This window comes from Diplotaxodon limnothrissa, linkage group LG10 (genome assembly GCF_057381915.1).
Source record: "Diplotaxodon limnothrissa isolate DT_005_m linkage group LG10, D_limnothrissa_male_GT1.1, whole genome shotgun sequence".
In the NCBI taxonomy this organism is placed as follows: Eukaryota; Metazoa; Chordata; class Actinopteri; order Cichliformes; family Cichlidae; genus Diplotaxodon; species Diplotaxodon limnothrissa.
In genome coordinates, this window is record NC_140605.1 from 21651952 (window position 1) to 21796130 (window position 144179).

Genomic DNA, 144179 nt, shown 5'->3' on the forward strand with positions numbered 1-144179 from the left:
CAGACACTATAATACAAAAACAAATAAGATTAATTTATAACATTTTAATCGTGACACGAGACAAATAAAATAAGGAACACATCTGCGGCTCTACAGAGGCGATTTTCAGGATTTTCCTTCATTTTTTCAGGGATTTTTCTTTTGCTTCCTGACATCTCAAAGGTTAAATTTTAAGACATTCTACGTTTTGCTTTACTGACTTACTGGTTACTGCCCCTTGGCTGAGGAGGTGAATGTAAGAATTGAAGCGTTTTAAGTATGTTCTTCCCTGTTTTTTTGTAGTAACATTATGGCATTCTAGGTCCACATCACCCCAGGCTATAATTACAGATGACATCTGTATATTAAATAAGTGATTTTCTGTTCAGTTCAGAATCAAATTCATTTTCAGCTTTCTGTTTGAGGCAATTGCCAAAAGTGATGTCACAACTGCTGGAGCACTCTTTTAGTGTCATTTCAGCTTGTCATACACTTGTCGATTTTTGTACCCAAGGGAGGGGATGGGAGCAGGTTGAAGATATGAGTGAGAGATTCCCAGACGAAGAGAAGAATGAGCTTGAAAAGATGAGACTTTCCAGAGAAAACCTATCCGGTCGTTAAGTGATGACATGACGAATCCTACTTCCGGGCCTAAAGTAGTCTGCATTTAATATGGCTTTTGTGTTGTTAACATGTTTAATGTTATGTATTTTCTTCTATTTAATCTCAAAAAGCTCCTAAAACAGTCAGTGATCACTGTTCATCTCCCTCGGCTTTTATTACCGCTAATCATTTATTTAAGCTCAGTTTTTAAAACCTTAGGATGTAACTACAGCCCAGCCCATGCAGCAGTATATGAATGACTAACCTCGTATTGTGGATGGATTATCTCAGTTGTTCTCCTGGCTGAAGTTTGGTCCTTTTACAGCATCCTGCCATGCGATTACATTTGTTCCTGACCACCCAGAACACTCACGTTAACTTTTATCGAGTGGGAAAAAAAGTTAGCTTGTTTATATTATGCTAACATAGCTGTGTCGCTAGCGGTCACGTATCACATCATTATATACCAGCTAGCCAAACTTCAGTAACCCTACAAACGTCACTGCTGTTTAGTTTTCTGTCTTCATTTATGTTGGAAGTGATAACAGAGCTGTACGTTTTAATTTGTTTCCAAAACTCCATAGTCAGGACATGCTATATTGTATTTAGATAGAAGCTAGCGAGCTAACTTCCTGCTAACTTCTGACTCCGTTAAATGTCATAAATTCCGTTTTCATGGATGCCTGGATGTTAAACTCGGTTGTTACACCTGGTAGAGCAGAACACTGATCATTTTATTAAAGATAAAAGACTTTAGACAATTTTTCAACTCTCAGTAATGCCATAGTGATCGTTTGATATATGGACCTGCAGCGGAGTTTAGGCCCAGACACGGCTAGTGACGTCAGACCAGTGTTGCCAACTCCTCAGTAAGGAAAATCGCTATTGGTTGTCCTAAAAGTCGCTAGAAGTCGCTAAATGACATCATCGCCTAATTTGCATATATGGTCATGCTAATCTAATTGTAACCTATGTTGTTGGAGAGAGAAATAACATCGTGGAAGAGACATAAAGTGAGTAAAAAACGTCCTAAATGCATTTAGAGTTTATTTAGAACTACAAATTAAATTTCTTTTAGCAATTATTGTTTTTTCTTAATGTCACAATTCCAACCCTGCTCCTTTACCCGGGCTTGGACCGGCAAGTGACCGGAAATAGGCACTCTGGTGGAGTTACTTTGTGTGTGTGTGTTTATAAGTAGTTTTAAACCTTGTGATCCACAAAACAGCATAAGAGTAAAAGAGTAAAAGAAGAACTGACTGCATTACAGCACCCGCTGCTTGTTCAGAGTAAAAGAGATACGCGCTTTCACGTCTTTTTTAAGGGGTCTGAAAACTCGCTAAATATAGCAATAAAGTCGCTAAGTTGGCAACACTGCGTCAGACTTAACGACTGGATACCTACGTCATGGCTTTTTGCAAATGGCGGGACCTATCATTCAGGACGAGCACCAATATAAACAGTGACTGGGCCGTTGTGACATCACATTTGACATGTTACACAACCAGTGCAGGGACCATAAAGCATAAACCTGGCTTAAAGATGTGCTTGTGTGTTAAGCACAGACAGATAACTTAAAATGGCATTTTCATTTTTTATGATGTGTGACAAGAAACATCATATTAATAATTGTGGCGTAAGACTGTTTAAGCATAAATGTCTCAAAAAGGGCTTTGGCAAAAATAACATATTTTAAGACTTCAAGACTGTAAAAAACACACACACTGCAGCTAGTTTTTACACAGCGGGCATTTAAGACATGTTGCTGGCTATTTGTTCTGCGCTGCAAAAAATGCCATTTTTTTATACCTCAGGTCACAAATAGTGCAAAATACTGAACCGATGAGTCATCTGAATGAAACATAAACATCAGAATTACAATATGACGTCCCTATCAGGATTACACAATATATCAGGTTTTTTTTTAAATGATGTAACAAAACTATGAATTACAGGTTAGTGATGTCGGCGATCCTTTCATTCTCTATATGTGCATGCACAACTTTTTAATCATTAGTTATTGTTAATTTCTTGCTCTCCTGTGTGTTTTGTCCTCTCCTCCTTCCCTCACCACTAACATATTGCAGCAGTCGGCTGCCACTCCTTAAGCATGGTTCGGCTGGAGGTTTCTTCCTGTTAAAGGGAGTTTTTCCTTCTCACTGTCGCCAAGTGCTTATACATAGGGGGCTGTCTTATAGTTGAGGTTTCTTTACGATCTAAAGCCCCTTGAAGCGAATACTGCTGTGATTTGATGCTATATAAATAAAAATAAAAAACTGAATTAAAGTAACGATTAAGCACAAATACAACTTGGTTCAGGTGGAATGAAGAGCATTTCTTTGTTAGTATTGCATGTTTTCTTGACCTATCCTAGAATCACACTTGTATTACTGCAGTCACTACAAAAACGTAAGCTTTCTTCATTTGAGCGCAGCTGCTGAAAGGTCTAATGTTGCTGTTCTTCTTGCAAGGACTCGTTGGCATTTGTTTTCACAAACACTTTTTGAAAAAAACGATTGTTCTTAATCCTCAGTTGCAATGTTTTGAACTTGACATTTGTTGCAGCGCAGCACTTTTCCCACTCAAGTTTCAAATCAAACTAGATGAGAAAGCAGGCAAGGAAAAAAGAAGCACAATCTGATTGGCCGGCTGATAAAAAAACAAAAAACAAAATAACAAACACAGCAAACCAAAAAAACCAAAGAAATATTTTTCAATTATGACAAAACTCAAGAAAACAAATCTCACACATCTAAATAAAAGTCTAAATTGCAGCAGTCTTTTAAGACATGTCCTCCCTCTCATAGAGGTCTCTGCGGCTGTATGCGTCTCAACCAGTTGCTGTAACAGGGATAATTGAGGGTAGGGGTCAAATCCTGAGCAGTGAAGCTGCTATTGGCACACAAAAATAATGTACTACTGTGTGGGAAAGGATCTGTGATCATTTGTTTCCTTTTTACATGCATCTACTGTCAAATCTATCTTCTACTACAAGTGAAGCAAGTCTGGTGGCTGAAAGACTGAAGATGCAGGACAGATGTATGTAGAGGAGGCTCAAAGTAAACTTCTTAAATGGCTAAAACTGGAGCATCAGATGCGGATAAGAAGCTTCCTCTTTTTTCCTCTTGGCGTGGCAAGGATTTGGCAAAGAGAAGTGAAAGCGTGTGTGAGTGTGTGTCTGGTTTGGCTTGTCTGTGTTGGCTGGATTTGACCCTGTGACTTCATCATCATTTTGACTCATCATCACTTCATCATTATCAGGTATGCTTCACATTTTACTCCTTCATTAAAGACAAAACTTCTTAAATAGAAACCACCTCGTGTAGGTTACAGTTAGAAGATGATTATCACACATAAACTGTTGCGTGAAAAGAAAAAAAAAGTCAACAAACACTCATGGGAGGAAGTGGATTCTCTCCAAAATAAATACACTTCCTGTGTCCTTGGAGAGTTGTAAGAGGCGTGGCCGTTCTCCTATAAAAAGCATCAAGGTGTACAAAGTCTAAACAACTTATTTTCTTGCAAACAGTTTGTTTTTTGTTCTTCTTCTTTTTCTCTCGAAGTTGTTTTGTTGTGTTAGAAAGGGCCTGAGTTGGGTTTGTTCCTTCAAATCGGGACAACTCCTTCCATCGCCGACCAGAGTCAGACTCACACTGAAGCCTCCACCACGATCAGTGAGAGTGTGCTTGGTTCAACTCTCTCTCTCTCACTCACACACGCACACACAAAATCATGCACACACACTTTTACATGGGTGGGACGATCATTCCCGGGATTGCTGCTGGGTGGGAGAAAGAGAAAAAAAAGAGAAAAGAGGGAGAGGAAGGAGGGGAAGAGAAGGAAAAATTAACTGTTAAAAACACAGCCAAATATTTCATCATCATAAAAAATCCCCCCTTTAAATACATCAATATGTTTTCCCATCTGCGCAGCTGTGTGACCGAAGCGACATTTAAAACATCAATAGACAAATAAATCAGTAAAGTGGTGCGGGGACGCATCTTTTAAGCTCACACACATTTAATTATGCGCAGCAACAGTTGGCATATTTTAACTGTACGTTTGTACGTGTGCCTGACAGATTGCATCATGGCATGTGCTGCCTTTAAACCCGAGGGATGGGTGTCAACATGTGAGAAGCAGAGCTCAGCCCAAAAGTGACACACACATACATGTCGCACACACAGAGCCGCGTTTACATCACTTCAGAGGACATTACTTTGGACATTATGTTCACTTCCTGGAGAATTACCCCAACCGTAACCACAACTACTGCTTGCCTGACCCCTACCTTTGCCCTGCACATTATCCTTGGTGGGCCCCTGTTGCTTTGAATACAGAGGTATGTTCCCATGAAATGTGCACAGCAAACTGGAGAAATTATTAAGTGAACAGTTTTTTATTTCACAGTGAGTGAAAACTATCAAGAAAAAAAGGATTAATTTATTTTAGTACCAGCATGACAAAATTGTTTCAGTAAAACCTCCAGTTTTTTCCTTTCAGTCACACACACACACACACACACACACACACACACACACACACACACACACACACACACACACACACACACACACACACACACCATGGAGCAGGTAGACTGACTGTAAAAACTGTCAAGAGAGTCGAACAGCTGTCATTGTTGATCGCTCCCTAGTAAGCTGCTAGTGTGTGATCACCCAGTGTCTGTGACAGAGGAAAGTGTGTGTGTGTGTGTGTGTGTGTGTGGAGCTGTAAGTGGGATGTGTTTATTTCAGCTGTGCTTTGAGGCTACGCTTTGAGTTCCCACACCCCCGCACATGCTCACTCTACACACACGCTGACATACAGCTACACAAAGCCAGTGATGTTGAGCAATAAATTTTCCACTCCAAATGTCTTTTTTGGGTGGGGGTCTTTGTAAATATCTAACTTCCCATCTTTCTTCCCAGCCAATAGGAAGACAGGGAGGAGTTACCCAGCAAAACAAATTTCTTGATCTGTACACGAGAAGAATGAAGAGTTGGCGATGAGGCGGGAGAGAGGGAAAGAAAAGCTGTACAAGGGTGAAAAAGCAGGAAAGTGTTTGAGCAATCGTTCAGTGGAAGATGTGAAACACGGCAATGGTTGCTTCAGTGAAATTAGTTGAGTAAATGTTCCAATGTAATGAGTTAACAGAGCTGAAGGAAGAATCAGTAGAGGAACATACTTCAGGTGAAGGCCAGGCCTTGTAGAGAGCTGGCTGTTGAGTACTTGCTAGAGTCCACAAATGTTTGATCTGGTAGAGAGAGGAAGGGAGAAATGATAAGGGAAGGGTGGCAGTTCAGAGGAATAATAAAGAGGGGAGGTTAGAAGTAAAAAGAAAAGACAGGAAAAAGAACTGAAAATGTTTTAATCCAAACTATTAAGCAAAACAAAAATAAAACTTAGATACAATAGTTTAAAGTTTAAAAAAAAAAGCTATTTAAATAGTTTAAACGTGGCGTTCTCAAAGTTTTGGTCACTGCTTGCCAATTTACTCTTAGTTACACAGGCCTAGAGACAGCCTGTTGGCAACCATGGCGCTGCTCCCAAAGAGGTATTAAGGTTTCCAGATGTGACAAATGCGCACTTTGTCTGCCATATTGGACATGATACATTCTTCAAATGGCTAGCAGTGGTTGCTGGAGGTTGGTGACTCTCACAAATCACCAAAGTTATTGTTGCTGTCGGTAGTTTTTCATGTTTGTCTGCAAATACTTGCTAACTACTTGCCGAGTGGGAGTACAACGTGAAAAAGTGCAACACAAAATGGTAAAAGAAGGTTTGCCTTCAAAGTAAAGGTTATACCTGTAACCAATATGGTTCAAAACACGTGACATTTACTTTAAAGTCAAACAATCGCCATTTCCAGTTTGCGTTACACTTTTCACAGTTTTGCTACAGTTTGGAAAGTAGCTGGACGGTGTTTGTAGACAAGACCGTCTACAGCAGGGGTAGGCAACTCCAGGCCTCAAGTGCTGGTGTCCTGCAGGTTTTAGATCCCACCCTGGGTTAACACACCTGAATCAAATGATTAGTTCATTACAAGGCCTCTGGAGAACTTCAAGACATGTTGAGGAGGTAATTTAGCCATTTAAGTCAGCTGTGTTGAATCAAGGACACGTCTAGTTCATGAAATCAGTCTATGTGACTGATTTCAACTAGGAACAGGCAGCAACCTCCAGAAACGTTAAACCAGCTGGTTAGGTAGCACATACCTTTCCATAGCAATGGCAAGCTGGCATCAGTTTGCCAACTAGTCTCTAGGCCTGTATGGCTGAGGCCTTGGGGAACCAAAAATATTCTGAGGGCTGCAAATGTTAACATCCAACACAGTTATTTAGCGTTTGTCTGATTTAGGGGAAGGTGGCTGTCATCTTTGTGGTTGTTTATGGCGTTTTAACCTTTATAGAGACTGCAACATTTCTTAATAGCAGCTGTATTTGTAAGTGTTGGATAATGTTTAGTCTGCTATGAAACAGAAGAGAAATGTTGCCTTGGTCTCATTCTGAGCTGCTATATAGCACAATGTGACATGAGCTAGGACTGAAAGAAATACAGCATTGGATTATTTTCTTGTTGCACTTGCAGCTTCATAAAATGCTGCCACTGACCCATTAACTGCACTTTTATAACACTGAATTAAAGTTCCGCGTTTACATTTTCCTTCCTTTTCCAGTCATAAACTTATGTTGGTGTATAAGGGCTATTCTAAGTGGCAAGGGACGAGAACTTTCCAGATTCAACTTAAAGCTTTGGAAGGGATATTTTTATTATTCAAAAGTGGCAAAGTTAAGAGAGGAGAATTAGTTTAGCATTTTTTAAGTTGGATAAGCCTCATTACACCACAGATATTGTTGCCTGTAGTGTTTCAGGCCTGTAGCGCAGAAAAGAGAAAATTAATACTAATGAGTGAAAGTCATTTTAGCCCAGAATCACCTTATTACCATAAGCATGCAGACTCTCGAGACTCTGACTTTGAATTGAATCTATTTGGAATAGCATTGTACCCATTTTCATTACAATCCAGTCAATAGCTCTTCTGTTATTTCACTAATAAACAGGAACGCCACAGGGGATGTTGGGACCAGTTTGGACCAAAGAAACTCATTAATCTAAAATATTTAACCCTAAAACAGTGTGTGCATGTGCTCACAATGCAGTAAGGATCTGAGAGGAGTTAGAGGATGATGTGACAGACTAGTTGAAAAAACAGGAACGAAATCATCCTAAACTCATGTGCTGGGGAAAATCCTACCTCGAAGCACCATATGATAGACTAACATGCTAAATTACCTTGAAGCCCGTTGCCGTTGGCACTGGTGCAGGAGGGTGGAGGGGACGACGAGGGCCTGACTACCGGAGCAAAGGCGGACTTTTGTTTAACTGCTGCTGACACCATGTTGGCTGGAGAGAAGGAGAAGACACCAGAAGAGGAGGAGCAGTTGGAGGGAAGAGAGGTGGAGGAGGCCATAGTAGGACTGGATGGAACAACTGGAGAGACAGGAGAGAGCAGACAGAAATTAAAATAAAAATGATTAAAGCTTCAGAAACTAATAGTTGATTCTCTTTTGAATGAAATGGGAGCACCTTCTTCCCTATTTGAGATATAAAGTGTGCTCATGGTGTGCAAATACAGGCAAAATTTGCTTTTCATTGTAAACAAATCAGGTTCCAGAGTTGTCAGATGTCCATCTATTGCATGTGGCTTAAAATGAACTTCATGGGAAGTGTCACCAGATGGTTCCAGTCTTCCAGTTTACTCTTCTCAAACAAAAAAATCTCGCTTCTCTCTACGTGGCTCCACTCTTCCCTCCCTCTCTGCTTTTTTTTTTTGGTCTTTCCTTTCTGCTAAATGGAAATGGGATGCAATTAACCAACAGAGGGAGAAGAGGTGTGGCTGTCAGATAAAAGGCACTCTGGGAAGGAGGGAAGAGATGGACGGAGGACAAAATGGAGCGATGAGCCGTGAGTTGGTGATTGTTTTTGAAGACGCTGTGACAGAAAGCCCCATGGGGGAATCTCCACACAGCACATCTGAGACTTTCACTTTCTGTCCACAGGCATTTTGCGCGTGCGCGGTTCAGTATGCGTTTGTATGTGAGTGCATGGTGCTGCTTTCATCTGTGAGTCTGAAGGTACTGATGGTGTATGTGGGCAGTGTGGAGGACCTGAAATTAAATGGCAGCGGTGCAAACACATTGTAAAGGTGCACAGATCCACTCACTAGCATAAGGCGAGTTGGCTGCAGAGCCATTGAGGAAAGTGGGCGAGCCTCCCAGGTTGGTCATGCCGGTGTTGTTGGCGTAGCCATTCATGGTGCTGGTGACTGAGGTGTAACTGGTCTGCTGAGGTGTGGAGCTGGGCACATAACCGTGGGGTGACACACTACTGCTGCTGCGCACAAAACCTGCTGGAAATACGGAAAAAGGACTGAAGTGATGCTAATTAAAATAATTTATAATACACATCTCCACACACGGGAAGTTTCAATTTAGCATTTCCCTGGTTGCAGAACAGAACTCCACAGAAAGTGGAACAGTGGAAGCATGGAGTGTGTGGACATTGAAGATTTCCAGGGCTTCCAGTGTAGCCAAAGAACAGACTTCCCGTTCCATGTATTGTTCTTTTTTTATAAATTAAAATTTAAAATAGTGAATAAACAAAACTAAATTGGCAATGGGCCTGAGGTAGAATTTCAGAAAATGAAACCCCTCTTTTGCTTTGCACAGTGATTTTTTGTCCTTGCCAAGAGGAAGATTGACATGGTTTGGACATGTGCAGAGGAGGGAAAGTGGATATAATGGACATAGGATGTTGAATATAGAGTTGCCAGGCAGGAAGAAAAGAGGAAGACCTCAGAGGAGGTTTGTGGATGTAGTGACATGCAGAGGTTTGGTGTGACAGAGGAGGATGCTTGGGATGATCCACTGTGGTGACCTCTATATGGAGCAGCCTAAAGAGGAAGAAGATGTAGCTGAAGCCTGTTTAAACATGATTGGTCAGTAGGTCAGGTAGCTCCAAACAGAGACCAGAGATTTTGAGTCTTGCCTTCAGATTCTGTATATAAATATATATAATAAATATATATGTTTATAGAGATTAAATACTATGGGATGGCTGATAAAGAAACAAATATCCTGCCTTTGATTTAAAACCAAAAATTACAAAGTTCCCTTTAAACCGATTTTAAACATGTTCCTGCAAATATGTAATAAAATGAGCTCATATGGTGTTTTTAGGCTGCGCTGTAGCGATGTTAAGTATTTAATGGCAATTACTAAACAGCATGATGACAAATTCTTACCCTGATTGGCTTGTGAGGGTTCGGATACGTTGACGGACAGCTGCCCGGTGAAAGAGTTGACTCCCATCATGCCACTGTGAGTTGAACTGGAAAGCTGGGTGTGACCTCGAGGAACGCTGTAAAGAGCTTCTGCGATGTCTGCTGCACGTTTGAGGATGATCTCCTGCAGGAAGAAGAAAGCGCTTTAGAATAAACACAATGGCAAAGTACTGATTTCCCTCTTTCCATGCGGTGTGTGTATGTGTACCTGGTTATTATGAGGCAAACCATAGAGGGCTTCCACCAGGTCTGCTGCTCTCTTCAGAATGACCTCCTGACACAAAGAGAGAGAAAAGTTGAAGACAGCAGCACGTATTACAGTTAATCACCTGTAACTGTCTCCTTCTTTCTACTTACATTTCCTTAAGAGACGGGAAGTATGAAAAACCTTGAATCCATAAAGTAAAATTGAGCTTCACACACATGAAGGCACACCCATAATTTCCACTTATAATAGTTGCTAAATGATACACATGTGCATTCCCTTTCCCCTTACTTCACATCCATTTTACCATCTACTCACGATAAACAAATTGCTCCTCAGTCCTTTTAAAGGCAGATTACCTGCTGTCAAGTCAAGTGCTTTTATGTGCCTGTGCATCTTAATGACATCTTAAGGTGACAGGTATTTAAAATATACTCTGAAGTCAATCTAAAGTGCTGCAGGCTCTTCTGCTGTGCATCTCTGTTCAAAATAGACCACAGTGTGAGTAGTTTTGGTCTCGTGCTGCTCTATTTGTTTAACAGGCCAGGTGACCAATAAAGCCAGATTAAGCTAGTTTTCATTCACATTTTCTGGATCTTGTGATGGAAAGTGCAATCAGTTATTTAAGGATTTGATGCCTTCCCCTCCCCCACTTGTTCATGTCAGTCCTCCCCACACCCTCCCCTTCCTCTGCTTTCCTGGTCCAGCTTCAAGTGTTTCTCCTCCACTTCCTTTTTGCCATTTTGCACACATGCTGGGAATCGTCTCCTCCGTCTTCCACTCCCTTTTGCTCTTTTGCCAAGCCTCTTTATTGTTTCTCCTTGCTTCCTCACCCGCCCGCCCTCTTGGTTTCTTCCTCTTTCTCTCTGCGCCCACCCCGGGGTCTAAGGTGTCTTGTTTAACAGTTAATGTGTTGTCGTTTCCACAGCGTGAGGCTGCCCGGTGACAGAGAGAAAATTACTCTGTGCTTCACAGTATTAACCTGCACCGTGTGACACGCTCACACACGTACTTACAGTTGGCTGCATGTGTGCTCTCCTGCGAGTTTGTGCCTGGTGGAACATATTGCCTCTCCATCAGTGTGTGTCTGTGTGTGCGTGTGTGAGGTCACAGAGCCAGTCAGCAGTTTTAGTGTGCCTGTCCACGGTGCTAAATTCAATCTCTTACACATTATTATGGTCTGGCTGCCTCTCTGTTAACCTGTCATTATTAGACTGGTGAGCTGAGACACACACACACGCACGCACGCACGCACGCACGCACGCACGCACGCACACACACACACACACACACACACACAGAAATCTGATCCTGACTGTTCGAGTGGTTCCAGTAAGGCCAGTAGCTGATAAACGGGAAGGAAAGATGATCCTCTGGTAACATCATCATTATCAGGTCTGCAGGCTTTGGCTGCTACGTGATTCAAGTGTCTGGAATCGATGCACTCTGAATACTTTGTTCATATTTAGACGCACACATACATCACCTAATTAATCTTTCAGGTTGTGCTTGTCCGTAAATAGGAAAGTATGTTCGTCAGATTACCTCCTGGCTAATACAGATAAGTAACACTTCCAGCTACGTTTAGCTGACGTGAATGAGACTTAACGGGTTGTCAAAAAGCCCAACGATCCAGTTTTGACGTCCTATGGGCCTCGACAGCCTGCAGCCGCTTCAGAAACTAGGTAAAAAGTTCAAATTTGCTTAAAAAGTTGCACATGTCTAAATATTCCAGGTTTCCGTTTAAAAACTGCTCATCTGGTGATTTACATGTAAAAGTTTAGGTACAGAGAGTGGACTTTATTACTTATTTCCATAATCCTGTCCAAGTTTAGATGTTTGCATGGATGTTTTTGACATGCAAATCACCAAATCAAAACTCACTGGGGTGTTTTTGGATCAACCACCTCCTTCGTGTTTCTGCCCATCAACTGCTGTCTCGGCTTACTGCGGATAATGATGAATTATGACAAGTGATGGAAACCATCTCTGAAATGTTTACTTGTTAACCATGAATCCTTTTGTTTACTTTAATTGCTGCAATAAAGTCCAATTTTACAGCTTTTTATCTCTGCTTGATTCTTTCTTGATCATGCCACATTTCATCTATTGTCAGGTATTTATGGAATATATACCTGACAAGCACTCATTTGTCATTTCAATTTTGTGTGTTTGTGTTTTGTCACTTTTCCAACTCAACATTGGATCGAATAAAGGATGCAAGTCCTTGATTGAGTTTATATAACTGCTTCTCCAGACTTTTGTAACCTTTAGCATAATCTATTCCTGTCTGTTTCGGGTAAAAATGCAGACAAACAGTTCGTCTGCCAGACTCACAGAGAGAGAGAGAAAGGCGGGAGGTGAGCTAAAGGGAAGGCAGATCTGCTGGCAAAGAGAAAGAATAACAGGAGGTGTCTAGGTGCTTTTACTGTCTGAGTTATGACCAGCACTAATGCGATAACCATACATTACACACACACGCAGACACACACATGTTGTATGCATTAGGACCAGGAAATGCTGAGCCGAGTCTCTGCGGGGTCAGATGTGTGTGTAACGTGCGTGTGCCAGGCCGGCACAGACACGGCACACACATGACTTATTCCTCCCTAATGCTGGCACATTAGCTGCCCGATCCGCTTCTAATGCGCCATTAGGGATGCCGTACATGCAGGGTCACACCTCGCAGTGAGATGATGTCATACTTTACATGTGGACTCACGGGAGATATCAGGTCCGATCACACACAGATACAGAGGTACTGACGTGTTCACTCATACACACGTCCTTTAGGGAGCGTTTCTTCTCTTGCTAAAAACGCTGCCAGATAGTGTTAGTACTTGAGGCTTCAGATTTTATTTCTTCTCATGGGTGGTGAGGTGGTGTCAACAAAGATATGTGTGACACACACACGGATTTAGAGTAGTTTCAAATATGTGTGTTCATGCATCACCACAATTACTCATAATGGTGATGCTGATGACATGACCTCAGTTATGTACGACATCATCAAAAGGAGTTGCATAGCAATGTCAGCTGAGTGAGTCACCAGAGGAAGTCACCACTCTTACAAGGGTGACACATACTGGTCAACCTTTAAAACCATGAACACCCAAAACCTGAACTTAAGGAAAAGAGAGAGACGTGTCTGTGTCGAATGATCCAACAAAAGGAAAATATGCTTCCCAAATAACCGTTTACCAAGAAAAGAAATGTGTGAACTGCACCAATTCACTTCCATTACGACACTGAAGCATCACCTGTTCATGTCTCTACCTTATAACATATACCACCATCATTGAGGTGACTGTTGTTGTGATTTGGCTCTAAGTAAGACTGAATTGAAGTGAATTTGTGGACTTTACTTTTGAAGCCTCGAGTTGAGCGTCGCGTCACACCATGAGGGAGGAAGAGGCAGAAACACTGCATTCTCGGGTCCACCCTAAAGCAAACCCAGACTTATCATCTTTTTTACTCTAGCAGGGAGGATAATTTTCAAAATGAACTTAATGAAACTTAATAGAAAAGTTTTTACTGAGGTAAAACATCGAGTGAGGACTGAGCAATCACTCACACAGATGACGAGCAGTGGGTGGGTGATGTGCACATGCAAAATTTGGCCCTTGATTTTACAAAATGTATCTTTACCCCAGATAAGAAGCAAGATTATTATCTGAACAAATATAACCTTAAAATGGCGATCTGATGGGGAATTCTCATAACTATTCTTCAGGTTTTATGAATTAAAACCAGGTTAATGTTAAAAACGATGGAAACCACTATAGAAAAGTCGCTGACTTTTCAAAATAAAATGACACTCGTGATGTTGAAAACACAGCCTACTGTATGTGTCTTCAGGCGTAACGGTCCATATGTGCGTCGCTGTGTACAGAAAGTGTACGTGCACGTACATATGGCTGGATGTTGAAGAGATCACAGTGACACAAACTGGCAGCTGAATATTGCTGTGTGTTTGTGTGTGTGTGTGTGTTTGTGTGTGTGTAGCCAACAAAATCCCCTGAATGTTCACTGAACAATTATCGAATCGGCTGTCCACTGGTAATCCTCTCACACACTCCACTGCCCCGCCTGTTTGTCTGTCCGTCTGTCCGTCTGTCTTCTTTTTAGGCCTGGAAACAAACTCCTATAACTTCGATAAATGGGCTGATCGATTCTCAGGATGAGCAGCCAAGACTGTGGTGTGTGTACACGTGTGTGTGTCTGCATGTGTGTGGCTCTGGCGCCAACCGAAACACCCCCACTATATTCCATCGCCCAAACTTATTTCGCTCACCTGCTCACATGCACATACTCGCCATCATTATAACCATTTTCATATTGTTCTCTTATGTATCCAGCATCGCACTAACAGATAAGACAAATCCCCATGCAGTCCCTCCCTCTCTCTCTCTCTCCCTCTCTCTTTGGTGAGCAGCAATAATGAAGTCTCAGTTTGATCGACCACACGGCTACAAAATGATGAATTACCCAGCGACGGCCACACACATGCATCACACGCACAAAGACACACTCACACACAGAAGCAGATACAAGCATGTGCGATGAACCTTGATCTAAAGTGGGAGCACTGACGGTATAACACAGTTAATAACAAAGAAAGTACAGACTGTATTCAAATAAAGTCTGGCTTTAAAAGCTTTCTGTCATCAGAATGATCTCTTTCTTTTTTTTGTAAATTGGCTCCACAGTGCTGTAAGCCTCAGAGAAATGCATGAACAGAGGTGAGGGGGAGATGGGATTGTACACTTGTTTTTCTCAGACTTTTGTCAATCATTGTCTAATTTCAAAAGTGATCTGAACTCATTTGCCATGTTTTTCACCCTTTACCCTGTGCCTGAAGAAACTGTGACATGTCCCTTGGTGAACAGACGCTTATTATCTTAAACCTCACTTCTCATGCTCCCGAAGAACTTCATCTTGATCTCACCATGACTGAAAATCTCTGGGAGATGCTTCATGTTTGGCTTTGATTAATTCTTTATCATCTGTTGCTTCAGTGTGACACCTGATCAATGCATGGCATTACTTTGGTTGCTCTGATTGTAGCTTTATATAAAAATATTTTCCATGGCTTCAATAATGAGCCTGACCAGTTTTGATGGGAGTAAAAAAATAAAATAAAATGAAATAAAAAAAACAGGCCAAGAAAAAAATACTTTATAGTGCTTTGGGGTCAGATGTGATAATATTTGGTTCTAAAGGTATTTATGGATACATTTATTTGCTCGGCGTGCTCATTTGTTTTTTTTTTAACTGACAAACTTAAGCCAAAAAATGAAAATATGTCAACTAAGGCCGAGATAAGGCAAGATTGTTCAACTCCCCCTTTAAATATTTCACTTTTCATCACTTTTCTCATGAAGAGTTTTTTGGATTAAGGAATGCACACCTGCTATGTGCAAGAAGAAGAAACAGAAGAAAAAACTTAATTAGCATCCAGTGTTGCCAGTTAGTTAAGTGGCAATTTTGTCACATTACCAGCATATTTTGCAGAAAGCTTCAACTCAAACACAGCAGATTTTTCAGTGTGGTCTAAGTTTATTATTCCCCCCCTTTTCGATTTCATGTGAAACACAACAAAACAAGCTGGAAGCATTATGTATTACATGTTAGCAGGGCGTGTCTCTTGCTCACAAATTAAGCAGAAAGTCCGATTATGCTTGAAAAAGTGAGTCAGTCACTTCTCTGACTCAGCCTTTACCAGAAGCTCCTACTAACATCACTTATGGTATTGCACGCTTCAGGTTGCGAACCTCATTTCCTGCACAGATTTTTCTGCAGCACTTATTGCATTTATAGTAAGCTGAAACAGGACAGGCCTGCTCAGAAAAGCTTTTAAAAGAGTTAAATCTTCTCTGATGGGCTGGCTTCATTCCTCATATCCATCCCTGACTGCGATAACTTTTTGCACAATGTATGCTGTATTTATGTTAAGCCTTAAAAATGCAAAACACATTTTCAATCTGCCCAGTGCAACACAACAAACAACAAATGGACCATAGGTAATGAGTTACACTGAACTATCTTAGAATTGCCTGCATACGCAGACCATTAAAGAGGTGCCTGTTTAACCAGTGCAAAAATATACTGAAATTAACTGTTCCTATTCTTGAGAAGTATTGAACCATTGGCGTCATGGACCAGGAGAGTGACTCACAACTCACAACTCACAACTCACAACAGTGAGCTGCATAATATCCCATTGTTTGGGTTGTAAATTGATTTAAATGTATTCTTTAAAGCAGTGACTTGAAAAACTTGTCCAAATAACAATCATACTACTATATCACCCATGATTAAATGGTTAAGACAAAATGTTGATGGTCATACCCCTACAGCTGCGATCCATCCTCAGACAAGACTATGAATATTTGTGCACGGTGAATATAGTATAGGTTTGAGTAGGGAAATAGCATGGTTATGGGATAAAGCGAAGATAGAGTTAGGCGGCAATGTTAAGAACAGATTGTTGCTACCGTAGATTACATGGACAAAAGTACTGGGCTGCACCTCTTAGATCCTACATCTGAATTACATTTAATTTTAGATGTTTTTCGGTCCATTGTCACTGCTGTATAAAATCAAGCATGTTCTAAAGAGCTCACTGAGTTTCAGAGTGGTACTGTAGTAGGATGCCACCAATGCAACAAGTCAGTTTGGGAAGTTTCCACAGAAACTCAGACACAAAGTGACAGACCGGGTAAAGTTACAGAGTGGGGCTGCTGAGTGCTGAGCTCCAGTGCATAAAAACTGCTAACGCTCTGCTGATTCAAAAGCTGATAAGCTACAAACCCCCTTCAGCATTAAAATCAGCACAAATAACGTGGTCTAGGAGCTTCATGACATGGGTTTCCATGTTCGAGCAGCTCCTGGGGGTGTTATCACCAAACTAAAGCAGAACTTTTAGGAGAAAGTCTTTCCACTTGGCAGTCATCTTAAAAAGCCCCTGGGGAGTTATCAGCAACAAGGACAAACTTTTATCTCATTGAAAAAGGAGAAAGCTACAACTTTAATCTTAATGATCAGTTATATCAAAATGCATGTATGGAACTATTGCTGATATCTGAGAAAAGTTACTGACTTTGCCACAAATAAGGTTTTAAAAGTTTTCCCGCCTTAAAGGTCACATTTTGTACTGTACATGTGACCATTTTTTTTTTAAAACTATTTTACACCTTAATTTATGGCGCAGATATTATCTGTGTCTCTGGCTCATCTCAGCAGAGCACTGTAAACCTTAAGAATAAGAAAAAATGATAATTACACTCAGCTACATGTTCACTATGACATCCAGGACCCCATCCAGGGTGGCTGTAGAGCAGGCTGTAGGTAGTAGAGCAGGTCACCTACTATAAAGAAGGTTGATGTTTTGATCCTCATCATCTCATTTCTAAATTTGACCGTACTGTAGGTTTATTAGCTTTTAAGCAACAGTGAGCTCATTACTGTTTACCATAAGTGAAAGCAACAAATCCACCAGTTATGTTTATTGCGTAACGTATTGAACACGTTCCCACGGTGATGGTGGACATTACATCTGATTGATAACACATGTGGTTGATCCAGGGTGTCACCATGACCGTGATGACACAGCTGTATCACCACATCCATCACATCGTGACCAGCGCCCACTCTTTGATGATGTCACAGCAAAGACAGCCAATCATGGACTAGTTCCAGCAGGAATGGCGAACCAATCAACAGCAGCTGTTTACAAGGGCATGACCTCTGCCTTCACAGATACACAATTTCAGACTTGAAACAGGTCGACTTGTGAACACACACACACACACACACACACACACACACACACACACACACACACACTTTGAGAGAAGTCATCCTGCATGTACAGAGCAAGATGACAGAGTTTGGTATCAAAGCGGAGCTCATCGTTTGGTGCTAATTGTTTACATCTGCTGAACCTTTAAACACGCTGCTTGATCTCCAGCTGATAAACAAATAATCAGATATGACTCTCTGATCTGGAAGAGACTCAAGCACTCACCCTGTAAATGTGGAGCTAAGAAACTGACACACAAAGGGTTCACAAAGAGGTAAAAGAACAGCCCACAGGAGATTTAAAAACACATATTCTCGTCAGAAATATAAAAAACAAGCATATACAAAGCAAATAAAATATAAGCACAAAGTTCTTTCATTCACATCTTTGTAAAGCTACAGTTTCTGTCCTTTTTGAAATATCCCTAAACAAAAGACAAGTTCTTGTTTTATTCTAAGTCCAACAAGCTGTGGTACAAATGGGCAAGTTGTGAATGTGAACTGTTTCGGTACCTTTGGCAGCCTCTCAGGGTCACCAGGGTGCCGAGGAATGACCTTCTGTAGCCTCTGGAAGCCGTAGTCGATGGTAGGTTCGTTTAACGCTGGAGAGGACAAAGAGAAACAGAAACAGAGGGAATAAGTAATATGGAAATTTCCTGAGAACAACTGGAAACACTCCATCTCCAGTGTTGACATCATGCTGCACTTGTGGGTGTAGCTGGAAAGTTTTCTGACATAAACCCATAACTCAATAACTGGGAGTTTAAATCTTTCAACTTTGCACCTGCATTGAGTGTTTATTCAGCCAATCAGTGGCTACAGAAACAAGCTGTGGACACAACTCTAAATCACTACCTGTTAAATTCATGCTGCAAGCTTGTCAGCACAAAGTGACACTTTACACATTATATTTGTGTCCATCTAAATCCATCTTTCAGGCTAGACCTCCACCAACTCCTGCTGGATATTACAGGCTCACTCTAATATGTCCATCACTTAGCTGCTAACAGGAGGGGAAAGCACTTTATGGCTCTTTATTACCTTCAAATTTCACGACTGGATCTTACCACTACTGTACGGAGGAGGAGGATGCTTTTTTCAGATTTCAGGTTTTTTTTGGTGCAGGAGTCTCTTTGGAACTGATTCAACCAAGCGACAGCCAACGACCTCCATCAACCCTCACCAACAAGTCAGGGAAAACAGATTTTTATCCCTAGCTACTGGAGGCTAAAAGGGGTGCCCCAACTAGTCTTTAGGCCTTAGACTTGGTTTGCTAAAAATAAAATACTCATCTGGTAAAGGCAGACCTAATTCATTTTAGCCCTCAGATAGATATTGTGGGTCTCTGTAGCTACTTGCTTCTGTATATGTTCCTGAAGGGAGTCTCAGAGACAGGTAGTATTTATCTATTTTACTCTAAATTATGTGATAGACATGCAAGTCATGTAACTCATATCTTAATATAAAAACACAGATTGCATCCTTTAAAAAGCACTTTACCACAATCCCAAAGGCTTCCTGTCACAACAACAACAATATTGTAGCTTCTTTACCACATTTTTTTTTATAGGCTACACATGTATGATAAGATTTTCCATCAGCCTTTCACTTCTTGTTCCACCATCTGCTGTTTCTAGAAATGTCAGCTTTGCTTTTTTCCATGTGCTTTTAACCACTTTTACGGTCTGAAGCAATTTTGCTGATTTGCAGCAAAATCCCACTGGTGTCATATATTGTAAAATGTACAACTAGGGACTGGTCATGAACCTTGAGAGATAAAAACAGAGCTCACTCTCACCTCTTGCTTTAAGTCATCAGGAAGATGACTTTCCTACAAGATTTACATTTAGCAGAATATGTCTGTGTGTTTCTTGGGGGCAAAGTCAGACAATAAACTCATATTTGTGTAAATTAATGGTGATTTACGATAAACCAAAAATTCAAAGGCCTTCCCATTCATCGCCTCAACCTCCTAGTAGTTCAGCGGATAAATGATAAGTCAAAAGATGCTATCCTTTTCTCAAAAACAACAAGTTAGAGTAGCACCTTTAATGCTCTTGTTGCCGGTGCTCAGCCTGAGCGCGCATAAACAGACAGAATCACAACATCTATGGCAATCAGCACGGGGAGATCTCACTAGAGAGGAGAGAGGATGACATCTCATTTTGTGACATTTTGTTCCCAAGGAACATGCTGGTATCAAGAAGCGTTTTTTGGGGGGTTTTTCTGGCAAAACTGGGTTGGAAAATAATGAACCTGCTCAGCATGAGCCAACAGAAGCCTGGAAGTTAGAGATGAGGGCTTGTGACTGAGAGGTCGGCAGTTCAAAATCGGGCTGGGAAACTGTAACTGAGAAAAATACATCTCTCAGCAACTACTGTGGATATTCTCCCGAAGCAGAACGCTGTTAAATGTTGAATGCTTGACTTCAGATTTTAAATTTATAAAACTTGAAGAAAGCCTAGCTGTTAAGAAAACGTGATGAATTAAAGCTGAATTGTGTTTCTTCAGATGCATGTAAGAGAACAAAAACAGGCCAAACAGACCTGTTTCTTTTATGCCTTTATTCTACACTCTGGGCATCACATGGGACTATAACGTCACTGAGTAGCAACATCAAATTCAAGTTTAAGATCACCGGTCACTTTATCAGACACACTAATATCAGGTATGACTCCCTTGTGTCTTCTGAACTGCTTTAAGTCTTCACGGCACAGATTTAACAAGGTGCTGGAAACATTTCTGAGAGATTTTGGTCCATATTGACATGACAGCATCAAACAGTTGCTGCAGTTTCATCCATGATTTCAATCTCCCTGTTCCATCACATCCCAAAGGTGTTTTACTGGATTGAAATCTGTTGACCGTGAATGCCATTTGAGTACAGTCAACTTATTATTATATTCAAGAAAGTAGTTTGAGATGTTTTGAACTTTGCAACATGGCGTGCTATTGTGCAAAGAAAAAGCCATCTGAAGATGGGTACACTGTGGTCATAAAGGGATGGACATGAGGCTGTGACAATGCTCAGTTGTCATAGTGTCCCCTAAGCCTTTACATTACCACAGCTGCCATGAACAGCTAAACTTCAGCAGGTCGTCTTGACCACATCTACAATCCTTAAGGCATTAAGGTGCTTCCATGTGTTTGGCTGATCAGATATTTACTTTAATGAGCAATTGAACATATGTCCCTGATGGCAGTGAGTATATTTCTGCACCACTATTTGAGACATCTACAGTTGCCTTGCATAGTTTTAGCTTTATTTATTAAGGTTTTACCTCTGCAGAGCTACATAAATATAATCTACAATAAATACATACATACCTTAAAACATAAGCATTAACTCTGGGGAGGCGGCCCAGTCTAACTGATATTACACTGCCATTATTAATGGTAGCAGACCTGATAGAGTGCAGGCGGTTAATGCAAATATGTGCAGAGATGGATAAACCTGGTGCAGTCGCTAATGGTGTCAAAAGCACTTGTATGATAATAACACTGCAGGTGTATAATCTAAAGGGTTTTAAAGAGCGTTTAGTGTTCACTTTAATGTCCCAATTACAGCCCTCTGCAGTCTTTACACAATCAATATGTCACTCAAGTAGAGACATGAAAGCTCTGTCAGTCAGGATGACGGCTTTAAAGGATTTTCTGTGTTTATTTATATGTGCTGAACATGTGTCTTCACCCCATTTTTCGACCCATGTATGCTTAAGTTGAGTTAAAGAATAAGTGTAGAAAAAAAGACAAAGACAAATGGACACATGAATGGATGCACAGTAGGTGTGGGCTGCAGAGGGTGTGTCTGCACGTGTGTGATGTCCAAGTGTGCAGCTGCAGTGATATCGGGTACTTTCCACATCCAGCACTATTAAATTAGTTGCAGCTGAATATCTTGTGTTGTTTTCTAGTTTCTGTGTGTGTGTGTGTGTGTTTTAGATATATGTCTGTTTTATTATCACATCACACCCAAGTTTCTGGTTTCTGTTATGTCCTGAACCGCAATTTGTTAGCAAGATAACTTCATAAATTGCAGAGCTATAAAAACACCAGATGTTAAACTGTCATGGACAGTACTTCTCCCTGCTCCAAGGAAAGTTTTTGGACAAATTATGATTTTTAAGATCCACATAGGATAATTATGTGAACATGATGGAGTGGTCTGGAAGGAAGTAGGTCAAGGAGGAGCAGAAGAGCAAGAAGAAATGAAAGCAGAAAAGAATAGAATCAGGTGAGAGGTGGCGAAAGGAGTGAAGAGAGCTTGTGTTCAAGCAATAAAAACAAACAAAGCCGAAAACTAAACTTAGTCATAGTTGAGAAAAACAAAAATTAGAAAAACAGCTGCCTAACAGTCAGCGGGATATCAACTGCCAAAATTAACTGCCAGTGTCAGATCCACGCTCCCTGTACATCTCTAGAGACGATGCCAACTGTAATATCACACACACACACACACACACGCACACACACACATTCATGTACAAATATACAAAAGCATGACTTTGAGCGGTTTCAGTACCTTAGGCCTCAAGTATCTCCAACTGACTCTTTATTAATAGAACTAAATGTTTTTTTAAGGTGGGAATGTTTGCGTATTTATGGATTTGCGTAGTTACATGTACAGTTTGTGTGAATTTTGAAGCAAAAAGTTCAGGTTTCCCAAAAGATTTAGCAGTTTCTTAATGCACAGAAGCAACAACATCAAATCAAATCAAATCACTTTTATTGTCACATCACATGTGCAGGTACATTGGTACAGCACATGTGAGTGAAATTCTTGTGTGCGAGCTTCACAAGCAACAGAGTTGTGCAAAATACAATAATGATCACCCAACAGAACTCACTCCAGTGGTTACACATCAGCTATAAAAGGCATTAGTAGTATCAGATTAGGTTCACTTACCATAGAAATGCTGACAACTACAATCAGTTGGGGGGTCTCCAGATGCCAGTTTTGACATAAGGACATAGAGTACAGTGGTGTGAAAAAGTATTTGCCTCCTTCATGGCTTCTTAGTTTTTTGCATATTTTTCACACTTACTGGGTAACTGGGTAAATGCAAAATGACGTTTTTAAATGATGATTTCACTTATTAAGGGAAAAAAGTTATCCAAGCTTACCTGTCCCTGTGTGAAAACATAACTGCCCCTTAAGGCTATTAATTGGTTGTGCCAACCTTAGCAACAAGAACTGCAATCAAGTGTTTGCAAAAACTGGCAATGAGTGTTTCAAGTTGCTGTGGAGGGGTTTTGGCCCGCTCTTCTTAACAGAATTGTTTTAATTCATCCACACTCAAAGATATCCGAGTAGGAATGACCTGTTTAAGGTCAGACCACAGCACTAGATTTAAGTCCAGGCTTTGACTAAGCCACTGCAGAACCTTTATTTAGTTTTTTGAGGTGTTCAGAGGCGGACTTGCTGGTGGGTATCAGATTATTGTCCTGCTGTGTAATGTAAGTGTGTTTCAGTTTAAGGGCAAGAACTGATGGCCAGACATTCACCTTCAGGGTTTTTTGGTAGAGCAGAATTCATGGTTCCATCTTTTATGGCAAGTCTTCTACACCCTGAAGCAAGTGAGACCTGCAGGTCTTTAGATGTTTTTTTAGGTTCTTTTGTGACCTCCTGGATAAGTTGTTGATGCGCTCTTGGAGTGACTTCGGCAGGCCGGCCACTCCTGGGAAGTTTCATCGTTCCAAGTTTTCTCCATTTGTGGATAATGGCTCTGACTGGAGTCCCAAAGACTTAGAACTCGCTAGTAACCCTTTCCAGACTAATACATGCCACTGACTTTGTTTCTCAGTTGTTTCTTTACATTGTTGCATGATGTGTTGGTCTTTGAGAGGAGATCACCTTTCGGCGCTTTTCCCTTTCTGCTTGGTTTATTATTTGTTTAATGTTCAAATTTGTCAACAATATCTGAAAATGTGATAAATATGCAAAAAGGAATCAGGAAGGGGGCAAATACATTTCATAGCACCGTGTTAATCCAATGATATGAGTTGTGTCAATGATGAGTCTAAAAAAAGATAAACAGCTTCAAGACGGTGGACGATTTGGTGACACTGAAGCTTGAACCTGTTTCATCTCGACAAATCCTGCCACCCTTCTGCCTGTGAAATCATCACTGCATGACTCCCTCCTCTCCCCTCCTCCTACTCTCTTCCGCTTCACCTCCTTCCTTTTTTCTTAACTACACCTTCTGCCACTTTTATCCGTCCATCCATTCTTCCACCGCCCCTCCATCCTCCAGCCTAGTTCTTCCTCCAGAGTCCAGAGCTGCCATCAGATCAATACTCATTGAAGTTTCATGAGGACAGGCCATCCACTCCTGTTTCACAATAAAATGTGAACAGAGGAGGGAGACAGAAGAGAAGACGTGGGGGTGGTGTATGTCTAGGATTTCTCATGTGCATTTATTGTAAAATGGCGATGTTTTTCTAGTTATCTTTGGGTGGTGTTGAAACAAAAGAATGTGCAGAAAGAGGAAAAACAATGGGGTAAAGAGCAGGAGGGGAGGGAAGCGAGTGAAATTGGGTGGGTGAAAGGACAGAGGGGACTGATGTAAAAGGAGAAAAAGAAGAAGAAAAGGAGGAGGAGAAGAGGAGGTGTGGTGATATTGATTCTCTGGCCAGCCAGCAGTTCAATACCACTGAATTATTGCTTCATTCTTCTCCTTATGAGATGAGATCTCTTTCTCCCGAGCTCGTCTTCTCTCTGTGACTTTCCGTGTGTTTGTATATGTGTCTATGTACGATGAGTGTATCTGCATGTGTGTATCAGTATATGTGATCCACTTATGAGCGGATCGATACTTTACAATCTGGTTTTAAAAATCCACCTTTCTTCCTATGCACCCCCCCCCCCCCCCTTTTTATGCATCTCCAGCTTTCTGTTTTTAATCTCTCTATTTCTCACTTCTCCTGTCTCCAAGCGAGGTTGTTTGGAAAAGTGAAGAAAAAAAGTGTAAAATTGTCACCATTTTTCAAATTTCTCTAAAAGTTTCTGAGCTTTCTGAGTTTTTTTTTCTTCAGCTGTTGATAATAAATCAGCTCTTTATACGAGTGTGTGTCCACACATGCGTTCATAATGCCAGCATTTATTGATTGTCACTTTGTACCTTTGTGTGTTTATAGTTTATGGTATGTGATGTCGAGAATGTTAATTTTTCCCATCGGGCAGATGAGGCAGCCATACGGCACCATGTGTGCATGTAGGGTGTGTGTGTGTGTGTTTGTATGTGTGTGCGTGTGTTTGTATGTGTGTGCGTGTGTTTGTATGTGTGTGTGCGTGTGTGTGTGTGTATACATATGTGGTAGACCATCTGTTTACCAGACTAGTCACCATCTTTCCCTCATATCACTCTGATTTACAATTACTTTAAACTCCTGCCCCTGTTTGAAAGTGTGTGTGGTAAGTTGTGTAAGACATGACCCCATGTAAGTGTGGCTTTGCGTGCGTTTTTACGTGTGGTGTGTGCGTGCGCGTTTTTTTGCACATGTGTGCTCGTGAGTATGTTTAATTGCGCAGCCCTTACACCCAGAGGCAACCACAGCTTAAGCGCTGAAAAACCACCACAGCCAATCAGCTTTCACCACCCTGACCTTTCACCAGTGACTTCTAGCAAGGAGTCAACCTCGAGGCGGGATCAGGCAACCGCACTAACGGATCGCGTTTCCTGGGTCACATGTTGAAGCCATTAGCCAATCGCAAGGTCACGAGTGGGTCATCTGCGCCCAATAGGAGCAGCAGTTAGATGCCAGACGGACCAATTACCAGCCGGCTAGCCTCAGGGTCACAAAGATGTTGCGTCTGAAGAACACTGAAGCAAGCTGGAGATCTTTTACAAAGGAACTACCTTTAAAAGAAACTCACATCGCCTGACATTTTACTCCTCAAAATTTTGTACAGCCATCATCTAACAAAATCCTGATTGTGGGTCTGCCATTTAAGCTTATAATTGCTGCTTTTTTTTTGTGGTGATAGCTGCGATTTCACACAGAAGCCCATTTTTCTTAAATTGTACAATCCCGACTGGTTTAAAGCAGTGAAGTGCTTGCATTTGTCCTTCCTTTTTCAGTTACTTCCCTAATACTGTTCTTCCTCTATGACTTTTTGTTGGGCATTATCATGGAATACACATCGAGCTTAATTTAATCAAATAAAGCACGCAAAGCTGAAATGCAGACTTCATCACTTTCTTCTCACCTCTTGAGCAGGAAATATTAGAGATTTTATGTACTTGTCCCCAAGAGTAAAACTCACATTTATTCATTGTAAGTTTTTTTTCCATCTTCATTGATCATGTTTAAATCCTCCTGTAATGTTGGCGTCATTAAATGTCTCAAGACTCCAAGAATTTCTATGGCAGCTACAATTCCCCCCCCCCTGTCTGTGAATCTGTGAATGACGTCATCGTTATGGTGTGATGGAGCCATGTTGAGCGGATCAATACCAGACATCACATCACCTCCATCCATTTCCACATGTATGTGCAAAGTAACACACACACGCATGCTTTCTCTCCTTTTCCTGCACTACTCCGTTTAGCAGGAAAATGCTCACTCAAAGTCAACAATCCGGTCAGAAACGTGTGTGTTTGTGTGTGTGCGTTTAATGTGCGTTAGTAAACTGGGTGTTCTGGATGATTTCACTAATAGTTTCAGTATGGAGGGCTATAAAGAGCAGACTGTTTAATTGTAGCTGGTTTTAACGAGCCTCTGATTATGGCAACATTCTAACGAGTGTGGGTCGTTAATGTTGACTAATCTACAGTCATTAGTTCAACACTGTCTGGCCTGAGAGTGAACTACAACTCATAGATGTTATTCACACACACACACACACGCACATTCAGACACAGTCTCTCTGAAACATGTACAAACACACAAATGCACATACAAAAGCTTATATATGCAAACACACCTTTTCACTAACCTACAATGACAAATTAGACAGTTTTCATATTAGAAGAAGAAAAACATATTTTAATTAAGACAATACAGTAAATTGTATGTGTGTGTAACTGTGTTCTTTGAACCTACCTGTGTATATGAACCTCCCTGGTGTGCCTTTGCAGAACTGTTTAGACTTGTAAGACAGAGTGACCTCTACAACCCCAGGGATGTGTCTGGGAGGCGTCTGCACCCGGATGGCATGTGGTGTAATCAGCTAGAAAAGCAAGGAACAGAGTACCAAGAGTCAAATCACCCGAAGAATCAAGAAGAATGAAGTATTAAACATCGGGACACCACAGCACCTTTAGTTCTTAATGTTGTGCAGCTAGGTTTTCTCTATTCATGAAAAATATCTCCACTGATAAAAAAAAAAAAAAAGATGTTTCCTTTAAATCTAGTAATTCAGTCGCAGATTTAAATAAACCTGCATACTGAAGCTTTGCTCTAAACTTTATTTTAGTTGTTGGGTTGGAGATTGATCGCTTGTTAATGATGTGAAATTGATCTCTAGCTGACCTGGTTTTATATTTGAATTTAATGCATTTTTGCATTAGTCTGAATTTGAAGGTGGCATTTGGAGCAAAACCACTGATTCCTTTTTTCATTATTAGCTAAGATTTAAAATGAGTCATAGAGTCGTCATCAGCAAGTGTGAGCACCTCTATAAAAGCAGAGGTTTTGGCAGGTTTACTGGTCCGGAGCGTTCAGGTGTGTGTTAACACAATGCCACAATCTTGCCAGGAGTGGTCTCAGCAAAGTCACCCCAAGGTCAGACCATGCAATGCTTGGGAAATTGTGAAAGTGCGCCCAAGACTCTACAGCCCTCAGTTAGCATGTTAAATGTTGAAGTTCACAACAACATGATCAGAAAAACACACAGAAAAAGAAATAAAAAGTGTGGCTTGTTTGCCTCTTTCTAAAAGCCTCTGTCTAAAAAGAACATGGCAACATGGCTTAGGTTTACAAAGTTGCATCTGAACAAACCACAAGACTTCTGGAACAATGTCCCTTAGACCGACAAGACCATAATGGAGATGTTTGGCCATAATGCAGAAATACCAACTGTCAAACACAGTAGTGCAGGGGTGATGACTTGGGCTTTTCTTGCAGCCACAGGACCTGGACACCTTACAATCATTGAGTCGACCACGAACTCCTCTGTATACCAAACGTTCTAGAGCAGCGGTCCCCAATCCCCGGGCCTCAGACCGGTACCGGTCCGTGAGTCGCTTGGTACCGGGCCGCGAGAGTTGAGGCTCAGGTGTGAAATGTATAGTTTTCAGGGTTTTTATCAGTTTTCAGCGTTATTTTGTTATCGTTTTTATCGTTAACTCGGTTTTCCTTGGTCTTTTCACGTGTGTTATGAATAAATCTTCTTTTTTCGGTACCGGTACTAGTTTTATTTTGTTGTATTTATCCGCGACACCTTAAAGGCCGGTCCGTGAAAATATTGTCGGGCATAAACCAGTCCGTGGCGCAAAAAAGGTTGGGGACCGCTGTTCTAGAGTAAGATGTGGGGACATTCGTCCAACAGCTAAGTTTTGGCCCAGTTGGGTCATGCAACAGAACAATGATGGGGGTGGCAAAATGGTGCATTAGTTATGTCTGTGAAGGTTCTCAGTCATCCACGTCATCGTAGTCAAAGGAGCTTGCAAAGAAAAGCGTCTGGACTTCTTTAAGTAGCTTGAAGACGTTTCACCTCTCATCCGAGAAGCTTCTTCAGTTCTAAGGTCAAATGGTGGAGAGTCCCAGATATAACCTAGTGGGAGTAACCCCCCACAGAGGGACAAAAGGACCCCCTGATGATCCTCTAATCGCCTGAGCCAAGGTGTGAAACTGGGTGTGGGCCCCAATCAGCCAGAGTTTTGGGTGTGTTCATTGTGAAACCTGGCCCCACCTTATCATGCGAATTCCTGAGGTCAGATGGCCCAGGATGTGAGTGGGCGTTAAGGCGTCTGGGAAGGGATCTCAAAACTGGATTATAGATGGCAGAGAGTTGGTGTCGTAAACCCCCGCCTCTGTTCAAAGATGGTCGCTCACAGTGGACATAGATGGCTTCTTTCACTCCTCTTTCAAACCATCTGTCCTCTCTGTCCAAAATGTGAACATTGGCATCCTCGAAAGAGTGTCCTTTATCCTTAAGATGCAGATGGACTGCTGAGTCTTGTCCTGTGGAGGTGGCTCTTCTGTGTTGTGCCATGCGCTTGTGAAGTGGTGCATTAGTTAGCACCCTCACTTCACAGCAAGAAAGGCTTGGATTTGAATGCACATGATGTGGCCTTTCCATGTGGAGTTTGCATACTCTGGGTTTTCCCACAGTCCAAAGACATGCATGTTACATAAACGGGTGATTCTAAACCAGGGGTGGGCAATTCCAGGCCTCGAAGGCCGGTGTCCTGCAGGTTTTAGATCTCACCTTGGGTGAACACACCTGAATCACATGATTAGTTTGTTACCAGGCCTCTGGAGCACTTCAGGACATGTCGAGGAGCTAATTTAGCCATTTAAATCAGCTGTGTTGGTTCAAGGACACATCTAAAACCTGCAGGGACACCGGCCCTCGAGGCCTGGAGTTGCCCACCCCTGTTCTAAACCGTCCGTAGCTGTGAATGTGAGTGTGATTTATTGCCTGTCTCTTTGTGTATAGCTTGTGGTAGACTGGCGACCTGTCCAAGGTGTAACCCACCTATCGCCCACTGACAGCTGGGATCTGTTCCAGTAGAAGACGATGGACAGAACAACGGTGCTGAAATGGCCCTAGTCAAAGTGCAGACCTCAACTCGGTTCAAATGCTGTGGCGAGACCTTAATGGAGCTGTGACATGAACTAATTGTGGTAAACCTCAATAAATGACGATGACAGAATTGCTCCACAATGATGACAGTATGTTACATGACTTAGTTTGAAATGGACCACAAGTTTAGGGTAAATAAAAAGAAAATAGAAATGAACTAAATCCTGACCTTCCAGCATCTCTGTTTATACCAGGAGGAAGATAAATCATTGTTTTTGAGCCATATTCGAGACACACTTGAACCAGTTATAACATATTTATGGATGATTTTCAAAATATCTGTTAAGGGTTTTGAAAAAAAAGTAGACAGGATGGAGAGATACAGACAAACCCCACTTGGCAAACATGTAATGACTTTCCACCGACGGACCTTTTTCAAACTGTGTTTTCTTGCTTCGAAATCAATAATCAGGTTGAGTGCAAATGAAGCATTTGGTTGGCTAAAATCCATTCGAAGGATGGAATGAGGAACGCCAAGAGAGCTGAGTCAGTTTGAACTGAACTGAGACTCTGTACACATGTTAGTGAGTGTAAGTGTGGCTCTCAACACTGTAAACAAACCCCTCAGCTCTTAACACAGACACACAAACACCCATCCATGTTTGCCAGTGTGTGTGTACACACACACACACACACACACACACACACGCACACACACACACACACACACACACACAGAAACACTGTCGCTGTTGTTGTTGGAAAAGAGCCACGGTCGCTCGGCACACACGGTGAGTGGAGTCAAAAGACAAATAAACATTCAGTCGAGGAGTGGAGCTGGGGAAAAGTATGATAGTGAGCTGTATGTGTGTGTGTGAGAGAGAGGGAGTGTTTTTGTGAGCATTAAGCTGATGGCTATCAAAATCTGCTGATTTGATCAGTATTCCAGAGAGAAAGAGACAGAGGGAGTGTGGGTGAGGAAGGTAGTGAGGGGCGGTGGTCGCTCGTTGGTGGGGACTCATTAGAGAGCCAAACCTCATTTAGACAAACATTAACACACATACACACACACGTACACACAAACATGCACTTGATCACGCACAGTTAAGAGCCTGACCATGACGAAAAGTGTGTTTTCATATTGAATTACTTCCAAAGCTCCGAAGGCAAAAACACACAGTTGAGGGGTTGAAACAACACTGGGGCAGGACGGCTGGTAAACTGACCTCGCTCCAAACCAGCATGGTACCGAAGATTACTTGGAGACCGTCGAAGAAATTGTCTCCTATGATGATGACAGTAGCACCTCCCGTAGTCCAGCCCTCACTGGGACTAATGGCTTTAATGCAGGGCGCTGCTCCTGGAGCATATAGATGAGAGCATGATTAGATCCATGAGTAAAAGGGTGAAAAAAAAGAATTAGGTACTTTTGGTATTTAATATGCATCTACAATAAACTGCAGCTGAAAAAGACATGAAATATTAACTATATTGCTATTGTAAAAAAACACAAATCAGTCTGCAAACTGGAGGGGAAATCTGGCTTGAAGCGTTTTCATCCCTGTTGCATCTGCACCTCATAATTCATCCTGCTGCACCCGCGGATTCTGGCTGTGTTCCAGATCATCACACTTATTCACTGAAAACACTGCAGATTCAAAGACTGAGTCCTTTTTCAATGGGTCCTTGTGCAAAAAAGAAGGGTTTCCCCTTGTAAATAATTCTGCTGAGTAAAATGATAAACACAGGAAACGAGTGCTGAAGTATCAAGTAAAGTCTTTGGGTTCTCTTCACTTCAGTTTCAACCATTATTTATGTTTCTGAGAAGTGTTTGAGTGGGAAAGAATAGACTGTCATAATAATAGAATTTAACCAAAATTTTAAAAGAAATCACTGAAAGCTCTGAACCAACAGCAGTTAGTTTACTATTTACTCCTGGTAAAAAAGAGATTTATTTAAATGACTTGTACAAAAAACCCCAAAAACAGAAGCTCACTTCTTGTTTCACTGTGTAATTTTCCATTATCGTTGATTGAAGGTAGTTTAAAAGCATCATTTGGACGCAATCTGTATTGGTGTGTTTACAGTTTGTTGATCCCAAAGCTTGACTGGCACGAGATTAGGACAGTTCATTTCTGAAACTAATGATCTTACATGGATAAAAGCACACACAGACGGTTTGGTGTACATCACATGACTTCAAACATAATGGATACAGTCAGCTTATGTCACTTCAATATGACAGAGTATTGTGTGTTTAAGCTCATGTGATCTAATCCTATATCATAACAACAAAAACCCGTCTGTCAAAAACCAGCTCTCATCTCAGTGTAAGTGTTTGTGTGTGATTATCAGTATGCAGCTGAATTACAACAACACCCCTTAGTCTGGGTTTGAGTATGAAAAAAAGCATAATGATATTAGACCGATACACACACACTGACACACACAGAAAGCACCACACCATGCAATGTGTGTGTGTAGTGAGTTGGATTAGCCAGATGGAGGGGCAGGAATCACCTGATAGGATTAAACCATCAACCATCTGGTGGCCATGCTGCTTATGCTCTCAGACACACACACACACGTGCTTGCATGCATGCACACACACTCCTTACCGTGTTCTAGGTAAGACGGCGTCCCCTCCACAGGATCGAGCCTGCGGGCCCGTCGACCGTGTTTGGAGTTGTTGTGAACGAACATGTTATCAGAGACCGACAGGACGTGTCCCTCCACGCTCACTGTCGTTGATACGACCACCTGGAGAGAGGTAAGGGGGTGAGTGGCAGAGAGAGTTGGGTGGACAATTGAGAAAATAAGGTGATTAACAAGGAGAGGATTGGGGAACAAGGTGGAAAAGGTGGACATAAAAAATGGGTAGGGGTGGGAAAGGAGGTAGGCAGGGAGGGAGGGAGGGAGCGGGGAAAGAGAAAGAAAAGAAAAAGAAAAAAGAAAAGAAAAAATGAGGAATTATAAAGTCGGGGGTCGAGGGATCATCGCAGGGAGGAGTTAAAAGCATGAAACTGTGAAAAGCTCTTTAAATGTAACCTGTTATCACTGCTATTACCAGCACCCTCAACACACACTAAGTCACTGTACACTCTGTGTGTGTGTGTGTGTGTGTCCTCCTCTGTCCAATAGTTCCTGATGGGTCCGGCCCTTAATTATCTCCCAGGGAAACAGAGCTGTCTTTTCTGGTTCCACTACAATAGAGCTGCACAATTAGAGGCACAGATACCGTCACACACTTGGTGCTGGATGACTCTCTCCATCCCATCTCACTCTCACACACACAAGTCTGTACACAAGAGAGCACGCCACACACACACACACACGCACGCACGCACGCACACACACACGCACGCACGCACGCACGCACGCACACACACACACACTCCCATACTCATGTGCCACGGTAATAAATCTATCAGTATCTCCTGGGCGTCCAGTTTCTCTATTCATGCTCAAGTGGTGTCTTCCTGATTGTGTTGTGGCCTTTAGATAAGGAAATAATACTGAGTGCACTGCCTGAAATCTTATTCACAACCTTCTTTCTTTCTCTCTTGATACAGTGTCACAGGCAATGCATTTGCGTGCTGTGTCTCTGTCACTCGTGGTCCCTCAGGTTTGCAGTATGCCGATGCATACTGGGAATGTTAGACTGATAATAAAAATGGGATTTTTCAGTTGCTTCTTCCATATTCTATTTATACACCCATTTTTCTCACTGCTTACCCAGCTTATGGTCCTGGGCAGCTGGAGCTATCCCAGCTGACACAGGGTGAGAGGTGGGGGACACCCTGGACCCCCATCTCTGTCCCAGCCTCACCTGTCAGACTGCATAATCTCTTTCTTTTTGGTTGCCATGATTTTTTTTTTTAGCATCTTTCTTTTATTTGTGGCCTATCTCTCCCTCTCTCTTACACACACACACTGCTTGGCTCTCTTACCCTCTCCCCTCTATACCCCTGCATTGTGTGTATATTTATGCTCCAACTACTCAGGGTCAGGATCTCATGTTTCCTGTACAGGCGCTGATAGCTTATTTACTTACACAGAAACACACGCATACACACATTCCTGCGTATATGTGTTGCAGCAGCCATGCATTTGTGTCATTATGTGGTATGTCCACAGGAGACAAAGGGAAGGGCGAGAATGAGAGAAAAAAGACAGCGAGGTATAGAGAGAAGCCTCGACAAAAGAAAATGAGGAATGAATTACGAGAGTGAAGAAAATCTTGCGGTTTGTACCTGGAACCTCCTCATGTCTCTCGGGTTTCCTGCATTCTTCAAACAGTTCTGGTTGCACTTGAGGAAAAACTTGAGGAAAAATCTGTGGAGACAAAGAGGATAAGGCCATATTTGAGGTTAACAGCTTGACAATAGACCAGAGTGAAGACTGCTTTCCTCCAGAATGCGAGCTCAGGCCCAGTGCAGACACATCCACATAAACAGAGAGAGAAATTAATATTTCATACTGTGTGAAAGTCAAAATGAATTTCCTTGTGGAATTTGCTTGCAGATGTAAGGAACTTTTTTTGTTCCTAAATCCACAGCAGCTTCTTTGAAAAGTCCACAAAAAGACAGCGGATGAGCACATGAGAAGGGAAGTTTTATAGTATTGTAGCAAAACTGCAGAAACTACGTGACTGTGAGGAAATCATAAGTTTGACCTTAAGTTTTACACTTTTTGTGAATTTCGGCTCTCAAAATTCTAGCTACAGCCTTCCCGCTGTTTCTGTCTTTCCATAAGTCACGAAAAAGCATAAATCCAGTTAGTGTTAAAGATAATAAGCAACTGTATATTTCTGCAAAACTTAAGATTCAGGATCTACTTTCTTAACATTAACCCTGATGTCAAGCCATTAAAAAGTGGAGCTATGTTGACATTAGGTGTTTGAAATGGGACCATATGTCATGAATCTATATTACAGAATAAATCAAACACACAGATGGCCATCAACGGCAAACAAACACATCCAGGTTGTGTTTTGTTGTGAGCCAGCTGGCCAGCCTGGCAGAAGCAACAAGGCACACTTGCACAGAAAAACACAAACACCCACACATGTTCATGTTTGCATGTGTATTTGTGTTACATCTGTGCTCCTCACAGCTCAACAAAAGCAATACCCCATCACACAGCCTCAAACACAAAGAAGACCGCCACTTCCCTTCCTCTGCACTCATGCAAAACCTTTTACTTTGCAAATATATTTTGTGTTAATAAACAGCAGATGATTGTCTTCAGTTTCACTTTAATCCGGGAGGAATTTCTTTACAGAAACAAAGAAATGAGATCAAACAGCGTTACTAGCCTAGGATGAAAACCTAAAGCACCACATGAAAATTGTAACACAATCCAATACAATATTTTTTACATTAACCATATTTGCCATTTCAAAGGTCTACAGGACTATTTACACAAACTACAGCCCTCCAACACAAGATATTTAAAGATAAGATTGAAAAAGACACCTCTATATCTCAGAAAATTATTGAATATAATACTATACTATCCTATACTATAACTCCATTATAACATTAAGATTGCAGAGCTATTGCATTATGTTAGATTTCATGAAAATATGTCTGTATTATCTCCATTCCCTGGTGGCTGAGCCCGAAGCTCTGCTGTTCAAGAGGTGACAGCCCTTGAATTGGACCACCAGAACAAAGCAGAGGCATGAGTGTGTGTGCGCGCAAACATGTAGTCCACATGTGAGTGTGTGTGTGTGTGTGTGTGACGGGGCAGCACAGCCTAGTGGCAGGTCTGAGTGTAGAACTCTGCATTAACGAGCTCAAGCTTCATTAGAACACCGGCGCTGGGATTCTGCATACCTAATTATCTTGACCCTTAACCTCCGGGTGACAGCCTATCACAGTGGAGGACAGCCACGGTGACCCCTGCTGACCTCCCACTGTCTAGTCCTTCTCACAACACTAGCATAGCGTTAACATGAGCGCCTCAGCTGACCCTGTGCTGTAGATCTCTGCGTAAAGGAGGCGACTGGGAGGCTTACACACTTCCCCGCTCATCTGTCTGATATACTAAAAAAAAAAAAAAAAAACGCAATAATTTACAAGTAAAAGACCTAAATTTCAAAGACTGAAAATAATATGGATTCAAACAAAAAACAAACCCAATGGGAAAGAGAAAAAAATTCATCTTTATAGTGTAAAACTATAAGCATTTTATTAATGTAACTCTTGCAAATGATGCTGTAATTGAAACGTCTGCTTCTGGAAACGGTAATTTAAACATAATTTGCTTCTACAATGTTGTATAACATACATATAAGATAAAAAGTATAATAAAGGACAAAATATTAAAATAAAGACTGTGGAGTTGTTCAAAAGCACTGATCTGATGGAAGAGTATATAACGCAGATCTTACCAAGAATATCATCTCTACACATCTAGTTTTAATGCTGTCTTGGTTTTTAGTCAACACAAATATATAAGTGATATGAATTATTTATAAGTTTTTAAGAGTTTCAGACAATAGAAAAGCAGATACAATGAATTCGGGAGACACAACACAAGGTTGGATTCTCATAATCAAATGCATGTGTCTTACTCTGATAGTTAAAACAAACTGAATGGATTTTACATGCACTGTCACTGTGGTCTCATCTATAACCATAACCACAAACAACATTGTTTAAATTGCTTTAAATGTAAAAATAAACCTTGCTTTGACCTCAATGTTATCTCTGTGTAAAGTTTAGACACCATGAGTGATTTTCCCACTGCTGGTGTGAAGGGTATTACACTTTGCTACACGTATGCATCCAAGCTGGCAGTGAACTTTACAGTTCTGACTATGTGTCCCATCTCAATCAATGCATTTTCGTGCTCCATGTTTGACTTCCTCTTTTCTTTTTCTCGCTCTTGACATAATCTCTCATTCAAGCTGGCATTAGTCGAGAATAAATAACAAGGCAGGGTCTGTCGAATTAAGTTGATTTTATATATTAAATAAATTTATCGCGGACCTTACAGCCTTCTTTCGTAAGCGTATGTTTTTTCCTTAATGAATAAAACATAAGCAGGCTGTTGGGAACGATCAGAAGACTTCCAAGTATGAATATGGAACCATTTTATAAATGAGCCCTAGAAGTTCACTGAGGAAGGTGTGTATTCCTGGGGGTTTGGGCTTCTAGTCTACTCTTTCACTTTCCCACAGTGTCCAGCTCAATTCTGTCATCATTACTCAAGTTCAGTCATCTTCTTACCCAGCCTCTGTGAGCCAATCAGGCTGTTTCATATACTCTCCTGTCATTCTGCCTTTTAGACTCTTGCATCCTGCCTCCTCCATCTCCACCTCACACTGGTCGGTGAGAGAGCTGCCATCACCAGCAACTAGTCTCCACAGTGTCCTAACATACCTCCTATCATCCTGCCATTGCTGAGACTCTGCTATGTTATATGTCCCAGTTCATTGGTTAGTAAACTGGGACTTAGCTGACTTTTGCAGCTGACTTTTACAACAAGCCGTTGGCGCACTTGTATGTTGCATCGATAAAATGGAAGGCAGAAATAAAACCTCAGCAAGGCACTCCTCTACAGCGCAACAGGACTCCTTTAGGTGCTCTGAGTAAATGAACTTCTTTATTTCTATTTCTGCTCTGCAGCTACTGTAACAATATTTCTGCTGCAGGCTCTTCTTGCTGCTTTCTCTGTTGCTGCTCTACTGAGAAAGATAGGAACGGTTTAAACATCACCTTAATAATCACCACATCAGTATTACAGCAATAATTCCCCCCTCTCAGTGCATTCCTTCTATCACTGGCTCAGCTTATTGGTGATCTCATTATTTTTCATATTTCCATCTTCCACTCGACTCTGTCCTTTTCCGGTGTGAGTGTTTTCTCTCATTGACTGTCAAAAGTACATATTCTACATTTTAATGCAGTATGGGAGCGATCCTCTCTCCCCTTCACTTGACCCCATCTGGCCTAATCAACTGTGCTACAAAGAGACCCTGCAGCAACACGCACACACACACGCACAGAGACACCTTGTGTGAATTGATTGGCTGGTCCAGTCGCTGGTCGTTAAGAGGCCTCCAATTAAAATGGGCAATTATAAGGGTCTGAGTGATTGTGGGGGAGGGGAGAGCGCTCCCCTTTCCTCCGCTACTGCTCTCCCTCTTTGAGGCCCGATCATGTTCAAGTGATAACGGCGCTGTTGACCTTTGCTGCTATATTGTGAGTACCACACTCACAGAGTTGACCTGACACCAGTCCTGCCTGCTACACACACACACACACACACACACACACACACACACACACACACACACACACATGCACACACATGCACACACAGCTCTTCAGTGTTGGAGTCAGGGGGAGCAGTAATTTAAACTAATAAAAGAAGAAAGACAAAAACATTAACATGCAAAAGTAATACTGTCTTATACACTTGTGATTTTTCATTATAGAGTCAGAGTGTGGATGAAGACATAGGTGCAAAAGACTACAATATCCAGTGTATACAGGATAATCTCTGTGTTTCTCATCTTCAGTATTCAGGGAGAGCTTGCAGCTGAATGCTAGCTTTACTAAGGTATTCTTAACCATGCAAGACTCTGCAACAGGAGAGCACTTTTTTTAGTGTGTTTGTTTTATAAACTTAAATATAAAAGATGTTGCTGGGTTGTTAGCATGCTATATTGTTAATACTGATGCTACTAAAACAAAGTGCTAGGCAACCGTAAAATATAATCAGCCAGATTATATAAACAATCAACTATCTCTATTTTTGCCAGCTTAAATTACCCTTGTAAGAATTATTTTCAATATTATGAGACGTCAAAGTGTGAATAATGGGTAGAATATGGTTCTCCTTTGGCAGTGCATTGGCAGGGTGCTATAGACAGCCCGTCTACCTGCAGAGAACGTCTGCTGCCTGTTGGAGGCAGTTTCCAATGTATGTGGTGCGACCTGTCTGTGGGCTGCTCTAGCTTGTGCTGTTGTTGTTCTGTCAGCCAGCTGCAGAAAAGAATGAAGTTATAACATACAAAATGAAAAGCTGAAGCTCTCTTCTCTTTTGCGGTCCACTGATCAGCGTTGGAACAACACACAGTCGAGCTGTTGCTGCTGGGTTTTTGAAGGACTGCACAGGAACCTAACGTCCAAACGGACACATAAAACGAGCACAAGCAGGCAGATGGTCTCATTTTCAGTTGTTTTTTTTTCTTTCACTTCCTGTTTGGTTAGCAAAAAACTGTTAAGTTAGGGTTAAAATACACCCTTTTAGACTGTTAAAAAAAACGAATCATTTAATGCGAAAAAGTAACTACAGCTGCTCGTACCAGCACTGTTGGGAAGTTATCTGAGGGTGGACAGGTTTATCACTACTGCACTGTACTGCGTTGGTTGTAGTAATATAGCAAACAACAGTTGGATGCTGTTATTTTTTGTTAGCTATAGTGTAGTGGTGAACAGCACAGCAGCATCCATTATTCAGGGGCTGAGATGGCAATTATGGCTCAGAGCACAACTGACATTAATATTTAATATGTAGGGCTAACACAGACCTGAACAGAGAGACAGGAAGTGACAGAGAGAGGGGATGGAGAGATGGCTGAATGCAGAGAGAGAGAGAGAAACAGTGATGATGAGGAGGAAGAGGAGGAGGAGGAGGGGAGGAGTGTGTGAAGGGGAAACAAATGGAAAAGAGAATCGGGAAAGAGGATTATGGGAGTTTGTTTCGACCACTCTCCCATCATTTAAATAGTTACAATACCAACGGGGCAAGGGTGACATCTGGGGGAATTCCAGCTTTGTGTGTATGTGTGAAGAAGATCGTGAGCGTCTAAGACTGAATCTCTGTGTCCGTTTTATTCCCAGAAGACCTGGTGTGCTACCGAGCCAAGAATAACGATGCTGCCTTGGAAGAGAAAGAAAACAGACACACACACAGACACACACACGGTATTCTGAGTTGTTGCTGACAGGTGGAGAAATTGCAGTGAGTCAGTTTGTGCAGACAAACTGAACAACAGATCAGTGCTTTAGCTTCTCCTGCCTCCTGTGTCTCTTCTCTGTCTCACTGCTTTCTTTAGATATCTTGTTTTACCTAGCTGCCAAGTTTCCTGGCAAAGCTTTCTGACAGAATGATATTCACTTTCTCCGTCTGCGTGTGTGTGCGAAGCAACTCGTAAATGTATGTGTACCGATCGTAACAGCCAAATAATTGATCATTTTCTGCACAAAGTGAGGGACCAGTTGCAAAAAATACAAAAAAATGAAGCACAAGTTCATGCTATCGCTATATGCGGCGCATTAGTGACCGGCCTTTAAATGTGCTTTATTCTCATTTGTCAGTAGCTAATCTGCAGCTAATATGAGTAGTGAGAGTTTCCCTCTCAGTCTGTTGATCTTTCACAGAGATCAACTTCCTGTTTCCTGTTTACATTGTGAGTTTGTTATTGTTTAATGTGATGACATCAGATAGCACTGCTGGGCCCCGTGCCTGCTATCTGAGTATTCGGTAGGAAAAACAAGGACATAAAATCCTATTAGGCAATCTGTTCGGCTGTTACTGCAGTCATAATGTGATAATATATTGCTTCCTGTTGGAGGAATGCTTGTTTTACTTTGCTGTGGTTTTATCTTGCTCAGGGGCACTTCAGCAGATTAAACAGGTGCTGATACAGGGCTCAGTGCTATAATCCACAGATTTCAGTTCAAATCTCTTTAAATGTTTACATCCACTTTGACTTACAGGTCGGAGGAGTGGTAATTAAAGGCAGTTAGTATTTTAAATGCTGATAAGTTGTCTTAAATGGATTAGAGAGACTAATATGATGCAGAAATGTAAGGAAATCAGAAGGATCTGAGTTGGAGGGAAGATGTATTTTGGTTGGTTCACTAATATGTGAGTTTTGTGAAGTCTTGCCTAACACAAAGCTGATAATCTTCATATTGTGCTTTCTACATGCAGTTACAAAATCTAACAAGCAAAGTTTAATAATTTGTCCACGAAGTGCAAAGAGCGTTTCTGCTGATTTTCACACAAACTGAAGACATCTCTTATTGAAGATAACGAAACAGGAACCTGGTTGAAAATGAACAACAGAGGGCTAATGTGTGTTTCCATTTGCTTTGCAACAACGCACTGTGCATCTCTCTATACACGTCAGGCACATTTACCGTATTAAGTAACTTTTGTAGCTAAGATGTCCAAATGCAAAACACTCAGGGCCATGGGTGAGCGGTGCTGAACGTAACTCGAGTGTGAGAGTGGAGGAAAAAGAGCAGAGCGGCTGAGCAACATTCAAAACGTGTGGGGCGGGTGCAGGGGTGGGTGGGAGAAGAGCAAAATGGAGTGCGGAAGAAAGAAAAAAGGCAGCGGAGGAGGGAGCGAGGGGGCTGGGGAGGAGGGAGGAAATGCATGGGAGAGGGAAAGAGAGTTATGCGAGGGAACAAGACTTAAGAGAGCCGAGCGAAGCAGAGTTATTTTACATAATGATGGTTGATATGCACAGAGGTAATTGATAGCTGAGCTGCAGCCCAAAAAACACCCAGCTAGCTGTCAATCACGGCTCATCTCCCTGGAGATATGCTAATGATGATGATGATGAGGGCTTAGCTTCATATTGCTATCATTACTATTAATGCTGTCATTGTTGTCATCTCTGCATATTTAAATGACAGCGCAGGCCAGAGTGGTGATAGCCAGTGTGCATGATGTCTGTGAGAAAGGGCTCGTAATGTCTGCAGGGCTGAGATAGACTGAGAATTAATAACTTGCACGGCGTACTTACTTTGCACTCATTCAGACCTGTATAAGTGTCATTACATCATTGTTGCATGTAAGGGTGACACTGATGTCATCAGTTTATGACAAGGCAGCGCAGAGCGATGCACAGCCCAGTAATGCATTACAAATGCTGCGATACGTCGATCCAGCGCCGGTTTACTGGAGGTTAACGGTCAAAATTATACAGAGGTTTAGGAGAACCTCCAGTGTGTTTGTGTCTCTGAGTCAGTGAACGACTGAGAAGAGAAGACGACTCATAAACTGCAAATCCTGTTCAGACAAATGGCAGAAGATGAGACATTCATGACCGGTCAGCCAGACAAGTTGTAAACAGGCCAACTGATAAGCTACATGAAAGTGAAACTGCTTCATTTGGAGTCTAACAACGGAAAGTGGTCACGATCAGATCTAAGGTCCATGCAAGCATGTTCTCTCCATGTCTCTCTGTCTTAGTCCAAAACTGCCATCCTGCCTAGGGTGCACTCCACTTCTTGGCCTTTGACAGTTAAGATAGAGTCCAGCTGACCCTGAATCAGATAGGTGGAAGGAAAAATGATGTCATGTGTTTCAAACACACACAGGATCTGCTCTCAGTCAGGAAACCTGTTGGTGATGATACTGCATTCTGTATGATGAACCTGTATGACGCTACTTAGATGACAACAGTTTATTATCACTGGAGAGATATTTAATAAGAATATGAATTCGATACCAAAATTAGGCAAACATATTGAAATTATCAGGGTTTATGCTTCAAAGTCAGCAATTTGTCTTGTTTTTCTATGTGTGTGTTGACTATGGCCCCATAAGAGTGTGAGATTAGTACTACATAAACACAGTCTGAGGAGCTACATAAATACAATATACTCTGCCGCATAAAAAAACAAGCTGTGCTGTGTGAAAAAATCTTTAACATTTCAGCATCTTAAGATTTCTTTAACGACTGAGGCCGCGGCCGTTTTGAAAACCTCACTGATATAAAAATGATCCCAGACATTCATTGCCGGGGTTACTTGTATGCACTTGAAGAGATTAGTGGCTTTTGGTGTTATTAACTTTGTTAAATACTTGAACAAAAACGACGCTACTGGCTCTCTGATGCTGCTCTACAGTTAGAGGCCATGATAAGATTAAATTACAACATCATTACAAATGCCGTCAGAGGTCCGACTCACCAGAGGGAGAGAAAAGAGGGGAGAAACAAGGGAGAACAGCAAAGAGGTAAAGGCAAAGATGAGGGGCTAGACAGACAGAGGGAGGAGGTTACTGTGGTGTATATTTTAAAGGCTGAAGGCAAACTGTTGAATTATAGATGAGTGAGATTGATTTGTGAGAGGCAGAGGAGGAGGGGGGAAAAAAAGGAGAGAAAAAGGTGGAAGGAGGGACAGAGGAGAAGGGGGGAGGCAAGAGTTGTGGGGAGCAAGCAGCTAAAGGATCGCTCGCTCTGGGCCAAACATGTACAGTATGCACACACAAACACACACATGCGTGCGCGGGAGCGCAGGCACAGACAGCTTACCTCAAATCGAACTGAAGCTCAGGCTCTCTGTGCTTTTTACTCTTTTTACTCTTTTTTCTCTCACACAGACACACACACATAAAGTTTATCAGCACCACCAAAGAAAAACACACACGTAGATACACCCTCCGTTCGGTGATTACCTACTAACAAGACAACAGCGCCAGTGTGCCGCGGGGGTTTCAGCAGATGAACTAAACTTGTCGGGCTGTTTTTGAGTGAGCGTCTGTTCCTTTGTCATTGCTCTTAGAAATAATTCATGGATTGTGTCGGAGGGGGGCTGGGATTGTGGGTGGGGGGTACGAAAAGGAACAGAGGGCAGGAAGAGAGCGATGAAGGAAGTGATATTGACAGGAACCTCTTCTTCCTCTCTCCTCCTGTCTCCTCCTCTCTCCATCAGTCAGTCACTCAAACACACACACAGCTTCACTGTCAGTAAAAATGCATCTCTTGCCTACTTAGAGATTTCTGAGATATGATGGTAATGATTGAGGGGACGTTGATAAGTTTCTTCTCCACGCAGATGTATGATGCATGCATGTGTTGCTCCAAGCTGGACTTGCTTGGTCCGTCTTCAATAAATTCAACATTTATGTTTCATGACCTCTTGTTTTCACACAAATGGGAACTCAGCAAGGTAAAGTGTTACAAAGTTGCCATAGTTTAAACTCAAACCTTTCATGTACAGTAGATAAAGAACCAGAAAACACTTGCATGAAGTGATTCTTTATTTAATTATTCAATTTGCTCTAATGGATTGAAAGACCTTAAGCCTTCTGTATGTGTTTACCTTTTTTGTGTACAGGTGTGGGCAAACATGAGCACACATTTCATTAAAAACTATGAATTATCATTTGTTTAATATCAGGAGGAATGAGGGTGATAGAGTTAGGTCCATACGTTTTGGGGGAATCACAGTTTTTCTGATCGAGATGTGACTAAAGTGTCGAACCTCAGCTTCAATTCAAGTGGTGTTACAAAAGTACTGCATTAACTTTTATGATTTACACCCATTTAAATGCATAGATCCCCATTTTGAGAGGATCAAAAGTAATCAGACAATTGACTGACATCTATTTGGTAGCACTCAAAATACAAAGTCTTCTCTGCAATTGACAGAGGCCTCACTTCTACTTAGGTTTATTTTGTTTTCGAGCCTATCAGAGACATATAAAAGCAGCCAACATCAACAATTTGGTTCATTCTTTAAAAAAAAAGAATACACTGGCCAGCTTAGCAGCATAAAAAGATCTGAGAGGCCACAGAAGACACATAGAGTGCAGGATGGTAGATCCATTTCCAGGGTTAAGAAACCTTCTAACATTTAACACTCTCAAGGTAGGAGTGTCATTGTACAAGTGTCCAAGTGAGAGATGCCTTCATACATGAAAATACAGAAGGTTTACAACAATGTGCAAACCACTGGTTACACTCAGGAACAAGAAGGCCGGATTAGAGCTTGAACATTTCTGGAAATAATTTTTGGGAAGATGACACCAAGATGAACTTGGACCAGAATAATTAGAGGAAGAAAGTATGGAGAAGGAGCAAAAAAAAAAGGATCTTGATATGAAGTATACCACATCATCTGTCAACCATGGTGGATGCGGTGGAAGCACTGGCATTTATTGATGATGTGACTGCTGATAGTAGTAGGAGGATGAACTGTGAAGCATACAGGGCTGTGCTCTCTCCTCAGATTCAGGAAAATACTGCAAAACATTCCTTCAACTGTATACAACTGTATATAAAAGAAGCATGTTGTATAAGATGTACAGTACTGTAAATAAAATATAAAATAATCTTTAACTCGTTAAGTGCCACTTGGTATATTCTTGTGCCGCTTCAGCACTTATGCACATGTATGTGGTTTTTTTTTTTTTTTTTTTTTTAGATATTTAGTATATTTAAAGGGATGTTTTTTTTTATTTAGTCACAACATCTTGGAATTATTATTTAATTTAAGTTGCTATCTCTCTGGCTGGAGTCTGATCTGAGCACTCACTGTCCACTCGGGCTGCCACTTTAACATTATGTGCTACAAATTGCTTCAGCTTCTGTCTTTGCATCTGGTGTCTCCTTTAATAATGCCTTTGGCTCTAAATATACAGAGAGGCAAGGAAACAAAACAAAAAGTCACAGCTCATTCCAGTCATGCTAATGTTGTGAAAGGGTATATTTAAATCCAAACCACATCTTTTTCTAAACCTAACCAAGCAGTTCTTTTGTGCCTACACCTAACCACGACCAAAAGCGAAAGTAAAAAGCAAGTGAAAATCTATAAAAAAATAACCTCACAAAAAGAACTTCTGGGTGAAAAACACAAGAAAAACACCCGAATTCCCAATATAAGGGTGTTACCACTAATATCGGTGTCCTTCACTTGGTTACTCCTTTCATATAAAGGATTGAGATCATTATTTTTCATGGTATTCACCTAAAGTTTTGACTGTGAGAGCTTTTACTTTGGCGGGACAACAGCCTAAAGATTACTTTGGGACTTTTCTGAGAAAAGTGAGCAGTGAAGGGTGAAAGAAAGGATGCGAGAAAAGATACAGAAGAGAGAAATGAGGACGAGAAAGAAAAAGGAGAAGGTGAGGGAAATGTTTATGGCAAGTTAGAGCATTTAACTCCCGCTACGTTTGTCAAACAAATTAAATACTGTCAAGGTTCCTCACCTGTGCGTGCACCCACCCACACACACACACACACACACACACATATATATAAACTGCCCGTGTGGCACGCATATGGCTCACCCTGGTCCAAATAAGGAAATATGCATACATTACCATAACTGATGTTCGAACCACTCCATTTAATATGCTAATTCACTGAAATATTACTGAGCGCCGTCTGTTGTGAATGAATAAATTTGAATTGCAATTAGAATAATCCTTTATAATTAATGAAAACTGTCAATTTTGGTTCAGAAGTAATTTGATTAACGGGTTGATGGGGCTCCAATTAAGTAGAGGATGAGGAGGAGCAGAGAGGAGGATGAAGAGAAGAAAGGCGACAAGCTCTTCAGATAATCGCTTCCTTTTCATGTGTAATGAGAGATTAAGCCGAAATCTCTCAGCGTTCCTTTAAAGCTACAAAGCGGGAAAACTAACAGGGAACTTCCCTTACCTTTGAGGGAAGGGAGCATTAAAACAAAAAAATGAGAGGCGAAAGAGAGCGGAGGTGGTCAGAGCCACAGTTTTTATCATTATGAATGTTCAGTCAACAAGACGCACTGAAAAGAACCTATATAATTTTTAATTTAATAATGCTCATGTGTTTCATATAGCTGTGTTATTCCTGCCACAGTAATGGTGTCGTTAGCTTTCTAATTCACAAGCACCTCCTAACCACCACTAATTAACCACATCCATGTTGCTGTTATTAGCTAATTACAAGACTGGACACATGCCCAGCTAATTAAAGCTATTAAGTGTGTGTCCCTATGTGTGTGTGTGTGTGTGTGTGTAGAGGAGAGTATGTATATTAAGGCATCTCATGAGTTAATGCTATAATGACAGTCTATAACGGAGACCTGCATTGCAACAAACCATCTGACACGCCCCCCCGCTCTCTCAGTACAAAAACACCGGTGCTCCCTCTACTCCCAAATCAATAGCCAAGGTCATTATGTGCAGCTGAATCATATGTTTCACTAAAGTTGCTGCGTGTTAATAATATTTCAACAGAGTTGCAGGAAAAAGCTTCTAATTTAGCTCGTTTAGTCAACACTGTCATCCATCATGGTGAGAACACAAAAGACGCCCCTGACTCTCTGCTGTTTTTCTTTCTTTTTTGCTTTTTATTCTTATTTTCTTTCCTCCACAGCACCTCTTCTGCTCTATATTCATTTTTACTGATTTTCCTTCCCCCCTTTTCCCCCTCCAATCACTTCATCCTCTTCTCCTGGCTTCGCTGACCCTTTCCTTTCCTCCTCCTTTCCTTCCTTTCCTTTCATTACAGGAACATGTTTTTCTTCATTTGAGCTCTCTAATCCTCTCTTTATACATCTGAATATTCATGAGATTGTTTTGTTTTGAATATTCAAGAACCAATTAACATGCTGTGTATGAATAATTAATACTTATTATTTTCTCCCTTTTAAATCTTTAATAATTAAAATCTATAAATCTGAAAACAAAGAGGCTCATTTTCACCTTCTGTGTGCTTACGTGTGTGTATGTTGGTGTGTGTGTGTGTTGGTGTGTGTGTTTGTGTGTCTGTGCACACGTCATGCTGACAGACTATTTAACAACAGCTCAGGAACTCTTTCTTTTATCTGCCAGCAGTCTATCCTCCTGCCACACAACCAGAGTGTGTGTGCACAAGCATGTGTAAGTGTGTGTGTGTGTGTTCACACTCATGAATAAATGAACTTGTTAAAGAGAGATGAAGGGGAAGAAGTAGACAGGTTCTGCTGTCCTGTTTAAAACTACCTGATCTGGCACACTTAGCATGCAGGAACACACACACACACACACACACACACACACACACACACACACACACACACACACACACACACACACACACACACACACACACACACACACCGACATGTTCACAATGAAAACTGGTGCTGCATCACCAACAGTGCAGATATTAACTGGGCAATAAGTATGAGTGTGAACTATAAATAAGTACAAGAGTAATAAAGTCAACCCAGAGAACGAAGGAAGGAGAAAAGGAGACAAAAAGGTGAAGATGATGTGTGAGAGGGATAGAGAAGGAGGGAGGGATGCATCCTTGTCTCCTCCTTTAGTCTTATAAATACGGCTGCCTTCACGACAGGCATCATTCCTTTTAATCAGTGTCGCTGCTGTGATCAAAGAAATACCACCTCCACTGAAAGAGACAGCAAGAGATGGAGTACAATGGGAGACTCCTCACTGTGTGTGTGTGTCTTTGTGTCTGTGTGCGCGTGCAGGAGAGAGAAGTAGGAGAACGAGAACAATGTTGTCTAGTACCTGAACAACAGCAAAGCCATCATGTCTACATGCTGTCACATAAGTGAGGTCTTGCAATACAGTCAGACTTACACCTCCACTCACACACTCACACACACACACACACACACTGCAGTGACAACTGTCAAACACTCACCTCCCGACTGGGGTGTAGGTAATTAACCAGACAAAACAACTCACAACACCTCAAGGATCAAGAACACAGAAGAAGAAATACAAGGTAGACTCACGACAAAAACATGAAAAAGAGACGAGAAGAAAAGAGACGTTCTGACTACAAAACAAGCGCACACTTCTAAACAAGGAGCTCCACTCAGGAGTACAGAGGACTGGGTAATGATGAAAATAGAAACAAATCTGCACTCCTCTACTCATCTACATCACTCATCTCCTTACTATGTTTTCTTTACATTAACAATAACGAGGGAACTTTAAATCCACCATTAAAAGTGTCACACAATCAATAACAAATTATTACATTTACTCTGACTGCTAATAAGATCAACAGCTTCAATAATAGAATCAGATTTTTTAATTAATAAAAGACTCATCTGGCACGATTTAGAGAAAAAGTGACAAAAAGTGTTGTTTCAGGACAACTAGCATCTTGTTTCTCGTGGTTGAAGTTTAGAGCAGACTCAGGAAAAGATCATGGTTTGGCAGTCTGTAAGAAACACAGCACAACTTCTTATTCTACTCCTGAAAAAAGAAAATCCATACGTACTGAAGCTCTTAGCTCAAAGCGTTCTAAACAGAAATGTAAAGAGTCAGCCAATAATTTGCGTTATAACAGCGCAACATGGATAAATATAAGAAAGAAGAGCTCAGCTGACAATCCTGATCCTATGTATGCTCTTGTTATGGTTGTAAACATTGTTTTCCTTGACGTAGCTAGAGAGATGGATCATGTTGGCACTCTAGTTTGGGCAGTTGCCTAAGATGTAATGTTATGAAACTTTGCACATGCATGATAGAAATAAAACCCGAAACCATAACATGTTGAACAAGCTGCTTGGTCTTTCTTCCTTCCATCCATCCATCCATCCATCCATCCATCCATGTCCCTTTGCTTATCCAAGTCTGAGCTGTAGGGGTCTTTGTCCTGTCACAGTCATCATGGTGTGAGATGCAGGATACACCCTGGACAGGTAGCCAATCTGTTGCAACCATTCATGCTCACATTTACACCTTTGCTTAATAAAAATTCTGGGCTTGTTTGTGAACTCGGAGAGAACATGCAAACTCCGCACAAAAAAAGGTCCCAGACTGGATTCAAACCCATGACTTTCTTGCTGTGCTACCAACCGTGCTGCCCGCTTGATGATGTTAACCCAAAATAACTGCCTCAAGGTTTTACCAAGATTCGGAACGAGTGGTGAGACTTTTCACAAGAAAGCCTTTGATGCTTTTTGAGTTTACCACAAACAAATGTCTATAAATTTCCTGAAACCACTGAGTGTAAATGGACTGGTACTTATTTAGCACTTTTCTACTCTATTTGAGCACTCAAGGCACTTTCTTACTGTGAGCTTTATTCTGTGCTTAAGCACTTTTAACCTAATGCTCACACACTTACATGTATCCAGAGGGGGCAACTTGAGCTTATCTTGCTCAAGGACATGGGATTTTAACATGGCGTGGTTGGTTTTATTGTTACTTATTGTAAATGAACAATGACCAAACAAAATACTAAGTCTTTCTTTCTTTCTTTCTTTCTTTCTTTCTTTCTTTCTTTCTTTCTTTCTTTCAACCAATTAAACTACAGACAATTAATAATTAAAAAAACCCACATGAACCAATTTAATTAGACCCTTTGTTCAATTAACAGTTTCCCCCTTTGTTCTCTGTCATGGGTGGAAGACACCATGATGGCATGTGTGTATGTGTTGCACTATACCTGTGTGTGTGTGTCCCTGTGATACAAATCTTTCAATTTTTAGTGTCCAGGAAATTAATGCAAGTCCTGGTGGAAGTCACAGACACACTAACGAGTGCTTGTGTGTGTGTGTGTGTGTGTGTGTGTGTGTGTGTGTGTGCGTTTCCATGTTATAAGTGTCTGCGATACAGCTGACTCTCAGTCTGCTGCCACTGCTTCTCTCTGTTATGCCGAGCCTTGCAGTGTAAAAGAATGACAGAGTGTAAACTACTAATTATCTCTCAGTCAGACAAACCAAGATTGTACAGGCTGTGTGCATACAGGTTTTTTATCCTTCTCTGTTTAATCTCACTGTTGTTTCCTATTTGTTCAGCTCATTATGTGATCAAAGCCATTAACATGTTTATGGAGCGGCTCTTTCATGTTGCAATAAAACACACTGAAGCAACTCATAGGGAGTCATAAGGCGATGAAATATGAATGCAGAGGCTCCAAAGATGAGGAGAAAGTGTGTGTGTGTTTGTGTGTATGCGTGTTTGTGTAAAGATTCATGTGTGTGTGTGTGTGTGTGTGTGTGTGTGTGTCTACGAGACTGAGTGGGAATAAAATTAGTTTAAATCTGACGAAACTCCAAGCTAACAAAAAAGATGAGGAGGACGGGGGGCATCTGAGCCTTTGAGTTTTCCCTGCACACACACACCCACATACGTACACACAAATACGTATATGGAAATACATACACAGAGGCAGTAACTGTTAAATAATTCAGCATACACAAACACACACTGGAGGCAAGGTGAGGGTAAAAAGCGCAGCTAAGCTAACAGGCATAGTGAGTGGCCCGCAGTGTCAACAACCAATCAGGATGGAGCGTGGTGGCCAGAGAGAGAGGCGTGACCCCCGGTGACCCCGGACTCTAATGATTTATAAACACGACTGAGAAATGTGTGCACTATGCGTGCGAGTGTGTGTCCTGCAAACCCCCCGGAGCTATTTAAATGTGGAGATGAATTCTTATTTATTCACACAGAAAAGGAGTGAACGTGAAGACCCCAAGGGTAAGGTTCAAAACAATACAGGAGGAGAGCAAGAGAGGGAGAGAACAAGGGGGGATGAATAAAGATACGAGAGGAAAAGTGAAGTAGAAAGAGAGAAGGAAAGACAGAGAAAGAAAATGAGGAAAATCCTAAGAAAGAAGGAAAAGTGAGAAAAGAGGTAAAACTGCCCTGTGATCGCATAAGGAGAGGAGGTTAGAGGGCTGTAAAAGACCCTCTTTTACTATCCTAAGGGGCTGCACACACGCATATCGCACATATATTCCCTCCCCCTGCACCCAGCTCAGTACGTGTGTGTCCTCATGCAATATTAAATAGTCAGTATGTGTGGGTATAAAGAGTGGTGGGGCTGGGATGCAGTGAATTATATATCACTATTGATTTGCACACACAGAGAAAGACACACGCGTGCACAAACACACACACTTCATTAGATTAAAGCTCACAGCTATGACACAGACAACAGCAGAGGCTAACAGCAGATGCAGGAGAAAGAATCTGTCCGCAAAGACACACACACATGTAATGTAATGAAAGTACACAGAGGCTTTCTACCTTCACTCTGCTGCACCAGCTGTTTTGGCAGAAAGGTGGATGCTCTTTTTTTCCACTCAAGAAACTTTGTTACACCAACTGGTATTTTATATTAGCACCAAATCAGAAGGTCACATGTTCATTGGTCTCAGCAAATCAGCAGAAAAATATAACTCTGAACAATGGTATTCAGCCTTTTTTTAAGCTCATTGTTTCATTTACAGTCCTCTTTAGCCAGTGCAATCATAAACAACATCTAAATATAAACCCACTGTGAGCTCTTCCCAGCACTAAACAGCAGATGGCTAAAGATAGCAACTAGCTGGTGGAGAAAGCCAGGCAGAGGAGCTAAACTTGCAAATATTTTCAGGCGCTGGTAAAGATTAGAGCTGCGTAAACAAGAAGATGGTTGTTACGTGGATTTAGGATCTGATGGTTTCCACACACCTATCCAATTTCTGGACCTCTTACCCCGTTCAGGGTCACTAGAGGGGGCTGGAGCCTATCACAGATGTCATAGAGCATGATGTGGGCTACACCCTGCAGGTTGCCAGGCTAACACAGAGAGAGGGGCAGCTATTCAAACTCACATTTATACCGACAGGCAATACTGAATTACCAGTTAGCCTAGCATGTAAGTCTTTAGACATAGGGAGAACATTCAAACCACAGAGAAAGCTCCTGGTCTTCTGGGGGATTCAAACCATGAACCTTTTTGGAATTTCGATCACATATCTGGCCCAAAACGCTGGATTAGACAATGACCCCAGTTCTATGTTGTTCTGTGGTTACTTCAACACAGCAGCAGCAGTTAGCACCAGAGCTAATGTACCATGGAGGGAGCTAACAGCAGAGAGACAGCAATTTTGGAGGTATTTCACGCTGCAACACAAAAAAACCTTTAACTTAAAGTTTTTTACACTGCACCTACAGGCCTGACTGCTCCTCATTGCCTTTGTTACCTGTTGAATATCAGGGTCTGGCTGCTGGGCTGGACACTTGGCTAGCTTTGTGTTAGCATGTTGTCTGTGTAGATGCTTGCTATACATCTGTCTATGCGAAGATTGCCATTACTTTGTAACGTGTTGCACCCAACACTGTACTTATGGTAGCATAACATGCTTTTGTCAATGTGATTAGATATTATTTCATATCAGCTGCCTCCTGTCAGCTTTTCTTAGATGCTGTAAGCCCCCAACCTCCAGAAATGTCACTTATGAACTGTCTGTAGGCAGAACTAAATGCAATCTGAACAATTAGGTTTCTCCTGCAAAATCAAATCGCTATATCAACTCTATAGTTTAAAAAAAGTGGAATAAACTGAGTAAGCATCCAAGGATGGAGTCAAGTTACTACAATACACTCAAGCTCCTCCTACCACTTTCCCCACCTTATCCATACCCACCTCCTCTCCATGCTCCTGTTATCTAGCATTTTAATGCATCTATAGTCATGCTAATGGTTCTCAGAATTCAAAATAATTTCTTCTTTGTCCTGCTCTGCCACTCAGCACTGATAGAGAAGTGGTATCTCTGTCTCTTCCTCTTCCTTTGCCTTCATTCTCAAAGAATATGACTTTGACAGAGTCCTGTCAGTCTGTCGGTCTATCACACTTATTCTGTGTGTCAGATTAACGGCGGTAAGGAGTCGAGAGTGCTGACAGGACATGTAGGAGAAGAGAAGAGAAAAGAAGAGAAGAGAAGAGAAGAGCATGCGTTTTACATTATGAGTGGTCCCAACCTTTCTATTCATGCTGGTTGACCTTTCCATCAGTAGGTAATCGAGAGGAGAATGTCCTTTACTATAAAGGCTGGATGTTAAGTCACGCTCCTCTCTGGCCCAAAGAGAGAGGAGAGCACCTCATGTCACTCCAACACAGCCCTGGGTGAAGCACAACGGTTGGGGTGAGGGGCAAAATGGATATTACAGAGAGGCAGAAATGTGTGTGTGTGTGTGTGTGTGTGTGTGTGTGTGTGTGTGTGAGAGGGCTGGGATAGGATGGGAGGGGAATAATACCGGTCTGCCAGTTCAGGTCATTGTCGAGAAAACATAAAACATAATCATCCATTAAAATGCAGCTTCACACCCTCCATCACATCCATGGTGGAGCTGCTGCTATAAATGCTGTGTATGTGTGTGTTATTGTGCGTGTGCGTGTGCACACACACATTTACTCAGCTATGTTAGATCTACAGGCATAAAGAGATGGAGGCTGGAGGTTTGTGGTGGGTCACTTTATTGCATACTGTGTGCGTGTGTAAATGGCAAGTGCGGTGTCCCTTTGTTGGAATTGTGTCACATTTTTGTATGAATTTATATTTGATCATCAAGCGTTAGTGTGTGACAGTGAAGAATTGAATGTGACGTGAATGATGCATAAGATTTACCCTGGACAGCCGGGAATGATGCTATAAAGTGAATACACCAGTTAACGATTGCGATAAGAATTCCCCTCTTTTATAGAACATGTGAAATATGTTTCCATAAAACTAATTTTCAGAGCTAAACCTAATAATTTGCTCAATTTTAGACTTCCCACGGGTGAATTTCAACAAAGGTTTCCATGCACTATTCCTCTACGGTCGGCTTCAAACATAATAAAATGGCGTAAAGACCTGATTGATAGCCTTCATGAAAACAAAAGGACAAAAATAAAGACTGACTGCACCTTCCACACTCTGTGTAGTGTCAGTATGGATAGAAGGCCTGAAAACGCAATTCAAACAATAATTAGGATAGTGTCTACTGTAGTGGTTAACACATTTACCTAACATGAGAAAGGTCAATGGTTCATGAGAGGTGTCATGAACCTCAAACGGTATAAAAATCTGCACCAAATCAAGTAAGTGGATCCATCTGCTGTGGTTAGCCCTTGTATATAAGAGAGCAGATGAAAGAAGATGATAGCATATACTTACTAATGGTTAATTATACAAATTACAAGCAAGTAACCACAATTTGATGAATTTACTAGGCTGATTATTTCGAGCTCATGAACTATGCATCCATCTGTCCTCTTGCTCTTGCTTATCCAAATCAGCATTGTGGGAGTGGGGGTGCCAGAGCCTGAGCTGCCAAAGGGCAAGAGATGACCCTGGACAGGTCGCCAGTCTGTCATACATAGACACTCACACCTACAGCCAATTTAGAATCACCAATTAGCCAGACCTCAAGCATGTCTTGCAAGGAAGCTGGTGTACCCAGGGAGACAGCATAGGAGAACATGCAGAAAGGCTCCAGCCTGGATTTGAACCTGATCCAAACTGATGGAAAAGTTATAACTCAACAGGATTTTTGGAATCTTTCTTGCATAAAAACTTGCAGATGACCAGTGAGAGTGTAAATAAGAGTTGGTAACCTGCTTGCTGTGACTAATGTAATTGTGTCATCTTTTACGAGGGGGCTGAACTGAATGAAACTGGGCTCTTGTCTCGGCTCTTTGTCCCCAGAGATGAGAGCGATGAGTTATACCCATCTGCAAATCGAGACTCTAAACAACGCTATCGCTTTTAAACGCCAATCAGCGGGGGCCAAGTCTGTATTTCAAACTTGTAGTCTTAACAGTGTCACACAAAACACAAAGACCAACACACGCACTAAAGTTTCGCTGTGACACACTGCAAATCCCCGCTGATTGAGGGTAAGCGAGCTTCAGACGGCTCTTGTGTATAACTAGCTCCAGCCCAGCAGATCAGAATGGCTGGCAGCAAACTTACATGTTTGTCATCTAAAAACTATTCAGCCTCCACTTAGCCAAGTGCACAACACAAACAATAGACAGCCCGTTAACAATGTACCATTATCTGGAGCATGATGGAAGGAGGGGTACATGTGGAGAGAGCGGAGAAAAAGAAGGAGAGGGCGAGGAGGAGAGGGGCAGCTAAAAAAAAGAGAGAGGATAAAGGCAGAGAGATGAGAAGGAGGATTGCAGAGAGACCAAACTGTTATTTAAACCAGGCGGCCACGAAAACATCACAATAAATAACTCGGCTGTTTAGTCTCCACCTCAGATGCTGGGAGAGCAACGGAGCGCAACACACGACGGAGAGGGAGGGAGGTGAGAGGGTGTGTGTGGAGGGGAGGAGAATTAAAGGGAATTGGGGAGGGGTGAAGTGGTAGAAGAAGGGAAGGAGGGATGGAGAAGGAGATAAAACACATTACAAGATCGCTCTCCGTTGTCAGGCTCAAAGGAGTATCCGGGATCGTCTCTCCTCTCGACTAATGAAAGGAGCAGCTTCACAGTCAAGTACCAGGACGCATGCCTACTTGCAAACACACACGCGTGCATGAATGTGCGCACACTTATACTCTTAGACTTAAAAAAAAAGAAGCAAAAACATAAACACATTTAGCTCACATTCACATGACAGAGAAGATTTTATGCTGTTGTTTGGCATCACAATGCCTGCGCACACTCAGCTCAGACTCACACCTTCCCCTTCACACTCGCACACACACAAATGCACGCGCACACGCGGGAGCCCTTTCGTCGTCCTCAGCAGAAAGAGTGGCACGGCGAGGGCCCCTTTGACTGCACAGAGCGCTGCCTCACCAGCCAAGGCCGTTGATGAGAGGAAAATAGTGCTAATGCAGCAAGGAAGCTGTTCTTTCCCAATTAAGCCAATAAAACACATGCTTCCCTCTTTCCTGTAACTGCCTAATAAGCCATAAACACAGCTGAACATTTATAATTCTAGCTAGTACATAAAAAAAAGAAAACAGCACTTCCCATGTGTGCAGGGGTGAGGTGTGTGTGAAGAGAGTGAAAGCGCTGGTGATTGCAGCGGCCATGGGGAGAAATAGCTTTTTCTACTAAAAGAAATATTTAGTACCTCTCTGAATTAATGTGAGGGAGGTGGTGGGAGAGGAGAGGGAGGATGAGAGGCTTGGAACTGTCGTACTAGACCAAAGCAGATGTATCTATCCTCCCTCCTGTGTTTAGGAGAAGCTGAGGATGCTGAACTCCCTGTTGAGATGAGATGAATACCTTCACTGAGCGCCTACAAGCTCCCATACACATACATGGAGGCAGATATATACAAATTAAAGAAATAAAACTATACAAACCCCGAGCTGTTTGCAAACATGAACTCTGCAGGTTATGGTCCACTTCAGATGTGTTCTCGCTCCATTTGAGCTGAGTGTCCATCTAGTGAGTGGATACTGGAGGCAGGATGTGACATCAACTCCCTCACTGTGGCTTCACTGGACACTCGTTTGTGCACAACTGGCCACCTGAACCTGGCAAGTAAAGACCTCTGTAATGTTTAAAACAGTTCAGCTTTAGACTTTAGTGCGGTGTCGAGCTACCAGGTTCTTCTATGATTTGAGACTGTCTTGACAAGTCTTTGGTGCATGATAAAACAGGTTAAACAGGTGACATTTTACTGGCATGGATTGGACCTGCTTGTCCTCTTATCCTCCTGAGAACTGAGGAAAAAAATATTATTTCACTGTTGCTGGTTTTGTGATTTCCTGCCTCTTTGGAGCTAAAAGTGGCTGACCAAACACATGAGATATCAAATCAAAATATATATATCAGAAACAAATGTCCATTGCATAGGACATACATGAACAGGCTGGGTCTCAGGAGGATATGGCTCAGTCAGTCTAGAGCAAAGAACGGGACGGCAACATCCTTCCAGATAGGAAAAATTGGTGGTCGCCTGTTCCCACCACTAACACATGACCCTACGCTGTGTTCACTGCATCATTCCATGTTTGGCACTGATCACCACCTGCACTCATGTATATATCTATCTACTTAGCACTTTTAATTCTTATTCTTATTTTTATTTTCATGTCTATTTAAGCGTAATTTATGACAGTATGTTTGCACTGAAGCACCGCAGCAATTTCCTAATGTTGTAAACCTGCTCAACATTTGGCAATAAAACCCTTTCTGATTCTGATTCTGATTCTGATTACTTTTTTTTTTTTTGCATTAAGTGATCAGTTGCAAGGGACTGCAACAATCAACTGGGCCCAGAGGTTGAGCATGTGGTACCGACAACCTCTGGGCAATGACTTTTGATTGCACAGGTGCAGTTGCTGTCCGACTTGAAGTGACTGCAGTCATTCTGAGACAGATGGATGAAGGTTTGCAAATAATCTCTTTCTAATTTATAAATGCAGACAGATTGCGAACGTGGAGCAATCTGAGTCAGTTTGCACAGATTAGTGCAACTTGTCTGGGGACTCGACTCAGCTGATTGCTAACCGGTTGTCCAAACACATACTGTATGTCAGTTTGTGGTAAAATTGCTATCCTGCACCACCTATGTCACTTTTTGTGCAGGAATTTCTGTTGCAAATCTATGAAGGACTAACTGGCCTCTGAATGTATGTAGATAATGTGGATTTCTGTTTGATGTGAATTTATGTGTATATACAGGCAGCAAAGGATTTGCAATTTTTGCCGATTTATCACATACAAACAGATTGCATGTAAAGAATGTAACTATTAGCAGGGCGATAAGGAAGCAGAGAACTGCTCCTCCTTTACTTTTCGTGTGAGTTCAGCTGCTTCCTGGATTGTGTTTTTGCCTCCTTGCTGGGTTGGCTCAACTTTTTTCCTCCTGGGCAAGAGGAGTCATAAACACAGCATGGGATCGCTGTTAAGCAGTTCCTAAAAAACACATTTGCACTTTATTGTCTAAGTGCAGGAGCTTGGCTCTGGTGGGAGAGAAACGAAAGGGAGGAGATCAAATCTGCAGATTGTGTACATTTAATCTCTCTGAGATGAATGAATTTAAGGTAGTGCTGACATGAACAGTTTTTTTTTTAAATTTAATAATAACACCCAGATTTCTGTGGAGGTACCCCCCTGCATTTTTACAAATTAGAAATGAATACTGATGATTTCCTCTCGTACTGGTTTAATCTTATTTTTCTTTCTCATTCAAATGTATTTTATTTTGTTCTTAAGGTTTTGTGTGGATTGAAGCAGGTCAGTCTATCTGTTTCATTTACAACTGTCCTGATTTGGCAGCTGATGATTCAACTCTGCAGGATTCGAAATGCTACACCGATTGTTTCACAGAGCCACATTGTTAGCTTTAACAACATATGACTAATGTTTTTCATAAAAAGCTGTGGGAATGATGAGTTTTGTTAGCAACTGGCTCAGAGGTGGTTGTGGGACAGGTTATTTTGATTATATACATGCTTGATGGTTGAATAGTGTCATACTTTGTGTCAAATACATTACAACCTCAACACTGATGTTTACATTTTTCATAGCCTAACAATGCCTAATGCCATCTGCTCCCAGTCCATCATACAGATGCACTATCCTAGTGTACATTTGGTTTCTTTTTGGTGGTTTGTTCCATCATTGTTTACTGCAGTGTTGAAGTGTAATCAAGCTTCTCTGTGGGCATCATTAAAGTTTAATTTGATCTCAGAGAGGGAGAGCCTTTGCTCTTTGACATTCAGAGGCGCTTTTTTTCACTTAAGTGCTTGAGAAACTGCGTATACAGAAGTGAGTGCCGTCATCGGTGTGGGCAAACGGTAAATACGCTGGTATCCTGGCCTATACTGTATTTGCTCACACACACATTAACACACACATACACAGGGTGGAATGTGGTAGAATGCAGACCTGTGTGTGTGTGTGTGTTTGTCTTTCCTGCTATTGTCAGACGGAGATTGATACCGCCTCTTGTTACTGACAGACGATTGTCGAAGCTTCCTGAAATAATTATAAAAGGCAACAACAGTAACTCACACACCCTGTTAGCCCGCCTGTCTGTCTGTCTGTCTTTCTGTACTGTACTGTGTCACCCTGCCAGTGGGACTGACTGTCTGTTTAGCTACGATCAGAAATTTAATGTTTATCAAGTTGTTGAGTCAATACCAGTGGACACAAACTGCTTATACCACAAACAGAAGGAGATGTAGAGAGCAGACTGAACACAATGGAGAGAGGGGCTTAAAGGCAAAAGGTCAGACAGTGAAAAGATGCAAACATCGGTCTGAATCATCACCTCCTATTGTCTGTGTGTCTTAGAATTCAGGAAATGTCATGTCACATTTACACATACACAGACATAAAAGCTTTGGGTGTGATCAGTCATCTCGGTAAGAATGACCGCGCGAGGCGTTTGCGCTCCGCAGATGTGTTTTTGTGTCTGTGTGTGAAACAGTATTCATGTCCTGAATGTTCTGCACAGGAAGTGGCAGCAATCCACTTCCTGTTCAGCTGGAAATCTCATCTGCAGGGCAGGCTGCCCAGGGTGTTACCACACATACGCACTGGAGCCCAAATATATGGAAGAGCAAAACACACACGCACGCACACACAGCACAAACCAACACCCAGTCTATTTCAGTTTGTCATGTATTGTCACCTGAGCCTACAGTAAATACAAACTCTTTGTTCTCGGCCCAGCACTGCTTAGGGGGCTTTTTCTTTGTGTGTGTGCGAGTTTGTGCTCTTCTTATAAGCCGACACCACTATTAATAAATGTTATTTGTAGTCCTGGTAGGAATAAGTGTGTGGTAGGTGTGGTATGTTTTACCAACAAGTTCCACCTATTTATTGTGGAATTATCACAAGATTTTACTAATGTGGGAGCAAATGCGTGTTGGAGCACAGTAGGGTAATAACCCAGGCACACCTTGGAAACCTCAGTTTGCTAGCGACAAAGTGTATTCCCCAACCAGTTGGGGAGTGGTTGCTGTGAAACTGGTTGCTAGGAGATATATGGCGCTGCACCAAAAAGCTCCTTGTGGTTGCTTTGGATCCTACAAGATTGCTGGTGGTTTGCATGGAGTGTTTGCAGACATGTTGGCATCTTCAATGCAAATTCTACAGCCAGCAACCACTCATGAACCAGTAGGGGGAAAACCATTGACTGAAGGTAGTGACTGTGACAAATGATGAGAGAACTACACCAGCCAGCTTTAAACAAGATCTCAGTCTGCTTACTCTAGTAAAACCAAAAATCTGGAGATGACAGTGAGATCAACCACTTGTCAGCTGCAGTAAACATGCATGCATATATGCATTATATAAGTTTTTTTCTGTAAAATCAAATTAATGATTAAAATATGCACATTAGGAACAAGCATTGTTATATTATCATCTACATTAAAAGTGCAAATAAAGACAGTAATGCCAAAAATTATGAAAATAAAGGTCAGGGCACAAGCTTCAGAGTTTTCCTGTGAGACTAATTAAAGACTTTTCACCTATTTGTAATCTGAAGAAAGCTGCTTAAAAACAAACTGTTTGTAAACAGACTAAATTGGCGTAATGAAGAGATGATGACACAGAGTAATCTTTCTGAGCCATAATGTCAAAATAAGCGGCACTTTGGAGGGAAGAAGGTGACTGCATGGAGCTTTGTTGATCTGATTTAGCTCCTGTAATCACCCAGCAGCTGAAATTTATATTATGTAATGTTCAATTTCCATTAAAAGAAACCTTTAGATAAAAACTTGAGAAATCTGTGAAAATTTCAGGGTTTTTTTTTTTCTCAACTTGATGCCAAGCATTTACTCAGTTGCACAGGCCTTTTATTTATGCTTTAAGTGGCCCTAAAACCACACAAAGCCCGTGTGTTTAATGACGTCAGTAACACATTTGAGCAGAATACACGCCGCACATAAATAAACAGCTACAGCACAAAACGCAAGATGTTCAAAGATGAGAATTAGCATAAAATAAAACAAAGAAATTAAACTCCTCGCCATTTATGTGCGGCTGCTTGTTCGCCGAGGCAAACAGACTGATTTAACTAGTAAATAAAGTCACAACACTCTGGCTGAATCTCCGGAGATTTAACCTTAACCCTGGAGAGTGTTGCATAACAGCAACAAACTTGACAGATAAAACACAGGCTGTTAGCACCCTCCCCACACACACACCCACACCCTTACCCCCCTCTCCCCAGTGTTTGACTAGACAGCAGTATCCAAACACAGGGACTCCTCACTACACTGACTTTACAAGGACTAATTACCGGCTGGCACTGAGTGTAGACAGATGGTAGAGAGAGAGAGAGGTGGAGAAGGAGTACACAGGGAGGCAGAGAGAAGATATATTTTGTCGCTCAAGTGTATACGTGAGTGTGTGAGTTGGTGTACATAAGCTAATTTGCGTCAATAATTATCATCCACCCTGCAGCAGACAAAAGGACTGCCTAAACATTACTAACTGATGTCTGATGCCAACTCCATTCGTCTTCTGCAACAATGTCAGAGCAGTAGATTACTCCTTTGTTGTTTCTTTCATGTCTCTGTGAATAGAAAGCTAAACTGTACGCCGTTTCCTCCTCCCCCCTCTGAAAAAACAAAGCATGCAAGCATTTTTTCTCACATCAGCAAGCAACACATGTACCATACTTTTCAGCCATACATTTCAGGTACTTTCTGAAATGTCACCATTTAGTGCCATTGTCTGGAACTAAACAACGACTAGATTAGCAGACTAGCAGGGTTTCCAAGTAGTTTTCGAACACGGTAAAGAATTTAGCAGCTAAAAGCCAGATATCACCATCAGGTGTTGGTGCACACCAAGCTAAGTCATGAGTATTGTGAACTACAGTCATATGAAACTTCACGCTAACTAAAGTTGATAATATGTTGGTGTTTAGGTTGACCGGTTGTCAGAATGCACTAGTTCAAGAAAATGACCTCATAGGCACTATGTGCCAGCTATTGCAGCCCCTAGTGGCTGTGTGAATACGTGCATATATAATGTGTGGCATATATATCTTTATGTCACTATTAGGTTGGAAATTCTGTGCTAAGAAACCAACAAAATAGAGCAACAAATGAGACAAATCATAACTTTTCACTAACCCTAACAAAGTGCTGAAAGCTAGCCAAATAATAAAGTGAACTGAAACTAAACAGAGTTTACAAAATGAAAGGGAAACTTTAACTTTATTTAACTTTCTCCTGGTCAAATGTTCAGAGTGTTCTCCCAGCATTCTACCGTTTTCATACTGTTTCACTCTTTTAAGACTGGAAACACTGTTTCAGAAACACTGAAATTAGTAAGATACACCACCACTAACACTGTGTGTTTGGGAGATGTGTTGGTCATTTCAAGAGTAGGTGGTGTATCCAAACTGGAACTTTATTTTATCAATAAACTGAATACATCTTGCTTAATAAAAATAAAAAAAATCAGTGGGAAGTCTGCTTGTTGTCTATTGATAAATGTGAATAAGTGGTTCTCTTATGGGCAGTACGGTAATGCAGTGGTTAGCACCGGTGCCTCGGGCTGTGAACATGCTCGCTGGCTGGAGCTTTACTGTTTAGTTTGCATGTTTTCCTGCGTCTGCTTGGATTTTCCTTGGGTGCTCCGGTTTCCTCCCACAGTCCAAAGACTTGCCTGTTAGGTTAATTCATTATTCTAAATTGGTTGTATGTGTCATGTCGGTTTCAGTGGTCTTTCTGTTTCACTGCGAAAGACTGGCAACCAGCCCAGTGTATCCCACCTCTCAGTCAAGCTAAGGCTCCAGTCACGCAGGCCTAGAGACAACTTGGCAAACCCCCTGCCATCCACCCTTCACTGGACTAATATATATATATATTCCCCAACCAGTTGCTGATCAGTCACAAAGAAGTATTCGGTTCTCCACCTAAACTTCTTTGCAGTTGCTTTGGTCTCTTGAATATTGGCTCCTGTAGTTTGCATGGAAGATGCTGGCTTGTTTGCAAACACTCACCAACTAGTTTCTAAGCAGTAGTGTGATTGTAAACTATAAAGTTGTGCTATTTGAAATGTGTTGCCGCAGTGAGGCACAACTGTTATTCTGAGGCAATAGTTCTACTTTTCTGGTTTAAGTCACACATTTTCCAAGTGTCACTGCCATTTGGTAATTAGTCAGGGACGGTTTGCTTACAAATCTGCATCTTCCATGCAAACTAGGAGTGACTGTGATAACCTCCCAACCAAAGCAATGCAAGGAGGTTTTTTGTGCCAGTGCCCTCTTTACAACCAATGTCACCTGTCAACTGCCAGAAACTTCCAGCAACAACTCACCAACCAATTGGGAAATACACCTTTTTCTCCAGTGACTGAGGCCTAAACGGTGACCCTGTAACAATAAGCATACAGGGTACAGATAAGCAATAAAGGCGATGAATGGAGACACTTGCTTAGAGCAGAACAATTGTTAATACTTGAATTATTCCTACAAGTCAAGTCAAAATATTTAATGCTGCTGCAGAGGAAAAAAAACCCCTGAAAGAGACAATAAAACACTCAAACTAACTTTTCCTGTATCTAAATGTAACAAAGCGTCTCTTTGGAATAATTAAATCTGTGTGCTGTTTTCAGGCTCTGGTGCCCTCCTTTAGTCTAAACCTCGGCTGTAGTTGAGTTATTTCTCTTACTGTCTGTGCACTTTGCACTTCTCCTCTCCTCCCGCTGAACTCAAGCCTTCGCATTTTTCAGCCCTCTCCCGCTTTTTCAGCATGACTCCCCTTCCTCAACCCTCAGTTATTCCTTCTCTGCATCCCCCCATTTCTCTCTCCTCGCACCCCTCTTGTTAGCCGGGTATAAATCTCCAGAACTAACCCAGTAATTTAACCAATTAGCATCTCAGATATGAAGGTGGCATCTAAATTACGACGGTGCAGAATAGTGATGCATGTGGCCCCGGCTGCTGAATTTACAACCTCTCGTTACATATTCAACCAGCATAAATCAAGCGTTCCCCACTGACACACGGCCTTATGGGTAGGCACGGGCCGAGGTGGAGGGAACAGTCCCGGGGATGCGAGTTAGTTAATCATGTGGAAATAAGAAGCATAACCTAGATTCGCAGACACACATACACACCAATAAAACACATCGTAAACCTTTCTGAATACACACTTTTCCAGATACACACTCACATACACACATGCTTGAAAAAACAATATATTATATAAACAAACACAAACAAAACAAAGTAATCACAAAATTAAAAACAATGCAACACAGAATCTAAGCACAGATGTTTTGTTTTAGGCACCTCCCTCACCTTCCCTCTCTTCCTCTACCTCCTGCCAACACACACACACACACACACACACACACACACACACACACACACTCCTGCCTAAATGAGTGTTTCCGTGTGTTGATGGGCAAGACAAAGAGCCCATGCAGTAACCAATGCGTGTGTGTGTATGTATGTGTGAAGGCTTGTGTGCCTCTGTTGTTATCTCAGCGCGTGGTTTCAGCAGCGGTGCGGGGCGTCTGGTCCTCACAGCGGCGGTGGCGACAGCGAGTGAGTGATAACTGTAGTAAAAGTGTAGTAAACAGTCTGAGTGATGGCGGCTGTCGGCGGGGCCAATTGAGCGTGTGACATCAGCCGTGACACATCAGTGGAGAAGCACAACGGTAATGACAGCATCGCCACGCAGTGCGCTCAGGCTATCTGTTACTGCTTAACAGCCGCCACACACGCACGCACGCAGGCACAGACACCGCACACACACACATATAGTCGTTGATGGGGATAAATCTGACTTTCAGCTGCTGAGAACCTGCAATTGCTCTGAAACTGCTTCCAAGTCATGAGAGAGAATTTGTGTTTTTCCGTATGGGGGAAGGTTAGAGGAAACTCAAAGCAGGGGAATCTTAGGGTTTAGGTGTAGCTGAAGGGTGAAAGGTCATGAGCTCGACTCCCTGGAGAAACACTACAAATACTGCTGCTCCCGCTCTGAGCATCATTATAACCCCCCACATACACAGACACCACATACAACAAATCATTATAACATGTAGTCTTATAATGAGCTGGTCACCTTCTAAACCTTCTAAAAACTAATCCCCTGATGCCTCTTTCTCACACTCTCACCTACCAGCCTCCCATGAGACCCGCCGACTGCAGGGGTCTCATAATTAGACACAGGGACACGGATATGGGAAATACAGACTCATTCAGCACTGAATGAAGACTATGGACCACATTTAGACAATATTTAATGTAAAAAGTTAGGACAGACACTCCTGTGAGTCAACTAAACTATCAGGTAAACAGTTAGGCTATCTATCAGTGTGTTCCATTTGAAGTCAGAAGTCAGAATTTCTCAGATTCCAATCGGAGTTTTCAACTGGAGTATCCCCGGCTTCACAATCCAACATGGCAGCAGTGCATGTAAATAGTAGTAAAACTGTGAATCTTTGCAGCCACTATTGTCTATTTATGACTCGCAAAATAAGCCATGCACAGCGCACTGACCATGAACATGCCACAGCTGTGCTTTGAAATCACAAGCATTGTCCTGTCTTGCTAGTGTTGTTTGAATGGCTCCAAACAAATCCTCTTTTGCCTTACGTTTTCTACTTTACCACTGGAACATTCTCATCTCAGCAATGACGTCACTCCGAACTCTGACTTTTGAGGAAATGAGCATCATGGGAGTTCTTTTCATTAGATTGTCATTGAAGTTCAGTCTAACAAATTCTCGTCCTTTAATCTTTTGATGCATCATGTTGCATCATTAGCAAATGACTAGAGAACAAATACGACTGTAACCTCCAAGTAGCTGGGAAAAATTGCAGGTTACACGCTGAATTTTTTCACACTCAGAACCAGTTGCAAGTAGTTGCGGCAACTGCTTTCGATTGCACAGGTCGCCTCATGGGAGGCAACCTCTCCATACGACTAAGGTCCAACTCAGACTGACTCCAGTCACTCTCAGACAGACTGGCAAAGGTGTGAAATCTGAGTCAGTCTGTGCTGATGAGTGCAACTGCGACGCGTCTCCTGCAGTAGGGGACTCGACTCAGCCATTTGCCACCTGCTTGGTTTCTGGTCATATCCCAGTATTGAAGCAAGGTTGCTGAGCCCCTATGTCACCGTTCTGCAGCTGCACCTTGACAATATTTGTGGAAGAACTTCTGATTTTCTGTTTCACATCTGTGAGGTTCTGGCTGGATTCTGAATGTAAGTAATTAGTGTTAATTTCTGCATGTGTAGACGGCAACAGATTTGTGATTTTCACCAATTTGTTGTAAACTGATTGCACAAAATTGATTTCTTTTATTATTTTGAAGGCAACAACTGGTGCCCATCTTTTAAGCAACCATTTCAAAAGCAACAAGAGCTCAAGTTCATCGCACACGGTCGCAGTAATTTTGGTTGTGCCGTGGTCTCCCTAGTGTGACTGTAGCACAGGACACTATATTTCTAATGAGATGACATCACTCGGGTTTTCAGTTTTTATGGTAAACGTCTGTAAAAAAAATACGTTCAGCAAGAACTGTCAGCAGTGAGGTTTGTGGGTAAGAATTAGTGGTGACTGCTCCCTGCCGAGAAATATCACATGTTGCCAGCTGAAAGTGCTTCCAGGAGGATCTTGTTTCCATAAAGACACGTGACGAAGGCATCAGAACTAACATGGAAGACAGTGAGACATTCACCAGTGCTCTTCTAACATCTCCTTATCCACGACTACATAGTTGATGTTTATTTACTAAAGAACCACACAGGAGATGTCATATTAGTGAGTTATCACCAGGTAATTATGCATTCATAATTAAACAAACCGATTTAACTCAACACTTTCTTCTTCTTCTTGTGTCGTTTGCGATTAAAACTGTAATTGCTCATTAATTACTCATCACTCCATGATAAGGTGCTGTTTTTCTGCTGCCTAGAGGAGGGAAACATCATACATAGTAGTTACTTATGAATCATAAAAAACTATGACTATGATGCCTCACTTTACATAAAAGGGAAAAAGAGGCTGTAATTACCAGTACATCCCTATTTCTGAGTAAATACGTGCTACTGAGTAACTTAGTAATTACTTCCTACTTCCTAGTTCTCAATTACTATGTTACCATGTATTTCTCTGTTATCTCAAAGGAAAGTCATATTATTTTATACCCTCTAGGCTTTTGTTATTAATTAAATGATCAATTTTAATTTTACAGGCAAAAAATTAGAAACAATTTCTCCTTTTTATGTATAAGTATCACAGCGTCATGACAGAAATATGGCGTTTGCAGCATAAAACTCACATAACAGGTGGTATTTTTAGCCAATAAAAAGACTGTGATGCTTAACATAGAAACAAGAATAAAAATGGGTCCATCATAAAAACATTACATGTGGCCATCATTATCTGAATTATAGTTTTGGACATAATTTTGTGGAAGTTAATATGACTAAGGTGTTTGAATGTTATTTTTCTGTCTGTTAACGCAAGGAACCAAGTTTTTGCCACCTTTCGGCTTTAGGGGCAGTTTCTCATAAAAGCCAGCATTATAAATACTATGATAAGACCAGTTAAGTTTATGCCAGACCCACAGGTCACAGAGAAGAAATGCAGATTTAGAGAAAAAAAAAGAAAACTTCTTTCATTTTAAATAAACACCCGGATGATAGAGGCGGATTTGAGACTCAAGCCTGCAAACACCTACGCAGCCTGACCCGAGTTCAAGTGTTTCTATCTCTCTTTCTCTCGCTCCGAGAAAGATACAGACGCAGAGGGAGAGAGAGGGAGAGAGCAGCATTTAACCTCAGAGGGTCAGACTGAAAAAATAAAAAATCAGCTGAAATTCTCTGTGATCAATATGTCCAAGAAATGCACACACCCACACAGTGCTGCCACGGAGGACACCCATGAGCATCAGCACTCAGATACACATGAGCCATCCCTAATAAGCGCACACAAGCTAAAAAAACCTAAACACTTCACTGTAACACACACACACACAGGCACAGTGGAAGAAGAGCTGGCCACAGCTGCGCTCTCCTCATGAGCGCAGCACTAACTGACGGCTAATCGATTAGTGCTTGGTGACCTCTGACCTCACTAGCTTCCTGTCTGACAGATTACACCTCCGCAGTTCCATAGGACTGCATTCGCCTGCCTCGTTTTGTGTGTGTGTGGTTTTGGGTTTTCGTTATTTTTTTTGTCTCCACAATGGAACAAAAATAACAGAAACATCTCTCAAAGCAGGGTGGTCCATCTCATAATCCCCACATGCGTGAACTTGCATGTACAGTAAATGTGTGATTATGTGAGTCAAGGAATTTTCTTTTTTTTTTTTTTCTTGTCAATAGCAGCGCAAAACATAGTGTTTGTTGTTGTTTGGGCGTGTGCTATGTGTTACTGTGGTGACACAGACGGTGCGCAGATCAGGCAGCTCAGACTGGGAGGGGTGATGTGTGTGTGTGTTCATGTGTGTGTGTGTGTGTGTTAGGAGGTAGATAACAATGCCCCTCTCGGCAGGACACTGGTGCTCTCTTCCTGGTTTGCTTTACACGGGAAACACTGCCCCAACACACACACACAGACACACACAGAGGCACACACAGATATTTATACCTGTATGGGTTGCAATGACTTCACCAGCTCGCCCTGCACAGCCAAACAAAGGGAAACAACAGCAAACCAGTGTCCCTTCAAAACACACACACACACAAATAGAGGAGAGTGTAGAGCTTGCAGACTCAGCCGTCCGTTAGATGAGACAAGGTTAGCGTTTTTATTCCGACACGGCTATTAATAATGAAATGATGCATGGCTGGCACATTCGTACTCTCCTCCCCTTTCCTCTCCTCTCTTCTCTTCTACAAATTCCTTCTTACAGTTGTACAAACTCTCATACAGTAGGTAAACACACTCCTGCTCAGCCTCCCAAAACACATCAACCACAAGTTCACTTTGTGGTAAAGGGGGGGAAAAAATTCCACGTCTCATCAGTGTGTCAGTTAACAAGTATATATATGTATGTGTGTGTAATCTGCAGGGAGTTTCCAGATAAACTAAATGTGTTTGCTTTTTAATGACAGAGCTTAAGATATTCACACACACATGCACACACGCCACCGCCAACCACCTATCATGAATGAGCCACTCTGTATGCTTACCTCAATTCCATGTGTGTGTGTGTGTGTGTGTGTGTGTGTGTGTGTGTGTGTGTGTGTGTGTGTGTGTGTGCGTGTGTGGAAGAGAGACTAATCGCTGTCCAGTAATAGGAGCATGCTAAGAGAGATCTCTGTGTAGGAGCCCAGAGGCCTTTAGCCACAGTCTCATCGCCCACCTGGAGGTTATCCACATACCACACCAATGCACGCGCTCACACGACAGCTAGTCTTTTGTTAGCCTGCCAGAGAGCCACAGAAGTCAGTCCATTGGTAGGTTACATAATCACTCTCTGACTTAATTAATCAGTAAGTTTGTTGATCAATCAGCCAAGTTAATTAGTCATTCAGCTAATTTGTCAGTTAACTAAATGAAAAGGCGTGCCTTCTGTTCCACGTCGGGATTTTTTCCCCTTACCTGATGTGATAACACACTATGGCGTCTATACAGTGCACTGTGAGGCTTGAACTAATTTCTGAGACAATGTGTCGACTCTACAGATTCAAAAGTCTTTTACGTGCCTACGTAAAAAAAATTTTTTTAGTAGCTTAAATCCATGCCCTCATCGCCTTTGCAGAGCTGAACATGAATTTGGGTAAAAATTCAATTAAACTCTTCTTTAAATATTTATACGTTTACTATGTCAGAGATTGAAATATTTGAACACTTGGTTTTTTACATCCTCAATGGGCACATTTTTCATTGTGCAGTTTAGTAGTCAAATATTTATTACTGGACAAAAAAAAAAAAAAAATCCAGTGCACCACTCACCCGCTGCTGAAAACAGTTGTAGTTTTTGACAACAAGCAGACACCTAAAGTAATCGAGGCATCACAACAGCTTTGAAAGGAACAGATGGGAAAATCTTTGAGACCCTCGTGTCGTGTTTGTAGCTTTTAGGGTAACGTGATCCCTGCCTAAGGGTGGTTATGTGCACTGGGGTGGGGGGTGGGGAGTACCGGGAGACAGGAGCAGGAAGGGGAGGATGAGAGAGGTGAAAAAGGAGGAAATGGGGAGAAAAGAAAAAGGAAAAAGGTGTATGTGTGTGTGGGGGGGGGTACATATTACACATCTGTGTGGACTCTCTTCAGTTTTGCCCTTTGGCAGTTTTCTTCCTGATACTCCACGCCCGATTCAAATGATACAGAAATGGTAAATGGTAAATGACCTGTATTTGTATAGTGCTTTACTAGTCCCTAAGGACCCCAAAGCGCTTTACACTTCCAGTCATCCACCCATTCACACACACAAGCCTGATGGAGAAACTTGGCTCTTAAAAATAAGTTGGAATTAGAATTATTCCAATTTACAGACAATACAAAGGAAAATGTTCGGGGGGAAAATGAAAAGAAGAAGAAAAAGTAGATAGACAAAGACAACAACACATATCTCCATCTCTGAACCTAAACAAGCTCCTCTGCGTTAGTTTAGACAGTTAGAGGAAATGAAAATGTGTGTGTGTGTGTCTGTGTGTGTGCATGCATGTGTGTGTGTGTGTGTCCATTAAAACAAGCAGTCAAACTAAATCAGCAAGTAATGTGAATGCCGAGCTTCTAAATGCTGGGACAGGTGCAGACTGAGAGGCTAAATGAGAGAAATGAATAAAACATAGTCCTCTCTGCCTCTTTCTCCCTCTCTCTTATACACTGTTAAATACACACACACACAAACACAGACAGAGAGAGAGAAGTGAACAGTGGCATTATGTCAATAGTATGAATAATTCCCAGCACCGATGACCTTTAACACAGGAAGTGATACTGCAGAGCGTGAGCTGAAAAGAAAGAATCAGCCTCAAATAATTAAATAAGTGTGTGTTTATGAAGTGCGAGACATCTTCACAAACCAGCCAAAGAACCTCAATGTCATCCTCCACACTCACGGAAACACCGAGAATAAATGATGAAGAAGTTTATCTGGTTAAATTCATTTACATTATCCTCCCAAAAAAGTGCAATAAACTTTATAACCACCTAAAAATGACTATATTTGTTGATGCAATCTGTATCGGTAAATAATGTCACAAAGAGAACATCTCACAGGACTTATGGCACCAAAAAGGTTAACTTCATGGAAGCGTGTTTACTGAACTGACCATTTCTAATGGCAGTGACAATAAAAATAGAAAAAAATAGGAAATTAAGAAAATTCAAATTAAGTAACCATAACCGAGCCAGTGAAACTGATGGAAGCAGACAAACCTGGCAACCCAAAGGCAAATGATGCCACTTCTCCCCCCAAAAGACGAGACAACACTACATCTTTCGTAAAGATACAAAAAAACAGCAAATTCTTAGAACAAGATGAAAGTAAAATCAAAGAAATTTAACTCTGTCAGACCAAAACAACTCTCGGGATTTATCTCAGAGAAACAGAAGAACTAGAAGAAGTGAAAAACCACCACTTTGAATGTCTTCTTCACCATCGACAGTGTAAAACCATGATACTGCACTGCACTGTCATGTTGGCTTATATATAAAGTTTCTTTAGTCATTTGTGTCTTATTCAGTATATATACAACCAAGCATTGGCGTTTTTCCAGGAAAAAAATCAATAGCTGACATTGGAACCTTTAATTTTTGGATTATGCCTTAAAAATAGCATCTGTGATTTTCAGCTGCCTCTTCAATTTAAAAAAAAAAGAAAAAGAAATCCAATGTGCTGTTAATGCAATTTTCTTACATTGTACAGTTCATTATTGTACCTGTACCTAATTACGCTGATGCCAAGCAAAGCAAATTAGAATTTGAGAGGATGAAGATCTGAAGGAAACCAGGGCAAAGACAGAAAAGAGCGATGAGGACGGGTCAAGAAAGGAGGAGGCATATTCTCTCACAGTCTATTTTAGATGTGTGTGTGTGTGTGTGTGTGTGTGTGTGTGTGTGTGTGTGTGTGTGTGTGTGTGTGTGTGTGTGTGTGTGTGTGTGTGTGTAGGCTACATGTCAGACAGTGACAGTTGAGCGAACAGTGACATACCAGGTTGGCAGAGATATTTTGGTAACTAGGACAAGTGAGAGTGAGAGGGAGAGAGCAATAGTGAGGAAGACAGAGGCGGAAAAGATGAAGAGATCGTTTAGAAGATCCCTCTCACTTTCTGTCGCCTTTCTTCACCTCACCCCTCCATCCGCCCTCCCTCCTCCTCCGCCTCCTCCTCTCTCCTCTTCTATCTGATTGACAGCGCCCCCTCCTCACCCACCCTGTGCTCTTTGATTGACAGGACTCCCCAGACTGAGGCTCTTATCCCCCTGAAACAAACCTGGCTCTGCTCCTCCTCCTTTCTCTCTTCTGTCTGCCTAGACAAGCTCCCACTCTCCCCCCCCTCCCCCCCCCCTTACTCCTCCTTTCTTCCTTCTGCTCCCTCTAAATGCCATCTTATCATCTTCACCTCCTCTTTCTGTCATCCCTCCATCCCTTCCTCTTTCCCATCATCTCTTGCTCAAGCTCTGACCCCTCTTAACCCTATAGATTACACACACACACACACACACACACACACACACACACACACACACACACACACACACACACACAGGGAACCCCTTAAACCCCGAGGCTTATGTGGGCCCCTTTAGACTTTGAGAGGACACACACATTCACACACACTGGTATCCGTAGCACCCCTACACACAGAAAAACACACACTCAAACTGCCTTCCTCGCGCCGCGACACTCGTCTAAGCCCTGAACACACACCACCTGAGACTATAACCCCCTCAAACTGCTCACACACGCACAGTCTGAGCCTATTAAGCCAATTGTAGCAGTCTAAACAGGCACAAAGCTGAGCAGTGAGGTAGGTAACCCCTCAGGGCCACGGAGACGAAAACAGAGTCAAAGAAAGAAAAAAGGAGGTTGGGAGAGGGAGCAAAGCAGAGGGGTGTGGAGAGAGAGGGTGAGGTGAAGCAGAGGCACAGAAAAAAGGGAGGAAAAGGAGGAAGCGAGAAAGGGGGAAGTGGAAGTGATGGAGGAAAGTAAGAGAAAAGGGGATGATGAGGATGCTGAGTGATTAAAAAAAAGACAGTAAGAGTTACAAGTAGAAACTGAATGGCAGTCACACACACATAGACACACACACCCAGAGGAGAAGAGTGGTTGTGGCTCTTTAGGAGTCAAGCAGGCGTATGATAGGATAGCGTTGCATGTCGTTAACCCTATATTAACCCTGAGAGGCAGTGGGATGCTCAGTGTGCTATAACAAGGATTAACTGGGCCACACACACTCACAGATACACTCATACGTACATGGTACGATGGGCTAGCTGTCAGTCACACACATGTGCGCACAAGGACTGAGAGACACGCAATGAGCTGTCAGTCACTCTCTTTAATGGTTCGCACAGACAAATGTTTGAATTTGTTAAAGCATGAGTAATGTGTTTAAATGAGCGTGAGCCTTAACTCTGTTCACATGTCGATGTAACGTTTAAATGGTATGTAAATAAGTGTGCTTATGCATATCTCTTCATCTGCCAGTAACCCACTGCAGACTTGGCTGTAGCAACATTTTGGAGCCTTTTCTCTCTACTGTGCGCTGTATATGCTATAATGTAATATCAGTTTCACTTGGCTGAAACCATCCCTGCAGAAGCGTTGGGCAGCATTTATACCATGCAACAGTATCCAGGTCTTAGGGCAGTGGTTTCTTTTCTTTCTGAGAGCTTTCTTTCCAATTTTATGCTGATATGGGGCTCGTTTTAATGTGAGTGCAGATACTCTTCTTTCCTCCAGCATCTCCACAAAAGCCTTTGCTGTTGTTCTGGGATTCGTTTGCACTGTTCACACATTAGTTTCACGGAAACAGAATGCATCTCCTTCCTAAGTATTACGACTGTTGCCCGATCCCATGGTATTTATACTTACATACTATTGTTTGTACAGATGAACATGGTATCTTTCAGGAAATTGCTCACGAGGATGAACAAGGCTTCTGGAACGTCACAATTTTTTTCCAGTGTCGGGGCAGTTTCCTTTGGTTTTCCCATGATGTCAAGCAAAGGGGCCAAGACACACATCGCACTGACTCTGATGATGCTGATTAGCTCATCACAGGCTTCTAACGCTAGTGAGCAAGGTTTCAAGCTGTTTTAATAGCACACTTACTTAAAGTGCCTGGCAAAGTATGTGGACTGGTGGTCCATACATTCACGTGGAAAAGAAAGTTTCTACAGGACTCTATGTATTCCTTTGAAAAACTAAATTGTCGTATGTCTGTATGACTTTGTCAGCCTTTTGCATTGTGAAGGACTTAATTGTGGAGGAAAATCAGCCCACTCTTCCTTACAGCATTGCTTCAGTTCACTGAGGTTTTTGCACAGCTCGCTTAAGGTCCCACCACAGTATTTCAGTCAGGTTGAGGTTTGGACTTTGACTTGACCATTGCAACACCTTCATTCTTTTCTTTTTCAGCCATTCTACTGTAGATTTTCTGCTCTGTTTGAGATCATTGTCCTGTTGCATGATCCATTTTCAGCAAAGCTTTAGCTGTCAGGCTTGGCCTCACATTTGAGTCTTGGTGCTGTGCATTACAACCAAACATCTCCAATTTGGTCTCATATGTCCAAAGGACATTGTTACAGAGGTTTTGTGGTTTGTTCAGATGCAACTTTGCAAACCCAAGCCGTGAATAAACGCCCCAGACCACCAAACTGCCAAAACGTCTTCTTCTATAGAGGCGCTCACATCTGCTGACGGTCAGTTAAGTGCATTAGCGTCCATCATCCCACATTTTCACATAACTATAAATCCAATGCGGAGCTTGGCACGTGCACATCTGCATGTTGTAGCTTCATACTATCACCAGAGGGCAGTGTAAAAAAAACAGATCACAGACAAGAATGTGGGATACTCTTGTTTATGTTTGTGCTGTTTTTGGTCTTTTAGTTGAGCCGTTAAAAAGAAGGAATTTATCACAGACATCTTTGTAGCGAAGACGCCATTTTTTGTTTCATTTCTTCTTCATCCCGAAACATTGGCATTACCTTTCAGTTCAAGCCAAATTGTCAACCAATCCGGATTGTACCTTTGTAACTATTATAACTAAATGCAGCATACACTTGAGTATGTATAACCACAGATGCAGGGGGATATATCTGCTAAGCCCTTAATGTTTTCATTGTAACTGTTTAAAATAACTATTAAAGTTACATTTTGAATATTTCTTTGGAGTGGGTGAGTTAATTCGAGCTCTACTTCTGTTTATAATCAATGACACTTTAAGCTGTCATTTTGACTTTGCCTCATTCTCTCTCCACATGTTTGCGTCAAACAGCAGAGCTCCAGATGTTACACCAAGAGGCTGTGAACCACTGCAAAGTGGAGGGGGCAACAGGAAGTATCCCACGGTATCCACGGTAACCTTGACATTCCATCTTGACCAAGTTCCCTGACATCTCCCACAATTCACTCCGCTTTTCTCCTCCTGCCGTGGAAAATGAGACGTACACCCCCTGTGTGTGCGCGCACACACACACACACACTTCAATAGTCATCAAGCATCAATGTAACAAACAGTGACACACGTATTATGATTATGCAGCTATTACTTTGTCAGTTTGTGTCTAATATATCAGCTATTCTTTTAGGGGCCAAACCCAAGCCTTAGCCATGAATCCACACACGCAGATTACATACACACTTTCTAGGCAAATATATAAAAGGCTGTAAGCTGAGACGTTTGAGATAGCCGACAAAACAGGAGAATTGGGCGGTGGTGTGGCAATACTTATAATATCCTTCACGAACACACAAATGCACGTATAGCGTATGACACACGCACACGTTTGTGCACTTAATAAGATTTCTCCAAACACAAAGAAAAAGAGGAAAGAGGAGTTTTGCACCGTATAGAGCGAAACCTTGTACATCCCCTCCAAAGTGGCGAGAATAAAGAATCTCATTCATGCCAAATTATCCCTGTAATAACCTTTATGACCTCTGTTTGCGGCGCTGATCACACTGATGTTTGTCTTTATGAACCTTTAGTGAAGAAGCACTGAAGGACAGTCTGTAGATACAAAGCTGAGAGTCTATGGTGTGATTACTGTTCATCAGACGCTCATAAGCCACAATATTTAAACCTCAGTTTCAATTGTGTGGTTCCTCACGCCACACAATGGGGGTATGCTTAGGGTAGGGCATGGGAACACTGTCAGTGGATCGTCTGGGTCCTGTAAGTTGTGGAGTGTTTCCTCCGTATATCTCACTTGGTCTAGCACATCTTACATGCAGTATGATTGGACTGGAATCTGGAAATCTGGATATCCCGAGGCAGGGTCAAAACCCCGAACTCTTTGTCGTGTTTCTTGAGCCAAACCAGAGAAGTCTTTGCAAGAGTACTAGTGCCTCAGGGAGTGTGCTTGGACTGCAACAGTGTCTAGATGCTGTGAAAGTAATATCCACATGAATGCCGGCACCCACTGCACTGCAACAAGAAGATCTGAGGTATTTACCTCATCTGTCAGTGCTTTTAATGTTGCAGATGATCAGCTTATATTATAATTGCCAAAAATCTTTCACAAACTGAAACTTAAACATCTGGTCATGGTGAAGTAAGAAAAAAAAGAAACACTTGGTACAAATCTGCAGGAATATGATATTTTGTACAGTGATTTAAGTTGTGTAACAATGTGGTGACAGGGAGTAGAATATTTCACTCCTCTTCCTATGAATTACTCAAACACATGCAGACAGACCGACAGAACTGCTCGCACAGGGTTAAAACAACTGCCAAGGAGAAATCAGATTAAAATGAGGTTGGATCTTATTTCAGTTTTTCTCTGTCACTTTTTTTTTGTTCTTCTTCGCTCATGACCCACTTTTCTGTGCTGCTGCAGGAGAGACAGAAAGAGGGGTGGGGTGGATGTTAAGGGAGGGATAACTTCAGTCCTCTCCTGTGACAGACAGAAGGGAAGAAAGAGAGCGACAGACAGACAGAGACGAGCGGCAGGAAAACAACAGACGACTCCTGCTAGTGAGCTGCTTTGTGTTTCGCGTGACGTAGAGGAAACACACATTCATCTGAGCACTCAAGTCTGAAAGTGCGCCTTTGGGATGTAACAGAGCAGCTGATGTGTATTTGTGTCCCCTCTGCAAAGATCGATGATTACGTTACTAGAGTGCGCATGTACATGCAGATAAAACCTGTGTGTGTGTGTGTCTGCAAGTGTAATTCCACACTGTCACCACCCACTCATGAGTCCTGCTGTTTGACTTATAAAAGCAAAATTGGTTTCTCAAATGCTTCCCGTGCATCTGAGGCCGCTGATTCTATCGAGGAGTGACAGCAGCTCATCCAAACACACAAACATCCTGTCCCACCGCGCCGTTCAAACGGGTCAGCGCACAAACCCTCGTCCACTGTGTGTCTGTGGGTGTGCGCAAGTGTGTGCGTAAGGAGAGCGAGAGAAGAGGCAAAGTGAGAGACAGTACCTGTCGATGATAACAGGGTCTGAGGGTGTCTCATTACGGTTTCCACAGCTCTTCTTGTCACAGCACCGACTACGGGAAGAGAAAAGAAGACCGTCAGGGAAGAAGACACAGGGCAAAGTGGGGGGAAATTTGGGCATAGGGTACATTTTATGGAATTTCCAGATTAGAGGTTTAAGTGGGAGTGTTGCAGTGCGTGCCTTTCGTCTGCACTGATAAAACAAATTTATTACAACATCTGCAGAATTTGTCCCAATCTGTCGAAAACAGGCCATAGTGAATTTTACTGAAAGTCTTTCAGAGAAATCTGCCCTGAAAGCAAGGATAAAAATAGACCTGCAAGACAAGGAAAGTGACTGTATAGCAGGATCTGAAGGAAATACACTGTGGGATCGCTGCTTTAACAAATACATTAAAAAAGACACTGCCGGATTTATTGTTGGTCGTGGTTTGTCTCACTAGTGGGTAATTTGTTGCTGTGGTCACTGCCTAGCATTTCTTTTTTCCATTTTCTCCACTTTTTACTGCTGAGCTGGTTGATATTCATTACCAGTGTTCCCAGTATAAGGTGCACCTTTAACCACAGTTTGCCCATCTGGCTCAAACAATCAACTATTAAGATAGTAGTTTCATCCGAATCCCAACAACCTCTCAAACATTCAGGTTTTTAGGATTGGGCTCAAATAGATGATTTAATTTTGCACAGCACATTATAAGAACTACGCAGGTAGTAATTTAGCTGAATAGCAAAATAATATAAAGATAAGTTCCAGAGCTCCAGGCACCAAGATCGTGTTTTGGCTTAAAACTGATCTTTTAACAACCTTAACCAGATGTTGCAAAGCTCCATTTTCCATTTTGCAAGATTGCCAGGACTCCTGCCCCTACATTACACACGCATATACTAACATTACATGCTAGGTCACAATTTTACAGCGTTTATTGTAAAACACCATGCTTTGTGCTGTGGAGAGCCACAACACTTTTTCCTATGAAACTAGATTGTAATGGGGCATTACACCTATTTTCATAGCCCATGAAGGTGACTGCATAATATGATTGTAACTCTGGGGTTTTGTAAAGTCTCAGAATAATAACCTCTCCTGGTGTCAATATGATACTGTTGGGGTTATGAAAGGTTAATTAGTTAAAATCCCCTCCACATGTGTTGCAAGAAAATGTTTTCATGAGTACGTAATTAACAAGCTGAGATCATTTAGATGCTTATAGTCAAGTTTTTTCCAAAGGCAACATAACCAACAGCATAATCGTCTGGAAATCGAGCGCGAAAAGTCCATCCTAATTGTACTGATGAACCATCAGGTAAAGTGGAGATGGAAACAAAAAAGAAGCCCGAGGCTCCAAAAACACGTGGGTGGTATACGCACACGCACGCACGCACATATGTGATAAAAAAAACAAAACACCTGACATGGTTACCGAAATTCACACGTGTACTACAAGTGTGTCAAAAAGGCTTTCTTCCATGCATCAATTATGAATAAAGGTGTAAGCAGGAGGGCGGAGGATAAAGATGGCTATGGGTGGGGAGGGGGGGGGGGTAAAGAGTGAGAGGGTGTGCGTGGGATGGAGAGCTAAACGAAGAGGGTGAGAAGGGGAGGGAGGGGAGAGGAGGGGTCTGGGTGGGAAGAAGAGGAAGGGGAGACATCTCGGGTTTCCCGCTGTCACAGATGGCAGAGGTAGACAGAAAGCGACTGATACGTTACACCTTTCTCATTGTCTCCGCTATCTGCCGCTCTTTCTGCTCTCGCTGTCGTTTGCTCTCTGCCGCTCTATGAACTGGGTCATTACACTGTAACTTTGGAGAGCAGAGCGCAGCAACAGAGAGAGGTTAGAGAGAGGAATCAAGCAGGAGATCAGGGACCGGGGCGGGGGGTGAAAAAGGAAAGCTAAACCAGATGAGGGAGAGGTAGAGGGAAGGTTGGGTGATGGCGTGGGAAACAGAGGGGATGGAATAGATGTGAAGGAAACTTAAGGGACAGAAGAGGAAGTGGAGGAAGGAGAAGAGTGTTTTATGCTATGAAAGGAGAAGGACGGGGTGGGATGGGAGTAATGCAGGACCTATATCTGTAGATGCTGGTGAGCTAATCATCTGCTCTAACATGCATCTCCGACCAAACACACATAAGACATGATTTTCACCTGATCTTTGTGCTTTAATCACTGAAACAATGAGTCCAAATCGATGCAATGTCTCTTACTTGCAATTTACATGTGTTGGGAGGGAAAATGCCAAAATAAATTCACAACTTACAAACTTTGTTTTTTGTCTCTGTAAATGAAAAATCTTTGGATATTGACTGTTGGCCAATCAAAGCTAATTAGATAATGGGTGTTTAACTTTAATTTTAATAGTCAGAATGATTAGCAGCTATGTTAACATGTCAGTGATCACATGATATAAATAAAGTCAAGAGATTAGCCTTAGATTTTGATTAGTTTAGCAAACATAATAACTTAAAAACATAAGTGACAGGCTCATCACTAATCCATAATTCTATTCCTGGAGAGATATGTTTCATTCAAATGTCTGTTAAAAAAAAAGATACAAATAATAACAGATAAACGTCTGCTTACACAGAAGCTGAGCAGCCAAGGATTTTCCAAATTCACAGAAATTTGTCTAAAAGTATATTTCATGTCCTGGAGTTTCCAAAGAAATGAAAACTATTATGCTAAAATGTCCACAATAAATTAAACTCACCTTAAAAATAAAAGCAATTTCAACCAGCTATACCGAGGCTGCTCTGTCAGACAGAGTGAAATAAAATATCTACAATGCCATAAAGCTTCTTGATTTGAAAGAGGGCAAATGTTAAAATACACTGAGCACGACCAACATTTGTATTAAGCGCGTTCATTGAAGCATCTATTGTCCAATTTTAGAGTGAAATCACTCACGTATTCGTGCCAGCGCTCCAGCCAATTTTGCAACGCAGGTCTTTGTGGTGGCAGATTGGCTGGGAGCATATGGCTAATAGCACTGCCGTGACAATAAGCCACACTGATTAATGGACGCCCTGAGCTCTTTGTGTGTGTGTGTGCGTGTTGTGTTGTGTGCAAAGCCCCCGCTGCAGAATCAGCATGTGAGAACATGAGGCAACAGCCGTAACTTTGACCTCAGCGGCTGTTGAAGACAAGCGACTGTTTACACTCGCTGCAGAAGCCATACTTTCTGCACTGTTGCTCCCCCAAAGGAAGTATTTAAAACAAAATCCTGCAGGACAGAACGAGCACCTTCTACTGTACGAGAGTCATACCGTACAGGTTACGCAAGCACATTTGATTCAGGTCCGCAATTATCCTCCACTTGATGAACGGCAATAATTTACAATAAAATCTGTTGCCAAATTGTTTATTTATATATTCACTGTAAATCCGAATTTCAATTGGTCTATCATGAGCCTCTCCAGCTGAACTGCCTGAGGAATATTCACCAAGCTATACGATGAAGTATTAGTGGGCCTGATTTCACAACTAAAGTCCCTGTGTGCGCATGTAGATGAACCCCAATTTATATTGGTACAGTTAAAGTTTTTCAGTGACAAGGTCAAGGAAAAAGAACAACGTAATTCATGTGCTAAATCTGAATTTTTATAACTGCGCTGTGCAGGGCTCTGAATACACAAGCATACTTCTTTGTGTCTACGGATCTATGTGTGTGTGCGAGTGTGTGTGTGTGCGCGAGTTCCTGCCTATTTTTTATAGTCAGATTGAAGAGCAAGGCCCATTTGTTAGCCATGAAACAACAGAAGGGTTCAGATTGACTAATGAGTTTCTCTGTGTCCTAATTAACCAGGCGTCAGAGACACATGCGCACACAAAATACACATGTTCTCGCGCGCACGTTTCCTATTGTATAGGATAGGTCGGCAAAACGTCCCTATAAATAGAACTTTCCTCCCAACCTACTTCCAAAGAAATTCATCTTAAGCTTATAATTAAAGCAACAACTATGATAGCCAAAACTCATCTTCCTCAACAGATAGGGCTTCAGGTGTGTGTGCGTATGTGCGTGTCGGGGGGGTTAATGAGGGTGACAAAATAAGAAATGTACATAGCGGTGATTGGTGAGAACTTCACAGGCAAAGTATGCTGGAGGAGAGAGGAGAGATGTGATGCATCTGTTCTCACCTGCACATGATCTCATGTGTCAGTAGCACTCTGCACATCTCTGGGTTCTTGTCCTGGCCTTCGTAAACAATCGGCTGAAAAGAAAGAGGAGAAGAAGAAAGCGGAGAGTTAAACTCGCAGGCTCCAGCGTGCTCATTTCACAGCACACCAAAGCCTCTTACTGTTTTTATTTACGGTGTGTGAGTGGCTCACAGAGATCCATTTAACTGATATGTAATACAACAACAGAGCAATCATCAGAAGTTGGACCGATGAGATTTGTTAATGGGATCAGTGAATTGTTTTTGTGGGAACTTTAAACCTTCATTTTCAAAAAAAAGCTTTGAGGAAATTACTATCTTAATAGTAGATTTATATCATAACGAGCATGAAGCTGCACCTTGACTTGTAGTTTTTCTGTAACGTAACTGCACCGTACACTAAGAATAGCGCCAAAGTGTTATTGAGCTAATAGGTTAGGTCCCACTTCACCTCCATGAACGCATCCTTCATCAGTAGCACCTCTACTTCACATACACTCACACCCATTGTGTCTCACACCCCTCCTTACACACACACACATGCACACATACGCACACACGGAGCTGATTCACACTCATTGTTTTAGAAAATCCTCAAAATAACAACCATCATCTCATTGGCTCCGGAGAATGGTCCTCACATTTTCTGCCTCTGCTGCCGAGGCTTCACCTGCTTCTGTTACACAACACTCCCGCGCTGCTATGGAAGCAGAATAAACCGGCATAAGTCACACACCACTAAGCTACCTATCAATCAATACGCACGCCCTGTCAGTCTTTGGTCTGCAAAAGCTGGTTTGATGTGTCGTACCGAAAACTGCGGCGAGCCTGACTGAGTGACAAGATCGCTTTCCTCATGAGCAGCCAGGAAGTTTCTCTGCCCTTTAAAATCATCTCTGGCTCATGTTTAGACTGCCTGCTGCCATCAAGTGAACAATGATGAATGAATAAAGCTGATTTTAAGACCACTTAACAAGGCCACACTGACACCGCCATACTTGGAAAATGAGACATGTATATTCACATGTTAATGCATACCTATGTTATGTCTAAGTAGCTTTAAAGCTTATGGACTGTCAGATATACTACACATGGCCCAAAACTCAAATGCAAACCCTCTAAGAAGAATAATCAGTGCTTTTATTTCACCTGTGATTCCTTGTCATTCTCCATGAAGTGAAATTAACAGGGGCACACTTTGCTGGTTGCATAAAACAGGATTCAGGGGCACAGTGGAGAGGCTCTGAACCTCCCAGTGGCTTCTTATTGGGGCCTCAAGATGAGCAAAGGGTGTAGGCTGAACCTCTCATTTGTACCAACTATGTGAAACTTAATGGAAAGCAGTGACAGAGGCTGTACTGTCTGAGGGCCCCAGTATTGTAGCCTAAAGCATTTCATACTAATAGCTAGCTGTGTTTTCTGGAATTGGAGCCCCCATGTGTTTCAGGCCCCGAGGCCCTTGTCAGTTACAATTTTCCATGCATGTGCATATTCCATTTGAACCCCTCCTCCCCACGCCTGCAGGAAATCTATCGATATGTGAACCTGGAGACCGAAAAGCTCCTGGTGGTCCAGGATTCCAGGGATGTGCACCCACAGTCGATTCAAGCACGGGGTGAAAATATGAAACAAAAATGAGCTCATGGAGGAATCTGCACCAGGCTAAGCTGACATTCTCCAAGAAAAGCCAATCTGACCAAAAGCTGTCAAAGCGTCTGACGCAAGTTCAAATACGCAGGAAAGAAAATAAGCGTTTGTTCAGATTGTAAATATTTTAAATGACCTCAGACAAAGAAGAAAAAAAACCGCTCCCATTAACACACTACTGAGGTTGATCCGACACCCAACATCTGAAACTCTTTCTGGAAACGCTCACTCATCAACATTTGAACCGTAAAATCCCCCTGATTGCCCTTTAATGAAAGCCAAATCTAAGTGTGGGGAAACGCAGAGAAGGACAGAATTCTGACAGAGCAAATCTGAAGAGGAAACGTGTTTTATAAACCACAGTTGTGTCTGTGATTAGTCCTGCTCCTCGCGCCATGGGAAAAGAGTGGGCCAGGAGAAAGCAATGAGCTTGCTCCCTAACCTCGCCGAGCGCGCATCACCATCATCTCTTCCCTTTTTTTTTTTGCACTTTGCTATTTTCTTGTCTTACGCCCACACGCAAACACACAAGTAAACCATTAAACCTTTGGCTGGGTGAATGCATTGATCTTTCTAAACAGAACAGCCGTGTCGCCCGTGACACGTACCACCACATAACAGCCCACCTCCTTTATTTAAGGCGATCGGGTCAACAGCATAGATGAGCTACAGTCTGGGTCATGCAGCAAAAGTAAAAGTTTGTAACTGTAAAAGACATCCAGTTCTTTCCCACCTGACTGATTGCTGCTCGCCCTGTGCCAACAATCTTTCTTTTTTAAACCAGTTTGGTTTTCGAGAGAGGTCTTGCGTCACGGAAGGTAAAACAAAACATTAGTATTTACAGCAGAACTGCATGAAACTAAGGTCTAAAGTTTCTAATTGGTCTGCCCTCATGGCAGCTGGAGACCTCTGGAGCTCCAAAGAGGAAAAAGTGACAATGCAAAGATACTTCATCCACCCTCTGTGACAGCCTCTTGTGTTAGTGTGTACCTTCCTCTACCGCCACGGCCCACGTTTGCCTCAGATTCTTCATTGCTGTCACTTTGCCTGCTCTGCTCCTCTCTTTCATCTGCTTTTCCCTCCTCTGTCTCCTTCCTCTCTCCACCTCAGCAGGCCTTTCACACAGCATCTTTGCTTCTCTGTTCCCCACCTTTGAAGTGGCGTGATATGTGCGGCATGTAAACAAGGATCCGTTAAGCAGGGGAACACACTTCCTCCTGCGTTAGTGTCAGGTCGACTAGCGAGCTAGTGATCCGACAGGGCCGCAGTGACAGACGCTTTATTCTCCGGGACAGAGTCGTGATCAACGAGCTCCACGCTCTGCTTCTGAAGACTAGGAGGTGCTCTCCTTCTCCGTTTAACACAATCAGTTCTGGCCCTCAGCGCACAAACACAGAACAGGTAGACTTACAGAAATAGAACAGAAACAGGCAGCAGCTTTTAAATGCCAAATGTTGGAGTAGGCTTTTCCTTTACTGGCTGTTAAATCACAGTGAGAAGGGCGGAAAAAAACAGAATAAAAGCCGTTTGCCTCATTATAGTGTGTTGCACATACTCTGAATTACAGAGTCGAATATTTAAGTAAAACTAAAATTAATACTTTACACCGCTGATCAACTACTAAAACTGAGAAATTCATACTTAAAACAAATCTATGTTTCTATGGTTTACTCTGAATAATCTTAGAGAAATGACCCTCTTGCTTTCTTGTTTTTATCGTCTTCTGTTTCTGGGCTTTTAAACAGTGAAATGTGTGAAAGGTATGCTACTACGGCACCAAGAGAGATTAACGAGACTAGAATAAGGCTGGATTTTCGAGCATTTGCATCATGACAAATGTAAATATTGATGATTATTTCCTAAGTTGTAAAACAGAAAGCCTGTTTCATTATCACGGTTACAAACTCAGCAGCTCTTTATTTTGTGTGTTCCTGTCAAAAATGTGTTTGGGCATGCTGGGCTCGGGTCGTGTGTTTTCAATTTTGGTGGATGAAGCCACATCTTGTTAACAACCAGTGAAATAAGAGCGACACCAGTGCAACCTCTGGTCTTCTGTGTGGCTTCTTCTTCTTTTCTTTTTTTCTTTTTTCCCCCGCCTGGCAAGACAACAGTGGGTGCGAACAAATGCCTGTGTGTGCGGTTAGAGACAGCGGCCATGACATCACTGACCAGCTAAGCCAACCTCGCGACTGTTTTGGTTTGACCACCTGTTAAAGTTCCATTCCTCCACTACTGGGAATAACACACACACACACACACACACACACACACACACACACACACACACACACACACACACACACACACACACACACACAAACTGAAGCGAGCATGCTTTACGCCTTCTCCAAAGCACCTTTGCACATTTACTGTATACATACAGCACTAAACACCTGCTCCCCTTCCCCATCCACACAGCCACAGAGCAGCACTCACACAGTGCAAGGAAGGCACCACAGGTGCAGCACACCTGCCTCCATCCTTTTTTCCCCCCCTTTTCAAATATTGAAATTCTAAAAAGCCATTAATTTTTTCAGCATGAAAAAGTGTGCATGTATTTAATTTTTTCAAACTCTACAGGAGAAAGTCCCAACTGTGTGTATGCGTGTGTGTGTGTGTGTGTGTGTGTGTGTGTGTGTGTGTGTGTGTGTGTGTGTGTGTGTGTGTGTGTGTGTGTGTGTAGCTGGTTGTCACCCCACCAAGCCGAACCTAAAGAGTGTTATTAGGAAACAGTGTGGTCTCTTAGGCCTGCCAGCGTGCACACACACACACACACAGTATGTGGTGCAACGTGGCAGCAGTAATGTGAGACTGTCAGAGCCTGGAGTCACATTAGTAAGTATTCAGTGCATGGTGGGCTTCTTGGCTCCTCATACCTTGGCTTTCACAACACACACACACACATTTTGAATTCCATCAGGCAGATAACTCTCACTCGCACTTTCTTCATGAACAAAAACAATCAGTTTTCATCCTGACTTTACCTGCGGGACCAGGAGCGCACAAACTGAAAATGCATCCCTGTCTTCCTGCCTCTCTCCTCAAACTCTACCTGCTCCTCTCTCTGTCTCCCTCCCTCTCTCTCTCTCTCGCTCTCCCTCCCTCTTATAAATGTACACATAAACAAAAACAAGAGCATTACCAGAAAAATTGGATCTGATCGGAATGCTTGATACGCAGCAGACCAAATCCCAGAGGTGCCCTTATATCTTTCCACTTCCTACTGCGAGCAGCAGAATTACGCTCCTGTTCCTCAACACCCGCTCGCTGCCTCCTCACTCTAATCACAGCGAGAGGAGCACAGGCACAGGCCTGGAGCCATGCCGTATGTGTGTGTGTGTGTGTGTGTGTGTGTGTGTGTGTGTGTGTGTGTGTGTGTGTGTGTGTGTGTGTGTGTGTGTGTGTGTGTGTGTGTGTGTGTGTGTGTGCCCCCACCCACATACACTGTGGAAACACCCACCCATTGAATCATACACGCATAAACATTCATTTCTGTGTGAAATAGAGGAGGGCGGCGGAGAACAAGAGGATCAGTGGAGCAGCTCTTTGTCAGAGAGGTAACAGGAGAGGTGACAGACCGCTCTGAGAGTGTGTTAGGGTGTGTGTTTACCTGTTTAGTCATGGAGTCTATGAGTCGAACATAAAAGTCCTGCTCTGTTCTGATGCCTGTTGGGATCCAGAGGAAGGGAGAAATATTGTAAACTTTACACATATTTTAACACACAGTGCAGCACGTTGCAGGGCATTTAAAATACGTGGAATTAGGTTAGCAAAGTGGCAGCAGCGGGAACAAGGAAACGAGATTAACGTCATTTACAGCAATAAGCTCGCAATAAATAAACAAAGGAGCGGTGCAAACGTAATTCTGACTCGCAAATTCTTTCTTCTTAAAGCTTTTATTAATGTTTCCTATTTAGGCCTGAAATATGAGTCAGTGGAGAACAGTCTGAGAGCAGAACGCTTTAAACGCTCACACTTGCGACTTGACAGACAGTGGCTCCTTTTTAACGAGGCAGAAAGGGGTTGTGAAGAAGGTGAGAGGCTTATTAAAGATCAGCCAGCAGCTGCTCATCAGTTCAGTGTGAAAATAAATGTTGTTCAGCTTCTGCATTTCTCTCTGCTGCGATGCAAGCCTTACGCCAAGCCGGCTGTATCCATATAGCTCCCAAATCACACGAAAATCACACGTTTAACTCGGCATAGTTTACACAACACGAGACCTTGGGCGTTCAGCCCCGTGTTAAGGTGGTAAATAGATTCAAACACCTTGTTTGTTGACTTATCTGATAAATTGCTTGTGCCTATTCTGACTCCCAAATATCAACACATGCGAGACACGAATTGTAGCTATTGTTTATTACACAGGAGGCTGGTGCTGTGATGTCCCTGCTTGGGTTAGAGTGCAGCTCACACTGTCAAAAAATTATTTAAAAAAAAAAAGAAAAAGAAAAATAAAGAGCACATAAAACTGGACAAACTAATTTAGGGACAGTGACAGCAATGAAGCCACAAAGCTGGGTCACATCCTGTAACAGCTGCCTTGAAATTTGACTAATAGAAGTCGGTCACGTTACACAATCGTGAATCTCTGCCCTGCGATTTCGTTGACATAAATTCTGGAAGCCTTGATAACCCATTGCAACATTTTTTTTACTACTTTGAGGACAGGACCCCCCCCCCCTCAAGAATCAGCTGCTGCCTGTGTGAATATCATTAAGTGTCTGATAAAATAAGACATGAAGCTGATCTGGCAAAGCTGACTCTAACTATGCATGCATATATATATGTGAGTGTGTGTGTGAGTGTGCCAGTCTGCTCACCATTACTGTAAAGAAGCTGTAGCCTGTAATGAATCCCGTTATTGGTCTTCTCTCCGCTGGTCTCCTTGACACACACACAACAAACACACAGCTGTTTATGGAAAATTTAACACCATTTTTAAAAAATAGCAAGAAATTAATTTTTTCCTCTTTTCACATGTAGGCTAGTGAAGCATACATCCAACTTAATGAATTCTTTACAGCGGTCTTGCATTAAATAAAAGCTGATTTATGCTCAGAGGAGTGCAGCCCTGTAATTTCTCCGTGTGTAATCGTGGTGTTATTGTGGATTTTTAATTCCTGCGTAATTACTAGTTGTGTTCGGAGGGCCAATAAATCCAACACGGAATTCTCCCGATACATTTCATCTAATTTAAGCCAAGTCATAATTGATGAGAAGCCCGGGCTGCAGCGCCGTTGTTTATATAGAACAAGTGGTTGGGTTGAATGGAGCTGTAAATTAAAACAATTTAAACTCCAAAAGGCATTTTTTTTCATTTATCAAATACACACGAGGGTTTAAGGAGGTTTGTGCCTTACAGTAAATTTATAATGCTTATAATATTGTATTTTTAGTTTTTAATAATAATAATAATATAAATAATAAGAATAATAATACAAATAATTAAAGGACAGGTAGTTCATTAAAATGGGACGTTAAAAATTCATTCAATAATGTCAGAAACCAAATTTAATATTCGAGGCCTTCACAAAATCTCAGTAATCTTCCTTCATCTAAAAACTCTTAAGACCAACGTGTATTTCTGAACCGACCTTCTCTTTTTCGATGAAGTCCACGAAGCTCGTCCTCTCGATCTCCACCGGCTGGCCCTGCCGGTCGTACAGAGCTAGGACGAAGTGGAAGAAGTTGGACTTCCGCAGGTTGGGGGGCGGCTGCTTCTCAAAGTGAGCCCGAGCCAGACCCACTCCACTGCAGACACACAGACGGAGGGGGTGTTAGAAGCAGTCAGAGGATGTAAAGTTTTTATGTTGTAAAAATTAGAAAAATTCAAAATTAATATAAGAAGGAAAGCAAATTAAATAGTAATAATTATGTAAAGTTAACCTAAAATAAATAAATAAAAACAAACCTAAAGGGCCTACAAGCACTGAAAGTATAAAATCTAGCTTGTGCTCTTTTTTTTTTTTTTGGCAGATTTTCCTCTTATTTTAAAGATTGTGATTATGAAAGCTGCCTGTTTTATTTAATTATCTCCTGAATCTGTAAACCAACTTGAAGCACAAACTTGCTGTTCGCGTAAAGGGGAGATCGTGATAGATCCACGTTTACTGTGACTGGCTGTGGTTCAGTTGGAGAATTTTATTCCCTTCTAATAAAACAACGAGTAAGTTTGAAAATGGGGGGAAGTACAGGATTTATTTTTCTCTAGCACAGGACTGCATTTATGTATTTGTTCTTTGTTTTAATCCTTAATAAATCGCATCTGAAACATATGCGGAAAAAATAATCTCTAGACCAAGCACATGCTGCTTACAACTGTTTAGTTAATGACAGCTTGTGTGGTAGAATTGTTCTGAATGAGATTATTAATTCTACAGATGATTTTATCAGCAGTTGAATGGACAGATTTTTTTTCGGACTGCTGCACTTCCATTCCCAAAGTCTCAATTCTTGTACAGCTGCAGTATCCTGGAGGAGAACACGCAGGCTGATTCCATCTTTCGGTAAATGAGTGATGGTGGAAGTGCTCCTCACTTAGGCACAGCTCACCTTTGGGCGGCCGTGTTGGCGTCCAGCACGCCGCCCCCCTGCATCCAGCTCCGGACGTTCATTCCTCCCAGCGGCTCCTCTTTCAGGCTGCTGCCGCTTCTCTGGATGCTCTCCTGGATTCCAAACATTAACAAACCTCCTGAGCTCGATGCAAGTCCCTCCGTTTGCCTCTCTCCTCCCGGCTTTGCACTTGTTCTCTGGCGGATCCCTTTCAGTGACTCGAGCGGAGGAACCTTGAGACGCACTCTTGCTGCTGGTGCTGCGTGCGCTTAGAAAGACCTCAATCCAGCGTGCACCCTTTATTCCACTTTCTCTTGTCCTGAGGAGGGAGTTGGTGCTAAAACGGTAGGCGAATCATAATAAGTCATAAAATCCAGAACATCCAAGCACTTAAAAAAAGGGTTAAAAATCGCACGCCCTGTGCGTAAAATATGTGTGTAGGGTGGAAAAAGTCACTCCTGGTGCGCGTGGAAACCCACCGCTTTGGGCTGTCACAGAGAAAAAAACAGAGAGATCAGCTAGTACCCGGATCAGATGTCATCATTTTCTGACACTTCTTTCTTCCTCTTTTTTTTGCTCTCGCTCTCGTCTCTGCCTCAGCTCAGTGGTCCGGGACGCGCTGGCGTCGGTGATGTCCAGAGCTGCGCTGCTTCCCGCGGAAGACTCCCGAGCTCTCGCCACTCCGCTCTCTCTTTCTCGCTCGCTCTCCCTCTCTCTCAGAGGAAACCGCTTTGTGACTCTTCCCAAAGGACCCTCTCTGAACCAAACACGGCTTCTCCCGCCCCGGGGGGAGAGAGAGAGAGAGAGCTGGGATGGAAAGGGAATGAGGGGAGGGGACAGCACGGGAAGAGAAGCGAGGAGACGCCCCCAAACAAAGAATAGAGAGGAGTTAGGTCTGCCCCGCGTGCAGTGGCCACGGAACTCCTTCTCCCGCTGTCCTCCTCCGGTCCGCTTTCTCCTCGTTTTTTGAGGGGAGGATTTCTAATAAACGTTTAGAAGGTTTTCTGTAAATGTGGAGATGAAGTCCTGCGCGAATCCGTGCTGAAAGTTCAGATAGAGGAGCTGAAAAAGGGGGGGGGGGGGGGGGGGGGGGGGCAACGGCACTTCAGCAGAGTGGACATCACAGGGCAATCTCAGACATTTAACCAGCGTGGGCAGTTTCGTTCTAGTCTATCTAAGAACAGAACAAACGCCCCAAAACACGATTTTAATCTTTCTGTCTCCATGACTCAAACCTTAGTCGCAGATTTAGTTTTTGTTTAAAATCATAGTAATTAAATAATGTAGCGACCCCACACCCCCACGAAGAAAAGAAGAAGAAAAATAAGGTATGTTCGACCATAGTCCCGAGTCCACATCCTATTAGTCTATTTCTCGAGGCAGACCCGCAGCCTCTACATTTAGATCAAAGTTTTATTTACACCAGCTGGTTAGGCTCAATTATAAAAGCCACATTTCCTCGTCACAACATATCCCTGTTCCCCCCATTGTCTTCCTCGGGCCTGCTTATTGCAGCCTAGCGCCGCAAGACACACAAACAAAAGTGACAATAACAATAATTAGCTCAAAATAACAATGAACATAATTGAGGATAATTGCTACCAGATTTCCCCGCTTTGTTTCTCCCTTTAGCACCATCTGTTATTTGAAACAATTTATCACGCCGCCGAGGGGGGATTTAAACTAAATACAAATATTAATAGATAATTCGGTGGACTATTTTTTTAATAGAATAAACTGCGGCGTATTGATCTGTTTAGGTGCAAAAGGTCAACAACTTTAGCGGTGTTCGGCTGGCTGTGAAAATGACTGGCAGGGCGCACTGGCGCCGTTCCAGGCTTTTATTCCCAAAGGTTATTGAAAAACGCTCTTGACCTTGATTATGGAGAATAAGAGTCTTTTATGCTTCAGTTTTCTTGCTTATAGAGGAAGAAGGAGACGGTGGCGGATGAACCCGTGTGGGATATAAAGAATTTCATAGCTGAGGAGAAAATAATAATAATATAATGGAATGAATCAAAAATTGAGAGGTGTGAGAGGTGTTTGGATCGATCGGGAAGAAATCAAACACGTGTAACAGGAACAGATTATCCAAAAATAATAACGAACATATTTATCACCGCGTGTCAGCTCATGTAGGCCCACAGCTAAACTGTGGAGGAAATAAATGCTTGTGAATGTAATCAAACAGTGTTGGTTAGTCACTTTTTCAATTTTCAAAATATCAGATATGATTGGTGAGGTTTCAGGAAGAAATATCGATTTAAAAAAAGGACTCTTTAAATTTCAGGTCATTAAAGTCAGGTTTGGTATATTTGCTCTCGAGGGACTATAAAGGAAATACGGTATCAAAAGGCCACGGAGGTGTAATTGGGCATCACAGGTGGGGCTTTTAATACGGAAGTGTTAAAGTATTTAAGATTTCTGAGGCAAAATTCGGTGTTTAATAAAACGCATTCAGAGATAGACATTTTTGAGTTAATGCAGGAATGTTCATGAGCACTGCGGGAGATGTCAGATTAAAGAAAAACGCTCAGATAAAACACCGGTACTAACTTAGTGCGCGCAGTGATTCCCAACAGTGCGGGGACACAAGTAGCCCAAGGAATGTGTGTGTGTGTGTGTGTGTGTGTGTGTGTGTGTGTGTGTGTGTGTGTGTGTGTGTGTGTGTGTGTGCGCGCGCGCGTCCAGCAGCGCTGTGGCCTTAGATTAGAGCCCAGCCAATCTAAAAACTAACACAACTGCGCCATCATGTGTTCACATCGTGCAATTGCAGAAATAACCCAAAAGTTGTAACGTCAAAATTAAACGGATGTAGTGCAACCTGTGATTATGGTGCAACATCTCCTTAAGCCGACATCACAATCACTAAATTCTTTGAGCCGTCAGTTTGTTTTCACTTTAACAGTCTTTTTACTCTATTTAGTCTGTTAAAGTAGAAATACTCAGTGTCCTGTGTAAGAACGCTAATGCACAAAGTACAATTAAATGTTAACATTATTTTACTAGCAAGAATGACCCTGCCTTCACAAAAGTACAAAACTGCTTTACATACACTCACCAGCCATTTTATTAGGTACACCTGTCTTGCGACAGATTGGTGACGTGTTCAGGCTTTGTGCCGCCTCTCATCCTACGCTCAAAACAACATCCCGGCAGCCACCTTTGTCAGCCCTCAGCCTCCTACTAGATGCACGTGTGGTACAAATGTGAAAATCCTAGGTGACTTCCTTCTTGAGTTATCGCAGTCATAAACTTGGGTGTCCCCTGACCATACCTTTCCAGGCTTTCGTGGCTGAGGGGTAAAATGATTCTTGAACATGAAGGAGTAATTTTGAGTAAGAATTTGGTGACCGTGTGTGAATTGTAGCCTCAGTTTCCAGGTCTTAGCTGACAGCAGTGGCACCCAGTGTGGTCTTCTGCTTCAAGGTTTGATGTGTGGTTTGTTCAGAGATGCTCTTCTGCATTACTTGGTTGTAATAACACTGTAAAAAAAATGTAGACTTTATGGTAAATTACTGGCAGATGTGGTTGCCAGAATTTCAACCTGAAAAATCAATTGTAAATGTAGAACACGAAACGGTATACTATTCTGGTAACCTTGAATTTCACAGTAAAGAGTTTTATATTTTTTTTTGTATTTTTTATTTTTTACAGTAAATAACTATGAATTTAAAAATAAATTATAAAATTCTTTATGGGTAATTCATGTAAAAACAACATACACTCCATTAACCTGATTACAGTCTTACATTGTTAAATACAGTGAAACTGTATAAAATAAATATTAAAAAGTTCAATATTACAGTAAATTACTGGCAGCCGTTGTTTACCTGAATGTTACTGTGGAAAATATAGTGCAGAATACATAATGGTATACTTTGTTGATAAATGTAAAATTCACAGTGAACTGTTGTTTTTTGTACAACAATTACATTGAAATAAAAAAGTAATATGATGTAAATCTGTTGTCAATATACACGTTTAATAAGCTTGATTACAGTCTCCTATTGAAAAAGTACAGAAGTGCTGTATAATACAATACATTTTTTTATTTAAAAGTTCATATTTACATACAATAACTGTTGTAGCCAGAATGTCCCCGAAAAAATTAAGGTCCTACAAATCAGAATCAGAATCAGAATACTTTATTGATCCCTGGGGGAAATTATTTTTTGTTACAGTGCTCCATTATAAACCAACATTAAGACAAGACAGACAATACACTAACTAAGAATAGTACAATATACACATATATATACATACATACATACATACATACAACAACAACAACAACAACAACAACAACAACAACAATCTTTATTTATAGAGCACATTTAAAAGCCTTGGGCATACCAAAGTGCTTTACATAAAACAATAAAAAATAAAACAGTTCACACATTAACATCAAATACATAAAGGTAACGAATTATGTTCACAGATAAAAGCCACCAATAAGAGTAAACTGCAGCACATAGGTTATAGCAAGGTAAGACTGTACCACCATGATAAAAGACACCAATAATGGAAAGATAGCAGAGAATTTAATACAATAGGTCAATAGGTCACTGCAAGCAAGCAGTTTATGAGTGACTTATACATACATAAGTCACTCATAAATAAATAGCTGAAAAAGAAACATGTGTAGTTATAGCAGCAAACAGTGTGTTAAGTGGATGCGTTGTACAGGGAGATGGCCACAGGCAGGAAAGATTTCCTGTGTCGTTCAGTGGTGCTTTTCGGTAATCTCAGTCTCTCACTGAACGTGCTCCTGTGACTGACCAGCATGTCATGGAGTGGGTGGGGGGTGTTATCCAACATTGTCTTTATCTTGGACAGCATCCGCCTCTCCGACACCACCTTGAGGGAGTCCAGCTCAAGTGTTGTTTTCAATAAATTGCATGCAGCAGATGTTTCAAGAAATGTAAGAATAGTTGTGTAAAGATATTTTAAGTGGACCAAGAGGATAAGGCGTTTGTAAACCCTGTTGTGGGAAGTCTATCTAGCAAGATATGTAAAGATATTGGCCATAAAAAAACAGAGGGAAAGATAGGAAGTGAGTTTTTGTGAGGCAATGAGTTGTTGGCACAAGACAAGTGGTCGTTGTGACACCATGACAACAAAGAGGTCCCATAAATGGGGCTGGGCTGTTTGTGTCGCCACATGACGGGCGAAGAGAATGGGGAAAATTCTTCTATTTCAAGTGCACATGCTGTACATCGTGCAAGCAGCCTTTCCAAATTAGCTGGAGACCACGCATTTTTTCACTCAAATACTCAACACATTTCACACATTCACACCTGCTTTTTGCCCTGCACACCTCTTTCTCTAATTATTTATCAACAACCACTCCTTTTTCACCTCTGCTACCTTGCCTTTATTACATCCTCTTAGCTAGCACCAGTGACTGGACAAAACACCTACCCACTGCTTTTCTCATCATTTCTTTTGTCACGGTCAATTCATTCGCCTGGACGCATTAGCTAAACCAACTTTACAAAACAAATTTCCCCGAAGAGCCCGCTTCTCAGCTTAGCTGCCTACATTTCAGGACCTAGCTAAGGACGGTACTTACCCACACAAACACATTTAACTTACCGAAAAAAAGCCACGGGGCTTCCGGTGTTGTGCCAAAAAGTGATTGTCTGCCAAAAACTGATTTCCGGTATTTGCCAAAAACTGATTGCTTGTATTTAAACTGCTATAAGTAACTTGTTGGGCTACACTATGTGAAACATATGTCAAATGCATCCCTTATGGATGACATAAAGTCATCTTGAGCCACAAACAACATTCGTGTAAAAAGGTAGAAGCCGCAATCAGTTTTTGGCAGTGACTTTTATATAACCGTTATTTATGCAGTTTAAAAGAAACTCATTAACATTAAAATGTCTTTTGTAAGAGTAAGTTGGCCAAGAGCACAGCAGAAATGGCAGCAAATATTACAATAGTTCTATAAAAATATTTTAAGTGGGGATAAAGGACCGGATTGGTTATAATGCAAGTACAATAACACAGAGTTATAAAGATACTTGAAAAACGGATAATTTTTTAATTCTCTATATAACCCCTTTGTAAACCCTGTTCACCGAAGTCTATTTACGAACATACGTAAAGATATTACACATAAAAAATACACAGAAACATTGGAAATCACTTTTTGGCACAACACCGGTCTGTCTGTGGGGTAGTCCACTTTACTCAACAACACCTCAGGCTGTCACTATGAAACAGCTGGTCGTGATTTATTTTTTTTGTTTTTGTTTTTTGCGCCTGTCCCGTTTGGCTCTTTTGCCATCAGAATTGTTGTCTAAAGGCAAAGAAAGATGCCCAACGGATTTACTTTACCAAATTGACCATCCCAGCCTTGCCGTAATGGTCCATTTGATTCACCTTTTATTGTTTATTTTATTTTCACTTACTGAATACGGGACAGACTTGACTGGGGGAAAGAAGGGGAGAAAGAAAGAGGGAAAGAGAAACAGCTGAGAAGAGGGACGGGGGAGAAGGGCAAAAGACAAAAACCAACAGAACGGGCAGAAAAAAAATGCATATATCAATCACCTGGATCACCTGCTGAGAAAGAAAAAAGAAAACAAGCAGAAGAGAACAAGAGTAATAGAATAAACAACATCACAATGATATATGGGAATATGACAGTAAATACTAAATATTAAACATTATTGTGCAGCACATAAGATCAACAGAACACAGTGTGCTTTGAGGTAGGAGCCAAAAAGGGTGTAGTTTGTGGGTGTGATCACCCGTGTGTACACCTGTGAGCATGGACGCGCTTGTTTTTTTTAAAAGGTTCCTTCATGTAATGATCTGCTAGAGGGTGTGGGGGGGCCACAGCCCCGTCCTCCAGGGCATGAAGCAGGTATGGAGGAGATCAAAACTCCAGACATCCAGAGGCCCCCAGAACACAAGAGACCAAGGAAGACCAACAGAGGGGCAGCCGCACCACTGTCCCAGAAAGAGCTGAGGAGAGTCCCAGATGAGGGTTCACTCAGCAGCCGCGGAGCAGAAGCCAGGGGGAGTTGCAGTGACGCGCCCGTGAGCTCCGCCGGCAGCCAGCCGTGCCTGAGTGACCGAGCCCCAGGCCGAGAGGCCGGGGGCACCCCACCTCCGAAGTGGCCCGAGCGAGCCCCAGGCTCCAGGCCCCGATAAGCGGCCGCCAAGGAGTGAGCCGGTGTGTACCTGGATGCCCATCCCCGGACACAAAGAACCACCAATGCACCGATGTCTGAGGGAGTCCGCCACTGGCAGGGGAAGTGGTGGTGGGGGGAGATAGGCCTCCAAACCTTGGAGGGCCTGAGATGTCCCCAGAGAGGTGGCGTCTGACACCCAACCTGACATATAGACACAGACATACAGGCACACACAGATACAAACATCCATTCCCACCCTCATGCTCTCATATGCACTTACTCCACACTCAACCAATGTGGAGACAGACATAAAGAGACGTTGTACACACGATCACACTCCCCAAGCGTACTCTACGAACCGGGTCTAGGTACCCTTGCCCCTGGAGGGGGGAACTGCACCCAGACCCAGGTGGTGTTACCCTTTTTCCCTGCGGTGGGGGGAGGCAGACCGCCCCGACTCCGCAGCAGCAGGGAGGCCCCACACTCCAGACCGCAGTCGGACGGCCAACTCCTCCTCCTAGCCCCCCTGCTCCAGCAGGCCGCAGAGAATGGGGGTGGGAGAAGACTCCAAACCTCCCTCCACCCGCTCATTGTAGTGTTGATGCATGTGTGTTCTAAGGTGCAATTAAAACCCAGGAGGGCATGGAGCTACCTGCCAGAGAGCAGCAGGTAAGCGCATGGTCCCTCCTGCTAGCCCTCAATGTCTAAGTGTATTTAAAATTGAGAGGTGGGCAACGATGCCAGGGGTGGGGTGTACACCCTGATGGTACTTTGGACTCCGTGTATCGTGCCCACCCCCAAGATCCTATATGTATATGTAATGAGAGTGTGAATAATGTGAATGTCTAAGTTGTGGGATAAAATTGAGGCAGAGGCAGCCAGAAGGGGACAGAGAGGGGGGTAGCCTCCTCTGCACCCTGGTGACATACCCCTACTCCAAGGTCCTGCATGTGTGGGTGGTTGTGGTGGAGCGGGAAGGGGGAGGCAGCTGGAGATGGGGAGGGAAGGGAGGGAGGGGCAAGTGGCCAGCTCCCCCGCTGACCCCAGTAGGCATCCCCATACTCCGCGACCCGCCAGGGAAAGGGGGCCCAGGCCCATCCAGACCGGGGCCCAGTGCAGCAGTGCCTCCCGGCCCCACAGAGCCCGGGACAGTCCACTCAACCCCACCACAGAGAAAACTGCACCCACCCCACCATCCACTCATCTTCCAGACTACATAAGACAATAAACACCCAGGCTGAGATCTTCCTCCACCTCTCCTGTATCTCCCCCTCCTGCAGAGAGAGTTCCTGAAAGATGTGACAATCTCCCCCACCAGTTGAAGAGCCCCCCAGGTGGCTCGATGCACCGGCGGCACCCTGCTCCAGGGCTGGGCCCCCATGCACCCACCCGCCCACAACCCCGGCAACACACCAACCAGGACCCAAGCCCCCGAGGCCCGGCCCGGGCCCCAGCCCAGAGACTGAGCGCCCCCAGAACCTCACGCCCATCCCAGACCCACCCAGGGGCAGCCGTGATTTTGAAACGTAAACGCTGGACCTCCTCTCAGCGTCAGGCTCCATCTGCCCTTCCCGAACAGAGATAAGCAAGTTTCTCCGTGACTGCAGCTGCCAGTCAAAGCTGTCGTGATGACGTTTCACCCCAATTTAACAGCTTTGTGTTACTAATTAGAATCAAACTTATAAGAAAGGAGACCCAATGAACATAAATCAGCCTGATGAGAACTACTGATAATGATAGAAAGCATCTTTGGAAAAAAAAAAGATCTGATTTTTTTTTTCTTCCAATTTTAGCCCGACCCCAGTCCCATCCGCTAACATAGATGAGGGTTTTTTTATGACCTATACTGCAGCCAAGACACTAGGCGGTGATAGAGACGTTTTGGCTTCATTTTTGGGGAGCATGTTTCCTACAGTATTGCTGCCCTCTGCTGTTGCAGTACCTCAAAGTCAGACGCAACGGCTCAGTCACCTGATGCATTGTCTCCAAAATGTACATATAAATGAGACTTTTCAAAGAAACTGATTGTTACAGCTTTTGTAATACATTCGACTGCTTTTGACCTTACGTACTACACTCATTATTATTTGCTTAACATTATTTGTGTGGCATTTCATTTTAATTTCAGCAGGTGGTATCACACCCACTTTTCAGTCGCTTACCTTTTCCAAAACAATGATCTTTATTTTGTTATTTTCCTTACACTTCATCAAAGTATTAGTAAGAACAGTCACAGCATTCAGAGTGGATGGTTCATTTTATTTGACATTCAGTTTTTGTAAAATAAACAAGGCAATGCCAGGCATAAAGTCCAAAAACCAACATGAAGCATTTTAACAGAAAAGAAATGGCACTGAGAGCCACATTAAACAGAGCAGGTCCTAAAGCTGTTTTTGGATAAACTCAATGGACAAAAACAATTCATCTTAAACAAGAATCTGCAGGGAGTGTCGGGGAGAGCAGCCCCACAAGTACAATTCATCTCTACGCATCTGTCAGTCAGAGGCAACAGTATCGAAGAGCAGATTTAAGAACGCATTCGGAAAATACAGTAAAACGTCTTTACAGAGCTCTCACTCCGTGGCAGCTATAGATTCCATTTCTGTATTTGCTCACACTCAAAAAATTATGATTTTTACAAAGAATCGTGAAAAGTGGAAACAGTGAAACATCTGGATATCAGATGCAAGGCTAACTTTGCTGTCACACTGGTCAAAAATGGTTTTCTGTCTCTGGGTTTTTAGTCACATTCAGTAAAGATCATCAAATATGAAAGTCTAACAGCAGTACTAGTTAAGTAGACAAAATACATCCTGAAATTATGATTGCAGAGCAAGCCAATTAGGAGCAACTAAAAAAATAAAGATTTAAAAAAAAAAAAAAGAAAAAAAAAAAAAAAAGATATTCAGGTTAACTTATTGTACTTGTATGTATGTGTGACTTTACAATCTGAAAAGGCATTATGGCCCCTTAGAGGAGCTTAACTGTAAAATGAATCCTGCTCAGTGTAAGGAGCACCAGTGATGGCTAAGACATTTGTTGGCACATTACCACAGTCACTGATGCGTATTTTAAGTCAATTCAGAAAAAAATGTAGAAAGAAAAACACAAATCACAGGATGCAAATAATGCATTAAAGATTGCATTTTTTTTAAAGCTTCACTGTCTGCATGTACTTTATATTAATCAGATGAATATTGAGCACAATTATTAGCTTATTATGTGCTAATAATTTGATGTCAAACTGTCCCAGACAGTATGAAAAAATGAAGCCACAGTTCGTAGCCTGAAGAGAGAAACTGCAACTTCTCCAACGTGGTGTAATAACCGAGCAAATACTTGAGGAATCAACAGCTGACAAGCATCTCGTATTCATTATTTAATACTGAAATGCAAAATTCACATACAGCTGCCACTGACTGTTATCGCCCTCGTGGGGCGTCACGTCACATTTCATCTTACAGGTGATCTCAATGCAGGACGCAGTGGAAATGCGTCATGGCGAAAACCAAGTGTGTTTTAAACAGCTCAATTCATTATAACCGTTTCAAGTGCTGTATTTAAGTAAAAAAAAAAAAAATCTACGTTGAAGGAATGGTGTTGGTAATAAAATAAGTTGTGTACAGAAAAGTCCTTAGGTTCACCTTTCAGAAGAACATGTGCAAAATACATCAAACTCTACATTTCATCTCTTTAAAAAAATAAACACAAAAAGTCAAAACAGCGTTGGTCAGGTTTGATCCTACACTGATCGTGTATTCATTCTCAACCCTGCAGCCCACGCTTCCTAATGTCAAGAATATGGTCATTCATACTAATAAGACCTTTAATAATAGTGCTAGTAAGTAATACTGCTGAGCGCTAATTAATGCGTCTCCTGTCCGTCTGCACCATGCTGATCCCACTCCTAACAGTAGAGGGCACCAGAGTGATCACACCAGCTTAAAAGATGCATCATATAGACTGGAGAAGCAGCAACACTGGCTGGTCTCAAAGATCAGAGGGCTTGATTTCCCAGCAGCTTCTTATCCAAAAAATTCTCTTTGCTCTCAGGCACGTGAAGAAACAAAGAAAGGAAACTTTGGAGAAACCAAGCCCTCGTCTTACATATATATATATATACGTATATATATATATATATTTATCTATCAACACTCCTCTGGTTTAATATAGATTCCGTACAGAGCAACATTTATGTACATTACACACAAACAGATTGGGCCGTTTCCTCATACACAGACATCAGAGGGTATTTGGTTGCCGACATCCACAGAACAGCTTTGGAGCATTGCTAGTAAAAAATGACATTAGTGCAAATATAACCCCAAAAGAAAAAAAAAGGTAGAAAAAAAAACAAAAAACATTGGTAGCAAGGTTATAGCACATTGGGGACGAACAAATTCTGTGGTCAGAGCGGCAGCAAGGTCTACATATAAGCGTGCATCAGGACTTGCCATCCTCAAGTTTTCAGTCTTTCACACTCATTTCAAAGCATATTTCTTCCTCGCCATGCTTCATCTGCTAAATGCAGTAGCCAAAAGAAAGTGTGTTTTTGTGAAAAAGAAAAAAAAAAAGAAGAAGCAGCTATGGCTCAATTTGCTGGTATCAACAATTTATGGAGTAAACTGACTGACGAGCAGGAAAACCCTAATGTCTTGGAAAATACAGGGTCTCTAATGTAACTGGATGAAAGGAGCTGATTGGCTCCTGCCATCAGCGATCAACAATGTGAATGATTGGTTGATCTGTTAGTGAGCTAAGCTTGCAACGGTAAGCGCGAGTGAGAACCATAAAATAGAGCTAATGAGGGCAAAATCCGAGCTCCTTATCAACTCTGTGGACTAATTTATACCTCGTCTCTCCATCTTCCCCTTAGTCCATTTGCAGCGTGTGGTATCCAATAAAGCAGTAATGTAAAAATGACCTTAAAAATAAAGTTGCTTTAACAGTAATACAAAAGTTTGGCGATGAGGAATAGAACTGTTTTTTTGCTGGGACCAGCCAAACAAGTCTGAATCAGATATTGTAGTATAAAAGCAAAAGCTTGACACATGTAAGTTATTCAATGTGAACCAAAAGTTCACACTGCACCCCTCAGCTAGACCATACCATGTGTCCTCTGCTTAGCACCAGGCTTTAGGTCATGCGGCGACCTCAATAAACAACATTCAGTCTGCTAACGCTCAGTATTCACTAAATCACAACACTACTGACACCCAGCAGTGAAAAACAAAAAATGTGGAGAATTTCTAGACGTTATGAAATGTTAAGACTTTGTCACGGTATAAAATGCAACCATCAGTAATCGATAGTCTGATCAATTGTTCGATAAATCGTGGCACCCAAACACTATGAAATGTACAGCAGTGAAAGTTCAAGCTGTACAAACAAAGGCAGGAGCAACCATTGCCCTAAATGTCGGGCATCAAAAGGTAAGGGGTAAAAGCATGATTGTAGGGGGGGGGGAAGAAAAAGGCCGGGATGGAAATCTGATTTTCACATTTTCTGGACATGGTGTAAAACTCCCAATTCATTCTGAGATGAGATTACTGCATCCTGTTTTTTGTATTAAATTTGAATCCCTGTGAAAGAACATGTGGAAAACAACTGCACCTGTGATGAAATCACTGCTGGCATGGGTTACACCTATCATGGGAAACCTTTCATTGCTCCAAGTACTAACATTTTATAAAGCTGCAATCATTGTCTTCTCTTTTTTTTTTTTAAATACCGAGTGATGAATTTCTGTTTAGAGATTGTTTAAGATCTTTTGAAACATAATATGGATATGAAGGAGTTGGACATGATGGGAGAGCCAACAGCAAACAGTTGGACAAGTACAATAGGGGATTATTTAGATTGTGTGATTATATATGCATGCATGCATGTATGTTGTGTGTGTGTTAAAATGGAGCTCAGGGGTTGAATGGAGGAGGGGGTGGAGGACGAGGAGGAGGTTCCACTGAATGGGGAGTTGGTGGGTTAGATTGTGATGATGGACCAGTAGAGTTTTCCTTGCTGTCCACAAGGGAGACTGATTTTAGCTGAGGGAGGGATTCGGGTTCAGCAGGGTTCGCCTCTGCTTGGGTCAGTACCTGTGACGTTGGTTGGTGAAAGGTGGAGACAGAATGGCAGTGAGATGCAGGAGCGTCAGGTGTGTCTGATGTGCAAGAGGTAGAGAAAGAAGATGCAGAAGGGTGATCTGCAGGGGACTGGTGCGGCACAGAATCAGTTGCAAGAGGAGAAGAAGAACAAGAGGAAGATGATAATGGAGGGTTGACGATGTGCAGGGGAGCAGACTGCATGCCAGTGGGGGAGGTGGAAGAGGAGGCTTCCCCAGCTGATGTGGTAGTTTCATTATCTCCCTCCTGCTCTACTGACGCTTCCTCTTTCCTATCCTCCGGTAGAGTGCTGTGGTCCTCCTCCTGCTTGTTGCCTGGGGCTTCTTCCTGTCCTGCAGGGTTCTGATTGGCTGCAGGTGTCTCTTGGGTAGCTCCGCCATTAGTTGGTGATTGGCTCTTGAGTTGTGAATGACAGAGAGGGCACGTTTCCTGGACATACAGCCATTTCTTCAGACAGCCAGCGTGGAAGAAATGACTGCACGGAGTGATCACAGCACTGGTCATGTCCTGGAACAAATCAAATTTCACATTAGCCTACCTTTTAAAGCCCCAGATTAACTCTCTCATGCATCCTCTTTAGATAAACATAAAAACAGTTCATACCTGGAAGCAGATAGCACAGATGTCGTTATACTGCTGCAGCTGTGTATTGCTAGCTGTGGGGAGGCTTTTTATCTTGTTTACAGCATCTCTCCTGAGCAGGAAGCTCTGCCAGCCCAGCTGGGCTCTGAGCCAGACGTTATAGTACGAGTGGACCAAGATGATGGTGCTTCCCATCACACTCCACTCGCCAAATACAGTCTCTGATACACCATAGCACACCACGCACACCGCAACCTGGCGAGGGAACAAATCACTGACAGTGAGGCAGAGACCGTGCTGATGCATTAGATGACAGTGTCTGTTTACAGTCAGAAGGCAGAACTTAGCAAAGAGTTGGTGTATGTGTGTGTGACATACCAGAAACTCCAGCAATCTGTAGGTCCCATTTACACAATATATGACTTCATCCATGTTCTCCACTGGAGCTTTACGAAACTCCTCCACCATGAAGAGAACATAGATCAAAAGAGTGCCAAGGACCTGGTGGTACAGTGTTTCAGAGTTATTATGGAATTAAACAAACAAGCAAATATAAATGTTTAATTAGTATTAGGCTCAACTGTTTGGGTAGAGCAAGTTTAAACTATTTGATTTAATGTTTTTGCACACTGCGATGCGGTTGTGTGTTACCTGGAGAGAGGTGAGGATTGAGGAGGAGATGATGATGAGAAGCCAGAAGTCCATGTGGAAGAACTGGCAGATCATATAAGCCATGTACGCTGGAAAGATCAGCAGGAAGAGACAGAGAGAAACTGCACGGAAGTGCTTCCACAAACTCCTACGGGACAGGCAGCAAAACAAGCATATGAGAAAGCAGCCAGGTTGATAGCAGGCTTTGTATACACACATTGAGTCAGATTACATTTATTGATGTCAAAAAGACTAACTGCCTGTTTAGGTAGGAATGAAGAAAGAAGGACTGTACACTGTAGTGTTACTTAATTTATGATGTTAGCATGAGTTGTACTGATGACCATAGATAATGAATACTGTGATAATTAACTAACTGCCCATAGTTATTAATAGTTGTTTATGATCAGTACAAAATAAAACAAACAGTGGGACACAGAGTTTTCTTAAAAATAAACACATAAAAAAAGGCTTTGGTATATTCTCTTACTTGTCTCTAGATGCTCCCAGGGCTAGGACTATAGGATCTGCTATCTCCAGCATGGACTGCAGGATGGAAGCAACAACAATAAAGAGGATGATAGAGAGGAGGAAGGCTCTGTGGATGACCTGCAGCTCAATGAGGCCAGTTTGGACCGCAAGGATTAGCAAGGTGATACCTTCAGTCATCCCCCTGCACAGAGAGGAAACAAATTAGAGTTAACACACCACACAATTATATGCCTTGGCTTTGCACTCAAGTTGGAGATCATATACACGTTTATCCAGACTTGACTTTTGGGTATACAATGTCAATTATTTTATCCTATTAGACAGTTGTGTGAAATGCAGACATCCTTAAAGAATAGTTCCAGATATATGTGTTTCCACACGAATGGGATAAACAGTCAGAAAACATATTGCCTTCAGTCATGATGGTTACTGGGACAGAGAGGCTAAAACAGACTAAACTAATTAAAAGAAACATACCAGAAGACATCAAGAAAATAAAAACCTTGCTGACCTGTGCATGGTGTTGTCATTCATAAAGGCTCTGTAGCCCTGCAGGTAGAACTTGCACAGTGTGAGAACGCCCAGCGCAATGAAAGAAACTGTGAAAACCAGACCCAGCAGAGAGTACGGTGTACTACAGCATTCTGCGATACTGGAGAAAGGAGGAGCAAATTACTTAGAGAACATGACAAAAAAAACAACAACTTTCTAAACAATTTTAAATATTTAGATCGCGTCCTTAAAGTTCTGATGAGTATCTCAGTCGTCTGCTTTAACTTAATTCTGTCCACCAGTGCAAAACATGGGTTATTTAGCACTGTGACAAATGGATCCAACACATCTTTTAGAATTTCCTCTTGACACATTTCTGCAAAATTATCTCAAAATCTAAAAACTTGCTTTACTCAAACTCTGCAGACTGACTTGCTTTGCAATCTAATGTCTCTGTAATTTATATGATGCTATATAATTTATATACTTTTATATAATTAGATTTTCTAAATAAATTCCAGTACATCAAAACTAGATTTATGTTTTGTACACACTACCTGCCCCTTCAACGATACAAGGCAATAAATAGATAAACACACCTTCTAAAGGGTCAGTGACGTAAAATGTAAAGTGTCTTGCAGCCTGATTTAGTCTTACCTTGTAAGAAAAAGGAAAAGCAGCCTCTCTCTGGAAGTAGGCTGGTCTCTTGTGCTGAAGTAGGAGTATATCTGCAGAGCAAACAGCACGAGCCAAAAACACATGAAGAGAACTGGAAGGACCAGCTGGTTCCACAGTGACATTCCCAAAGCAAGAAGCCCGTACACTTCTACCACCTGCAGGACAGAAAAAGACCGAAATAAAGAATACCTTTGATACCATCTACAGAAAAATATCTCAGAACTGAAATCCTGTCACAGAAACTGAAAAGCTTGCAACATCAGCCCACAATAAATACCTGAGCCAGCTCTCTGTAGGCAGTCTTGGCCAGGTTATATGGTACCAGCAAGTTAGACGCCAGGAAGTAAATGACCTCCAGGCCCGTGAAGATCATTGAGAACTTATTGATGAAGACGATGGTCTCGAGTGGGACCAGACACAGTCTAGCCACTAGAGGGAGGAGGTGAGCAGAGAACAGCCAAATCCTCTTGGTTTGCATCACACAGGAACAAAGTGTACAAACCACCAGCTGACCTGAAAGAAGACACACATACACACATATATAAAACAAAGAGTTGAATAAATGACTAAAGACACTATTATCACTCTGATTTTAAAATGTTTTTTGTGATGTGGTATTTATCATTTTCGTGTAACTGACAATTAAAAGAAAATTTATCAGAATATTTATAGCTCTCCTAGAGTGGTGAAAATGTGTCAAACACCAAAAAGGAACAAACATTTAAAAGAGAAGAGAAGCAGCTTTAATCTCACATTGCTCCTTACAGTAGCATATTTTTGTCACTGTACTCATCTTATTTTCGCTTTCTCAGGCTTTCACTACGCAGTAAAAGCAGCACTCTGCGGTCTATTTATAGCACAGGAGACTCCATCTATACTCTCTAGTAAGTTTAAACTAGGTCCTAAAAACACAGACTCTACAGCATTTTCTATTTAGAAAATGATACATTTTTACATAATTAAGCATAGCAGCAACAGACATAATGAAAAATTACAGGAGGTTGTTCTTTTTGCTTTCCCACCCAGAGGAAGACTGAAGCACATACGTATGTGAGCACTTCTTAATTCTGGAATTGGTACAAATTAGGTTCCTTCATAATCCCATTAATGTGGATGCTGTAGCATTGGGTATTTATATAATTAATGAAAGTGCTCACATGGACATGAGAGCAATGCTAAATATGTACATATGTGCAGCCAAGTATTCTATTTCCACTTTTTTTGTTAAAAAGACAAAAACAAGGTGTGCTTATTCCTGTTACACAAACATTTCTTAAGGAAAAGACTCAAGTGTCTGCTTTTCTTTTGCCAGTACCTGTATGCATCTTCTTAGCAACTTTGCACAGTCTACTATAGTCCATGAATGTTTACTGACCCAGGTTACACAAATTCAATGAATAATCTCAACTTACTGCCCCATGCAGGGTCCAAAAACACAATCCCAAAATGAAGACTGTTTTCTTTTGGATGAAATTCACACAGACCCATGGCAAAAGATGCATCCTACTCATCATATGCTCTGAATACTATGCCCATTCAGTTTAGCCATTTGGTTAGAGCATATGAATTCTGAGCTTTAGTCCTACTGGTTGTACTGCAGTGCTACGAGGTGCCAATTTATAAAATTAATGTTCCTATACTTTGTACAGCAGTATGTGCAGCCATTAAAAAGAAGGAAACAGTTCAAATTTAAATAAATAAATAAATAAATATCTTTCTGCTGCCCAAGTGGGTCTACGGGTCTGTATCTACTAGTGGTGCAACGGATCGCGGTTGATCCGTAATCCGAACTGATCCCACTCCACGGTTTGGCACGCACGTGATCCGAAGATTCGAAAAAGAAGAAAGAAAAAGTATGTGTATGGTGCGCGTGGTGGGTCTGTCAAGCGATAGTTATGGCCAGCGCTAGCGGTCCAAGTGGAGGAGCAGAGGAGTTTGCTGCCCAGTCCGACCGGGCTAAAGCTATTACAAAAGCTATTGGGGTGTTTAGCTGCAGACGGGAGGCCGTATTCCGTTGTGCAAAACAAGGGGTTTAAACTATGATGAACGTGCTTGAGCCACGCTATGATATCCTGTTCGCGTCCACTTAAGTGGCAAGATCATTCCAAGCATGTATGAGCAGGAAAAGATTTAAGTTATGGCTGAACTGTCCCAGGCATCTTCTGTTGCCCTAACTACTACAAATGGGTGGACCTCCAGGGCAACGGAAAGCTACGTGACCATAACAGCTCATTATATCACAGCAGAGTGCGATATAATGAGCGATATGTATTATTGTAGGGTCTACCTTACAATATAAAGCGCCTTGAGACGACTGTTGTTGTGATTTGGCTCTTTATAAATAAAATTGAATTGAATTGAGTGGTAGATACAAAGACTGTACTGCCCTGGAATGAGTCTTGAGTTGAATATTTTCAACAGGCAAAAAAATACTTCAATAAGTAAATGTTACATTTTTGTCTTTTTTGCTGATCTGAAAATTGCTCTGATCCATGACTTAAAACCGCGAGATTTTTGATCCGTTGCACCACTAGTATCTATGTGCAATACATTGGTACCTCATCATTCACATTCTTCAATAATATGAATGTTGAACAATTATACCTATGAGTATTATACCTATGAGTGCAGTGGTGAATCTGTTCATGGAGAGAGGTTCCAGGTAGACAGGGCCTTCATAACCCGAATCCAGTTCACTGCGAACATAATCCCTGACAGAGAAAAACGAAAACAATCAATACAGAGGAAATTCTCACAATGTCCAGTCCTTCACATGAATTAACAAGAGGAAAACTGTCATACATACACACATCAGTATTTAAAAGAGGAGTAGTGGCATCTTGTTAGCTATTCTGGTAGATTTAAGTTTCTGTGAATGTTTACCTTGACACTTGGTGACCAGCAAACAGCAGCAGGGCCGTAAGAACATACAGGTAAAGTTTAACCAGGTGCTGACGAGGCAGAGTCAGAAGCACCAAGCTCAAGATGTAACCTGTGAAGTAGCCATAAATATAAAAGAAATACAAGAAAGTCATGCATTCTGAAAGGCATCCGTCTTCCTGTTTGCAGACCAGAGTGCGTTTTAAAACACATAAATAAAGCGTATGACAGATGTTTATGACATAGTTTGGGGGGGGGGGGGGGGGGTATTTTTGACAAACTGCAGAAAGCCTTACCATACAATAGCCTACTACCTAAAACTGTGTCTAAAAGCACTTCAGTGCAAAGACATTTATTTTTACTGCCCTGTTCTCCCTTCTTTCTTTCCACCCACAGTGCTCATCAGCACATGCCAAGCCTATTGGCTCATTAACCAACTGCAGCCAAGTTTGAGAGCTCACACAGCCAAAACACAAAGAAAACTCAACAATAGCTTTATTTCAGCTAGGTTAAATTACAAAAATAGAACGAGGCCTAGCTATTTCATTTATGTTACTTTCAGTGTTTCTGTGTCACTGTAAATGTATCTGGCTAACCACTTGTGCTGCAAAGACATTTTGTAATGCCTTCAAAACTGAATTCAGAACTTTGTGTTTGAGTACTGGTTTTCTGAGTTTCTAGTGTGTCTTAAAAGCAGATATGGTAAATGGCCTGTATTTGTATAGCGCTTTACTAGTCCCTAAGGACCCCAAAGCGCTTTACACATCCAGTCATCCACTCATTCACACACTGGTGATGGCAAGCTACATTGTAGCCACAGCCACCCTGGGGCGCACTGACAGAGGCGAGGCTGCCGGACACTGGCGCCACCGGGCCCTCTGACCACCACCAGCAGGCAACGGGTGAAGTGTCTTGCCCAAGGACACAACGACCGAGACTGTCCGAGCCGGGGCTCAAACTGGCAACCTTCCGATTACAAGGCAAACTCCCAACTCTTGAGCCACAATCGCCACACTGTCAAATAATCCCTCTCAATCACTACAGAGCTGAGCCTCGTGACTTACTGACTAATACCAAACGTGAGTCGACACTTCTGAATGGAAAAAGAAATCACGCACTTTCAACCAACAGAGGTAAAACAGTAATGCATGGCATATAATACTGTTTCAGTGCAGGTCATGGTAACCTGACTACAGGGAAGTACACATGATGTTTTCAAATGAGGAACTCTTTAATGTGGTACAGACATTGCAAAGCATTTAAACAAAGTGTCTCAGTTACACCAAACATTTTCTTAAGTTTTAATACAGGAAAGGTGGCACTGACCTACGTAGTGCAGGTAGAGGGCCAGATACTTGTACTGAAAAAGGGGGTTATTGGAAAGGCTGGAGCGCTGGATCTTCTGGAAGAAGGAGCTGACATCCCAGCGGTAGAGGACATCCAACAGCATGATGCTGGGAACACGCAGACCCACATTGAGCACAGCCTCTACGCGGTCCTTCACTGCCATGGTTTCAGTTTAAGCTCTGATCCGAAGGCAGAACTGACCACTAAGACGTGATGTTAATAGTGGGTGGTCTGTAGCAAAAGAGAGAAAATGCAAATAAAAAAAGGAAGATGGAGTCTTAATATGAAGCAGTTATAGGAGGTGAGAGTAGGAAAACAGAAAGAGAGATGAAAGCCAAAACAAAGGCAACAAAATATAAATTCAGTTATTATAAAGGTCAAAGGAAAAGCTGTGAGCTACAGAGGAAGAAAAGACAGAAGAAAAGACGAAAGACTTAAGAGGTCAATCACAAAACTGTCTCATTCATTTGTGGTCTAAACGTAAAGGTAAAACTCAACAATTGTTACATTATTACCACAAATTTTTATAATAAGTTAGTAACATGACCGTAAATCATTTTAAAGTCTCTAAAGGCTAGCATACTGACAGTGTTTTGTTTTTTTCCTGATGCAAACAGGACTTTCAATGAGACTATTGACTGAAGTACAATGGGTCCAGAGACAAAGAACTACTTAAAGGAAGTTTTTTGCTACTTTATAAACAAATACAACAGAAACTAGAAAGTCCATTTTGCTATCTTGGTATTTTGCTTTGGTAGAATCCCAAAACATCTTTGGTGGACATATTTTATTTTTTTCTAAATGAAGGAAACCCCTTTGCCACAACAGCATAACAGAATAACTAAGGTAACTAATTCACTAGTCAGAACAGAATATAAGAATTGGCACCATCCACAACACACAAACCTATGCCAAAAAGGGTTACCCACTACTTCCAGTAGTTATCACTTTACCCTGAAACCTACATATAGCCCCTCATTTTCTAAATCAAAGTACTGCAGAACCACACTGGTTAGTGTCATGTCTTACTTTTTACCTTGCTTGTTTACAACTTCCTGTCACAGAGATCAAGATGGTTGCTGCCATATGCCACATCTTTCGGTTAGTGGTTGTGGTGTCATAACAGCTCAGGAACAACAGTTAACTGTTGATTTATATCAATAAATTGCAGATTAGTTTAACCCACTACTTCTTTTGCCCATGCCTAAATATGTACTTATTTATTCAAGCACAGTACTAACATTAAGTGCCATACAGCTGGGAAACATTGACCATTTTCTTACCATCTTAACTAAAGCCAATCGAGTGATGCTGTGTACATAAGAACTCTTTTTTTTTTTGTCACTGAATGATTGATTTATTTTGAACATGACTAAAATAACAACAAAATACACTTTAAACAATAATGAGACAAAGAAAGGGTTGGTACAAACAGACTTAAAGGTAAACTCATTTGATCCTACCTCAATATACAATATACATGTATAATTACATACAATTATAAGTCTACAAACAGATATCACGCATAAAAATCCTAATAATGATGAAGCTACCAGATAATTTTGACATGATTTTAAGAAGGCTGTTGCAATAATAACCAACAAGAAATTCTCAAAATGCTGCCAACAGTATTTTTATAGGTTCAGGCAGAAAGCACTACTGTCAGCCACAATTCACTTTGTTTACCGTCATCCACCCATACAGGAATGCCGGAAACTTGATCCTGGGAACAACAGCTAGTCTTGAATAGGTTATTATTACCAAGATTCCAAAGAAACATTGCACGGTTGACCCAGCTAAAAACAGCTTCACCCACAACTGTAATTTGCATAGTCAAATCTGTGGGTCAATAATCAACCTAGACATGTAAATTTGTCCAGTCCTTTCTATTTGCTACCACACAATCACCAACAGCACAGAATCCACCATGGGAAACTGAAAGTACAGCATGTGGTAACACATTCAGATGTTTTAATGCAGGTGCAACTCAAAAGGTCAAGTCTGACAAATGGCATAAGAGGCATACTTGCAAAATCTGCAGTTCACATTTAAAAAAAAGCCCACATACTGTTCTGTTGCGCTGACAGAATGGTTACACTTCTCTCTTTGCCAAAATAATTTCTTGGTTTACTTTAGAGCTGGGCGATATGAGATTTTTTCATATCACGATGTTTTTTTCATTTCAGGCGATAACGATATCTATCACGATATAAGCCAAATAACTATATTTGTAAGATTTAAATGTGCCGTTGCTCACAAGTAAAATGTGAAATAATCAGCAGCTTGTTTTTATTTAAATATTTATTTCCCATAATAAGTTCAACAGGGTAGATGTACTTAAGGAACATGAGACTTTTTCAGATAAATAAAGGCAAATATTGCAAACTACACAAAAGGCAGCCGCTAAAGCGTTTAAGTTTCAAAATAGAACAAACGAAACAGACTAAATTGTCAATTCCACTTAGAAACAAAATATTAATTCTAAAAATAAATCTTAGTTTGTTTTACAGAAGAACAGACAAAACTGACTAACTTTTGTCAATATCAAATAAACTGAGAACTAAAAGGAAATTCTCAATCTCTCCTTGTTGTATAGCTTAGCTTTTCAAACAGTTTTAACAGTTACTTTAGTCTGACAAAAGCCGAATGACGAATTAGCGCTTCCAGTCAGAGACTGAGGCTACGTCCACACGTACACGGGTATTTTTGAAAACGGAGATTTTCCGTTTTCGTTTTAAAAAATAATCCTGTACACACATAAAGGCAGAAATGAAGGAAAACTCTGCTATGAACATGCCAAAGCAGCAGGTGGCGCTAGATTCCTAACCGTGCAGAAATGTTGGCCAATCAGAAGTCTAGAAGCCTCGGTGGGAAAAAGTAAACAAAGCTGGGGCATAGAAGCAGAACCGAGTCGTATGTGTGGAGGGACAGTAACTGTGTGTATATGTAAGCATTTAAACACTGCAGAGAGTAGAATTAACAGTAACAGTATTGTAGAAATTCATTTCACCGAAACAATAAGTGGCGCACAGTGTGACGCATGCTCCAGTTTATTGTATTTCCAGACTTGCTTTCGGCACAATTTACAGTGCACGCTACTCTGTTTTTTGTCAGACTTGAAATAGCCGAAATACCTTCACACTACGGAACTTCTTTGGCTCTTCCGTTCGACAATCTCTCCGGCATTGGAACCATCATCTGTTTTCTCTTCGGTCACGCTCGGTTGATTTTTCTAGTCGGCACACTCATTTCCTCCATTACGCGCTGGCTCCATTACCCGCTGGCTGCTTCCCAAACAAACACACGTGCGGCTTGGCACTTGTGCTGTATGTAACAAGTCACGCGATGTGACGCTGCGGCTGTGATTGGTTCGGCTCTGCGCTACTTAATTTGGATTGGCTGACCTTTTTTTTTTTTTTTTTTTTTTAAAAGAGGACAAGAGCGGCGAGGTCTATCGCGATAGCTTAATTTCTCTATCGAGTAAAAGTTATATCGCGATACATATCGTTATCGTTCTATCGCCCAGCTCTAGTTTACTTACACCTTTATTAACACTATCTGGGGGTGAGCAATGCGGTGGCGGATATAAACACATACAAAATACAATTTCTACAAGTCAAAACAGTTTACAAAACATGAAATATAGAAAGAAAGAATATGTTGACTTATTATATCAACACAGATCCTGATGGAAAATCTAATGGATGGGATTAAAGAAAGAAAAAAAAAACATTTTAACTCGCATCTATGGTTCTATACATACACTAGCCAATATCAGTGTTATCCTGGCTTAAAATGGGCTTTTGGTGGACAACTAGTCATATAAGCATGATCAGTTAGCATACAGTCAGTTACCCTATCTCTGGATTTCCCTACTTATTTGATAAACAAAAATGTTTTATATGCTTGAGTAAATGGCACCTGCATTAACAGAACAGATTAAAATTAGTTTGACTACATTTTCTGATGATTTGGTGGGTGCTAAAGGTTGTTCAATGTAGGAAAATTCTTGAATATGTACAGGTTTTCAACCATTTCAACGACTGACCTCAAAGTTATGAAATGCTATTAAAAAATGGCATAAAACATCTCTTACACAAATGTTGAAGTTATTAAAACAAAAAGATTTGTTTAAAGATTGCATTTCAGTTTTGTTTCCTCCCACCTACTAAATCCCGTCACTGCCACTACTGCATGATGCAAAGCAAACACACCAAATGTAATCAATGCAACTCAATATATTATTTCTAACGTATTAACCTCAAAGTGATGAAACCTCTCACAGTGATCATGAATTACTCCAAGGCAATCTGAGCATGTTTGAAAAACTCGAGGCTCTCCAACAAATCAGCAATTGTTAACCAGGCTCTCACCCAAAAGCGCTGGAGCTTAAGGAAATTCAAAGCCTCACAAAAATGAATTCCACAGAGCAACATGTTGCCCTCTTTTTTCCTGGCCTTTTCCAAACAACATATCTACTGCACTTGGGAAAAAAAAATTAGCTGCTTACAAACCCTTCGTTTAAGTGCCCTTTAATACCTGCGTGAAGTTTTAGAGGAACATTTCACTGTGAGTGCTAGTTTTTAAAAAAGAAACGTGACGAAGTTTCAATCCACTCCATTTAAACAAAGCTCTTACATTTCTTTTCCTTCTTGAGTTGCCAACAGCAGTGTTTCCATCTCTTATCCCAGCATCCCGTAGCAGGATCCCGTTAACTTACATAACTTTAAATTTACCACGACTATCACTGCCCAGACAGACATCACTTTGCAGAATCTGAACTTATATAACAAGGCCGTCTACCAATTAATTTTTATCCGTTGTAATCCTTTGACAGCTGTAGGGTATATTGTAGTATATTTGGTCTAATGGCTGCATACCATTTACTAGTTTAACTGAAGCACCGGCAATGAAAACGTTATGGATGAGTGAGTGCTGCAACGACTGTGCTACGCCATGAACTCTAGTAACCCCTCTGTCTCGACAGAAATAAATTCTCGCAATTACGCCGCAAATACGGCAATATTTTGCTTGCTATACTGGTCTGTATCGTCCATGAATACTTATAACAGACATGACAATGCATGCCTACGGTTTCCACGCAGTTTGGTGGATGTAAAAGTGATAGAAATAGCGAGCTATGACAGCGTACGTGCGCTATGTGATGAGCTGCATCAAGCTAACGCTTTCAGCTAGCATCACTGTCACCGAGCCGAGGAACTACTAACAACAACAACCTAGCTTATGTTTAACACAGCGGGAAATAAAACACTCCGAACGAATCAGCTTGCTTTTGACCTTGCAAATTAAGGCGCCAGCCTTCGCACATGTTCACATAAAATGTTCTAGCTTATAACGCTTGAGGATTACCATAACCTGCTCCCCTAAGCAAGTAAGCCCAAATGTAGCAGACTGGGACACTCGGCTAGCAACCAGTTATGGCACGTAGACAAATTTCTCTTAAAAAAAAAGAAGAACTTACGTTTGAATGACGATGTTCGCACAATGTACAACTGTTTCTGGATGCCTTACGGGTCGGATATCGACCATTTTAACTCGCCACCGCCCGAGTTAACGGTCCTCCCGGAGTGAGCACTTCACGCTGAAACGACGCGGCCCATCCGCTCATCTTACCTAGCGGCCATTATCCAAGTTACCAAGCAAGATGTACCGAGCATGCGCAATGTTACTGTCCCGTACAGAAAGAACAGGTTATATATTTTTTTAACCTGACAAAGCTTTTTATTCACAACATATTGTCAAAGACTGTTATAAAGTGGAATTAGGATGTGTGATTTTTTTGTCACTCAATTAATGGTAAAAATAAATTTGGGAGGGGAATGAAACATTACAGAAATAAGTCATCATAGTATATTAACAAACGCCTAAAATATTTCATCATCATCATCATCGTTTATTTATATAGCACTTTAAAAACACACAAGGCTGACCAAAGTGCTGAACAATAGAAACATAATAGATACCATAGGAATAATAAATAAGATAAAATAATAAACATAGCGAAAACAATAAAATACGAGTAAATACAAGTCAGTCAACCACTGAGTCAAAAGCCAGTGAATAAAAATGCGTTTTCAATCTGGATTTAAAAACCAGCACTGATGTCGATTGCCTAATGTGAAGAGGGAATTTATTTATTTATTTATTTATTTATTTATTTATTTATTTATTTATATTTAGCTAGGGACAAAACCTGAAAGTAAAATTAATGGAGAGGCCTAATGCATAGCCTAAGGTGGTGGCCAGTCACTTTAGTTACTTTAATTGTGTTTGATTTTACAAGTTTTATGGAATTGTTAGGTTTATATGAATGAGATATTCTCCCGGCAGTGCGGATAAGCATAAATTCCCCTTTCGCCAGGCAAGTTATAGTAGAACAAAGGTGTGTTTTGTTCGTCAAAAAGACTGCTGTTTTTGGGAGGGGTTAGCAAACATTCCTATTAAGCATTTATATATTGGTTTAAGAAGTACATACTTCTCAAACCAATACTATTAGTATCCTTATCCTTGCGTGGACATAGACTATTTTCACTTTCATTTATTTATATTGTACATAGTATGTTTTAAAACTTATTTCTAATTTAATATGACACTTTGATTGCCTTTGTCTTAATTATATTTACACCTTATTTAAGGGGTTTCTCTAGTTCATATAAATATTTTAAGGGTGCATCTGTAACTAAACAATTTCTGATTCTGATTCTAAATCATAATGTGTTTCCTGCTGTGAAATTAGACTTGTATCAAGATACATAATGCATAGCATAAGGTAGTGGTCAGTCATTGAACCGTGACAATTAGATACTGGACAGTTCTAATTGTCCAGTTTTATTTTGAATATAGCTGAAATATTTATTATGGCATATATATATATATATATATATATATATATATATATATATATATATATATATATATATATATATATATATATATACACAATTCAAAGGATTGTATTTTAAAGTAACGGCTTTAGTCACTATAGCAACAAAGCCTCCTTTTTCAATTACGTCACTACCGGAAAGATTCGTGACGCCAGGAAGAGAGCAGCGGTGTGTGAGGCTCCCGCTGAATGAAATTGAACGGCCAACTCAGTTCATTCATTCAACTTTATGAGGAAATTTGACAGTGTGTGCCAAGCATTACATGTTAGTTTGTGCTACCAGGTAAGAGTGAGCAGACCGCGGAGCTCAGTCAGTTAATGTTCGCGAGCTGGCTGTTAAACCCGGCGTGTTTACATCGTTGCTAGTCAGTGTTAGCAACCTTGTGCTATAAATATCAGCATCAGGGACAGTCACACAGTGTCTGAGCTGATTAGGTGGCATTTGGCCGTTGTGTCTTGAAATAGCCAGACGTACCATCACCTGCTTAACAATAGTAATGTCCCGTTTGGCTCTCTGTTTTATCACAAGCTGCTCTTGTTTGTTTTAAGTCGAGCTCCAGCCAGTTACATGGTGGCATCCTAACACCTTTCCTTTGAATTTGCCCGTCTCTCCCTTTCTGCAAGGTGTGCGCGTGCATGTTTGTTATTGTTGCTGGAAATTTTTTGCTTAGGGTGCGCGTGCATACCTGACTTCAGCTGCAGTCGTGTGTATGTGTGTGTGAAGAGCACCGAAGAGTCATGTCGGTGTCGGTTATCATTAAGTGGGGAGGTCAGGAATACTTCATCAGTTCTCTTTCTGAGGAAGACACGGTGTTGGACCTGAAACAGTCCATCAAGACCTTGACTGGGGTCCTGCCAGAGAGACAGAAACTCCTGGGACTCAAGGTCAAAGGTGAGATGATGTCAATGATAAGTACCTGATTTTTGAAGTATTCTGATTCTGATTTCTGCGCTAGTTAGTGTAAATAATGCTATATGAAGTCCAATCCAAGTGTGAGACCAAAGGACATTTCATCTTGTGCTTTTATTTAATTGTGCAGTCTACATAAAAGACCCTCCTGGATGCTAATCATATTTAAAATAATCACCCCTACATCTAGCCCCAGGTCTATGTGCAAAAGTTTCTGTTTTCTCCACCTATCTGCAGGCTATTGAGTATATAAATTATTTTATTTTATATATATAATTTTATAAAAGTTATGCATGCTCTTAATATGATTTTCAGAATTTCTCTCTCTATATATTTTCTGTTCCTTTCCCTTTCATCTTGCCCTCAGGTAAACCAGCAGAGGATGAGATGAAGCTGGGCTCGTTGAAGTTGAAGCCTAATACCAAGATCATGATGATGGGTACCAGAGAGGAGAGTCTGGTAGGTGGATAGAGAAAATGAAAAAAAAATATATCTGGCTGGAACTATTATAGAAGGACTGTGTGCCTGGCTAGTGTTCAGGTTTACTAGACAAGAGAGGTGAGGGGTAACTTGTAAATAATCTGTTTAGTCAGGATTTTGGAATCAGCTAGCTTTGATTAATGGATCAGAAAATGGTTGTTTAGGTGAAGATCTGACAGCCGTTGACATTTTTGAGGGATATATGCTATGGGTATAATGTACTGACTGATACAGTTTTAACCGTGCACATATTTTGTTTCGTGAAGGAAGACGTTTTAGCCCCTCCACCAGAGAATGATGACGTTGTCAATGATTTTGACATTGAGGAGGAGGTCATTGAAGTGGAGAACAGGTCTGTCAGAATTTTAGAAATTGTTGAAGGAAACCTGTCTTTGTGTGTGGATGTGTGGGTGCATTTGAGAAACAAATATTGTTTTATGTCTTCAGAGAGGAGAACCTGGCAAAAATAGCTAGAAGAGTCAAAGAGTACAAGGTAGAGGAACTAAACCCTCCTAGAGAAGGCAAGAGGCTCCTGGTTCTGGATGTGGACTACACACTGTTTGGTGAGTTGATATCATCATGTGTCTCTTTAATAAGATGCTTTGCAAGAAACAAAAGAGGAGGCTTTGCAGTTACTGTCTGTTTATCAGCTGCTTGTTTTACCATGGACACCCATACAATAATACTGTGTGTGTTCAGATCACAAGTCATGTGCAGAAACGGGTCAGGAGCTGATGAGACCCTACCTTCACGAGTTCCTGACATCAGCCTATGAGGACTACGATATTGTAATTTGGTGTACGTATCTGTCCGTCTCTTTCCCTTGTCTGTGGCAGTGGTTCATTGCTTTTGTGTTAGAGTGTGGGGTTTTTGTATAAGTATGTCTGTCTAGTTAATTCCTGATGTTTTGGCCCAAATTGAGCATCTGATCCACCAAGAAGAACAAAAAAACCAACCAAAAAACAGACTGAGCTCGCCCATTTTTGTAATTGTGGTAAATACCCAATTAAACGTCCAGTATGTGTTTGGAGAACCGCGTCCTCTCACTGAGATGCCTCTTGTGCTTGGGTGTGTGTAGACATTGTGTTGTGTTTAATTGTTATTTTTTTCTTTCATGATTTAATTCATTACTAATTAACACACATAATGTGTTTTCTCTTTTAAGCTGCTACAAGTATGAAATGGATTGATGCAAAAATGAAGGCAAGTACTTCTCTTATTTCTTATTTCTTTACCGTGGCTCAGGGGGTTGGGAATCGCATCTGTAACCGGAAGGTCGCCGGTTCGATCCCTGGGCTCTCTGTCCTGGTCGTTGTGTCCTTGGGCAAGACACTTTACCCTACTTGCCTACTGGTGTTGGCCAGAGGGGCCGATGGCGCGATATGGCAGCCTCGCTTCTGTCAGTCTGCCCCAGGGCAGCTGTGGCTACAACTGTAGCTTGCCTCCACCAGTGTATGAATGTGAGAGTGAATGAATAGTGGTATTGTAAAGCGCTTTGGGTGCCTTGAAAAGCGCTGTATAAATCCAATCCATTATTATTATTATTTACCATTTCTTTTATTATCCTGTACATTTTGTTGCCAAAAGGTGGCAGTGTTAACCAAGTTGGCATACATTATATGAGTGTAGATTGATCAGAAGATAACACCACTGTGTGTGTGTGTGTGTGTGTGTGTGTGTGTGTGTGTGTGTGTGTGTGTGTGTGTGTGTGTGTGTGTAGGAGCTGGGAGTGACAGACAACCCTAATTACAAGATTACGTTCATGCTGGACAGTGGGGCCATGATTACGGTACACACCCCAAAGAGAGGAGTTGTGGAGGTTGGTACACTTGCTGTTTAAAATATTGGCCTGTGTCACTGTTGTGGTCACACATCAATGCTTTGGACATATCTTTCACAGAAGAAGAAATGATTTATAATATATTTGGATTTATTTTAGGTTTAAGCGTTATTCATTCTGGCAGTTAATGGGTCATTGAACATAACACTGCAAGAAAATCAAATTTGTATCCAATCTTAGTGTCATTATCTAAAGCCATAATCTAATTTTTGTTCAGCATTATTTCTATAACTAAATCTGAGCATTGATATTATAGAATATATCATAGTTTCAGAGGGAACATCTCCAAGAATTTAATGTTTGTCATACTGAATAACAGAAACACGCATTAGTATTGGTAGTATCTATTTTCAGATGATCCTCAAAAAGGCATTTTGGGTAAACTGCAAGCATCACATGACTGTGACAGACAGTTTCATGGTCAAATGTTAAATGGACTGGGACTTATACAGAGTTTTTCTGCCCTAACTGACCACTCAAAGTGCTTTTTCCTACAGCATCATTCACCTAATCACACACACTACAGTCATATTGTAGCAATCTCCAAATGTTAAATAGGAGGTTCTGTTTACTCAAGGAGTGAGTGAGAGAGAGAGAGCTACACATGTACACAACATGCACAAAGGTTTGGTTTTGAAAGTTTAAGGCTATGTTCACACTGCAGGCGAAAGCGCATCAAATCTGATTTTTTTGACCCTATGCGACACATATCCGATCATGTTATGACAGTGTGAACGGCACAAATCCGATATTTTCAAATCCGATCTGGGTCACTTTCATGTGTGGTACTGAATCCGATACATATCCGATGTTTTAGAAAGCGACTGCTGTTTGGACGGTCATGTCGCATTAAATCCGTCTTTTACGTCACTGACACAAGACAGACGCCAATTATCAGTGCCGGAGAAGCGCCCGATAAGACATCGCAAACGCTTCCTGGCCATCCAGCGTAGATGTCAGTGAAACTGTTGGGAAGACAACGTTGGAGAAACGTGAACATTTTATTTATACTGTATAATCTGCAGATTCTGACAGAAATCTGCAAGTATCCTTTGCAGCACCGCTCCTCTAAAACAGCAATAAGGATCATTATTAGGTGTCTTGCCCAAGGTGAAGTGTCCTTGGGCAAGACACTTCAACTGTTGCCTACTGGTGGTGGTCAGAGGGCCCGGTGGCGCCAGTGTCCGGCAGCCTCGCCTCTGTCAGCGCGCCCCAGGGTGGCTGTGGCTACAATGTAGCTTGCCATTACCAGTGTGTGAATGTGTGTGTGAATGGGTGGATGACTGGATATGTAAAGCGCTTTGGGGTCCTTATGGACTAGTAAAGCACTATACAAATACAGGCCATTTACCATTTACCATATTTACATTATTATGTAAATAACAAAATAACTTAAAGAAAAAAATGGGGAAACGTAAAGTCCGAAGTCTTTATATTAAGGGCCATCAGTCAAACAATATTGTTTGGTCTGGGTCTAAACAGCGCGTTGTGTGTGACGTCTTCTTTTGCGCATGCGGGCCGCTTTGAGGGTTCACACTAGAGCACGTTTACTGGTCGCATTTTATTTGTAGTGTGAACGAGCAGACAAAAAAATCGGAATTGAGCATTAAGACCTGCAGTATGAACGTAGCCTAACTTCCACCCTTTAATGATGTCATGAGCAACATGCCCTGTCATCTTAGCTGGTGTCATAAAGTCACTGCAGGTGGAAATTCCATGTGATGAGTCAACAATGTGAAACCTTGGATCTGGAAACCTTCACTGGTTTATAATTGGTGCTTTCACAAAGGATATGCACCACACTTGATACAGAAATTATTTTTAAAAAACCCTTCTTAAAATGTGTTACATTTTAGATAATGAAAAATAGCTTAAAGTAGTTTGAGCTGCAGAAATAAACAGCCAAAATGGAAAATACATCAAACCAGGTCAGGAAATTTGTTCTCATTCTGTCCAGGCTGTCCTTAGCCTGATGCTCCCGTTGATGCCTTTGAGCACTCTCTCAGAGCTCAATATCTGAGAATGAGTCAATAGATGATCATGAGTGTCGCAGCAAATTGCTTTTCCCCCCTCTAGTTTAGTAAACTGAGTAAAAGGGAAAATACATTTTACATCTTCAGGACCTTAATTTGTTTCATTGTACAAATTATTTTTTGAACATGTGAACGCAAATGCTGTTTCTCTATTTCACAGTTACAGTAGAAAGTGTCCAAATAATTTTGACGCAGAAAGAAATCACGAATAGAAGACGAGTTTGGTGGTAAAAAAAAATAGATATGCTGTCACTTGTTTCAACTAAACACCATGTGGTGATAACGCTCTTTGGAATGTACTTTTTTTGTTTTCTCCAGTGAATCATCAGACGAGATAAAACAGTCAATGCCTGTCTCTATTACTTGACATCTTAGGCATTAAGCTTGTCCAGCTTAGTTTGTCAGACTATGATATAGGCCACGATGTTGATGCTCAGAGCAGGTTATACACACACACGCGATATAAAACCCATTTCATTCACCATTTACCTAAGCAGGATTTTGGTAGTGCGCTTCAGATGATTTGGCTTAAAACTGCTGGAACAATTGAATATTAAAAAGAACCACCCCTCTGTACTTCAAGGGCCTGAAAAAAAGATAAGTAAATCATAGTATGAAGGTATAATTTTTCATAACTTCATTAAATAAGATTACTGTGCATGAAAACATATGTGAGTCTTGGGGTGTCAAATGGGAAGCACATATATAATATGGATTTGTCGTGAGGATAAATTTGAAAGACCCTCCTGGATGCTAATCATATTTAAAATAATCACCCCTACATCTAGCCCCAGGTCTATGTGCAAAAGTTTCTGTTTTCTCCACCTATCTGCAGGCTATTGAGTATATAAATTATTTTATTTTATAAGAGTGGTGATATCTCTTTGTCAGAGATTTGTCACTAGATAAAGTTGTATACACGTCGTGCTTGCTAAGTAACTATGTAAATTCTCGGGAATGTTTCTGGCTTATGGTCCTAGGTGACATGTATCACATCGTTGTTGTTTGGGGTTTTTTTTTTTTGTTTACATTCTGGTAAGTCATTTAGCACTCTAGGTGTGACTGCACGCGCCGTGACGACATGTTGTAATGTGCTTGAATACCTCTTTTTCATGATGTTTGTGGAGGACATTTACTGCTTTGTGCAAACATCATGGCACTGATTTAATCTATTTTATGGCTTCCGCAGGTGAAGCCCTTAGGTGTGATATGGGGGAAGTACGGAGAATTTTATAACAGGAAGAACACCATTATGTTTGACGACATTGGAAGAAACTTTCTTATGAACCCACAGAATGGACTTAAGGTTGGTTAGTTCATACAATTATCTTGACCATTTTTCTCTTCTTTTGGTACAATAAACTACAGATCTTAATGAAGCTGTCTCTTTATTTGTTGTTGTGAATTTGTGTTAGATCCGACCCTTCATGAAGGCCCACCTCAACAGGGAGCGGGACAGAGAGCTGTATAAACTGTCTCAATACCTCAAAGAAATCGCCAAGCTTGACGACTTCAGTGGACTCAACCACAAACACTGGGAGAGGTACGCACTCATTGAAAAGCTAAACAGTATCATTTGCATAGTTGTAGTTGCATACTTCAAACCTACAGCACCTGCTAGACCTGAACAGCCATTTACAAGAAAATACTAGATATATTAAAAAATAACATCTAATGCCAACACACACATGAATCTTACTTAAATTTTACTTGATTTCAGATTATTTAAAGTATAAAATTCATCCTAAAAAATGCATCCAATTCTGGGGATAAATGAACACAATCTAAAGTAAGAAGGAGACTTTTGCATCCCAAGCAAAGAAAGTAACTGTGGTACTCAATGAGGAACTCACCAGTGGCAAGAAATTTGTGAAACAGTGTTGAGGTGTGCAGTAGGAATTACAGATGAGTTTAGGGTCGGGGTAGAGTTACATCAGGGATCAGTGTTGAGCTCTTTCTTATTTACAGTTGTGATGGAAAGGTTAAAAGGTGAGATCTCAGTGCAAATTTCCCCTTTGCACTTTGTTGTGTCCATTCTTAGCTTTATTTTTGTTATCTGTGATGCCGTAGGACTGTACATGGTTGGTTATTTCATCGACTGTTCAACTTATGATATAATTTGTTTGTGCTGTACATGGTACATGGTAGAGATGGCACGACACCACTTTTTAATGTCCGATACCGATTCCGATATCATAAATTTGATTTGGATATCTGCCGATACCGATATGAATCCGATATAGCGTATTTTGTAATCAATAAAACTGTTTTTTAATATAAATATCTTGCTGCATTTTGTATAAGTTCATACTCAAGTTTTAAAAAACAAGAGACTGAAGCTATTCTGTTATACCTGTATGCAAAAAATACACTCAACCCAAAACATTTTATAGTTCAGCAACACTGATCAATCTAATAAATTTAAACCTACACCATCCTCCATATTCTGGTATTTTAAAGAGTAAGCAAGCAAGGCAAGGCAAGTTTTTTTGTATAGCACAATTCAACAACAAGGTGATTCAAAGTGCTTTACAGAGACATTAGAAACAAAAACAATGATTTTAAATTGATTAAAACAAACAAACAAACAAAACAGTATATAAAATCAAAAATCAAAACAGGTAAAATCAGAACAGTAGATAAAATCAGTAGTTAAAATGTAAGTTTTGAAATCTAAGCTTAAGTGCGGATTTGGTGCTTCATTTAAATGCAGCTGAGAATAAGTGAGTCTTCAACCTGGATTTAAATAAACTGAGTGTTTCAGCTGATCTGAGGCTTTCTGGGAGTTTGTTCCAGATATAAGGAGCATAAAAGCTGAATGCAGCTTGTCCGCGTCTGGTTCTGACTCTGGGAACTGATAAAAAACTGGATCCAGATGACCTGAGGGATCTGGAAGGTTCATACTGGGTCAGGAGGTCACTGATGTATTTTGGTCCTAAACCATTCAGAGCTTTATAGACCAGCATCAGAACTTTAAAGTCTATCCTCTGACGGACAGGCAGCCAGTGTAAAGACCTCAGAGCTGGACTGATGTGGTCCACTTTTTGGTCTTAGTGAGGACTCGAGCAGCAGAGTTCTGAATGAGCTGTAGTTGTCTGACTGATTTTTTTAGGTAGACCTGTAAAGATGCTGTTACAGTAATCCAGCCTACTAAAGAGGAATGCATGGACTAGTTTTTCCAGGTCCTGTTGAGACATCAGATCTTTTATCCTTGAAATATTCTTGAGGTGATAGTAAGCTGACTTTGTTATTGTCTTAATGTGTTTTTCTAAGTTTAGGTCTGCATCCATCACTACACCCAAATTTCTCGCCTGGTTTGTGGTTTTTAGGTGTATAGATTGAAGTTCTCTGGTGACCTGTAATTGTTTTTCTTTGGCACCAAAGACTATTACTTCAGTTGTTTTTATTTAGCTGGAGAAAATTGTGGCACAACCCAGTCATTAATTTCCTCAATGCATTTACCAAGAGCCTGTACAGGGCCTCGGTCTCCTGGTAACATTGTGATATATATTTGTGTGTCATCTGCATAGCTATGATAGTTTATTTTGTTGTTCTTTATAATCTGTGCCAGTGGGAGCATGTAAATGTTAAACAGAAGGGGTGCCAAGATGGAACCTTGGAGAACTCCACATGTGATACTTGTCTGCTCAGATGTGAAGTTACCTATTGATACAAAGTATTTCCTGTTTTCTAAGTATGTTTTGAACCAGTTTAGTACAGTTCCTGAAAGACCTGCCCAGTTCTCCAGTCGTTTGAGTAATATGTTGTGGTCAACTTAGTGGGAATATTAAGCAACCTAACTAATAGGGTTGCCAACTCCCAGCAAAAATATTCAGGAACCGCCCCCCGCCCTTAATTGATGTAATCAACTTTAATTTAATGCAAGTGTAAAACAAATGCACAGAAATCAATTATTTTTCTACAATATTTAAATAGATTCAACATCTTTCTTCAACAGAATTGCAGACTGCACAGATGGTACCTTCCCAAAGGAAAAAGTACTATAGCTTATTAGGGTGTATATTAGACTTATTAGTTACTATATACAATAATGGATTTCTATACATTTAATCAGATGACCACTTTTGTTGTAAGATTCAGATAATTATTTATTCAAAGTTTTTAAAGGACATAACAAAGAAAAGTATTTCTTTGTGGCCCCCTTTCCCTGTTAATGCCCAACCTGGCCCCCGACAAAACTTTGCTAGACCCGCCCCTGCACAGTTACCAGCCGTCAGCTACCTAAAAAAGGATCCTGGTGTTATTTGTCTCTCAGAAACAGTTCATAACTTCCCTTCAACTCATTCATGTCACCTAAAAGGTAAACCTGTTTTTCCATCACCTGTTCAGCTCTGATGATTCAGTAAGGACATCTCCTGGTTTCATCTTCATGTTTCCCTCTCACCACATATCCAAACGGATATCATGACCAGCAGCTTTTACAGCTGTGGCTCCAGCAAACATCAGCTGATACTACAAAGTTAATATTAAATACATTCTAACAACAGCTTATCACGCTTAAACGTGCTGCTGTTGTTTATCCGCTGGTCTCCTCTTTGTAGCGCAAAGTGGGCGATAAACAAACAAGAAAGACAGGACTTGCGGCAGAAAAGCCGATCAGCTGATCATTGATCAGTTTCATGTTTGAAGTAATAACAGGAGAGGAAGGGGAAGTGAATGAGAGAAGTAGATGCAACTGTGCAGCAAAGACAGAATAACTCCAGCTTTGTGTCTATTTTTGAATTCTAGCTGAAGTACGGGACAAATTGCTTCCTTTTCACCTCAATATGGAACTCCGATGGCCAGTCCAGCTGTGGCTCAATACATCAGTTGTTAAGCGTAACGTGGAAATACTATGCAAACATTCAGGGATGAACTTACACACTTGCTTTGCTTCTGTGGGATAGTTTTCGCTGAGATGAAATGCCACGGTTAGGAAGCATGTAGCGAGGCTCCAAATGCTCCAACAGACCGCCAACAGGTCTCGCAGACAACAGCCGCTTTATCACGTGACAGATACTGCTCCGATGCGCCGAGCTGAGTTACGCCAAGTAGCACGTTTTGTGAGGTGATTTTGTGATACTTCGGATCGGATTACATTTTTTATTTTTCTCCGATATCCGATCCAGTAATTTAGGTCAGTATCGGACCGATACCAATACGTAATATCGGATCAGTCCATCTCTAGTACATGGTAAAGGCTTTAAATGTTCTTCCATTATGTAGTTACTCATTTTTAATGTTGTGTCCCAGTGTCATTTGTACATTTCCCCAAATCAACATGAACTCAACTGAATGTGTTTAAAATATGCGCTGAATGTGTGCCTGTTTGTTTCTGCAGGTACCTATCTAAGAGGCAGCACCACTGAGGAGGGACTATATTATCAGCGCAAAGACTTGGAGTGGATGCAACCAATGCATCATCCGCTTGTCAAACACAAGAACAAACATAAAGTCCTTCATACCAAACCTCACTAAAAGTCCAACACTAACCCTACAATTACACACAAGGTCAAAACCTCAGGACTGAGACGGGCTTCCCAGTTTATATATCTGCATGTTCTCTGCCTTCTCTTAGTCTGGAACATTTGTTTGTTCAAATATTGTTTACAGTTACTATCAGTGTGCAAGGTGCATTGTGGGGAAAAAAATCCTGTTTGAGACCACACTGATTTAATGTCACAGACTCCAGCTCACCTGTTTACTCATGGTGGTCAACAAGGGTTTAATATAGATAACTGAGGTCCACTATTTCCTGAAAGTATTCGAGATCTTTTACACCTGCTTGGTATTTTAGATGGGTGAATAGTAGCAGATGTGTTAAGTTGATTACCAGTAAAAAATACTCTATCAAGCCTCTCTGCTGTACCAAGTGAGTAGGAGAAGATACAAATCTAATTTCATTATAGTTAAGGTCAGTAGCCTGCCTTCAAAGAGACTGACCGCAAAAAGCTAAAGAGCGAAAAGAAACAAATAAGCAAAATGAAGTTACATAACCATTGAAAGTGTTTTCAGTATGCGAGGATATCCTGGTAATTTAACGTGTTTTTTTATGTAGTATTTGGATTGTCTGTTTGATTTGTAATAAATGAAGTGAAAAGTTGGAACGTCTGGAAGTTTTGTGAGCGTCAAACAAATAACAGCAGCCTGCACATGCAGACGTATGCAGCAATTCTAAAAACTACTGAGAGACCAAAATCTGTTGGTCTTAGAACTGGCTAGCTAAAATATTTCATCAAAACAGTGGCTTTAGTGAACAAGTGTGACACCATTTGTTACGTGTCTGTAGGTGGTCACTACAAACAGGCCTGTTTTTTGTTATTTACATTCTGTACATGCATATTACAGTCAGGCTTCCATGGCTGGATATTCATGTGCATACATGTCCAGAAACGTATTCATGTTTTTCTGTGCATGCTGATTCTGTTACGTCACAGGACGCAACACTCGAACGGACATAAAGCATAGGTTTTATTTCGTTGATGCTCGTGAGATCGTGACAGCTCTTCATTGAAATGTTTCTGGAACATCCAAATGTCAATGAACCAACTAAAGGTGATGAGAATACAAGAACTGGATAGCACATTTTTTTAATTGTGTGTTTTGTTTTTTTCTCTTTTGTAACTAAAGTGGGTTTTTACACATTTCACTACTTATTAAGGTGGGCCTCATTTTATGAAGCTGAAGCTCTGGAAACATAAGCTATATGATATGTCAAGCAGTCCCTGGAAATTCAGTTTCTTTTCATTTCTTGAGCTCTGCCTTTTTTGTGTGTTTTCTTCATTTCATCGACAAAATTGTGGCTGTAAATAGGAAAATAAACCTTTTTTTGTACCTCGCTTGCTTGTACTGTTCTACATTCCTGAGGTAGTTAAAAACGAGTTAATCTTTTACAGTTAGAAACATTTCATTACTTCCTGTTCATAACTTGTACACCACGAACACCATAAAAGATAAAAGATAATTCATTGAATAAAGAACGTAGACACTAACGACCTGGCCAATAATGGCACCTCCCAAAACACCATGGTTTCTAGTGCCTCCCCTTCATTTAAATAGTAAATGGCCTGTATTTATATAGCGCTTTACTAGTCCATAAGGACCCCAAAGCGCTTTACACATCCAGTCATCCACCCATTCACACACACATTCACACACTGGTGATGGCAAGCTACATTGTAGCCACAGCCACCCTGGGCGCACTGACAGAGGCGAGGCTGCAGGACACTGGCGCCACCGGGCCCTCTGACCACCACCAGTAGGCAACGGGTGAAGTGTCTTGCCCAAGGACACAACGACCGAGACTGTCCAAGCCGGGGCTCGAAGCGGCAACCTTCCGATTACAAGGCAAACTCCCAACTCTTGAGCCACGATCGCCCCACAGCCATGATCGCCCCCTAATGTCATAAATATTTTTTCAGTATTATTACTGACTATTATTTTCCTACTGTTGTCATTGTTATTACCTATTTTTGTCTCGCGTAGCCACATGATGAGTGAATACACATGCAACTCGCACAATATCAGAATATAAAATATGCAAATATGTACAAGTACTTTAGTTTTATGATTTTGTGTTTTTTCTAGTTTGTCAGTGCATTTTTCATCTTTTGTATGTTCTGCACTCAAAATAAACTCGTCATTACTATAGATAACCCATGGGATTCAAATACATTTTGAGATGCCCTGTTATAAAATGAAAGAAAATACAATAAACTGACATGTTCATTAATTTATTATAAAATGTTGAGAAACATTCTGAACAGATATAAATAAGTTAAAAAGGGCATGAAGGAAATACTAATTCATTTCAATCACAGTACAAATCATTATTGTAACATTGTTCTGTAGTTCCACAGACATAACGAATGGGGATGAAGAGGGATGAATAAATACTGTACAGGTATACATTCACTCCTGAAGCACAGCTTCATATGTTGTGCATCACTTGAAAAAATGTATTAGACCATTTTTTTTTCCTTCTGAATTACAATATTTTTAAAAACTGTTTTCCTCTTTCTGGTGCGGCAGCAGAGTCCAGCGGCTAACGCTTAGCATGCCACGTTATGTTTGTTCACTCTGTTGGTAAAAAGAACAAAACAGTACAGATTGGATCAGTCAGTATACAATGATTTGTAAATAGTGTGAATCCTTGCACAGGAACAGAATTAGCAAAAAATAAATAAATAAAAATCAATACACTTACGTGCACTGACTCCAGTGGCTCCACGGCCCTCTGGTGAACTTGTCCTGAGCTCGCACACAGAAAACATACTTCTTGGTCTTAACGCCAACCTCATATTTGGTTGTATCAGTGGTGATATTCTGCACAAAGAAGAGGCGACTTAATAAAGACAAAGAAACCTCGACTAAACTGGACATCAGCAAAGAGATATGAATCTGGTGTATAGATGTACGTGTATTAATTACAATTATTTGATTGTCACTGTTGCAGGGATGTCCACTGTGCACCAGCTTGACCTCAAACTGTAGGCCAAAGAAGCTGCAGGGTTTCTCCCAAGTATCAGGGTAGTCCCAGCTGAACACCTTCCCATCACTGATGTGCAGGTTAGGGAGTTTTGACGGTCTCACTTTATTGAGTTGGGAGGGAGAGAAATGAGGTGGGCAAAGGTTAAAAAAGAAAGAGAATGGAGAGAGGAAATCACGGCACGATGACTAAGAAAGTTACTTTTCATACGCTAAAATACACAAAAACAAACTTACCGATTTCTCTCAGGTAGAAAGACTTTGTGTAGGTCTCCAAACGAGCATGGCTGCGTATGTAAACGGTGAAGGAAATGCGATGTTGCTCCTCTTTGTATGGGCAGTGGGCATCCTGGCAGCGAACCCCTGATGCATCAGCATCCAGCTCACAGGGGATATCTTCGGTAAAACTGGAATATAAATATAAGTTGATGTTAAAATACTATCTAGAGCACCTCCTCCACACCAGCACCCAACCAAAGTATGCTATGCATTGTCTTTGTCCTTACCGTTCAGCCTTAACCAAAACCACACTGGCATCAGATCTGAGCGCTGTTCTTTTCCAGGAGCAGTGAAAGAATCCTGTATAGTTTGGTGCCGAGCAGTGGATGTGACCTGGAGCAACAGAATTACTGTCAGTCCCCTCCCTCTCTTTTGTTTAATGTTCTTATGAACAGTGTAGCTTACACTTGTAGTGTTTCATTGTTCTTCTAGATCCCATCGAGTAAACACAAATAAATCACTCAGGGCATTGATATAATTGCTGTAAACGAGAAAAAAAGCTTTGTAGCTGCCTCTTCAACTTTAAGGTTTTGTTCCATCACAGGAAAACATTGCCTCATAGCACAAAACTGCAGAAACTTAATGTTTGAGATTTACAAAGCTGAAACCTTATGGAGAAACATGAGCACTAACAATGTGATGATGGGCCTAATATAAAGCCTGCTCACTGTGTTGTTCTTTTCCCTCATCTTCTCTATTAAAATTCCTTTGACACTACTAATGGTGATCCTTTGATCCAGTTTCTGTTTTCTGCTCTGGAACCCCACCCTTACACCCTTTCCCTATTTTTTTTCTTCTTATCCTAAATCCCTATCTGACCATCATCTTAGCTGTTCAGTCCCATCAATACCATTTCTTCTTCAGAGAAAGCCTGAGGCTAAATCCAGTCAAAGAAAATCTGCTCTTTGCCCTTTTCCCTTCATGCTTGCCTTCTTTGTTCTCCCTCCCCTACTCGTTTCACTTCTTTCTTTGCCTTTGCTCCTTTCCTTCCTTCTTTCTTTTTTTTTTCAACTTACCTCCTTCTCTGTTTTCCAATATGACTGTCCTGTTGTCTGGATTAAGCTGGATTAAGATCATAGTGTGGTTCAGGTATTCTCCACTTGGACTGAGGTGGCAAGTGTAGTTCCCTCCTTTCATCTCCTCCACCAGGACCTGGACTTGGTTCCCCTGCAGAGGAGGATTGAGCTCCTGACCTGAGACACGGACATGTTCATTGTTACAATGTGGTCATAAAAAGCCATAAAGAGACAAACGGGAAAGTTTGACGTCTGGATAAACAAAAGCTTGATGAGCTATAGAGCAAACAAGCAAAAGAAAGTTCTTGTGACTTTGACTTTTTCTTTACATAAGTAAAATGAATTGAATTAAAAGCTGCGTTACCATTTTTCTTCCAAAACACAGGCTCATTCTGAAAAGCTTCTCCGCAGGTCAAAGGAACGTGAACCATGCTACCCGTAAAAGAGGGCACCCTCAGGACCACAACTAGGTAAAGCAAAAAAATTGATTTTACTGTTGGTGAAATAAAAACAAAAATGAAAACATGGAGGAATATTCAAAGACAAGGAGATACCATTATCCATGAGTGTCTCGACATCTGCTTGCTGGGTGTCAGAGCGGGCGCCACTCAGTATAGCCCACACAACCATGAGCAAAAATGTATGCATCTGTAACAAAAGAAAGGAAGTGATGGGACTCTTTTACATAAACAAATAAAAATATTTCTTTTTAAACCTTGAAAAAAGTGAAATACTCAAGTACAAAATTAACCCTTTAAATCAAAGCAGTGATAACTAAAATAAAATAACAACAAAAGAATTGTGAACTTGGAAAACTAATTAAAATCAAATAAAATTACAGAGAAAATATCCTTAGTTTAACTATCTGTTAGTTTAGTAAAAATTAAAAAAATAAATCTAATAAATTTTTTTTAGAAGATATCAAATGAAATAGTATATAAAAAAAAAAATCAGATAGTTCCTCCTAAAACCTTTTTGACCCTTCAAAGGATGAGAACTCAAATTTGGGAACCAGTACAACAGCATTTTCAAAGTGTTTTCAATTATATAAGAAGTTTTAAACATACTTCAAGATACCTAAATTTTTGATTTTTACATAACCCAAAGTGAGCAGATTATTCCTCCTCCTGAATATCTGTGACAATCAGATGGAATATAATAGATCTTACCCTGCAAAACTTGATTCAAAATTTCACACTGGAACCAGATGCAGTAAGCAGTGTTTGTCTGTGTAAAGGCAGCAGCTGCAGCTGCATTTATACGTCAGGCTGAGAAATCCCCACTCAAAAGAGGAACTCTTTAATACCTGACCAATGATGACGATGACAATGGACCACACTGCACATGAAAGGAAATTTAATGAATGATCAAAATAAATGGATTACCACTAGCTTTCCACCCGGCTCTCCTCTTTTGTTAAGCTTGATTAATTTAGCTGTGTTGAAGACGACAATTCATTCGGTACAAAATCCATGCTGTAATCTGATGATTGTGTGATCACACTAACCACTTTGGGGGGGAAGTAAGGCCAACTAATGATACAGAAACTTCTGTAAAACAGAACTGCAACCCCTAAAATGTTTAAATATGGTTATACGCCACTGAAAGTGGAGCAGGTAATCTAGAAAGCCGTCATGGGACTTCTAAAGAAGAACAAGAAAAAGGACGCTTCCACAGAATGCGTCAAGAGAACACAATCATCAGGAACGAAATAAAGGAGAAAACCCAGATTATAAACAAAACAAAAAAACAAAACAGGATTATCTGAATGAGTTTTGTAAACGCAATGACCAAATGGAAAAATCACTGTTGCATTTTCTTTTTTTTTTTACGTATACATCTGGGAAGTTACCTGCAGAGCGTTTTCTTTCCAAAATAACCACTAACATTTAAGCATGCCTGTGTGGTTGCACCTGTAATGACAACTCGTAGACCCTTTCCTATAAATACACATAGGTATAGGGGTTTCTTTTGATTAACCTTTGTTTATTTAAAAAAAAAAAAGGCAACAGATGACTCAAGGGGAGTGTGTTTTATGCTGTTTTGAAAGGAAATGCAATTTCCTTGCTTGGACCCTCACTTCAATTAAGTAAAAGGTTTTTCCCCACCACTATCCTATTTCGTATTCTATGGGGACTGAAAATGTCATATCATACTAACCTTACACCACATCCACTTCCCTGTGTGTGTGTGTGTGTGTGCACGGTGCGACTTTTCTCAATATTAAACAAGTGGCTTATCAACTCTTTAACTTCCTTTGTATTTTATAGGAATTGTGGAGCGGCAGCTGGCATTCCTTCCTCATACCAGCTGAATGATAGCAGGTATGTCTTTGTCAAGGTGGGAATGCCGCTTAGCAGCACTTCTTTCAAAAACAAATCCAATTAATCAATGCTTGCGTAATTGGGTTTTTCAAGAAAACTTCCAGTTTCTGCCAGGACTAAATGAATGGGCTTAAACAATGATGTTGAAATTATAGAGAAAAGAGACTACAGGAAAAACTTAGTGTGTATTATTCCTGTTAAAGAGACTAGACAGATAAAACAGATTAGATTATCATGGATATATCAGTGTCAGATCCTGAAATTATAATTTGATCTTTTGGGGAATCCTACATTTTAGTTTTTTAAAGATTGATAAGACACATTACTGAATTGTAATCACACAACAAAGGACAGAAACAGTCCCTCTTAAATTTAGGTGTTATCAGTCCCGCAGAGCATAAAACCATCAAGCCAAGCAGTCTGCTTTTACATTCGTGAAAAAATGAGTTGTTCTAATGAGCTAACTGGATTCAAGTGTGGCGCTGTGACAGGCTGCCACCTTTGTAACAAGTCATTTTGTGAAATTGCTTCCCTCAATCAGCTGGTATTATTGCAAAGTGGAAACATTTAGGAAGCACAGCAACTTAGCCGCAAAGTGGTTGACCACGTGAAATTACAGAGCATGTGGGGGATGTTGCTGAGGCACATGTGTGTGTAAGAGTCAGTAGTGCTCTGCTGTTATATTTGTAGATATGATTTAGAATTTGCAAAATTCCAAAAACACCCGCGGCATTAACATCAGCACAAAAACAATGCTCTGGGAGCTTATATTACATTATTATGGAGACCTCTTGTCTCTGCTAGCCAGCTAACTAGGCCTCTTAGTTCTTGTCTCTGCTAGCCAGCTAACTTGGCCTCTTAGTTAGCTAGTTTAGTGTTTTTTGTTAATTTATGTTGTAAATTTATGTTGCATGTAGCACCTTGGTTCCTGGAGGAACGTTGTTTCGCCTCACTGTGTACTGTTAAATTGTATATGGTTGAAGTGACAATAAAGCCAACTTGACTTGACTTGTGACTGAAGCCAGGAGGCGATTATTTTAGCCTGACATTTATAATGGAAATGGCTACAGCACCTGTCCAAAGGCCCAAACAAATTAGACAAGCCAAATGTTGTTGTTTTGACATTTTAAAACCATTCTGAGGGTTTTGTTCAAATTAAAACTGATGCAAAATATTACACTTATAGGAGGTGATGATGTGTAAATTCAGTACTCAGGCTTAAAATGGTATTGAGGATGTCACACAGCTCATTTTACCAAGTAAAAAGAAAGAAAGTTAATTTTTGCCCTTAGCCTTAACCTTTCCTTTCAATATTAGCCACAAAATACAAGATAATTTTTTCCTATTTGTAACTTTAAAATGACGCTATGTGCATGGGAATACACAAGGGGTGATAGTGGCTCAAGAGTTGGCAGTTCGTCTTGTAATTGGAAGGTTGCTGGCTCGAGCCCCGGCTCTGACAGTCTCGGTCGTTGTGTCCTTGCGAAAGACACTTCACCCGTTGCCTACTGGTGGTGGTCAGAGGGCCCGGTGGTGCCAGTGTTTGGCAGCCTCGCCTCTGTCAGTGCGCCCCAGGGCGGCTGTGACTACAATGTAGCTTGCCATCACCAGTGTGTGAATGTGTGTGACTGAATGTAGTGTAAAGCGCTTTGGGGTCCTTACAAATACAGGCCATTTACACAATACTATGCAATCTACAAACAATTACATTGTGAGACCATTTGACGTGTAATATTTGTAATGTATTAAGCAAAGAAAATGAGTGAGGAAGTCACCTTAATTAAAACGCAAGAAGTGGAAAAACTAAGCAAGTCATAAACCTTATTAAAAGGCAATCCCAGAGTTGTAGCAAGTGTAAGTATTGTGGCATATCAGTCCAGTATGTCCCAAGTCTTCATCGAAATATGAAATTCTGAAAGAGAGATCGAAGAAAACAAACAATGACTAGTTTTCATTAAAAACATTCTTTAATCAAAATATGCAACTGTGTTTCTGATGTCCATCCTTTTCACCACATGAATGAGTGGTGGTTGTGTCCTGATCATATATGAACATCCGCACACGCACACACACTTATTCACACGCACTCTCACGCACAGGCTGACTACTTATAACATGATTAATCTGATTGTTCAGTGAAGCAGAGTGAAATAAAGAATATGATCCAGCAGCAGCAGCTTGGTAAAGCATCCAGTCATGTCCTCTGAGTGCCTCAAGAGGGAGAACACATCTGCTTGCTAACCAACTACACCAAACTTCCTTTATGGCTGTTTGTATACCGACTTTATCCCCTGACACAAGCATTCTTGACTGATTTACTATCATGTATTTAAATGAAGAATTTCTGAATAACTCTCAGTACTGTTAAGTGTCTTTTTGAAATGTCTAAATTGAAAACATATGCTGTGAAAGTACACGCGTAACCCTGTCGCCTTATACGAAGAATTCTCTGTGCTGAACCAGCTTTGCCAAAGAGCAGAACTTGAATGGAAACTGAAACACAGAAACATTCAAATATCAGTGTTGCTAAGAAAACCCATTTTAGCCATCTGACAAAGTTCTCTTTTTGCTGTTTGGTTTCCATAGGAACAGTTAAAAAGACTTCAAAAAAGGTCAAAATTTCAATGTGTAAAAACCAAAAGGATTAGTCTTTTCTCAATCCAAGAGTCCTTATGCTCCAGCAGATGCCTAATATCAGCCCAAACAAAGTTCTCAGCAAAAAATGTCTGAGAAGAGAAAAGAGAAGAGAAGAGAAGAGAAATCAGCTTCTTTTGTGTCCCTTGTTATCTTCCAACTTTTATACTATCACATCACTGGTATGCCCCGTTCCAGGCTGCCAGTTTGGGAGCATCAATCCTCCTCCGGCGTGGGCTCTTGTGGCAGTGCGGCTACTTCTTCTGCTGCCACTGGCCCTGATGTTTCTGGTGTAGTTTCAGGCTCTGGTGGTGGTCGCTGGCTGAGGATGACCTGCACTACATAGTCTCTTGAGATGTTGAGTTGGTCCAAGCGCAGTCTGTCTGTCAGGGGCCGCCCTGAGAAAAACCAGCGTTGCGTTGCGGCAGGCACGCCCTCCTGACTTTGTAGACGCCGCTTCATTATGCCTACTGTGTCCGTGGAACGGACTGCCAGCCGGAGGTCGCGACCCGTGGAGAGGCGAAGCCGAAGCTGGCATTCCCCTCCTGTGCCAGGCTCACCGGCGCTGCCCAAGGACGGGTCGGTGGTTCCGGAGTCAGGATCTGAACCGTCGGGCTCATCGGAGCGTTCCTCGATCATGTTGACGGGGGGAGAGAGGCAGTAGACTGGCAGCTGGTATCGATTCCCCAATTCATCGTAGCATTCGGTTAGAGCTCCTGGAAGAACGGAGAATATAACCAATTAATTCAATATACCGGTATTAAAAAAAAAAAAAAAATCTAAATATTAATTTGGTTAATAAATCAAATGAAAGCTACAGATTATGGTTTGCAGGAATTGCCACTGTCAATAAATCACATTACAATATAAACAGAAGTGTAAGAGCTCGGTAAATGATTAACTCGGAGCTTCCAATGCAGAGCCATAAAACACTAAAGTGAACAGGAGGGTCATTTCTAATTTTTCCTTTTCGTAACTCTTCATGGACTACTTGTCTAAACAAAAAAGTTCTAATATATAGATATATATACCTTGCTGTGCATGAGATGGAATACTTTCTGTTTAAAGAAATCTATTAGTCATTTGTAATAAAGTGAAAGTTAAAACATTTTTTCCCATTCAACAAAGCCAAAACCTGAACTATGCTTCATAATACCCTGGATTGATATGAAATGGAGAAATGAGTCATACAAATAGAAAATAAAGATTGTAGGGGGACAGACTGTGGAAGCAGGAGAAAAGGGAAAGTCTCATCTTGGACTAAAACATAACGAAACATTATGTAATTTCTGTGATTCAGACTCTGACAATAAAAGAGTTGGTGGACAGAAAGTGGGAATTATAGCATACTGAAGAGGTTGTGTCCACGAGTAAAAATGTAAGCCATTCTGTTCACGAGGGGGATTCCTGACAGATACATACCCTGCAAAATAATTCAAAGTGACTACTTTTCATACCAAAAAACTAAAAGGTCATATTTATTGTGGATTAACAAAAACAGAAGATTAAGTTGATGATGACATCCAAAAAGATGAAAAACTCTCCCCACAAAAGTGAGAAGACCGCCTGACCACAGTTTCTTCTAAATGACATTTAAAAAAAAAAAAAAGGTCACCTTGCTGCTGTTGCGCTGTTTTATGACTTAAACCGAAGCACGATCCACCCGAGAGTAGCAGTGAGTTTTCCTGTAACCAAAACCGAGATGAGTTAGCAGAAGCCCAGAAAAGTTCTCGCTACTCTCTAGATGATGACAACTTTGGCCTCGGTGAGGACATGAAAGTAACTCTTGCCTTCAAGAAAAGTGCAGAGTTCATGTAATTGTGAAGGAATAAGGTGGCAAAAAGGCTGGTTTCTGGCACGTGTAGCCCACTGCGTAGCAGCAATCACCAAAAACCACCACAAAACGAAAGTGCAGCAATTATTTCAACCACAACCACACTATTATATATTGTGCAGGAGTCTACATAAATAATTGGTGAGCATGTTTAAATATTTTATAGCTCTCTGCTTTTATCAGGTACATAAAATAAATATAAATTTGAGCAAATAAATCTACAGTTGAGCTGTCCTACCTCCGATATTTCAGCACACCAACTAAACAGTTGTTTATTTAGGCTCCTTCTATGTGGGACAACAGAGAGCGCACAATATGAAGAAGTAGTGATAGCCAGCATCACAAAAGGCTAAGATAAATATTAGTTTTAACATGGCTCAATGAAAATGTATAAACAGGATCTGGAAAGGATCTTCCTTTGATTTTTTTCCCTTCAACAGCTATTTATTTTTCAGCTGCAGAACACCAATGTATTCCAGATGGTACTGATGCTTTTGGTTGTGGCATTTCATCAAAACAAAAACAAATTCCACCCACAAGGTGGAATTAGCCTTGTACCAAATTTTAAAGAATGAATCTTATGACAAAAGCAAAGAAACATGTTGTTGAAGTGCTTGCTGTGCTGCATATCCCCCCCAACACGTTTTGAATTTTAAAGGATGAAAATATAAGTGATGTGAATCCGTAAATCCTTCCATCCTTACAAGGATATTCAAAACTGCGTGGGAATTTGCCCAACCAGCCTACATGCATTTTATGGACTTGGAAAAATCAAATGACCGCATCCCTCGGGATGTCGTTTGAGGGGTGCTTTGGGAGTATGCGGTATTAGCCCATTATTATGGGCTATTTGGCCTGCCAAGTGTGGTAAGAGCTTGGTTTGTGTTACCCACGGTAAATCAGACTGGATCCTGAGCTGGAATCTACCAAGGTTGCCCTTTGTTAAAGAGTCTATTCATAACTTTGATGGACAAAATTTCTAGGCACAGCCAAGGGGTGAAGGGTTTTGAGATTAGTGGTATCAGGATCTGCTGTTGTAGATTATGTGGCAATGTTGGCTTAATTGAATGATGACCTCCAACTTTCACTCTTGTAAGAAGTGTGTGAAGTGGACAGGATGAGAATCTACATGGCTGGACTCAGCTGGAAGACCTGGGTATCACAGAGTGAGCGGAAAGTAGACTGGGAGACTAACAGATGGATTCAGGTGGTACTGGTAGTGATGCAGATAGAATAGAATGCCTTTATTGTCACTAGAGCTGCACAATGAGATACAGAATGCTGTACTGGCCTGCCGTAGTGACAATACCTTCACCTATGGTCACAAGCTGTGCCCAAAAGAATAAGATTGTGTGAGGAATTAGGTTCCTCCGAATTGTGGCTTGTCTCCCTATGGATGAGGAGCTTGGCCATTCAGGAGGAGATAAGAGTAAAGCCGCTACTCCTCCACAACAGGAGCTGGATGAGGTTGTTTGGGAATCTGACAAGGTTGTCTCATGGACGCCTCCTAGGTGAGGTGTTTTTACTCCTGGTGGAGACCCAGGAAAGATGTTGGAGAGATGTAGTTTCTGGGATGGCTTTGTAACAACTCAGTGTCTCCATAAGTGCTTAAAGAGTTGGCCTCATGCCCCTGATACCTCAAGACAGATGAGCAGCACAAAATGGATGGATGAATGGCTAATGACAGCAAATGGCTCCAGAAAAGATGCTCTATAATTTCCTTATGTTTTCTAAAGACAAAGACTTGAATCTCATTTCAGTGTTCACAGAGCAACTTTCAATGACCACAAAATTTGTTTTCAATCTTTTTTTTTTCTTAAAAAAAGCAAACAAAAAACAACAACAACCAAAACAAAAAACTTAAACTCTTTAAAAAAAAAAAAAAAAAAAAAACAGTGAAAGGGGAACCCATCAGATGATGCATCTCTAATACAATAAAAGTCTCCATTATGAATTAAGTGGGGATTTGGAGAAACTAATCCATTTCCTGAATGGCACCAACAAAGTCTCAGCTAGTAATGGTAATGCAATTTTAAAGGATTTTTGAGGATCGCTGTTTGGTCCCATAGTGAGCAAACATTTTCTTTTTACCATGCTGGTGCAGACTAAATGTAAACAGCTACTGAAAAGACAGGAATAAAGCGAATCCTACAGATTACAGCGATTGTTTTATTCTGGTGTCACAAAAATACCCTGGCTTTTCTTTAGCAACATCAACACGTGTGTGTAAAACTAATGATGGCTTCGTCAGCCTCAGCTGTACTCTGGATTTCTTAATATTTAACTTGCTAAGAGTGATAACTAGGATGTTGGACATAATAAAATTGCTTTAAATTTGTGAATGTGTTGTTTCTTTCTCATGCGTTTCCTTTGCTGCAGACCTAGAATGGTGGCCTGATGTTCAAGATAAGCCTTTTCACATCAAACAAAACGCAACTTCAATTTGTTTCTTAAAACCTATTAAACAGACTTCACAGCCAACCACACATAGCCAAAAGATTTAAGCAAACTTGCCTTTATTCTGCTGCACAGAACACAGTCATTTCCCTTGTGGGACCAGTTAAGAATCCATCCATCTTTCCCTCTATCCCAATTGTACAACATGTGATGTATTAAATGTGATGAAAACATTTAGGAATGTCAGTTCTGATTCCTGTATGCTGCTCAGTTTAAGTGTAAAGCAGTACTGGAAGACCAAAAGTGTCCTGGTGAACAAGGGCAGAATGGTGAAAGAAATTTGAAATCAATGCTTTGCATGACTGACTGAGAAAATGTAAATGTGTGAGTGGTGAAAATATTTAAGTGTTGTGTCTACTCTCTGCACTGCACTGCTGGTAGAGTGAAACAATGATGTCAGGTCTAGAGAATCCACAGCTGCAGCCCAGCAGGACCTGATCTGACCTAGCCAAACTACTGAGAGGAATCAAGTAGACATTGTAAGGCACTGACATGAGGTTCTTAATGGTACTTAAAATATACATATACAGGTTTTGCAGTCAGGTGACCACTAACCATCATCAACTTAATAAGGCCCCAGTTACCTAAGGCCGAGAGGTAGGTCAGTGACCACTTAGCAACCACTGGTCGCTAGGGGAAAAATTCGAAAAATGTCCCAGACCAGCTGGCAAAAACCTCATTGCGACTGCTTCGGTCCCTTCCTGTGGTCTCCAAACAGTAGTGAAACTGTGAGAAGAAACCAGAAATGGGACAGCATCCGTCTTCAAAGTAAAAGCTCTGCCTCTTCGCTGCAGCAAACCATCGTTTCCAGTCAGTGTTTCACTACTGCTTGACTGTGTTTGCAGCCAAATTGGTGTTTTCCACAGAAAATACAGGTAACTGTTCCAATCTGCTGGTGACCAAAGCAATCACCAGAATGTTTTTGGTGCAACACCCTCTTTGGAACCAATTTCACCAAGCAACTGGCAGAATGGGCTATAATGCATCATGGATTGGCCTCACCAGAGACCCAGAACTCTGAACATTATTAACATTGTGGGATCACGTTGACATACAACAGACCAAGGGGGAGCAAACATCTAAAGAAGGGCTTTTAATGTCCTCCAAGAAACTATTCCTGAAAACTACTTAAAGAAATTACAAGAAAGCTTGCTTATTAAAGTTCAGGCTATGCTTAAAAATAATATTCCCTTCCAAGCTTGGTAGAATTATACAAACTCTGTTTTTGCCTTGTGCCCTGTATTTCTCTGTATGTTTGCATGTTTCAACAACTCTGCATCTATTTCCCATTTTTCAAGTAAAATATAAAGAAATGAGGGATTCTGCACAGAACTGTATTATTTTTGTGAAGTTTGAAGAATTGGGAACAATAAAGAACGATACATCCACGCGTAGAGAGCCTACTGCAGCAGCTTATTATAACAGCTTGGATTTGGGCTTCCTGAATTTGAGCCACATATATTTTATAGATTTGTTCTAAGAGAATGCTCTTGTGTTTTGAACTCTTTGGCATACTTAGGTGACTTATTACTTCCTCCTTTCAGCAGAGCAAGAACATGTCCCTTATTTATTATTTATGGGTTACTTCTGCAGCACTTCCTCGCAGCTAAAGCCTAAACTCTAAAATGTGGTCACTGAAAATCACTAAGAGGTTCTTTTATAGCAGGCTGAATTATATTGATGCTTTATAATCGCTCTATTTACTTCCATGTTCACTAAAATGTCAATTGTAGTCTGTGACTTTAACAAGGACAGCAAAGAAGGCACTTACATAAACAAAATGCTTCAGTAATATGTGGCAAAGTTTGCTTCCTGTTTATGAAACTTATCAGAGGGCAATCTAAAGACACTTCCTGGGGAAGCAGCCTCCCTTTGCTTCTCTGTTCTATGTAAATTTAACCTCTTTACATTGAAGAGCTACTATTTAGTAGCTGCGTGTGGTACTGAATGCTGACAGGTGGCATGAAGTAAAAGCTCTGTATCGTGAGTATTTGAAGGGGAGATTTTGACTTTGACATTTCAGTGTCCCATTACAGCTATTTTTCAGAAAATAAAGCAAAATCTATGACTTGTCAACTAGACCCATCACTGTGGAAATGTGTGTTACCATGTGGCAGTGTGATGCTGGCTCCGTCAAGGATCGCCTGAGCCAGCAGGTGGTCATTGCTCTCAAAGGCGCTGGCCGCAGCCCGCAGCGCATCCCAGATCTCCTTCCGGCCTTCGAAAGCTGGCGCCGTATCCCAGAACTCATCTCTTTTGCTGCGCAGCTGGCCTTCAGTCATCGGGTAGTCACTTTTCCATTTAGGCCGCTCTCTCTTCAGGGGCTGGTTACGCCCTAGAGCCACTGGGAGCGGCAAAGAGAGGGAGAGGAAAGGGGGGATTTAGAGAGAAAATGCAACTAATAAAAACAGGAAGACTGACGCAGACTGAAAATTGAAGAACCAAACAGAAATATTGAAAAAGACTCTCATAAAAGTGAGGGAGGGAAAGAGGAATCAAAGGTGTGAACCAAAATGGGAATAAACGGAGGAAGCAACAAAGAGAAGAAGGAGTAAAGGGGAAATACCAAGAAAAGGAAAGAAGACAAACAAAAGCAATT

At 41.4% G+C, this 144179-nt stretch overlaps 5 protein-coding genes across 6 annotated transcripts in view; 1 reads left to right on the top strand and 4 right to left on the bottom strand.

The window, feature by feature from the left end:
- Positions 1–5771: 5771 nt before the first annotated feature.
- LOC146624431 (transcription factor COE1-like) lies at positions 5772–90708 on the bottom strand. 2 transcript variants are annotated; one of them, XM_085363918.1, is made up of 16 exons: positions 89988–90708; positions 89030–89186; positions 88256–88319; positions 87046–87101; positions 81769–81842; positions 77617–77685; positions 33882–33963; positions 32247–32388; positions 30855–30988; positions 26982–27108; positions 18450–18538; positions 10137–10202; positions 9890–10052; positions 8810–8992; positions 7879–8076; positions 5772–5839 (listed from the first exon to the last, which is right to left on the bottom strand). In XM_085363918.1, exons 1-16 carry the CDS (start codon positions 90113–90115, stop codon positions 5772–5774), a joined length of 1800 nt encoding a protein of 599 aa, XP_085220044.1. In that variant the 5' UTR covers positions 90116–90708. The 2 variants fall into 2 exon arrangements, with proteins under 2 accessions (XP_085220044.1, XP_085220042.1); XM_085363916.1 differs by having other exon boundaries at positions 8810–8995.
- A 9345-nt stretch (positions 90709–100053) lies between these two features.
- LOC146624432 (RING finger protein 145-like) lies at positions 100054–116028 on the bottom strand. Its single transcript, XM_085364596.1, has 12 exons — positions 115865–116028; positions 110362–110613; positions 109039–109147; positions 108775–108866; positions 106433–106668; positions 106135–106310; positions 105497–105637; positions 104984–105166; positions 104494–104641; positions 104221–104343; positions 103864–104097; positions 100054–103767 (listed from the first exon to the last, which is right to left on the bottom strand). The coding sequence occupies exons 2-12, from the start codon at positions 110543–110545 to the stop codon at positions 103054–103056; spliced, it is 2340 nt and encodes a 779-aa protein (XP_085220722.1). The 5' UTR covers positions 110546–110613; positions 115865–116028; the 3' UTR covers positions 100054–103053.
- Positions 116029–117976: 1948 nt separating this feature from the next.
- On the top strand, positions 117977–128035 carry ublcp1 (ubiquitin-like domain containing CTD phosphatase 1). Its single transcript, XM_085363919.1, has 10 exons — positions 117977–118178; positions 118564–118655; positions 118943–119028; positions 119124–119239; positions 119376–119474; positions 119842–119879; positions 120397–120495; positions 123739–123855; positions 123965–124092; positions 127891–128035. Exons 1-10 carry the CDS (start codon positions 118025–118027, stop codon positions 127916–127918), a joined length of 957 nt encoding a protein of 318 aa, XP_085220045.1. The 5' UTR covers positions 117977–118024; the 3' UTR covers positions 127919–128035.
- A 2565-nt stretch (positions 128036–130600) lies between these two features.
- il12bb (interleukin 12B, b) lies at positions 130601–132979 on the bottom strand. Its single transcript, XM_085363920.1, has 8 exons — positions 132886–132979; positions 132696–132797; positions 132332–132508; positions 131543–131648; positions 131274–131443; positions 130980–131140; positions 130756–130874; positions 130601–130628 (listed from the first exon to the last, which is right to left on the bottom strand). Exons 1-8 carry the CDS (start codon positions 132977–132979, stop codon positions 130601–130603), a joined length of 957 nt encoding a protein of 318 aa, XP_085220046.1.
- Positions 132980–136645: 3666 nt separating this feature from the next.
- ubtd2 (ubiquitin domain containing 2) overlaps positions 136646–144179 on the bottom strand; it is an 11862-nt gene continuing 4328 nt past the window's right edge. The window contains exons 2-3 of the mRNA XM_085363921.1: positions 143688–143924; positions 136646–138005 (exon numbers count right to left, since the gene is read on the bottom strand). Of these exons, the coding sequence (XP_085220047.1) occupies positions 137506–138005; positions 143688–143924 (737 nt within the window). The 3' untranslated portion in view covers positions 136646–137505. The remainder of the gene's footprint in view (positions 138006–143687; positions 143925–144179) is intronic.

What these genes read in the sequence shown, in the direction of transcription:
- LOC146624431 (XM_085363916.1), bottom strand. Translation starts at nt 90,115, where the DNA reads ATGTTTGGAATCCAGGAGAGCATCCAGAGAAGCGGCAGCAGCCTGAAA. An exon ending in GAGACATGAGGAGGTTCCAG is followed by an intron (nt 32,389 to 33,881) that starts GTACAAACCGCA and finishes ACCTCTCTCCAG; the next exon opens with GTGGTCGTATCAACGACAGT. An exon ending in CAACGGCAACGGGCTTCAAG is followed by an intron (nt 5,840 to 7,878) that starts GTAATTTAGCAT and finishes TCTCTCTACCAG; the next exon opens with ATCAAACATTTGTGGACTCT.
- LOC146624432 (XM_085364596.1), bottom strand. Translation starts at nt 110,545, where the DNA reads ATGGCAGTGAAGGACCGCGTAGAGGCTGTGCTCAATGTGGGTCTGCGT. An exon ending in GCTGGTCACCAAGTGTCAAG is followed by an intron (nt 108,867 to 109,038) that starts GTAAACATTCAC and finishes TTTCTCTGTCAG; the next exon opens with GGATTATGTTCGCAGTGAAC. An exon ending in TCTGTGCTATCTGCTTCCAG is followed by an intron (nt 103,768 to 103,863) that starts GTATGAACTGTT and finishes GATTTGTTCCAG; the next exon opens with GACATGACCAGTGCTGTGAT.
- ublcp1 (XM_085363919.1), top strand. Translation starts at nt 118,025, where the DNA reads ATGTCGGTGTCGGTTATCATTAAGTGGGGAGGTCAGGAATACTTCATC. An exon ending in ACCCACAGAATGGACTTAAG is followed by an intron (nt 123,856 to 123,964) that starts GTTGGTTAGTTC and finishes AATTTGTGTTAG; the next exon opens with ATCCGACCCTTCATGAAGGC. An exon ending in AACCACAAACACTGGGAGAG is followed by an intron (nt 124,093 to 127,890) that starts GTACGCACTCAT and finishes TTGTTTCTGCAG; the next exon opens with GTACCTATCTAAGAGGCAGC.
- il12bb (XM_085363920.1), bottom strand. Translation starts at nt 132,979, where the DNA reads ATGCATACATTTTTGCTCATGGTTGTGTGGGCTATACTGAGTGGCGCC. An exon ending in ATTGGAAAACAGAGAAGGAG is followed by an intron (nt 131,649 to 132,331) that starts GTAAGTTGAAAA and finishes CTGTTGCTCCAG; the next exon opens with GTCACATCCACTGCTCGGCA. An exon ending in GTTTTGGTTAAGGCTGAACG is followed by an intron (nt 131,444 to 131,542) that starts GTAAGGACAAAG and finishes TTTATATTCCAG; the next exon opens with TTTTACCGAAGATATCCCCT.